A 144,179-nucleotide genomic window follows, 5' to 3' on the forward strand; every position below is an offset into this window, starting at 1 on the left:
AAGAAGAAGAAGAGGAAGCCTATAACTTTATCATCTGATGGTTTAGTTTGGGATAGTCGTTGCTATAACCCCATATTTTCAAGACATTGCTGGATATTTCTGTAGGTAATTAGAAGGGAGGCTGAGATTTACTCTTTGAGTTTGCATAAATAAGCCAAAAGTCTGATTCCCTGCTCACAATATTCCAAAGTGAGTCCAGTTATTGGGCTTTAAAAAAAAAAAAAAAAATCAGACACAGATATCATAAATCTTGACATTAAACCTCTGTACCACAAAAATTTGGTACACCTCATTTTTCAGGAGCTGCTTGTTTACAACGACTGAAAGCCCATATTAATAAGTCATTTTGATAGGGTGTTGTAGGGTATTTATAAATTTATTTGGGAGAATGTAGGACCTAAAAATACATTGCATAAAAATACTTTCTTTCTTTCTTTTCTGAAAAGTAACGGACAAAAAGACACCATACCACACAATTAAGATACTGTGTATTAGGAGCCCCATCTCATCCTGTTTGTAAGCAACAGGAAGTGCAGATTAATGTCATAAACCATTTCATCTCTATAACAAAGAATGTTAAATCACATGTCAAACCTGGATTATCACGCACTTTTTTCTTATTCTTTTTTTTCTAAAAGTGATGAGTGTCAGCTAGTTTCAGAAGGCCTGCATCAATGAAAAAACTAAACAAGGAACAAAAAGACTTTATTACAGATGCTGCCAAATTAACAAACACCCAACCATAAACCGCAAATAACCTAAGAATTAAACTGAAGATTATTTAACAACAGAAGTTCAAGGACCAAAAAAACACAAACACTGGGCAAAAGACCTCGGACCATGACAAACTAACTGCTGATTATAGAAAACCAACTACTTTTAATGTTTAACTTTTAATGTATATTTTATCTTATCACTACCTATCACTACACTACACCTATCACCACTTTACTCCAAACATGCAGCTGTACCTGCACCTCAGTGTAAACTCTGAACTCACAGAGCCCTCTCTGCAGATGCAGTAACACTGAAACAAAGCCACGTGCCCAACTGCTTGCTTTTATTTAACATTTCACCACTAGGTGTCAGTGTTTTTCAAGAATGTGTTGGTGTAGATGCCCCTGTTGTAAGAAACAAGAAAATGCAGTACTTGGGATGAGATTGGTTGGGTGGTGTAGTGGTTAGCACTGTTGCCTGATGGCAGGAAGGTTCCAGAGTGAAATTTCCTGCTCAGCTGGAGCCTTTCTGTTTAGCTGTGCTTGTGACCTTAACTGGAGATTCTAAATTGGTCATACAAAAGCCAAAAAGTTCTCACTAGGCTCCAGCCCAAAGTGGTTAAGAAAACAGATTTTCTGAGAAAACCCAGGCAACAGTTTGAAGCACTGTGTCATGGCCGGGGAGGAAACGGACGAGGAAGGACTCACATGAAGGACTCCAGAAGCAAACATAACTAAAAAGGGGATTTATTTCAACGGGGAGACACAAATACAAAAACCTTGGAAGGGAGGCACGGGGAGACGAAGGGCAGGCACAGGGAACACAGGAACATGCGGGCACAAAACATCAACGACGCGACAAGGAACACATGGAAACTGAGGGCTTAAATACACACTGGGTAATCAGGGCAAGAGGAAACAGCAGGGAACAACAGGTGAGGCAAATGAAACTAATTACACAGGGGAAGCAAAGCTGAACACAAAGCACAGGAAAACCAGACTGTCAAAATAAACAGGAAGTGACAAACCAAGGAACATACTGACTAAACACGGGGAACAGGCACAGACTCAGGACAGAGACGCAGACATATCACAACACTAGGAAACACAAGACAAACATACTGGGAGGAGAAGCTCAGGAAATAAACTAAACACAAAACGCTGGGCAAACGGCCCAGGACGTGACAGTACCCCCCCCTTAAAGGCCGGCTCCCGACGGCCAAACCCAGAAAACAAAACCAGACAAGGGCGGGAGGCGGGGGACCAGGAGGGAGGGCCCGAAACAAAAACAGGGAGCAAAACAGAAATCACAAGGCGTGAACAAAACAAATCAAACCCGTACAGGACGAAAACAAAAACACAGGACCAGAACAAAAGGCGACGGCACAATGCCGGAGACAGTCCAACAGGGGGCATCAAAATGAGGCAGAGCAGAGGCAACACAGTCCAAACAAGAACAAAACACGGGGACGAGAAGCAAAAAAAAAAAAAAAAAAACAACCGGATGAAACAAAAAGCGACGGCACAAGGCCGGAGAGCTCCAATGTCCAAAACAGGGGGTCGAAACAAGGAACAGTCCAGGAGCTATGACAAAACAAAAAACAGCAGGGGAAAAAACAGTCCACAGTTCAGGGGAGTCAGTGGGAAATCCAAAAACAAAAAACACACAGTTCAGGAGGCCGCAGAGGCCAAGGGGCCACAAAGCAAAAGCCCAACGAGGGAGGCCGACCGCGCTCCCAGCGGCGGCGGCGACGAGGACGAGAAGGAATCACTGGAGGCCGACCGCGCTCCCAGCGGCGGCGGCGACGAGGACGAGGGGGAGTCACTGGAGGCCGACCGCGCTCCCAGCGGCGGCGGCGACGACGAGGGGGAGTCACTGGAGGCCGACCGCGCTCCCAGCGGCGGCGGCGACGACGAGGGGGAGTCACTGGAGGCCGACCGCGCTCCCAGCGGCGGCGGCGACGACGAGGGGGAGTCACTGGAGGCCGACCGCGCTCCCAGCGGCGGCGGCGACGACGAGGAGGAGTCACTGGAGGCCGACCGCGGGGCGTGCCGCGGCGGCGACGGGGAGCAGACACTGGAGGCCGACCGCGGGGCGTGCGGCGGCGGAGAAGGGCGACCCCGGGCTCTGGTGGGGAACCCTCGGGTGACGTGGAGCGCTCGGACTGAGCAGAGACCCCCACCGGCTCGGACTGAGCGGGACCCCCTGGCTCGGAGCGCTCGGACTGAGCGGAGACCCCCATCGGCTCGGACTGAGCGGGACCCTCGTGCGCGGAGCGCTCGGACTGAGCGGAGACCCCCATCGGCTCGGACTGAGCGGGACCCTCTGGCGCGGAGTGCTCGGACTGAGCGGGACCCCCTGGCTCGGACTGAGCGGAGACCCCCATCGGCTCGGACTGAGCGGGACCCTCTGGCGCGGAGCGCTCGGACTGAGCGGAGACCCCCATCGGCTCGGACTGAGCGGGACCCTCTGGCGCGGAGCGCTCGGACTGCGCGGAGACCCCCATCGGCTCGGACTGAGCGGAGACCCCCATCGGGTTGGAGTGAGCTGAGCCCATGGGCTGAACGGGGCCTACATAGTGAGGCACCGGATGCGTAGGCTGGGACCGCGGAACAGGGCACACTGCTGCTTTATTGAGCAGCAGGGGCTGCTCGAGGAATAGCCGAGGTGCAGGGGGCTGCGTGGAAGCAGGCCGGGAGACGACTGGCTGCGTGGAAGCAGGCCGGGAGACGACTGGCTGCGTGGAAGCAGGCCGGGAGACGACTGGCTGCGTGGAAGCAGGCCGGGAGACGACTGGCTGCGTGGAAGCAGGCCGGGAGACGACTGGCTGCGTGGAAGCAGGCCGGGAGACGACTGGCTGCGTGGAAGCAGGCCGGGAGACGACTGGCTGCGTGGAAGCAGGCCGGGAGACGACTGGCTGCGTGGAAGCAGGCCGGGAGACGACTGGCTGCGTGGAAGCAGGCCGGGAGACGACTGGCTGCGTGGAAGCAGGCCGGGAGACGACTGGCTGCGTGGAAGCAGGCCGGGAGACGACTGGCTGCGTGGAAGCAGGCCGGGAGCCAGAGAGAGCGGGCTGTGAGCTAGGGAGATCTGGCTGCGTGGAAACAGACCGCGAGCGAGAGAGATCTGGCTGCGTGGAAACAGACCGAGAGCTAGGGAGATCTGGCTGCGTGGAAACAGACCGAGAGCTAGGGAGATCTGGCTGCGTGGAAACAGACCGAGAGCTAGGGAGATCTGGCTGCGTGGAAACAGACCGAGAGCTAGGGAGATCTGGCTGCGTGGAAACAGACCGAGAGCTAGGGAGATCTGGCTGCGTGGAAACAGACCGAGAGCTAGGGAGATCTGGCTGCGTGGAAACAGACCGAGAGCTAGGGAGATCTGGCTGCGTGGAAACAGACCGAGAGCGAGGGAGATCTGGCTGCGTGGAAACAGACCGAGAGCGAGGGAGATCTGGCTGCGTGGAAACAGACCGAGAGCTAGGGAGATCTGGCTGCGTGGAGACAGACCGAGAGCTAGGGAGATCTGGCTGCGTGGAGACAGACCGAGAGCTAGGGAGATCTGGCTGCGTGGAGACAGACCGAGAGCTAGGGAGATCTGGCTGCGTGGAGACAGACCGAGAGCTAGGGAGATCTGGCTGCGTGGAGACAGACCGAGAGCTAGGGAGATCTGGCTGCGTGGAGACAGACCGAGAGCTAGGGAGATCTGGCTGCGTGGAGACAGACCGAGAGCTCGCTGACACTGGGGCCTGAGAGGGAGCTGACACTACTGGAGCTACAGAAGGAGCAGGAGCTGAGGGAACTGGGACCAAAACCGAAGGAACTAAGACAGGGGCTGAGGGAACTGACTGAGAGGGCACTGAAACAGCTGACACTGGGGACCGAGGAAGAGTTACTGGAGCTGACTGAAGGCGAGGGAGAGCGACTGGAGCTAGAGCTGACTGAGACCCTGCTGCTGCAGCTAACACAGAAAACCGATGCGAAGGCTTGGACCTGGTTGCCCCCACCCGCGGAACAGGAACGGGTGCAGAGGTCAGCCCGTCCGTGGCTGCCCCCACCCGCGGAACAGGAACGGGTGCAGAGGTCAGCCCGTCCGTGGCTGCCCCCACCCGCGGAACAGGAACGGGTGCAGAGGTCAGCCCGTCCGTGGCTGCCCCCACCCGCGGAACAGGTACGGGTGCAGAGGTCAGCCCGTCCGTGGCTGCCCCCACCCGCGGAACAGGTACGGGTGCAGAGGTCAGCCCGTCCGTGGCTGCCCCCACCCGCGGAACAGGTACGGGTGCAGGGGGAGCTGGAGCCAAGGGAGCGGGAGCAGGGTGAGCAGAGGGAGCTGGAGCTAACTGAGGGGTCTGAGACTGCGACTGAGGAGGAGCTGGAGCTAACTGAGGGGTCTGAGACTGCGACTGAGGAGGAGCTGGAGCTAACTGAGGGGTCTGAGACTGCGACTGAGGAGGAGCTGGAGCTAACTGAGGGGTCTGAGACTGCGACTGAGGAGGAGCTGGAGCTAACTGAGGGGTCTGAGCCTGCGACTGAGGAGGAGCTGGAGCTACAGCTGACTGGGAACACTGCGACTGAGGAGGAGCTGGAGCTACAGCTGACTGGGAACACTGCGACTGAGGAGGAGCTGGAGCTACAGCTGACTGGGAACACTGCGACTGAGGAGGAGCTGGAGCTACAGCTGACTGGGAACACTGCGACTGAGGAGGAGCTGGAGCTACAGCTGACTGGGAACACTGCGACTGAGGAGGAGCTGACACTGGAGGAACTGACACTGGAGGAACTGACAGAGTGCTAGGGTGAACAGACATTAGGGAAACCGACTGAAGGCTAGAGGGGCCTGAGTACGTCAAAACTGGCCGCGTGGAAGCAGGCCGGGAGACAGAAAGAGCAGACTGCGAGCTAGAGAGAGCAGGAGCTAAGGGCGTTAGAGCTGACTGCGAGGAGACTGACTGCGAGGAGACTGACTGCGAGCTAGGGAGAGGAGCTGACTGCGTGGAAGCAGCCTGAGGCACAGCTGACTGGGGAGACTGAGACACAGCTGACACCGGGCACTGAGAATGCGCTGACACTGGGGACTGAGAATGAGCTGACACTGGGGACTGCTGTAGGTGAAGGGTGGAGGTTAAGAAATCCTGCACTAACCCATGCAGAGAGCCAAATAACCAAGGGTAATCATCGACTAGCCCTTGCAGCTGGGCCGTGAGCTGTTGCTGTTCCTGCTCACATGGGTCAGCCAGAAGGTCCATAACCAGTGAATCCACCCAACGGATAATGGTCTGCTTTGCCACCTCAGGGAGGGGAAAGGCAGGGGGGTGACGGGAATAATTGTCCGCAGGCATAGTAGCGTTGAAGCCAGTGTTACTCACGGAAACGGAGGATTGGGTGTGAAGTGGTGAAGCGGTCCGCGGCGTTATACCGCTCGGGTCTCGGGGTGCCTTCCGCCGTTGCTGCCGGGAACTCCCTCTCCTCCGCGGCTGCCGAGGAAGGGAGGGATCAGCGAAAGGGGAGGCAGGTGAGTGACGATGACGGGGACTGTTCAAAGACGCCGGGCCCCCCAGCGCTAGACGAGTGCCGTCGAAAAAATTGGAGCCGGAGGGGGTTTTGTAATGGTCGCGTCGTTCTGTCATGGCCGGGGAGGAAACGGACGAGGAAGGACTCACATGAAGGACTCCAGAAGCAAACATAACTAAAAAGGGGATTTATTTCAACGGGGAGACACAAATACAAAACCTTGGAAGGGAGGCACGGGGAGACGAAGGGCAGGCACAGGGAACACAGGAACATGCGGGCACAAAACATCAACGACGCGACAAGGAACACATGGAAACTGAGGGCTTAAATACACACTGGGTAATCAGGGCAAGAGGAAACAGCAGGGAACAACAGGTGAGGCAAATGAAACTAATTACACAGGGGAAGCAAAGCTGAACACAAAGCACAGGAAAACCAGACTGTCAAAATAAACAGGAAGTGACAAACCAAGGAACATACTGACTAAACACGGGGAACAGGCACAGACTCAGGACAGAGACGCAGACATATCACAACACTAGGAAACACAAGACAAACATACTGGGAGGAGAAGCTCAGGAAATAAACTAAACACAAAACGCTGGGCAAACGGCCCAGGACGTGACACACTGATCACATACATCTATTGTTTTATTACTGTAAGTTGACCCCAGCTGAGGCTAAACAACAGGGAACGACTACTTCAAAATATATTCCATTGAATTATAATGCATCTAGATCTTTATGATATTCCGAACTTCAGCATGAGGAAATTTTATCTAACTGGGTCTACTTACATTTTTATTGAATACCCCTATATTAGAATTTGTTACCCAGTTGAAAATGATGCTCCAGATATTTCAGATGTGTGCACATGAAATTGTGAACGTGAAGTTTCACATTCAGAGGTCCAATCATGAGAGCTGATTCATAACAGGATTGAATTTCAGACCACAAAGTCTCATCAAAGGCAAAGTAAGATTTAAATTTAGCAAAAGATGTGAAGGTGACCCCTACATAACAGAATACGCAAGTGCTGGTGTGAGTAAAATAATATTATAGAAAGACAGAAATCTGAATGTGTTAATAGTGACAACATAATGCTTATAGGAGGCACGCAAGGAGCAATCACATGTGTAATGTTTGTCCTATATTTGTAAAGTCGGGGATGTAAAGCAGGTTACTCAAGCCTTGATTTAACTGTTTCTGAAAACTCTGAATTTCAGTTATTAGTGTGATTAATATTGCATACATTATTTCACAAATGCACCTACCCATTCCAAAATAAAGAAAAGGTTAGGATGTTTGCAGGGTATATTTTAGTTATCGCATAAAATTGTGCTGCGTATATTAAACAAAATGCAACAGTGTAAAGTAACTGGCTCCTAATATTAAAGTAATATTGGTTTGAGATTTGCTTACTGTGGAGTCATGTCACACCAGCTTGCGATGATCTGAGTTTTGCGACACAATATGTAAAGCTGCTAGGTACAGCCATCACAGACTGGGTACACTGTGGTCTTAAGGGGATGGACAGGGTCAGCAACAATACTCAGATAGGCTGTGGAGTTTAAACAGTCCTCAGTTGATACTAAGGGGCCCAAAGGGTGCAAAGAAAATATCTTCCACAATACCACCAATCTGAACATTTGATAGAAGGCAGGATGGATCCATGCTTTTATGTTTTTTATGCCAAATTATGACCCTACAATACAATTGACCATATTTTTCCAATCTTCTGTTGTCCAATTTTTGGAATTCTTTTGCTGCTGCTGTGGTTAACCCAAGTTACTGTTTGAAGCAGTCTGCCCTGTGGCATCAACAGTGCATTTTCACCCTGAGACTTGCCACATACTGGATATTTTCTCACCATGGCACAAACAACCACGTTCAAAATCCATTAAATCACCATTCTTCCCCATTTTGATGCTTGATTTGAATTCCAGCAGCTCATCTCGATTATGTCTGGTATCACTGGCTAATTAGATATTTGCATTAACAAGCAGTTAAACTTAACTTATGCTCACTAGCCATGAATGAAGTGGCCAAGTGTGAATTGCAATCAGTGACGTGCAGTCAGGGGAAGCAGGTGAGACAGTGCCTCCCCTGTCATCATAACAAGTAAAATATTAACAATGAAAAGAGAAAATACATTTTACCACTTGACTGTTCAATAAAACTGTTTTATAAAACTGTTTTCTGAATTATTTAAACACTTTAATGGTCAAAATCGCGGAATTTACGCATTGCCTGTTCAAACACATGGAAGAAATGAGGGGGTGAGTCAGTGCAGTGCTGTGTCTCACCTTTGGTGGCGCTGTGTCACAAGCAATAAATGAAGCAGGCGGTTGGCGCATGCCTATTGCTGTCTCTTTTCATATCGCCAATATACACGTTTGATTACACATGTGCTAAACATGCTGATGTTCCACAATCTGTCATAAATGCACGGTGAAAATACACAGGGTGAGGCAGAAAGTACCGTGCCGCACCGATAGGGGGCAGTGCTGCAGCAGTGCTGTCCCATAGGGAGGATAGGCGCATGAATTTCATCTTCAAATAAAGGTAAGATAATACGGTTTTTTTTGTTGTTGTTGTTTTGTTTTGTTTTTTAAAATTATTTAAAAATAGGGACCCCAACCAAAAAAACAGTTTGACCTTACATTAAATTTTTTGTTTTTTGCCATCATTGTTGAACAGTATGGAGATGATTAAAGCATAATTTATCATTAGCATAATTAAAATTAAAATATAAGCTTCTATTTTGGGTATTTTATGTGAACATCCGACTCCAGATGAGTCAGTGCGATCAGGGTGATTTTAACATCCATGTCGATGCTGAAAATGGCAGCATCAACACTGTATTTAATCTATTATTAGGGTCAGTTGGCTTCTCTCAAAATGTAAATGAGACCACCCGCCACTTTAACCACACTCTGGATCTTGTTCTGACATATGGCATAAAAACGGAAGACTTATTAATACTTATTAATACTGTAATACTACATTTACATTTTAACCATTAGAGAAAAAAATTCTTCTTAACTATCTTAAAGAACTAATTTTATGTTTGGCTGCTTTCAGTACAGCTGGCATGTGTTTAGACTCTCTCTGATTGATCGTTCTGAGTTAATTTCAATAGTTATTTCCTCCAAACCATCAACATGTCTATTAGACCCCATTCCTACTAGACTGCTCAAAAAAGTCCAACCATTAATTGATGCTTCAATCTATCTTTATTTGTATCTATCTCCAACCTTCCTTTTATCTCAAAGACTCTTGAAAGAGTAGTTTTAAAACAGCTAACTGATCGTCTTCAGAGGTATGTTTTATTTGAAGAGTTTCAGTCAGGTTTCAGAATTGATCACAGTACAGAAACAGCATTAGTGAAGGTTACAAATGATCTTCTAAAGTCCTCTCACACTGGACTCATCTCTGTGCTTGTCCTGCTAGATCTCAGTGCAGCTTTCGATACTGCTGACTATAACATTTTATTACACAGAGTAGAGCGTCCCATAGGTATTAAAGGCACTGTGCTGCAGTGGTTTGAATCATATTTATCTAAAAAACTTTTTTCATGTAAATTTGGAGTCTTCTTCGTGCACTAAGGTTAATTATGGAGTTCCAAAGGGTTGTGGGCTAGAACCAATTTTGTTTACACTAAAAGCATTGAATACATTTTCATTGTTATGCAGATGATACCCAGCTTTATTTTTCCATGAAGCCAGATGACACACATCATTTAGTTAAACAGCAGGAATGTCTTAAAGACATTAAGACCTGGATGACCTCTAATTTCCTGCTTCTAAATTCAGATAAAACTGAAGTCATTGTACTCACCCCTACAAATCATAGAAACATGGTGTCAAACCAGATATTTACTCTGGCTGGCATTACTTTGGCCTCCAGTAACACTGTGAGAAATCTTGGAATCATTTTTGACTGGAATATGTCCTTCAATGCACATATTAAGCAAATATGTAGGACTGCTTTTTGTATTTGTGCAATATTTTTCAAAATTAGAAACATCCTGTCTCAGAGTGATGCTGAAAAGCTAATTCGTGCATTTATTACTTCTATGTTGGACTATTGTAATTCATTATTATCAGGCTGTCTTAAAAGCTCCCTGAAAAGCCTTCAGCTGATCCAAAATGCTGCAGCCAGAGTACTGACAGGGACTAGAAACAGAGAGCAGATTTCTCCCATATTGACTTCTCTTCTTTGGCTCCCTGTTAAATCTAGAATAGAATTTAAAAATTTTCTTCCTTAAATACAAGGCCTTACACGTTTCTCTGTAATTATTGTAGGATCTTTACCTTACAATATAATGCACCTTGAGGTGACTGTTTGCTGTGATTTGGCGCTGTATAAAATTGAATTGAACTAAATCAAAGTAGAGTAGAAAAGTGCTGTATAAGAACCAGTCCATTTAAATTATTGGATATACTTTAAAGCTTTTCATAGAGTTTTAAAGTATATGAAATACTTTTATTTTTTGGAGTAAGGTACGGTGCTTTCCATGTACACATCCCTGTATGCTATGCATGATTATTAAAGAAACAAAACAAAAAGGTTTTGATTCATCAGTCTGTGATTCATTTGAAGTTCAGTTCAAGTCTCTGTCTTGTGTATCTGGCTTAGTCACATACTGTACACTGAAATGTTCTTGCATCTATCACCGTGTTTGGACAGTTGTACCTTTTCCTCAGACTCAGTTCAGTTTGAAATATAACAATGGATTCTGCATCAACTGTGACAAGACTCAAATAAGTGCAGACGGCTTATGTCAATGTAGAAAACAAACCTTATTGGATACATAGATTTTTTTTCTTAGCACATATTGTCCAAAGTTTCATCTCAAAGTTATGAGAATAACTGATTTTCTACCCAAACTAATCCTCCTCAGTGCACCAAGTCATTTTCCATTTTGTAGGTTTCTGGCGAGAACCTACAAAATCAAAATGTACCCAACTGCTGACTATGCTAAACTACTAACCACCTTTATGATATATTTTGTTTTTGTGGCTTATCATCACTTGCATATAACCACATTGCTCCAACCAGTGGCAAAAAACTTTGCGGAAAGGAAGCAAAAATTACTGTGACTAGCAAAAAGCTACCCTGTGGGTGGTTTTTGCGAAGCCTGTGTCGTTTTTTTTTAGTTTCGCTCGTGTATGGCACAGACCTCTTTATATAATCAGATAAAAAAATGTGGTTGTTTATTAACATATATACAAATACAATACAAATACATATACAAACACGCAAAATGATATATATGTAACAATATATATGTACATCCATATAAACTATTTACCTTTTCTCAGCATGGCATTCATATGGACTGTATGTGTGATTTTATTGCTAACCTGAAAAGAACAGGTAAATAATGAGATGGACAACAATATGTTTCACTCCCTCTTTCTACCAAGTCTGAAGAGAGCCCATGCTACACTATATCTCACTGGGAGGAGGAATCCTAACTATTTTAGCAGTGTTTATTAAGCCATCATATTTGAATTATATGAATACAATTATTTCTTTTTCTGTGACAGAATAAAAAAGTAAGACCACCCTTTTAAGAGAAAGAGACCAGGTTCACAAAGGGCAGCAATATGCCACTACAGGCTGTGGGTTGAAGAAAAAGAAGAAAAGGAAGGAGAGCATAGAGAGACAAAAATAAAGCACACACTATGAGGAAGAGATGACTGTATGAAGTGTGAGGAAGGCCACAAATTAATTCACCTGCATACTGTAAACTGAAACTGTACTCTGAGAGGTGATTGCCACATCCTGCACATGTAAACTGAAACCTTTTTCACCAGATGCCCACTCAGATTCAGCAAAACCTCAGCTGCCCACTGCTCTCTCTCCCTCTCTCTCTCTACTTTGACCTCTGAGGTGAGGAGGCTGCTTGTTGCTGCTCTGATTTCAGAGGATGACACTATGTTCCATTTGAGTGAGAATTTTCAACTGAAATGACTCCTCAGCTCAGATTTCCAACTCGTAAAGTTGGAGAAGACCCAACATGGTGGCAGTGCATGTAAACAGTAGTAAAACAGTCAAACCTTTAATCTCTATTACAACTGTTGTGTATTTGTGAATTATTAAATAAGTCATACACAGAGAATCATCCAGGCTCCATCCATGAATATGCTGCAGTGGTGTTTTTTTCAAAAAAAGCAGGCACTGTATTGCTTGGATGAATGACTACTATAACTCGCTAGGAGCAAAACAAGTACCATTTTTCCATGCTTTTCAGTGATATCACTCCCAGCTATGACATCCAACTTCCCAGGAGAATGGAGCACAGTATGAGGCCTACTGTAAACTCCCTCCTCAAAGTTTTTCTCTGTATTTTCTGTAAAAAGATTCAGTCTTGCAGTGATGCAACAATTTTCTGGAAATTAAATGTTCAAGCTAGCAACAGCAGCTAACTTCACCTATAGCAACACATCAAATTAGCACCGAGTGCTAACTCACCAAGAAGACCAAATGGGGCTACACTTTCCCTTGTACCTGGACCAGTGAAAGACAGCCGAACTGGATGCTTCCTACCTTGGACCCAGTCATTGATTAGATAAATGGACTGGTAACAAATTATCAGTATAGTTAACATACCACCTAGCTAAGAATTTGAACATTTCCTAAAATGGTTTAAACGTTTCTGCACATGTTGAGGAAATTCAAGGTTCCATGCATGCAACAATAGGTAACAGAACAAACACACACACTTTTTCAGGCATGCACACACTCATTCCGTCCTGTCTCTCTCACACACTATTCCTTTAGTTCTTTGGTTAGATATCTTTACTTCAATCTTTGTGTGTTTGTTCATTACCTTTGTAAATAAATGATCATTAATAAATATGCAGGTGTAATTAATATTGTATAGGAGTAAATACTGCTGACCACTGCAATTCTTTCAAATCGACCGATTATTCCTGGTGCAACTTTGATTGTAGTTAATAATTTAATTATTATTGCAGTTCAAATCAATATTTTAGTGTATTTTATTAGACTATTATGTTGTTTAGATTTCCAGCCTGTTTTGATAATTAACTGTTAATTATCAAACTGTTATAGCACAAGAAGAAAAAGCATGCTGTACACTGCAAAAATTATTAATAAAAATTTATTAATGAAAAATAACAAATAATTTCTGGAAGTCAACTGGCAACTGAAAAACATGCCACATTCAAAGTCACTTAAATTACCTTTCTTCTAAATTTTTATCCTCATTTCGAGCTTTAGTGAGTTTTCTATGTTGCCTTCATGCTCTCATGTGATTGACCAATTAGATAACTGGATTAACAAGAATTTTTTTTACAAGTAAATTAAATATTATGTATGTAATTATGTGAACAATGTATATGTCTATAGTCTCTTAATGTGTGTTTAATTGTAGTAACGTAAAAAAGAAAACCACCTCATGGTGGCACCAAAGACATGAGTTACCAAATTCACCAACTTTTTCACCATGCTACTTTTTATTCTTTTCTGAGACATGATAGACATACAAATGGTTAAATGTGTGTTCTAAAACTTTATTTATAATAACTGAGAGCTCTCATTTAAAACAAGTCAAAACTGACCAGTGAACCATCGAGGACTTGGGAATGTATAATTGGGGACTTGTTTCCTGAAGGAAGTGGCAACCTGTAAAAATATTAGCATGGTGTCTTTCTGTTAAAACTTCATGTTTTCTATATACTTTCAGTCCTATTAATACGCAATTTCTCCTTTCTATGAGATATAATTTGTCTGGTTTGTAACGCTGGCACTAAAACACTAATTATCATAAAGATTGTCATGTTGTATTTTGTTGTTACATCCATAGCAACATGGTTTAAGTTTGCTTTAGCTTGCATGTTTTAAATAAAATGTTTTCACAAATGCCCATGTTTGTTTTGTGTCACTATCCATCCATTCTCTTCTGCTTATCCTGTTAAGGGTCCTGCATGTCCCGGGTACCCGGAGGAAACCCACGCAGACACGGGGAGTACGTGCAAACTCCACACAGAGAGGCTCGGGCCAAGGTGGAATCTAACCCAGACCTTCTAGATGTCATTCTAGCTGTTAGGCACTGCGCCACTGTGCTTTTGTGTAACTAATGTTCTATTAATTCATAGTATTATTGTAATCCATCACAATGCAATTACTGTCAATGTGCTGCCCTAAATAGTTTTAAATTCATGCTCCTCTGGAGAAATGAAAATGAAAAGAATTCTCATATATCTCATATATCAATAGGGGGACCTCTATCGCCTCTGTAGGACCCAAGAACTGACCGAATGCAGAGAAAGAGCGTTACAAGTAAACTTCAGGACGCTCTGTTTGTTTTATTAGTTATTTATTTAGAGCAGACAAAGCAGTACCAGCACATGTCAGATCTAATACACCTCACTGTTTAAGATTCTGACTAATTTTTTTGGATTCATTCTTGTTCTTAACTTCTCAGGTAAGATGTACAATAGATGCACAATAGAAGTATTAGTAATTTCCATGTTGTTTTATTATGGAATCGACCCAGTCTCTGTAGTGGGGTATCATGGTATACCTATAGATTGTTGGAACATCTGGGTTTGGGGAACTGCTGGTGGACACCACCCCGTACGCCTTTCCATCTCCACAGACTAATGGACCGCCAGAGTCTCCCTGAAAGTACATGAACAGTATGTAGTGATTGCACCAAATAAGCAGTAAATTAATTATCATTTCTGAACAAAAGTCTGTTTGCCTGTGTTAAGTTACAAAAACATACGTACCACACCCGGTCCAGTCTCACCCTGAGAGCAGTAAAACATGGCGCTAGCACACTGTTGATTGTCAATCAGGGTTACATTAGCTTCCATGAGTTTCACAGACATATGGTTTACTGTTTTGGTTCGTCCCCACCCAGAGACGACACATGATTGTGGCAGAGAGTCATCGCCACGGTCTGCGAGAACAATGGACTTCACATTCTTGTTAAATACTGCCTTGGAGCTTAACTTAAAGAGACGGATAAAAAAAGGGTTTATTAGATATTACAATGATAGTATTTTAATGCCTACATAAATTATGATAACTAATACACGATTACATTAATGATCCTTTGTTCTTTATCAGATTAATCAAAATGCTGCTGTCTTAATTTGGTTATTAAATACAAAAATTTCAATTGAAGTCATTTGTTTCTTTTACCTTAAGAAGCATTATGTCATTTTCATAAGTATCGCCATCGTAGTCATCATGTGGAAATGATTTCTCCACAAGCACATGCTGTACGCCATTCTGTTTATGGAAATCATGAAGGCCCAGTAACACTTTGTAGGACCTGAAATAAAATAAGTACAAAAAAGAAGGTATTATTAAAAGATAATTAATTAATTATGTATTTGAAGTTGTTGCTATTGTCTTTTGTTCATTAAAATAACAGCAAATATGGTGCCATGAAGCATATGTCCCAGACTCAATGCATGGACTCCAGTTTGTTGTTGGGATAGCAAATCTCATTAGGGGCATAAGAATGTCTGGTCATTAATGTGTGTTAAACTCACGTCGCATGGCAGTGGGCTGCAGTCATCACAAAATCTTCATTCAGAAGGAAGCCACCACAGTGTGCTGGATGACCGTATGTCCTGTGCATCTGTAAAAGCACCATATACGGTCTGCTATGTGGGCTAGCCTCATGACCACCAATGATTTCCCCTGTATGGACTGAAAAAAGGTTTCCAATAAACCAAAGACAAACATGCACCATCACAGTTTTAACATGATGCAATACATAATGGATGATTTGGTGAAGTCTCAATACCCCCCACCCCACACACACACACACACACACACATTTATGTGTGTTTATGAAACTTCAGAGTTGATCATGACTCTAATGTGTCTTCACCAGTTTTGCTTCATAATAAGTGATATTCCCTAATAAATTGTCTATATTTTATATATTTATCTGTATCTCCTGAGCAATTATTTCTGCCCAAGCACAAAGCTGGTATATTCATGAATTACAAAACATAATGCAGCCATGTGTAATGAAAAAAAACTTACCTTGATCATGAAGAATCAGCACAAATATCAGTACTAGCAGGCTCCAGTGGATAAACATGATGAAGAAAAAGTCAGATAAAGCTACTGAAGAGCTGTGGGACACACCACTGACTGGTTCAGTCTTTAAATACTTCCTTGCATGAGCGACAGAGGGAAGTCTTTGTGTTATTTGCATATGTAAATGATGTGGTTCTTGAACCACATAAGGAAGGCATTTGTAACACCTCCAGAGCCTGACAAAAGTTTTGGATTTTTTAATATAGTATTACAGTTGGTATTTATAGACTACTTTAGAAATCCTAGTGATTCAGGCTCAATGCTGTGGCTCTCACAGAGGTCACCAAGCCCTGGAAGAAATTTTATAATATTTTGTAATATTTACATAGAGTACCATTAACTATCATGGACTGGTACTGTATGTATAGTTATTCTGATAAAGGCACTAGTTTTTTGGTATTAACTGCTCAAAGATTTCAGTACATGAGCTGATTCCATCAGATCATAGCATAATAACCTCTATGAACATCATTAATGATGGAGATTTTGTAACATTGGAAGTTTACGGCCGGCATTTTGAAGCTATGGAACAAAATGTTTCATTGTATTTATGGGCTTAACATGGAAAAGAAATTTACATACTATGATAGATTTTTGACTCAATGGCCATCATGTTAGTCTGTAATTCAAACACCCCACTGTTACATGCATGAAAAAAAAAAGTCTGAGAACACAATGTGGTGAAAGGTCTTCTTGCTTTGATGCAGTATAAAAAAATAAATAACTGGCAAATACACTGACTACTAACATTATCTAGCAAGTCAGAAACACCTAACCGGCTACTCTTTGCTCTATGTGAGTATTGACTGTTATGTATTGCAACTGGAAAAATAGCTGAAAGATGTTAAAGGGTTGACATAGTTTAGCGGTAAGCGACGTCTTTGCTTTCAAAAAGTGAAAGTGTTCTTGCTATAACAGCTTCTGCTCCATAGACAATTGGTGAGAAAAATATAACTTAGAAAGGACCTTTCTTGGTGATAATGCAACGTTAAAGAAGCAAGTAATGAAAAAAGTAACAAGTAATGATGGCAGGTGTGCCAAGAGGTGTACATCAGGCAGATACATATACTTTTTTTTTTACCTTCATGCTGTTCTTATCTCATAACATGATCATATTTGACTTCATATATTTAATTTCTCATAGAGTGTGGGCATTCTTTAAACAAATGTTTATGAGTCATACTCATAAACATTTGTTTATGAGTATGACTCATTAACGTGAATGCAAATCTGATAAGAAGCTACACAAAGTTTAGGTTCCAAGAAAGCATCTCTGCAAATATTACTGTGATGAAGAGATACATGCCTTGAAAACATTTGGTACACAAAGCCACCAACATATATGATAATATCGGGTAGTCATATATCCCTGTTCAAAATGATGATTGTGGCTTTTGACAGTTTCTTTACAGTGGTAAAGCCAGCAGGCACTGTGAGGAAGAATCTAAAACAGTTTGAATTTTAATAAATACAGAAGTGCTGGAGACCAGTAGAACTTGACAGTCTCAAGATGCCCTTGTTCTGTCACTACCAAAAAACAATGATGGAAAGGATTGTTATACTAGCTCCTGACCTGGCATTAGGTAATGATAATTGGGACACTTGATAGGATTTTTCCAGCTGGTTAATTTTTATAACAAACTGCCTATTAATTGCTGTCTGTCTCATGCTCTAGTGCTTATATTCTCAAAAGTATTTTCAAGCAGTACTCGACAGAGGAAGGCCCATATTCAGTACAATTTAGTTTACTAAGTACAACAATTTTTCCTCCTGTGGGACCACCACCCCCATGAGGTATCATAGGGGCTGGGTGTAATGCGTGTTGAGCGGTGGCCAAGGGCGGAGGCCCTGTCATACGATCCCAGGCTATTGTGGGTGGCTACTAGGACATGGAACGTCACCTCTCTGGTTGTGAAGCAGCCTGAGCTAGTGTGTGAGGTTGAGAGAAATGGGCTAGATATAGTTGAAGGTTGATGATCGATTTTGTAATCATATCATCAGATGTGCGGCTGTATATTCTGGGCACTCAGGTGAAGAGAGGAGCTGAGTTGTCAGCTGATCATCACCTGGTGGTAAGTTGGTCCAGGTCAGGGATCCTCAAATCCAGGCTTCAAGGTCCGGTGTCCTGCAGGTTTTAGATGTGTCCCTGATCCAACACACCTGAGTCAAATATAGAAGTCATTAGCAGGACTCTGGAGAACTTGACTGCATACTGAGGAGGTAATTCAGCCATTTGAATCAGGTGTGTTGGATCAGGGACACATCTAAAACCTGCAGGACACCGGACCTCGAGGCCTGGATTTGAGGATCCCTGGTCTAGGTGGCAGGGGGTAAATGCTGGACAGAGCAGATGCACCTAAAAGTGCCCTGGGAATACCTGTCAGAGGCTCCACTCTGCGAGAGCTTTTGGCTTTTGTTGTAAGTTTTAGAAAAACAATAAACAAAAAGACACCATGCTAGCTCTTAAGATACAACATACTGCTCTTACATGTATATGTATATGTATATGTATATGTATATGTATATGAGACACGTGTACACATTTTAAGTTGTAGGGAAATGCAGTTACTGAATGTTCACTAAGCTGTTGAAGAAAAAAAATCAATATTTAAGGGCCAGACATCACATTATATTACATTTGCATACATTTGCAGTCTTTTTTCATTTATCTGTTTATGTGTTTGAAGTATTGCTTTGATCCATCCCCCTTTTTTGCCAGCATTAAGCTTTAATTTTTAAATTTTGACATCTCTTCCTTTTTTGCCCATTATGAAAGAAAAGTTTTGTTTCATCTGAAGTTCAGTTCAAGTTTCAGTCTTTTGTATCTGGTTTAGTCACATAGACTGAAACGTTCTTGCATCTGTCATCCTGTTTGCAATGTGCAGTAAGTCGATCACTATCAAAAACCATTTCCTCTGGCTGTGTTAAATCAAAGTATATCACATGCAAGTTTTTTCTCAATCTTTGAGGCGTTATTAGCGTTTTTATTCATTCAGGTTTTCTTTGATGTACCAAAAGCATTTGAACCCTTGGACATTTTCCTCAGACTCAGTTCATTTTGAAATATAAAAATGGATCTTGCATTAAATGCAACAAGATTCAATGTAGCCTTTTGTAGCACATATCACTCAAAGTGAAAGGACACACATATTTTGGTCATGAACTCTTCTCTTAAGCATTGCCAAAGAAACCTACTCTACATCACACAGGAGACCTATGTGATGTAGAGTCATACAGTCATAAAGAGGGCAGTACGCAAATGATTTTGTACCCAAAACTGTTTATCCTCAGCGCACTGTCATTTTTCATTTTGTAGGTTTGTGGTGACAGCCTACATAACAAAAAAAAAAAACTGCTGACTATGCTAAAATGATCACTTTTATGTTGTCTTTTTGTGGCTTGCTATTTCGTTATCTCGTTATCGTCAATGTGCTCCAATCAGTGGCAAACAACTATGCAGGAAAGAAGTATTTCTGCAAGCATTGCTGTGAGGAGGTGCTGTAAAATGTTTGGTGCACAGATCAACCAGCAAATATGATAACAAGAAGTCATGTACATTCAGAATGGTGAGGATGGTGGCTGAAACTTAATAAGGAAGAATCAAAAAACAAACAAAAAAGAAAGGATGTGAATAGGAAACTACAGTACTGCTAAACACCAATAAAAGGTCACTGTATTTGCATAACCTTGTCCTCTTTCCCACCACAACTAAAATTGTTAAAAGGATTATTATGGTAGTCGCTGGCATGGGCTGTTCCAACATTAGGTAATGTTTATTAGCACACTCAGAAAATTATATCTCCAGCAGAGTTTTAGATTTTTGCAATTGGTTCATCTTATGACAATATTCCTATTAATGGCTAGATATTTCAGCTGATGCTGTAGTGCTTGTATTTTCAGCAGTCTTTCTGAACACCAGCTGGCAGACTGCCTGTCCAGAGGACTGTAGGAGCCAATGTGAACTTAAGATGGTGCAACATCAGTTTTTAGGTGTATAGTGTGTTCTTCATTTGTTATTGTTGGTTGTTGTTACTACTGCTTGTGTAAGGCCTTAAATGGCATTAGATTTAATGGTAAAAATCCATTTGTTCTGTTGCCCTAGTTAGCTATTGAACTACACACTGCACATGCTCACTAGGACACAGATGTTAGAATTGAAGTGTGAATTAGCGGCAGAGCCAAGTGCGGTGTAAAAAAGGTTTTTTGACCGTATTGCAACTGTGATTCAAAATTGATGCTGTTATTATCTGGCTACCATCTACAACATGGATCATCATGGGGATATTTTGATGTGTGTCTGAACTGAGAGAAGCTCGGATGTATGTGGATGGAAATGTGACCTGGATGAACATGATGGTGGAACTAAATGCTCAAAACTACGACCTAGTTCTTATTTGACTGGAGTAAGAAGTAAGAACGGTGCATACGAGTCAAGCCCATCATTCTTGCCTGCTGCTAATACCAGTGAGTGGCTTTGAAATTATGTTTTAAGCTTGCCACAACAAGGACTGATGGCCTGAGGATTGTTTTGGGCTGCTGTGAACAGTTTTGGGCCGCTGTGAACAACTTATCTGTAACAAGCTACTGTAGCAAACATGAGTGAATTGGCAACTCTTTAGAATTCATGCAGCAGACATGAGTTGATGCACCAGGCATAACCATCACAGTCTTGCCAGTGCCCCTAGGTTGGGTGCACCAAACACATACTCAGGTGCCAACATGAAGCCTCTCGTGCAATGACTGCCTGCCTCTATACAGATAACATTTGGACATTGAAATGTACAGTAGGAGGAAGAAGAGAAGAGACGGAGAGAATAAAAGGGAGATTAAGATTAAGATTAAGATAGTGTTTATTTGTCACATGCACAGTTATACACAGTACAATGCACAGTGAAATGTATTTTGTACCTGCAACCATATATATACACACACATATAAATAAGAAGAATAAAAAAAAAAAAAAAAAAAAAAGTAATTCACACTATACACTATACTCTATATACTATACACTATACACACTTTTTTAAATTATAATATTTACATTGTGAAATATTTGCATTGTGGAGAGGGGCCCTCATTGCAGATACAGCTAAATGCTAAAATAAATAAATCAGATCCAAGGCACTGGTGAGTTGTACTCTAGTCACCAAGTTTTATAGTTTCTTTTAATTATTTGAATAATCTCCCTTGCAGATTGACACATGTGATACGTTTATTTCAGCCTGTTACCCCTTACACAAAGTGTTAGCCAATAAAATTATCATCTTATGGTTTGCATGAACAGAGTGGTTTGGATTGAAGTCATCAACATAAATTATTGTTTTAGTCAGTCATTGATGTAGGTCCACAAGCTATAGCAACATCAGGAAGAAGGAACAGAAGCTTGATGAATACCAAGGTCTGAGAGGAGAGCTAGTGAGGATGTGAAAGAGGCAACAGTGGATCCCATGGTAATTGGAACATCCGATGCAGTGACCTCCAAACTGGGGAAGGACTTTAGCAGATTCCAGGAAAGGCATCTGAGATCTCTGTCCAGAAGAGTGCAGTCGTAGGAACAGTTAAGATATTGTGCAGGACCCAAACTTGAAAGACTAACAAAAGTCTGCCCACAAGGTGAGTGTGGATTTATTATTTATTTATTTATTTTTATCTCAGCTACCTCCGAAGTCCTACAGGCTAACCAAGCCCTTTAGGACTCCTTCTTGAGCTTGATGGCTCCCTTCACCTCCAGTGTCCAACATGTGGTTTGAGGATTATCACCACGACAGGCACCAACCTGACACCTACAACACCTCCTGCAGGTGGTGGGCAGATCTCAATGAAAAACAATATCATGCTGGATATCTTATTATTACCCAGTCCATCCTGACTGGGTAATGCGTTAGGAATGAAAGGATGCCACAGTCAAAAGACATGCACTTAGAGGGGTTAGGTTGGTGATTCTAAATTGCCCATACGTGTCAATGTGAGTGTGAATTCCTTTACATTGCTGCCATCTTGTGGCTGCAGTTGACAATCATCTGTATGAGCAAGATTAACTCTGCTTCACTACAACCAGAGACTTTGTAATAGTAGTTATAATATATAAAGCAATAATGATGATACATAATAACAATATAGTAGTTATATAATTAATAGTCTATTGATATTCATTTATTTATGATTACACTGGATGGTGTAGGGGACCAACATTGTTAATATTGTGTATAAAAATCAGTTTTTGGATGTGAAACTGATGGGAGGCCAGCATGCTTGACAAGCTACCACTGGTTCAGCTTTCACTGTTCTGAGAACAGCTACAGTGTACACATGTGGAAACAGAACACATATTATCAAATAAATGAGCTTCTGTGATTCATCATCATAACAGATAAGTTTCCTCTTACTAACCACCTTGGCCAACATCTGTGATCTAGAGGAGTTAGAATGTAGTGTGAAACTGTTTTTAATAAGCCCTTTAACACTGAAGCAAAGAAAGCTTTGACAATGGAGAAGGGACAGCTGCAGGCTAAATAGATGCAAGGTCAGCCAGTGCTCTAATTCATTAGCATCTAAAAGAAATCACTGACCAAATGTACAAAATTTAATCAGCTGTTTTGCTAATACATGACTTTCAATTTTCATTATTTTATTTTAAATCTTTTCATAGATATTGACAGTCATCCATGTCACACACTGCTCAAACTTTTTAATCCTGCTGTGATTAAAAACCATCCATCCATCCATCCATTCTCTTTCGCTTAACCTTTGCAAGGTATATTTTACTCTCCATATAAAGAGTTGATGCTCATTCATCTGTTTTAATGTTTCTATAAAGTCTGATTTAAATATTTCTTGAAAGCTGTGCACAACAAGGATCAAGTACTTTTTTCTACATTTTTTCTTAACGTAGTTCTTGCACGTACCTGTTCCAGACCATAACTATCTACAGCTTTTTGATTTCTTTGATGTTTTAATGGCTTAGTGGAGCTTCGAGAGTGTCTTATAGTTTTGTTCAGTCATTGTGGAGACTCCATCCATCCATCCACCCACCCATCCATCCATCCATCCATCCATCCATCCATCCATCCATCCTCCTTATCCAGTTCTGGGTTACTGAGGGTGCTGAAGCCTATGACAGTTTATCACAGAGCCAATATTTAGAAACAGATGACCGTTCAGACCAAATTAAAAATCTCCAGTTAACCTAATATGCACGTCTTGGGAATGTGGGAGGAATTACCCAGAGAGGACCCATGCAGGCACAGGGAGAGCATGCAAGCATGAACCAAGGACCTTCTTGCTGTTAAGTGACAGTGCTAACCACTGCACAGGGACACATCAAACACAAATTAAGTGCTGCGCTGCTGTTGTTTTTTCTGTACTACATATATTAATGAGCATCATTTTTTCACTGATCGTAAATTAGAAAGGTAAATTGAACATTTTCCCCTTTATTACAGCATCACTGTCCGCTCACAGAAGTATAAGCAGTATAAGCATGTCCTGATCAGCGGTCATGGTGCTGTCTTTCAGTGAGGAGTTAAGTGAGTTTTGGTTGTTTTTTGAGTTTCCTTCTGTTTTGAAAAAATTGCTTTGCATGTGGGTCTTTTGTTGTTTCTTAACTGTTTCTAATTATGATTGTTCACTTATCCTTTGTTACCTTGCTGTCATTTGTATATATTTATATGTAAATATGCACACATAAGTTTGGGGGTTTTGCCTTTGCTTTGCTAATTGTGTCTGTGGATCATTTGTCCACAGACACAATCAGCGCAATTGACTTATCAGCGCTAAATTTATTTTGTGTCTCATTTTTGACTTGCTTTTGACTTCAACAGCTCGTGACATGTTATGAGTTCATTACATTTGCCTTACCATATACATTGACCGTAATTTTTATGATCTTGGGTATAAATCTTAGTGCTAAAGAAAATTGTTTACCTTTTCTAATTATAATGAAGACACAAACTTTACTGTAAGGTACAAAGATTTACTAGTTTAAAATACAGAAATGTGGACTCCCCAGTCAACAGAACAGTTGATGAGGCATGAAGGAGGTTTGGAATAAAAGACAAAACAGACAGTAAGATAATAACTGTTGTATGCGTGGTGAACCACTGGATAAAGTTTCTTTATCTACAAGATTTCTGTTTACTGGACCGCAGAGACAACCAACAGTAACACGAACAGCCACAAACTATATATGTGCCCCATCTAGTGACCAGTAATGTAAACTACACCCAATAAAGAACAAAACCAGAGTCCTGAGTTACTGCTCACACTGTAAGATCAGGATAGAGTTTAGTGTTAACACCAGAACTCCCAAGGTGGTCGTTCTTTTACCTTTTTTAAAATCTCTAGTGTAATATCTTTGTTGCTATAAACCCCATGTAATAATAGGACTCTGATTTTTCCTAAATATATCTACATTGTATTCAAACATTGTCATTTTATTAAAATGACAAGACACAAGAGAGTTATCAGTGTTTTTACCTAGAACTCCCATAGTTCTCCAATAGTTCTGTTCCCAGTAAACTAACATTGAAACACGATGTATGGACGAACTGTCCTGGCAACAGTACAGTTAATCTTACTAAGCCCTCAGCATTGGATGAGATAGGACAGACAGGATAGCGGTGGAATATAACTTAACATATTTACCCAACTACTTTACTAAATCAGAGCTTTAATCTACTTGTGTATCAACCTCCCCAGTTTTCTACATGGTATTTATTTCTGGTCAAATATTCTTCAACTCAATTCAGTTCAGTTCAGTTCAGTTCAGTTCAGTTCAGTTCAGTTCAGTTCAGTTCAATTTTTATAGCACCAAATCACAACAAACAGTCATCTCAAAGTGCATTACATTGTAATGTAATGCACCCTACACTAATTACAGAGAAAACCCAATAGTCAAAACGACCCCTTATGAGCAAGCACTTGGTGACAGTGGGAAGGAAAAAAGTCCCTCTTGGGTTAAGGGGAGAGAGACAGGTTAAAAGAGCCAGAGATGAATAATAATTCATGATTGAATGCAGAATGGTGTATAAACAAAGTGAAAACAAGTGAATGAAAAAGAAATACTCAGTGCATCAGGGGAACCCCCACCCCAAGCAACCTACGTCTGTAGCAACATAACTAATGGATGGTTCAGGGTCACCTGATCTCGGTTGGAGATAGGCCTTTAATTAGTTAAGACAGCTGGGTCAAGTGATGACCTTTTTAAGTAGTAGCTTAATTACTGCCACCTTAAAATCCCATGGTACATAGCCAGCTAATAAAGATAGATTGAACATATTTAAGATTAAAGCATCAATTAATAGAAAGACTTCTTTGAGCAGTCTTGTAGGAATGGGGTCTAATAGACATGCAGCACAGTACCTTTAATACCTATAGCATGCTCTAATCTCTGTAATAAAAATTTATGGTCAACAGTATCAAAGCTGCACTGAGGTCCAACAGGGCAAGCACAGAGATGAGTCCACTGTCAGAGGCCATAAGAAAATCATTTGTAACTTCACCAATGCTTTTGTAGGAATGGAGTCTAATAGATTTGTTGATGGTTTGGAGGAAGTAACTATTGAAGTTAACTCTGAAAGATCAATCAGAGATAACGAGTCAACAAACAACAAATACCAGCAGTACTGAAAGCAGCTGAACATAAAGATAAGTCTTTGAGATGATTATGAATAATTTTTTTTAATCTTTAAAATATTATTTGTGAAGAAATTCATGAAGTCATTAATACTTAAAGATAAAGGAATACTCTGCTCAAAAGAGCTCTGTTCAAGTTCTGATGGTCTAGGAGAACCGTATGGACAAAGAAACACACAGACACATACAGACTTAATTAGCTTATTTATTGGCAGCAGGTTCATTTAGTCTTTTAATATAAATTTCTATGGATTTGCTGCTGGCAGGTTGTTGATTGTCAAACAACCAAGAAATATTACTAACTGAACTTCTAATGAGTCTCCACTATCCAGCTTTTATAGAATGAACAATAAATATTACAACACAAATATTGAAGTATGTGAAATATGTTAAGGACTGATTAAAAATGGTTTCATTCCAGATTGCGCAGTGCTTTGGTGCTCTGTATTTGTCTGATCTTATTCATGTTCATACTCCTGTCAGAGGATTGAGGTCTGCCAATCAGATGATCCTAAGAATTCCTAAATCTAGACTTAGAAATAAAAGTGACCAAGCTTTTTCAGTTGTTACACTGAGTCTCTGAAATGCCTTACCATTTCATATTAGAACTTCCCGGACAGTTTCTACATTTAAGTCTTTGCTCAAGACCCATTTCTACTCTCTGGTTTTTAATTCGAGCTAATCTTGACATCTTGTATTTATTTAGTTATTATATTTTGCCTGGATTTTTGTTTGTTTGTTGTTTTTGTTTTTGACTTCTATGTATGGTATTTTTGGTTGCCTGTGAAGCACTTTGGCCCATTCTGGTTGTTTAAATGTGCTACATAGATAAATTTTACTTTGACATTGGTATAACGTGAAGGTATAGAGGAGAGAACCATCACAAACTCAGCTGAAACACTGCTCATTTTACTTTTAAGAACTGTGAAATGTAACTCAGGTAAAAACCCTACAATATGAGAGGGTAAATTCAGCAATCATACCATCCCCTACGAGCAGCTCTTGGTGACACTGGGAAGGTCTCTTCCTTTTAACAGGAAGAGATCTCTAGCAGAACCAGTTTGAGGGAGGGGCAACAATCTGCCACTACCGGTTGTGGGTGAGGGAGAAGGGAAGATAGAAAACAGAGACAAGAATAAAACCAAGTATGGGAGAGAGAAGACAAAATGTAATGATATGCAGCAGTAGCATATAAACAAATGGGGAGTGAAAGGGTGAGTGGTGAAGAAATGCTCAGTGCATCATGGGAAACACCCATCAGCCTGACCCTAAAGCAACATGACTAAGGGAGGGTTCAGGGTCACCTGATCCAGCTCTGACTATAAAGATTACAGTTAGTGCACCAAACCTGACTATAAGCTTTATCAAAAGGAAAGTTTAAGCCTAATCTTAAAAATACAGAGGGTGTCTGTCTCCCGAATCCAAACTGGGAGCTGGTTCCACAGAAGAGGGGCCTGAAAGCTGAAGGCTCCCATTCTAGGAACGACAAGTAGGCCAGCAGTCTGAAAGAGAAGTGCTCTATTAGGGTGACACCATACTATGATTGCTTTAAGACAAGATGGGGCCTGATTATTCGAGACCTCGTGTGTAAGTAGAAAGACTTTGAATTTGATTCTGTATTTAATAAGGAGGCAGTGTAGACAGGCTAACATCTAGTGTGTTTCTGTTTTCAGTGTGGTGTTTTGGAACTGAAGGCCTTTCAATTTTTTTACAAAAGCCTGAAAATAATGAATTGCAATCATCCAGCCTAGAAGTAGCAAATGTGTGGATTATAGCTCTTTAACATCACTCTGAGACAGGATGTTTCTTCCTGCTGCAACCAGGCCTCTGTGAGACAAAGTCTATGAAAAAGTTGATCGTTTATGAAATACTGAAACTGTTTTTTTGTCTGTTTGTTTGTTTGTTTTTTAGCATGGAACATGAAAACAAGGCAACACTGGCCATAACCACAACTGATTACATCAAATGGAAAATGGGCAACCAGGTTTTAGAAAAAAAAAAAAAGCAGAGCACAGAGACAGATTCTTCAAGATTAAGCAGTCAATCAGAGTAAGGTAAAGAGCTTGATGTCTCTGATAAAAGGGAAAAAGAATAAAGCCCTCTGGAAAGCGAGAACTCCCTTCAGCAGAATGCAACAAGGCTGCCATGGAAAGACAATTCCCTTCCTTCACATGGCAGTTGAGAAATCAAATGCCACAACTTCAGAATCCAACCTACACAACACTTCTTATCCATAATAGAAATTGGTTGTTGTCATAAACCGGGGAAGTAGAGGACTCACTGGTGGACACAGCAAGAAAGGTATACAAAGTTTTATTTACAGAGCTGGCAAACCAGGGTTTGGGTAGCAACCAGAGTCAGAAAGTGACACAAGGAAACTCAACTGGGTCACATACAGAAATCTCCTGTTCACAGAAAGTGGTATGTGGAGAAAGCAACGTTAGTGCCAAACAAAAACAATTCAAAGATGTTACTAAAGAGCCAGAACACAAAACCTGTCACTGATGCAACAACCTGGCAGCGACTGGTGACTCTTCAAGGTGTTAAATAGTTAGTCATGAGGAATTCATGTAAAACAGGAAGGTTAACAGGTGAGCATACCTCCAACACAGGAAAGGCACACACACACACACACACACACACACACGCCTCTCTCAGTCCTCTGCCATACCACCCAAGATTTCTGTCTCTGATTGTCTTATCACAGGCTTTATCATACCGATGCACACTAAATTTCCTGTCAGAATTTCTCTTTATGGCAATAGAATCAAACTACACAATCATGTAACATAAAATGTCGTTCCACTCATCTATTGTGCCTTCTTTCTTAATGGCTAGTTATCAGAAAATGCGTCACTATCTGCCTTACCCTGATCAAGTTCCTTGGATTTTTCTCCATTTCAGTAAAGTTAGCAAAGTTGTCCCAAAATTCAACAGAATTTAGAAGTGATCACTGCCCACTGTATAGTCCCATTCTCCAAAAACTGTTTTTACTCGAATCTTTTATAGGATACTGTTTTTTTGACATTTTACAGGACAATGCTGTAAAAACCTGGTGATGCTAAAACATTTTTACAAAAATTTATTTTTTAAGTAGACAATAATTTATCAAATTTCTTTATATATGAATGTTTTTGTTTTTCATTTTTGATAAATGAAAAACAAAATAACGTAACAATGTTGTAATTTCTTTGTATGTCTGACATAAACAATAAATTCTTCTGATTCTGATTCTGAACATTAACATAACTGAGATTCCACCAATACAATTTACATTTTTTAGAACAAAAGCAGAAAGAACGGTCACAGAGAGCAGTGTATTTTTCATTCAAACTTTGATACTTTAATATGTTAAAAATGTTCATATGAAAGTTTCACAGAATAAAGAAAATTAGGTCATATCTCAGTTGTCGTTCTAACCCTTTTCCCTTCATTTGACAGCAGTGTCAGGCTACTTTGGAACATGAGCAACACATAACTGACAACATACCGGCTCATGGATCTAAGAGCAGACCACAGCAACCTCTCTGACCAGGACCCAGTACCCATCACAGTGGCAGACATTCAAGACAGACTTGGACAGGACCAAGTCCTGACATGGTCTATACCTACTGTCTCCCTACTGGGAAACAAGATAACTCCATGGGGAAACCAGACAACCATGAGGACATGCCATAGAGAGACAAGATACAGAGACAAGACTAGGCCAGACTGGACACTAAAGAGAACTATCACCTAACGTGGAATAAGGAACTAAAAGTAAAGATAACAAATCCGAAGCACTAGGAAATAATATATAGAAAGGATCAAATGTAGAGCTTGAAAATGCATTACATCCTCAATCCAAAATAATAAATCATGAAACCACAAAGCTTATAATTCTGGGTCCAAGACCCAGGGACCAATCACGGTGCGTTTTGATTTATAGTGCTACATCTTGACATAGTCATTTTTGCAAACATGAAATCATAACCTGATTTTCTGTGTGTGTGTGTGTGTGTGTGTGTGTGTGTGTGTGTGTGTGTGTGTGTGTGTGTGTGTGTGTGTGTGTGTGTGTGTGTGTGTGTGTGTGTGTGTGTGTGCATGTGCATGTGCATGTGTTTATTTAAACTGGGCAAAAAATGAAACTATACAAATTCTAAATAGCTCATAGATATTTTATCAAATTTCACTTTGGGCCTTTTTAGTCATAATGTATGTCATAATTTTGTTTGAGCAATAAAGGGGTGGTTGTAGCTCAGTAGGTAGAGCAGGTCACCTACTGATCGGAAGGTCAGTGGTTTGATTCCTGGCTACTCCAGGCTACATGCCAATGTGTCCTTGGGCAAGATACTTAACCCCAAGTTGCTCTCCGACCGTTCTGTTGGAGTATGAATGTGTGTGAATGTTAGTTAATTAAAAAGCGCTTAGCTTAATAACAATATGGAAGTGCTTGTATGAATGGGAGTGCATGGGTAAATGTAAAAACGTGTTGTATAAGTGCTTTGAGTGCTCTGACTGAGTAGAAAAGCGCTATATAAGAACTATGGGAGGCACGTGATCTGTGATCACACCAGCATTGAACCAAGGGAAGAAACTCCAGTTACATTGGATACTCAGGCTGCTGGTAAGTGTAGAAAATCACCTTCCAAAAATAATGTCAGGACTCATCCCAAACAGCTGTAGTAAAAAAAAATATTTTTTTTATTATTATTATTTGACCCAAATTACAGATCCTGATTAATTTTGATAATAAGAAAGGACTGTAAAACTTTCAGGCTATAATCTTTAATGGTATTTGAGATATCCATGTTAAACCTGACCTCAGATTTCAACGTGTAATAAACATGGCAGAATTGGGTCGACAGATCATTTTTGAAAAAAGAAAATATGTAGCTTGAAAAGTATTTGATATATCAAGCTAAGATTTTACAGCAATCATTACATAACTCCATTCCTTGGACGAAATTTTTATGCAAATTGGAGGTGGTCAAGCAGAAAGTCCACAGTGATTTAAGGTGGAATGACGCTTTTGTCTGCTTGTTCCTTTACAGGATGTGGACTTGGAATTATAGTCTTTGGAACAAGCTCACAAAAGAAGACACAACTCTGTAACTTTATTGTGGAGTAAAAAGGTTTTGATCTTTCAAGATTTTCTCAAGGCAGGCATGATGTTCATGGAGTGTGGAGAGGAAAACCAGTAATAGTAGTCAAAACTCCAGACATGTTAGATCAGGTTCTGAAAAGAGTGAGAGAAGAGATGAAAAGCTGTGTGAGTCTCTGTCTTCCTGGACCAAATGTTCTGCTGCTGTTAGTAAAGCCTTCTGATTTCACTGAGGAGAACAGAAAAACTCTGAAGTTCATGCTGAGTTTGTTTGGTGAACAGTCCTTTAAACACTCCATGGTCATCATCTCACAGAGGGATGAGATAGGATTTTCTGTTAATTCACTCCTCAGAGATTGTGAAGGTCGATGTTACAGCATGTTTGAAAATGATCATAAGCAGTTGATGGAGAAGACTGAGAACACTGTGCATGAGAACAAAGGAAAATTCCTCACAGTCCCTGAAGAGGCCATCAGACCACAGCCTGAAGACATCAAACCAGCTTTAAACCTGGTTCTGTGCGGGAGGAAAGGAGCAGGGAAGACTTCAGCAGCCAAGGCCATATTAGGTCAAACAGAGCTCCATTCAGTCTCCAACTCAGAGTGTGTTAAACATCAGGGAGAGGTGTGTGGACGTTGGGTTTCCCTGTTGGTGCTGCCTGCCTTGTATGGAAAACCTCAGCAGGCAGTGATGGAGGAATCTCTCAGTTGTCTCTCCCTTTGTGATCCTGAGGGCGTCCACGCCTTCATCCTGGTCCTCCCTGTGGCTCCTGTCACTGATGAAGACAAGGGAGAGTTAAAGACCATCAGAACATATTTGGCTCTCAAGTCAGTGACTTCACCATGATTCTGTTTACTGTGGAGTCAGATCCTACAGCTTGTTTGACACAACTCTGTCCAATTATGAAATTCGACAGGAGCTTCTGAAATGCATCAGCATGTTGTCTCCTGGACCTCATGCGTTCCTACTGGTGCTGCAGATTGGTCGCTTTACAGAGGAGGAAAAAAAAGCTGTGCAGATGATCAAAGAGATTTTTGGCACAAAGTCAGGAAACTTCATCATTGTTACCTTCACCAGAGGAGATGAGCTTGAGGACAGAAACATTAAAACATACATAAATGAAGACTGTGCTGATTTTGTAGAAATTCTGATTACTGACTGTGGAGGCAGATACATCATCTTCAATAACAAAGATCCAACTAACTGCACACAGGTCACAGAGCTGCTGAAAAAAATTGAACACATGTTGAATACCAATGGTGGTAGCTACTACACTACTGAGATGTTCCAAGAGGCTGAGGCAGCGATACAGAAGGGGGTGGAGAGACTGTTGAAAGAGAAAGATGAAGACATGAAGAAGGAGAAGGAGAGGGAGAAACTACAACAGAAACACGAGGAAGAAATGCAAAAAATAAAAAGAGAAAGATCTCCAAAACTGAATCTGAGAAAGAGCAGAGTATGAACCAGCTCAAGCAGATGGAGGACTACATTACCAGGAGCGAGAGAAGCGAGAGAGAGGGCAGAAAATCAGAGAAGAGGAAGACAGAAAGAGGAAAGAACAGGAAGAAATTCAACAACAACAGTGGAAACAAAAACTTGAGACTGTGGATCAGCAAATAGAATCTGAGTCAAAGCTCATCAGTAAGCTCGAACACACCAGAGAAGAAATGAGAAAAGAGAGAGGCCTGGGAAGTGGAAAAGAGAGAATGGTGGGAAAAGAGGTGCCAACAAAGACAACAAGAGGAAACTACAAAAATTCAAAAGCTCAAAGAAGACTATGAAAAGGGAAAAGATGCATTCTCTATCAAAATGAAAGAGTATTTCATAAGAATAGAGCAGGAGCAAAAAAAGAGAAAAAAATTAGAGAATGACCACAAGAAAAAAATGAAGGACATGAAGCAGAAATATGAAGATGAGGCCAGAAACCAAGATGAAGAGGTCAATGTATTCAAAGAGAAATACACCAGGGACTTTGAATCCCTGCAAGAAAAGTATAATGCGGAGATAAGGGATCAGAAGGAAATGTATGAGAAATTAATGCAAGCGCAAATAAAACACAAACATGAGTATTCCCTCTTGCACAATGTCTCCAGCCACAAAGAAGAAAACCTTAAAGAATTGGAGCAAATGCAGAAAAAGCACAAAGAAGAACTTCAAAGCTTAAAGGAGCAAAATGAATGCATCATTGCCTGACAACTTTAAACAATGTAACAACAGAAAAAGCCTAGAAGATAAACCGATCTGGAGCTTCAGACCAACTTTTGAAATTCAAAGCGAACATAAAATAATGCAGATTTTACAGTGTAGACGATAGTAAGATTTAAACTTAACTTCACCAGAATGAACTTCTGTTTGAGCTATTACATGAGTAGGTTTAACACTGTGTTTGTTTTTGTGTTTTTGCTTTTACTTTACTTTTATTCAGGAATTTTGCTTGCAGAAAGAAAGTAATTAAAATATTAATTTTCAACAGCAAATATGAATTTGATTCACACTGCTCATCAGATTATTTTGTTGGTGTTTGTGGGGAAATAAATGAATTGTCAATATGACTCAGATTTTAATGGTATGTTTTTTTTGTTGTTGTTGTTGTTTGTTTTATTGTTAAGTAAGGTTTTAGAAAGGAACACAAATCTGTTTACAATAAAAATCTATTTACAGTGTTTACAGAGCTAACTATTTGCATATTTGTGTTTATTTGTTACATGTTTAAATGTTTCCATTCACACTTTAAACAGCATTAAAGTAGTTAAAAAAACAAGCTGGGTTATGATTGCCAATGTCAGCCCAGCCTTGAATTGTAAGGTAAAGGTGAGCTTTAAGATGGGATTTAAATGACTGTGTAGACTCTGCAGTATGCATAGATGTGGCAGATTATTCCAGAGTCTAGGGGGTGCGACTACAAAAGCTAGATCTCATCTGTGCTTAAACTGAGACCTCGGCTGCACTAAGAGCATCTGGCTAGATGAGCTCAGTGCTCTGTTATACAGGTTGAGCAGCTTGGCTAAATAGTTGGGTGCCATTCCGTTTAAAACTTTGAAAGTAAAGAAATCGTATGGGAAGCAGGTGTAAACCTGCTAAAACTGCAGTGATGTGATCATCCTTTCTAGTACCTGTTAAAAGACATGGAGCAACATTTTGGACTAATTACAAACGATAGAGAGATGACAGTTCAAGACCTGAATACAGAGAACTGCAGTAGTCCAATCTAGATGTGATGAAGGCGGGAATAGGCTTTCCAAAACTGGTCTTTACAACTGTGTTCACTTGCTTCTAAAATTTAAAGGAAGAGGGCTAAGGGTATCAATTAACTTATTCACAGTGATACGACTTCCAAATCCAATATTTTCAGTCTTGTTTTCATTTAAAGTAAGAAACCGTTCCCGTTCCCTGGTCTGACATTGTGTAGACCAGGGAACGGCAGCCCACTGGCCACTTCTGGCCCGCCAGAGCTTTCCATCCGGCCCCCTGAATAGTACTGCCACAGGTACTATACACTGATCAATCATGTCATATCATAATCTGTTAAATACTGGTCTCTGACTAGCCCAAAATATATATCAAATGATAATATATTACTTAGGGTACAATATTTATTTTATTTTATTTTACGAGAGCATCTGGCCCTCACAGTGTCTGCTGAGAAAAATTCCATCCCTTGGACATACGTAGTTGATGACCCCTGGTGTAGACATTTAAACAGAGGATGCGACAAGACAGAAGCATCTGATTTAATAGGGAAATAAATCTGGATGTTATCAGTGCGCAAGGGAATATTGTGCTTCCTAAAAATGTATCCCAAAGGCAGTGTAAATATAATGGTATATTTCATTGCACTGACTTTTATTGCAATATTGGACTCATCTGGTGTACAGCGGCACGCACTTGACCTCCATCACAAGCAGTTTGCTTCATGCTATGTGTCTCCTTAACATTGTATGAACCTTTTTAAAGTCAGTTGAGTATTTAGATTAAATAAAAGACTGCAAAAACAAAAAAAAGCTGCTCAAAAGCTGCTAGTGTGGCACAGGCAGTGTCCTTGTCTAAACGCACAAGCTTCACAAATAAATAATTAATGTGTTTTTAATACAATCCTGTCAGGGAACAAAGAGCAAGTAATGTAAACAAGCTGACCACTTTAAACCATCTCGAAGCCAAAATGTCCTGAAATATTACAGCTACCAGTTAAAAATGCTCAGCAAAGCCGGACGACAACTACACAAATGACATATGAGACTACAAATACAGAACAGCAATGCCATCACAGTCAGGACATATGGAGAATCATGCAATGTCAAAATGAGATCTCTGCTTTGTACGTCCAGCAAAATTCAGCATCTGCTTTGCCCATAAGGAATATTCCTGTTTCTGATGGTGACCTTCTGCAGTTCAAATATTTTCTGAGAGCCTTTGAAAATTGTGTTGAGGATAAAACCAATACCTTCAGTAACTGCTTGTAACAATACACAAGGGGGCAGCCTAGAGACCTGGCAAGGAGTTGTCAGCAGGATACCAGAGAGCAAAATCACTCCTCCCTGAACACTCTGGAAGTGAACATAAAATTTCCTCTGTTTAAATGGATAAAATCTGCAACTGGCTCTCAATTAAACCTGAGGATGTAAATGCACTGCAAGTATTTTCTCTGTTCCTTAGTACAGCACATCAAGTACATTCTGGATATGCAAAGCTCAGGACTATTGCAATGAAACTCTCTTCCAAGCTGTGGGATAAATGGAGAGATGCTGCATGAGATATTCATGAACAAACTGGAAGCAGAGTGGTGTTTGTGGACTTTACTGGAAAAAAAAATAGACTCGCTCTATGGCAGCACCCAGGATACATCTTCAGCTGGCCAAGCAAAAGCATCAGCTCATGCAAAGCAGAGGTGAAAGGAGGTGCCTTTGCAACCAGTGTCACTAAAGTAAAAAAATGTCAAAGACAAAAACAAGAGAAACTTCACTCCTCTCCAAAGTAACCAAAGTCCAAAGTCCAAAGTCTTGCACTTTAGAGAAGGCCCAGTTCCTGTTATGGCCAGCATCTGTGCCATGTTCTACCAGGTCAGGGTTCCTCAAAAACATCTTAACTTCCTGCGCTTTCTCTGGCGGCCTGATGATAAAGAACCAGGAGAATACAGGATGAGAGCACACTTGTTTGGAGCTGTATCTTTGATAGCTTTGATACCTTCACTTTCAAAACATCAGTGCAGGAAGGGTCATACACCAGGAGAGGCATTTCATCTCTTTCTGTCTCACTGCCATCGTTCTTGGCTGCTGTCGCTGCTCCTGGGGAATTTAGTACGTTAACCGGCATTATTGCAAATTTAACTAGATCACTGTTATACATTTATACCTTAAATACATAGTTTTACAGTCCTCTGAATATTGTATAATCAGCTATTTCTTATTGTAATTTATCCGCTTTCTATTGTGGTGGAAACAGACACGTCTGCCCGGGAGAAGTAACCTCTTACTCAGCAATACTTCCAGCTTTCCCGGTGATCTGCTCCTGACAGTGTATCAGAAATACATTCAGTTCAATTCATTTTCATTTATATAGCGCCAAATCAGAACTAACAGTCACCTCAAGGTATTGGATTGTATGGTAAAAACCCTACAATAATTACAATATTAACATATTCCTACTTATATAAACAAAAAAAAAGGGGTTGCCAGTCCTTGCTGGAAACAAGGACTGGATTACTTCCTAAAGGAACTGGCAACCCACAAAAATACTCAGTGTTGTGTCATTCTTGTTTATATGTAGCCTGAGTACCTTTTCAGATTCATGCATGATTCTTCCCCTATTTAAGAATTTAGCCACTGTAGTATGTCTTCATTTGGATGTTGAAAATAAGCCATCTTGGAAGAACACAGTGAAAGAGCAACAGTTTATTGTTTGATATGTTACAAACAAGCATATCATCCTGGGTTCTCTTTGATCTACTCTAAAAGAAGCACAAAGCAGTAAATTACTTAATGCCATTTTTAAGAGCATGAAATGCATCAGCAGTTATCACATTTAATAAACAGCACTGAGCCTATGTTTACATTTTTTTTAATTTAGACCATAACTAACATGAAACACCATTTGTGTAACTGGCAGGGGGAAAAAAGCAGTTGTACCTTAAAATGCCAAACAATATCACTTTCTTAAATTACATTGACTGCTTTTCTGTCTAGATCTCTGTTAGGCAGTCTCATTGCACTGGAATCAGTCTGAATATTAATGTCTCAATTACCAGATCGCATATTGCGATTTGATAAATTGAGTGTTAAATGTGTTAGCACTTTCAGGTATGTTCTATTATGTATTCAATCCAGTCTCTGTATTCTGATATTTTAGTATAACTATAAATTTTCAAGCCATTTGGTTTTGCCATACTGCCTCATATCACACCATACACCTTTCCATCTTCACAGACTAATGGCCCACCAGAATCTCCTGGGAAGTGTATAGAATTACACACATAAACATGTAAATATTGCACCAAGTGGACAGCGAGCTACAGTAATTACTATTATTGAACAAGAGAGGGGATTTTTTCTTGTTAAGGTACAAAAATATACTTACTTCACCCGGTCTACTCTCACCCTCTGAGCAGCACTTATTTTGCGTAGCACACAGCTCATTTTCAATAAGGGTTTACATTAACTTCAAGTTGTCCGCCTCTGCTTCCTCTACAGAATACAATTCTGGTATTCTATGACAAATGCCAGTCGAGCTCCATTGTGTCAGACAGTGAGCACAAGGCCCACGAGAGAACATCAGGCCCTCAGGCCTCCCTCATAAAGTCTGTTTCTGATTGTTTGGTCAGAGATATTCACATTAGTGGCCTGCTGGAGGTCATTTTGTAAGCGCTCTGGAAGTGCTCATCCTGTTTCTACTTGCATAACTAAGTAGGTACTGGTTCTGCTGATGGGTTAAGGACCTTCTACCTTCTGTCCAGCTTTCCTAGAGTAACTGCCTGTCTCCTGGAATCGCCTCCATGCTCTCGAGATCTGATAAGAATATGCATGGGGTGTGCATTGCAACAATCAGTCCACATGGCAGTGCACATCAAGAAAGTGTCTCTGCAACATTACTGCGATGAAGTGAGATATACCATGAACCTTTTGGTATACTGCTTAACCAACGTATATGATAAGAGATTAACAGAAAGCCGTGTACATTCAGAATGATGCATAGGCATGATAAGCGTGGTGGTTGACACTTCTCATGGGTCCTACCAGTAATCACTATCAGGAAGAATCGAAAACAGGAAAACCCGTAAGTGCTAGAGAACAATACTAATTCACACACACATATATATATATATATATATATATATATATATATATATATATATATATATACACACACACACTTCATTTTACTTCATCATCCTCAATTTTAGATTTTTCTTCTAAAAAAAAGAAAAAGAAAAAAAAATAGGGGAGTGGTGGCCTAGGGGAGAAGAAGAGGGTTCATCACTGAGAGGACCCTAGTTCAAATCCTTGGGCTGGCATCACTGTGGGTCCCTGAGCAAGCCCACCCCCCCAGGTTGCTCCCCGGGCGCCCTTTGGCTGCCCCCTGCTCCATGCTGTGCTGTGTGTACTACATACTCCATGTGTGTGATGGGTTAAATGCAGAGAATGAATCTCACTGCATGTATGTGACAAATAAAGCTCTTTCTTCTTTCTTCATCTGATTTAAAAGAAAGTATAAATTACTCATGAATTCATACTCATACTCATACCATTTCCTCTGCCTATCTTTGTGAACCTGCAATACTGTATATCACCTGGGATGTCTATCTAGTTTTGAGATTTTGTGCATGCATGCAATGTATGTATGTGTTTGTTTGGTTCATTCACCTAACAAGCAAAAGATTCAGTTTCAGTTCAGTTTAGTTATATGACACCAAATCACAACAGTTACTTCAAGGCACTTTGTGTTGCAAGTTAAAGAGTCTACAATAATAATTTAAAACTGAACTGAATTTTCCATTTTGTCGGTTTCCTGTGAGAACCTGCTTTTTAGAATGTTCCCAGCTGCTGACTATGATAAACCGACCACCTTTGACATCTGATATATTTGGTCTTTGTGGCTGCTTGTTATCTTATTCACTTGCATATGTGACAGATAACTCCAGGTTTCAAAGATGTGTATTTGCAAAAATGACTGTGAAAAAGAGACATGCCATCAAACATTTGGTACACTAATCCACCAACATACAGTTCCAGTTAAAAGTTTGGTGACACTTCCCATCAGTTCCACTAGCAGACACCATAAGGAAAATCCAAAAAGTGTGAGTAAGAAAATACAGAAGGGCTACAGACCTTACTGTATTAAGATGGCCTTGTTCTCTTTCAAACCAAATTAATTCATTGATTTCATTAATGCATGATTTTCTGCGAAGTAGGGGCATTATTTTTATTATATAGTTATTTTATTATTTATATATATATTTTTAAGGCTTCATAAACCCTTCCCACACTCCTATAAACTTTTCCCACTTTCTTACTACAACTTGAATGATAAAGATGATGAATTATGTAGCTGTGCAGTACTGATGGTGATGAAGGTGTTGCAGTATTGTCACCCTCGGCCTTAACTTCCATTTCCGATAAAGGCGGAGGTGTAACTTATCTCTTTGTCTGAGTGATGACCATAGTTATGGGGTGTTACAGAAATACCTATATACCACAAAATCCCACAATATAGTGAAAACTGCACGAAACAGAATTAAGAATGTTTTTTTTTTAAAATCCGTGATACAGTGAACCATAATAAGTGAACCACAATATGGCGAGGGATGACTGTACCATTAATTTTGATTGTAAATGTCTGCTTTTGAAAACCCTGCATGTTCATGGTTAAATTTTTAATTTTCCAGAGCAAAAGAGGAAGCATTTGTATAATTTGAAAACATCAAAGTTTGTCATGTTTGTACTAAATCTCCACAAAGCAGGTTCAACAAAAATGCAAGCAATCACTCTGTTTTCATGTTTATTTAAGTTCTACATTAATGGTCTAATTAGCAGGTCTAATACAAAGATGATGTTCTTTATCCCTGGAGTCAGGAATTTTACTAAATCTATAGATAACTGGGCCACCTGAGTGTAATATGGCTACACTGGAAATCACCCCCTATGCCTTTCCGTCTTCACAGACCAATGGACCACCACCATCTCCCTGAAAGTATATATAAACAGTAAAGTAATAATCATTAAGTTTATTTGTCCAAGCCAATTTTATTTATAAAGCACTGACCAAAGTGGTGAACAAATGATTACAGAAATGTAAGTGCCTCAGCTGGACCAGTCTCTCCCTGAGAGCAGTAGAAGTTTTCCATAGAACACACCTCACTGTCAACCAGTGTTACACTGACTTCCATGAGTTTGGGAGAGATATATTTACTATTCCTGTCTGGTCGTCCCCAGCCAGAGATTACACATGATCTTGGTAGAAATTCATGATCTCTGTCTGCGAGCGCAATAGGTCTCACATTCATGTTGAACTTTGCCTTGGAGCTCAACTGGAGGAAAACAAAATAAAATAAAATAATGCATAAACTGAAACTTAAAATGTAGTTTTTTTCTTAGCACTTACAGCTGTGCAACTGGAATTCAGGAGAGTATTTATAAGTCATAATGTGAAAATTGCCTTAAGAAACATAACAACTATATTCTATGATATTCTCCATGCAGAGATATTCTTACCTTCAGAAGCATTACATCATTCACATAAGAAGTTCTATTGAAGTGTTGATGTGGAAATGCTTGTTCCATAGATATGCGATGGATTTGATTACGTGAATGTACACTGTGAACTCCTAGTAAGGCTGTGTAATACCTGAAATTACACAAAATTACAGGAAACAAAAATTATGAATATATGAAAATTATGTAAGGATAAAATGATTACTGTTTCCGTGACAATGTCATATTCCAATCCAGAAAAATAGCCACAATTTAAGCATGGAATCTATCCAGACTAGATATTCATGCATTTACTGTAAATTGTCAGTGTATCAGCCTATATATTTATGCAATGTTTCAGTTCACAGAAAACCATGAAGTGTCTTAAACTCACTTTGCTTGACAATGCACAGCAGTCATCACAAGATCCTCATTCAGAAGGAAACCAGGACAGTACTTTATTTTACCACTTGACATGTACCTTTCCAAAAGCACCATGTATGGCCTGCTATGTGGCACTGCCTCATGACCTCCAGTGATTGTATGACCTGAAAATAAATTAATTAATTAATTAATTAAAATTAAAAAAAAAAAAAAAAAAATAAAAAAAAAATATATATATATATATATATATATATATATATATATATATATATATATATATATATAAAATTTGCTACTCTACCATTATATTCCATGAAATTAGACTGCAGAAAACTTAACTTAGCATAACGATCAAGAGTAAGCACAAGTAACAGCGTTGCCAGGTTGCAGTGAATTAACATGGTAAGATCACGTTTCAGGTCTGAAAAAAATGACACATATTTCCTCTGTACTGTCTTTGTAATTTGCGTATGTGTGGTTTTTAACCACACTTCTATCATTTGCTGATACAAGATCATTTTAACAATAACTGTAACCCAGTGCAGTGGAAAAATACATATTTATGAACTGCATACCCAAGTTCATTCAGTTCATGGCATGATTATTATAAGTGTTAAATATGCAATGTAATATAGGGGAGCATTACAAAAATGACAAATAAAGATACAGTTGTGTTAACATATATTTGAGGGGAAAGAAATGAGTAAAACATTGAAATTCAAAGAAATAATGCACCTTATCATATAAACAAAACCACATGTTAATCATGATCATAAAAAGAACAAGCCAGTAGAGAACCAGTTTAATAAAAACCTTCAAACTCACCATAGAGAAAGTGATTCTGACTTTAAGTCTTAACTTTAACCACTCAGCATGCAGTGCAGATTGATCATTAATCTAATCTGAAAAAATAGTTCATGCCTTTGTTACTTCTAAGGTACACTATTGAAATTCTTCACTGTCACATTTGTCCTAAAAGCTCCCTGAAAAGCCTTCAGCTGATCCAAAATTATGCAGCGAGAGTACTGATAGGGACTACAAAGGGAGAGCATATTTCTCCACCCACTTCGGGTGGTTATCGGTCTGTAATGGACTGGTAACATCTGAAGTGGGTGAGTTGAATGTTGTCTGTATCACAAACATGTCACTCTCCAAACACTGAATCACTGAAATAACACAGGTCCCATTGTCCGTGCCCATAATTTTCCAAGGTTTAAAAAGTTAAACTAAAATAACGTTAAGTATGTGGTCATCTTCATTTTTTGTAAAAGCTTTATCTATTATAATGTGTCAGGCACCTGAATCAGGTGGTCCAAATCAGCTAAAATGTCTGTTAGAGGTGGGATTTTTCTGTTCCCGACATCACTTGTAACATTTGTATATTTGGTGAGGTGTAAGAAACAGTCAAATTCCTGCAATCAATTATGTATTAAGAAAATTAAAGCCTGTTAAATTCTTAATTGTGTGAACTAAATAAAATCCAACAAAGCTAACTTAGTGACTCACTGCCATTATTGTTTTTAAAGATAAATCTGCCCTATCACAGATTTTAATATCAGCTTCTCAGGATTTTGCACAGCTCTGGGTTCCTCAAGTTTTAGGTATAGTAAGCATGAAGCCAGCATTACGTAGTCTTCTTCATTTGAATGCACATATTAAAATATAAAATATTTGGTCTTTTGACAATTTTCAATATGAAGTATTTCACCTGTTAATATGTGAACAGTGTGCATGTATTATGTTACTGCTTGGTTTAAAAGAAAACCACCTCATGGTGGCACTAAAGGTGAGCTGAAATAGTCACCAAAATGTGAATAATTTTTCTTGTTATGAACATAACGTGCCCAAGCCACTTAAATTGTGCAAGGCATTATGGACATGCAAACTCTTAAATGTGTTAATTGTTATTTATATACCACTTTGTCACTCCACCTTGGCCCGGGCCTCTCTGTGTGGAGTTTGCATGTTCTCCCCGTGTCTGTGTGGGTTTCCTCCAGGCACTCCGGTTTCCTCCCACAGTCCAAAGGCATACAGTTGCTGGGGTTCGGTTAAGTGGAAACTCTAAATTGCCCATAGGTATGAATGTGAGTGTGAATGGTTGTCTGTCTCTCTGTGTTAACCCTGCGACAGGCTGGCGACCTGTACAGGATGTACCATGCCTCTCACCCTATGTCAGCTGGAATAGGGTCCAACGCCCCCGCGACCCTGAACAGGATAATGGATGGATGTTATTTGTATAACTACGTTTTGACTCATTCCTCCTTGATAAAAAATTAGGCCAGAAGGATGTAAATGGAAAATCTCATACTGTGGGTAGAGACGAATGCAAAACACTTGTAAGAAATGGCGTCCACATAAAACAGGTCAAAACTTAAATGTGAAATGAATTAAATAGAGGTGATTTATTTATTAAAGGAAACTACAGAAATATTGAGTGCAGTGTCTTTCTGTGAGGACTCAAAGGTTTCCATGGCCTGAGCAATTTCTTTCAGATCCAAATCCCATTTCTCCTCCATTTTTACTTAAAATGAGCTGTCTACTACATTACCCTACAGTCAGTCATGTAAAAAAAAAGAAGAGAAAATTGCATGGAAATGCATATGTTGTCTAAATCTGCAGTTTACACAACCCATGGTTGATGCATGCAAAAAAAACCATTAATGAACATGTATGAAAATGCAGTAAAGCATGAAAATGCAAATGAAAAGGAAGCTCGAATGGAGTATAAAATATAAATCATTAGTAAATACACTGACCACTGACATTGTCTAGCAACTCAGAGACAACCTAATGTGAAAATTAATGAGCTTCTCTTGGTGGTCTGTCACCATAAATGGTCATGCATTGCAAGTGGAAAAAAAGAGCTGAGTTGTTAAAAGCTCTGCAGACTTTTGAGGTTAGCAAAATCTTTGTGAAAAGGTGTCAAGAACTGAATCTGTCCTTGCAGCAACATCAGCTTCTGTTCTAGGACAGTTGTCATATTAGCGAGAACGGGCTAAATTGTTTAAAAATATAACGTAGAAAGGATCTCTCGTGGGGATACAACAATGGAAAAGAATCAAGTAAGGACTGCTGAAAACGTTTGTGAAGGACATTTTTTTTTTTGATCGTGCTGTTCTGATCTTCTGACAGAGTGATGATTTTTCACTCCTTATTCTTAATTTTACATAGATTGTAGTCACTCTTTAGATTTTGCATTAATTAAGAAGACTGGTTAATATGAATACAGATCTGATAAGAATTTAGGCTACAAGAAAGTGAAAACTCCATCTTCATCAGCTTTTTTTCTCGACGGTCACCAGGAAGAGAGTGGTAGAAAAGAGAACTAATAAATAAATAACAGAAAGGGCCTCAGTACAGATGCAGTTAAATGCTAAAAAAAAAAAAAAAAAAAAGTCCCATCCAGAGAGCACATTAGTCAAAAGCACTAGCTAAAACACAACTACTCAGCCCATGAATTTGTGTGGGTGTGAAGGGCTTTCTTGATAATTCTGCCTAATCATTTGAAAAAAAATGTTTTAAATACCATTAGATCTAAATCTCCTTTAAAAAAAAATCTGAGAACATTGTTCTGTTTGTCTAGCCTTGTACAGTCATATGAAAAAGTAGTACACTGACAAGAACTGATACAGAAATGTATTTGATGAACTGATCATCAGTAAGTCTGGCCACCTCCACAAACACAGAGGTTTTGGTAGTTTGATAAATGTCAGACTCAACAGGCCTCAGTTAGCATGTTAAATCATAAAGGTCATGAGAATACATTTTTCTCACAGAAACATGCTTAGGTTTACAAAGTAACATCTGAAAAACCACACTCTATAAACAAAAGCCTTTGGACAGATGAGGACAAAGTGGAGATGTTTGTCAAGAACCAAACACAGCGCATCAGCACAAATAACTCATACCAGTCATGGTGCTGCAGGGCAGTGATTTGGGGTTTTTGCAGTCAGTGAATCAATCATGAAACTACTGTGTCAAATATCTAACAACTAAGGTGCCGTTTACACGAGACCGTTTTCATTTTGAAACGGCGTCGTTTTGATGCGTTTCGGCCTTGCGTTTACACGACAACGGTGTCGTTTTGATGCGTTTCGCCCTTCTGTTTACACGACAACAGAGTGAAAACGATGTGTTTCGGAAACGGGGTCCAGAGTGGAGCGTTTCAGAAACGCACCGGCTTGCGTTCTCGTGTAAACACTTGAAACCGGGGTGATTTGAAAACGCTCGACTCGCACATGCGCACCATGGTTGTGACGGCCACAGTTTTTCACGCACGCGCAAATTGATAAACAGTACTTGCGGATTCACGAGTGCTTCTTATGCTTTTCTTGTGTTTTTACCGTTTTGTAATTCAGCGTTGTGTGCACCAGCGATCCAACCTCATCATCAGTCCACACAAAACCTCTCACATTGGCCGTTTTGTAAGTAATGAACAATTTGCCGCACTACCTACTGTGTCACTCCACGCATGCGCGTCTTGCATAAACAAACTTTGCAAAGAGAAAACCAACGCCAACTTGTGGCCTGGCATGGGAACTACATCGTTTTCATCGTTTCCATCGTTTCACGTCATCGTGTAAACGCGGATCGTTTCTGAAACGCCATCGTGTAAACGAAAGGCTGAAACGCATCAAAACGACACCGTTTCCAGTGAAAACGGCTTCGTGTAAACGGCACCTAAAGCTTGGCTGAAGCTGAGTCGTATAACAGGACAATAATACCAACCCCAGGAGCAAATTTACAAGACAATGGACAATGGATGAAAAAGAAAAAGTTAAGGTGTTACAATGGCCCAGTCAAAGTCCAGACCTCACGCTGTTTGAAATTCTCTGCTGGAACCTTAAGAGAGCTGAGCGTAAATGAATGCCTGCAAACTTCAATGAACTGAAGCAATGTTGTAAAGAAGAGTGGGACAGAATATGTCCACAACAATGTAAGAAAGAAAATGATTACTTCAGGTTATTGCTGCTAAAGGTTTTACAAGGTGTTGAATCACTGATACTTAGTTTTTCCACAAAGTTTGTAAGTTACAAATATTTGCATTTTGTAATCTGGATAACTTTTGTTGGAGTTGAACATATTAAAACTTTTAGTCATTGGGTCAAGTGAAGTTTAGTTCAAGTCTCAGTCTTTTGCATCTGGCTTAGTCACACACATTAATATCTTCTTGCATCTGTCTTCCCGTTTGTAATTATCAGGAAGTGTAGATTATGATCACCGTTTCCTCTATCTCACTACAATATATCACCCAAAGGTTTTCTTCCACTCTTTGCGGTGTTTTTTGTTTCTTTTAAAGTAAAAGGACACATAAACACTTTGAGCATGAACAATTCTCTTGAACATTAACTAAGAAACATTTACACCCACTTGCTGAACAGCATTTCTGACTAGCCTTACAGTCATAAATTCACTACACAAATGATTTTCTACTCACACTTAATGTTCCTCTGTGCACTTTTTTAAAAGAATGCACCTAACTGCTGACTATGGTAAACTACCTTTGATATACAATATGTTTTCTTTTGTGGCTCGTCATCTTCTTCACTTTTATATCTCCACTGTTCGTACAGTGGCATACATCTCCAGGTTTCCAGAAAGGACTTCTGCTAAAATTATTTTAATGGAGAGATATGTGCTGTGAATGTACTAACAAATATGATGACAGATTAACAGGAGGATCTGTACAATCAGAATGATGAGGGTTGTGGTTGATACGTTATTCATGCAGTTTGATTTCCTGACAGGATGATAATATTCCACTTCTGAACTTTGCGCAACATTCTCCCTTCTTCATCTTGACTTTATCCTTGGCCCAGCCTTCACCAAAATGATTTGTATTGTAAACTCTAGTAGATTTTTCTTTGTGTATAAACTGTGAAATGAGTTTCACTGCTCCTCATGGATTTAATTAATTGCACTTTACAACAACCAGATGTCACAGGAGCTACCCAACCCCAAGCCAGTATAAACAAGTATAAAAGTTGAATTTGTTAAGTGATAAAGCATATCATCATCTTTAATGCAAATTGATCACTGCCACCCTGGATCTAATCTAACAGTGATAGATCACAGCCTCCCCTGCACTAGTCCAGCATAGTGCATTACTGTAACCTTTATTACAGTATTACAACTTAAGCAGCTGAGCCCACACTTGTTAACGCTCTAATATTTTCACAGTTAAAATTAGGTGTTTCTAAAGATGCTTTCCAAAATGAATTAACCATATAACTTCGGTTATATGGTTAACTGTGTACAGAGCAATAATCTAATGAGATCTGGGACATTAAATGTAAGCTTTAAATTTTCAGTTTATAGAATGCCACTTGCTGAGCAGCCCTTTTTGAAAATAATCTCTTATCTTCTTTTCATGCCTTTCTTTCTTATCTCTTTTCATTTCTGAGTGCAGCGTTACCACAAATTCAGTTTTACCTTTAGCTATCAAAAAGATTGTGATCAAATTGCACAAAAACAGTTTGTGTGCTTGGTGATACTAAAACTGTTTAAAACATTGCATTTGAGGTTATCAGGCATTTCAGAAAAAAGTGACTGCATTTATGCTGGCTTGCAACATGTAGAGCTGGCTGAGACTTTCTTTATATTTGCATGCATGAATGTAAAAAAGGTGTGAGAAGGGGAAAAAAATTCTGATTTGGTGAGCAGGTGTCTTCTCATTATCAGCTGTAAGCAATACGGCTGATAATTTGTATGGCCCTCGTGTGGTTGTATGCATGCCCGACAAGTCGGGGTATGCTCCTGATGACCTAACTGATGGTGTCCTGGGGGATCTCCTCCCAGATCTGGACCAGGGCATCACTGAGCTCCTGGACAGTCTGAGGTCTGAGACCACCAAGATGGTGGTGCTTGAACACGTGGTAGCTCAGTGTTTACACAAATAATGGCTGGTGTGTAAATTCAACACTCATAGACCCCCAGTTGCTAACAGTTATTATCAAGCAACATAATGTCTATGGAGTGATTTCAACAAAGCTTCCACCAGCATGTACAGTGTCCCACAAGAGGAAACAACATCTTGGACCATGTGTACAGTAACATCCAGCATGGTTACAAGGCATGTCCTCTTCCTCGCCTGGGCCAATCTGATCACATCTCACTATTTCTGACTTCAGCATACAGAACTCTGATCAACACAGTGAAACCATCCACCATACTGAAACAAGTTTGGTTGAAGAAAGCCTCTGAACAGTTTTGAGTGTACAGATTGGTCTGTTTTTAGAAATGAGGACATAAACACATACACTTCTGCAGTGCCGTTTTACAGCAAAGCCTGTATGGACACGGTCACCACCACCAAGCACATCTGGGTCTTCCCCAACAACAAACCATGGATTACCAGGAAGGTTCAGCTTCTACTAAGGGCCTGAAACAAGCACTTTACTCAGGGAACTCAGAACAGTACAGAGTTGCAAGGGCGGAGCTTAAGAGGGGCATCAGAAATGCAAAGGCAGAATACAAGATAAAGATTGAAAGTCATTTTGACAGCTGTTACCCCCCACTGGGCTTGACAGGGAATATGCCACATCCTGAACCAGGGCACTGGCAACAGCATAACTACCAGTTACAGTGCCACACTAGCAGATGATCTCAACCTCTTCTTCAGCCACCATGAGAGGATGGAAGGGTCCGGATGGAATTCCAGGTCAGGTCCTGAGAGACTGTGCAGCAAGCCTAGCCGGAGTCCTCTTTAATACATCTCTGGCACAGTGTTCTGTTTCCTCCTGCCTCAAGACATCAACGATTGTGCCAGTCCCCAAGAATAGGATAGAAACTGGCCCCAGTGACTACAGGCCAGTTGCAGTGACACCTATAATTGCACAGCCTCCCACAATAAAAGTGTCATCTTTAATTTTGCAGTTGACACAGAAGTGCTAGGACTCAGTACCGGGCAGATGAGGGAGGGTACAGATGGAAAGTACAGAGACTGACAGAATGGAGCACAGAAAATAACCTGCTCTTAAACGCTTATAAGACAAGAGAACTGATCATTGGCTTAAGGACGAAGAGGGAAGACCATCTCCCTCTGGAGATAAATGGTGAAACTGTGCAGGTAGTCTCTCCCTGTAAATTCCTGTGCACACTAATCACATCAGACCTCTCGTGGACTCAGAACATAAGCCAACTGGTCAAGAACGCACGCCAGCATCTCTACTTCCTGACAAACCTCAGGAAGGTCAACTTGTCACAGCAGACGCTGTGTCTTTTTATCACAGAACCCTGTGAAACTCCATAATTAACCTTAGTATGTGAAGAAAACTCCCCATTTACATGAACAAATTGGAGTCTATTTGATAAATATGTTTCAACTAACTGCAGCGCAGTACCATGTGACTTATGCCTATCTCTGCAATAAAATATTATGGTTTACAGTATCAAACTCTGCACTGACGTCTAGGTCCCAGTGACCTGACCCTGGATAAGGAGAAGATGGATGGATGGATGGATGCATCGATGGATGGATGTATCGATGGATTGATGGATGGATGGATTTTTAGATTGCTCTGTTACATGTATTCATGTACTCAGCATTATAAATAAATATTAATAAATGCATTTAACTTAAAGTAGGTTTTTTTTTTTGCATACATAGTATTCTACCTCTTATTTGTGGTATTTTATTGCTGGTTAAAAGGAATCCATTACATGTTCCCAGTTGTTATCTTATCCTAGGAAGCAACTGAAGAAGGACAAAGAATGATCTGTTTAGTAACAATACACAGTTACATTCATACATATTTGGTCAGTGGCCAAATACATTCAGTCCCTAATTTATAGAGGCTTGACAATTAATCCAAGAAGATGAAATGCAGAGAAAAAATTACAAAATTGTGTCATTGTCCAAATACTAGCTGTGCGCACAGCAGCTGATCTGCACTGATGTTACATATTTCAAATAGGTGTGGATGAAATTGGCCAAAATATCAACATTTCTTAATCAGAGCTCCAATCTCAAGAGCTAATAAATAATAGGGTTTAATTTTCAGACCATTTTAAGTTGCAGCAAAGCTAATGTAATGCTATTACATAAAGCCAACATAAGTAGGAACTTAAATTTAGTAAAAGATATGAAGGTGAACCTTATTGGACGTTAGTGAAAGAACAGTATCCACAACCACCACATGGTAATATGATGATAATAGGAAACATGCACAGACCAATCAAATGTACATAGCTGATATTTTAAAACAATGTGGGCATTCTTGTTTGTTCCATATTTGAGGTGTCAGGAATGAGCTGGAGAGAACACTGGTTACAGTTTATCGACCACGGAGTATTCCAGTCATGTAACTGAATTGCACCATCTAGTGTTGTTAATGCATTGATCTGACTTTTTATAAAAATCTAAAAATCTCTGACCCCATTTATTAGCATAATTAATGTTCTGTAGTCCTTTAAACAAATCCATTTATCCATTACAAAATAAATCAAACTTGGGATTTTGAAGGTTTCATTTGAGTTACAAAATCAAAATTGCACTTGACATGGTCATAAGCTGTTCCTAAAATCAAAACACTTTTAGAAAGACTTAAAAAGAAAAGAATGATTTTACAAGAAAACCAAGGCTCATATGGCAACAACTCTCCGAAATACATGAGTGTCCAAAAGCATTAGTGCTATCAAGCTATGAAAAATTAAAAATAGAGCAGATTTTGTAAAAGCTGCTGTTTGTCATTATTACATTTGTCATTATTACATTATTATTACATTATTTCATTCTTGAGTGAAAATTATTACATGGATCACTTGCTGACTGGCAGAAAACACAAATTCTAGTGTAACCCACCTAAGTCAGTGCATTGTAGGTCTAAAGTTATTTTCTTTGTTTTATGGTGTAGTATCTGTGTTTCACCAGTAGATGGGATGTATGTGCTACTGACACACTTACCGCCATCTTGGAAAAACGTCAGTCCAACGCATTACTGACGGGAGAGAGCACTGAGTACAGAGAGATGAGATCGTGTAAGGAAAAATGTTATTAGAGTGGTAGTTTTTGGCATTTGATGACATAGCTGATCCCAAGAGGTACTGAAGAACGAGGATTTGTCCAGTTCTTTTGATTTCTGTTCTCCGGTGAGTGTTGTATATGACTTGTGTATCAGAGTACTGCGATTAGTTAAACCAAGCTAGCGATGCTATGGTGACTTGCGTCACCATACCACAAGTTTTGATGTAATTGTATTTGTCTGCATTATACTGTGAAATGATTACTTAAAACCAATCGGAGAAAGTGTGAAACTATGTGTAGGACAGAACTTGATGACAAGAAATGATCATAAGCAGGCAGTTACACTACCGCATGACATGCTAGTGCTATGTGTGCAACGTGATGCGGTAGTATGACACTGTGTAATGACCTGTAAACTGCTGCATAGATTATTGCAGTTGTGAATGAGTTTTACCAGATCTGGTGTTATTAATTTCTGTCTGAAAAGAGTGATATTGATGTTAATGTTCACCTGCTTGTGCAGGTTGGTTTTTTTGTTTACCTGATTCAAGTTGGGACTGGTTAGATGTGGAGCCACGACTGTGTCCGCGAGCCGCTGACGTACTGGATGCCCTAAAAATATCTCCACAGTGGACCCATTCGTATTCCAGCCCTCATCCCAGACAGATAAGCTTGAACCATTGTGCACAAAATCACACTACCCGGGTAGTTTTATATTTTTGGAGCTCTGAGCTATTTTTTTATTATTTTGTGGACATTTTATGATCCATTTTTGGATCCTTTTTTTTTTTGGGTAAAAGACTGAAACAAATGTAAAGAAGGATTTAAAGGACAATACATGGTGAATATATAAAGTGTAAGGACTGAATTACAAGAACTGAACTAAACAAAGGGTTGCAGGAAAAGAAAGAAATTATTAATTTTTTTGGTATTCATTTGGTTGTTGAATAAATGCCGGCTTTGTTTACTTACAAGCAATTGTCTGATTTCATCTCACCTATACTCCTCCTTTAGGATCTAGAGTAGTGAGTGCGTGTATTACTGCTTTATACACGTTACATCCATTGCTGTGGCGAGCCAGCCAGGAGGAGTAGGTGGATTTAAAATGAGAAGTTAAAGCTAAATCTATTTTTTTGCCGGTATACATTGCCAGTTTATTTCCTTGTCCAAGTGTTCATATTTTTTTGGGAAACAAAACATTTTATTGCATGCAAACATGGATTTTGAAACAGAGTATGGTATGGATATGAAGAAGTGTGTGTATGTTGAAGGTATTGCCGCATCTGACACAGATGAACAGATTTCTGAGTTCTGTTCAACTTTTGGGCCAGTAAACAAAGTGTTGAGGGTAAGACAAACAGGCCAGAGTTCTGGTGTAAAAGCTTTAGTTGAGTTTCAATCTGAAGAATCAGTTACAAAATTAGCTCCTACCCTCCCACAGCTTTACCCCAGCACTGAGAATACTAATATTATGTGGCGTGTAGATGTAGTCTACAAAGGCAATCGGACCCCTAAGCAGTTCACCCCTGCTGGGTCCTCAGCCTCTTTTGGCCATGGAGACCACCTAAACTCAGATAGTGAAGCAGATTCTGATGACAGCAGAACACCTTTACTGCCCAGAACACGCACTAAAATTGACCTCACAGAACAAGACACCTCTAATTTTGGAACAAAGGCAAAACTTTGGGCAAACATGATTCAGCCAACTACATCGAATGATCAAAAAACTTCAGACAAGGACATTCTTAACCCTCCTGAAGTTCAGAAAATTATTGTAGAGCACGTGATTAAGAATGACAGCTCCAATACACAGAGCCAAAGCTCAAAATGGCTTCGTCCCTTTTCAGGCAAGTTTCCAAAGCCTCCCAATGAGGTTGATTTTGAAACATGGTCCCTCCATGTTGAACTTATGATGCAGGATAACCCAAATGTTGACATGCAACGAAGAAAAATGCTAGAAAGTCTACTCCCACCCGCTTCTGACTTAGTGAGACAGCTTGGTCCATATGCAGCCCCCAGTGAGTATGTCAAACTTCTTGAATCAGCGTATGGACTAGTTGAAGATGGAGAAGAGATCTTTGCACGCTTTCTAAGCACTCACCAGAATGCAGGTGAGAAGGCCTCTGACTTTCTACAGCGACTGCAAGTGCTGCTGACTACAGCCATACAGAGAGGTGGAGTAACACACAAAGACGCTAGCAAGCACTTAATCAGACAATTTCAGCGGGGATGTTGGGATCAGTCCCTACTCCTTGCATTACAATTAGAGCTCAAATCAGACACACCCCCTAAATTTTCAGACTTCTTGTTGCACTTGCGAACAGAAGAAGACAGGAGAGCTGCAAAGCATGATCGTATGCAACGCCATTTAGGGGGCACAAAAACCAAGTCAACTGTAAATGTGCAGCTGGTGCCTGAGACAACTCCCAATTGTGAACCAAGTACTGGTATTCTTCAGACATACATCACACAGACAGAGGACTTAAGGAAACAGGTAGCTGAACTAAAAATGCAGCTTACCAAAAAGAGAGAACAGCGGAAACAGAAAGGTGCTAAAGAAACACACCTAAAGCCTGAACCATCCCCAGTTGGAGTAACTGAGGCTGAAGTCCAGCACATCATGCCTAGACCACGACCAAAAGCATGGTTCTGTTTCAAATGTGGCAATGATGGGCATATTGCTCGTGAATGTGCAAACCCAGCTAACAAGTCATTAGTGGACCAAAAGTACAGAGAGTTAAAGGAGCGGCAGGATGAATGGCAAAACCGTTATGGTCATTTAAACAGGAAAGGGTCGCAGTGGAGGGACTGACTGCACCCAATAAAGAACAATGTCCCTTGTCAACCCAAAATTTCACACCAGCCACTTGTGAAAGTCACTCTGCGACTGAGCTATGTAACAGTAAACTTCCAAAAGGATTAGTAGGGCCGAAGTATATAGCCACAGTGACTATTGAAGGAGTCCAGTGCAGCAGCCTAATCGATTCGGGTTCCCAGGTGACAACCATTTCAAAATCATTTCATGACAACCATCTTGCACACCAGCCCATCTTTCCCATACAAGACCTTTTAGATCTTGAAGGTGCTGGTGGTCAGGAAGTCCCCTACCTGGGATATATCCAAGTCTCGATTGATTTCCCAGAGAATATCACAGGAGCACCAGACAAAGTAGACACACTTGCACTTGTTGTTCCTGACCACAGATCAAATATGCACGTTCCGTTGCTAATAGGCACGAACGTATTGGACCCTCTGTATGAAAGGTATGCACTGACCTTGGATGAGCACATCGCTCACCCACCCAAGCGCAGTCATGAATCCCCTTTAGCCAGACATTTGTATCATAGGTTTAGGATAAACCAGAGACATGGGACTGTTGGCAGTGTCAAGCTGCAAAGCAAAGAGTGTATTAAAATTCCTGCAGGGGAAAGAGCAGTGTTAAATGGATACATAAGAAGGGTCCCAGTAGCAGAGGGTACCACTCTCTTAGTTGAACCTCCTCAGTCAAACTTACCTGCTGGTCTCCTGTTTTGCAGCTACATCATGACAAGTCCATCACGTTCCTCCTTCAAGTTACCTGTCCTTGTCAAAAATGAAACTGCACACGACATCAGAATGCCTGCGGGCTACGTGATAGCAGAGGTCTCACTTCCAAAGGCTGTAACACCACTGCCAGTAAGTGACACTAAGAGTACATCAGATGAATCACCCCACTTCGCACCAAATCTTGCAGCATGCAGTTCAATGCAGACGTCTGATTCTTGTAAACTCACTTTCGATTTCTCTGATTCACCCCTACCGGAGGAGTGGAAGGAGAGAGTTACCAAGAAACTCCATTCAATGTCAGACGTTTTTGCATTGAATGACCTTGATTATGGCCACACCACTGAAGTCAAACACAGAATCAGATTGTCCGACCCTACTCCATTCAAACAAAGGCCTCGGCCAATCCATCCTTCTGACTATGAGGCTGTCAGACTTCACTTGAAAGAGCTCCAAGGTGCTAACATTATCCGAGAATCAGAGAGCCCATTTGCTTCTCCTATTGTTGTGGTGAAGAAAAAGAATGGCACCATTAGGTTGTGTGTTGATTACCGCAAGCTAAACAGCCAAACAATCAAGGATGCCTACGCATTGCCTAACATAGAAGAAGCTTTCTCGGTCTTGACAGGTTCTAAATGGTTCTCTATTATGGATCTGAAGTCTGGATATTACCAGGTGGAAGTAGAGGAAGAAGATAAGTGCAAAACTGCTTTTGTGACACCAATGGGATTCTGGGAGTTTAACAGAATGCCCCAGGGGGTTACGAATGCTCCAAGTACCTTTCAAAGGGTCATGGAGAAGTGCATGGGACCCATGAATTTGAGTGAGGTCTTGGTCTTCCTTGACGACCTTATTGTTTTTTCTGCCACACTTGAGGAGCACGAGCAACGGCTCCTAAAAGTACTTGATAGGCTCCGAGAATTTGGCTTAAAGCTGTCACCTGAAAAATGCCAGTTCTTCAGAAAGTCTGTCAAATACCTGGGTCATGTTGTGTCCGAAAAAGGGGTTGAGACAGACCCAGCCAAGATAGCAGCCCTTACCACCTGGCCCAGACCAAATAATATCAAAGAGCTCAAGTCTTTTCTTGGCTTTGCTGGATATTATCGGAGGTTTATAAAAGACTACTCCAAAATTGCAAGACCTCTTAATGACTTAACTGCTGGTCATATGCCACCAAAGAGAAAGTCATTTAACAACACTAAGCCCTCCACCAGTGCAGAGTTCAAGAAACCATTTGATGAGAGATGGACTCCTGCTTGTGAGGATGCTTTTAAGACTCTTATTCAAAAACTCACAACAGCTCCCATTCTTGGATTTGCGGATCCTAAAAAAACATTCATTGTCCACACCGATGCCAGCTTGCATGGTCTTGGTGCAGCATTATATCAGGAGCAAGAGGGCAACTTGAGGGTGATAGCCTATGCAAGCAGAGGACTCTCACGCTGTGAACGGAGATATCCTGCTCACAAACTAGAATTCCTGTCTCTTAAATGGGCCGTCACCGAAAAGTTCTTTGATTATTTGTATGGAGCGCGATTCACAGTGGTGACAGATAACAACCCACTGACGTATATATTGACATCTGCCAAACTTGATGCAGCAGGCCACCGCTGGTTGGCTGCACTCTCCAGCTTTAATTTTAACATCCAGTACAGAGCTGGCAAAAAGAACCAAGACGCAGATGGTCTTTCGAGGCGTCCACACCCACAAGACACTAACATACCTGATATCAGTTCGCAAGATGAAGATGATCGGATCAAAAGGTTCATTGATCAGTTCTTGCAGGATGATAAAGATCCCGTTTTCCCTGCTGAGGCTGTAAAAGCACTGTGTCAGAGGCATGAGCTTAACTCAAGACCTGATGCAGAAACAGAGCTACAGCCACTTGTGCCAGTAGAATGCCTAGCCATTGAGGCATCTGCACTACCTGACATGTTCTGCCAAACAGATATACTTGGATCCTGTACTCTGCCAAAGATGTCTCTTGAAGATTGGGCACGCGAACAGAGACACGATCCGGTTATAAGCCGTGTGATTGACATTGTAAAGGCAGGAAAACGCCTTTCATACAAAAAGAGGCAACATGAAAGTCGAGAGGTTCAGTTGTTGCTGAGAGCAGTGAATCAATTAGTGTTGACTAATGAGGTTCTGTACAGGAAGCGTTTTGATCAGGGTAAACCCTGTTATCAGCTCGTTCTCCCAATGAACTTCAGACACCAAGCCCTTGAACACCTTCATGATGCTGTTGGACATTTGGGTGTTGATAGAACATTGGATCTGATCCGCACCCGGTTCTTTTGGCCCCGTATGGCTCTGGATGTAAACACAAAGATCAAGACCTGTGAAAGGTGTGTGCGAAGAAAAGCACGAGCTGAAAAGAGTGCCCCTCTGGTAAATATTAAAACCAGTCGTCCTTTGGAATTAGTCTGTATGGACTACCTTTCGCTCGAGCCAGACGGAAAAGGAACAAAGAATATATTGGTCATAACTGACCATTTCACTAAATATGCAGTAGCAGTCCCGACAGCAGATCAGAAGGCAAAAACCGTGGCAAAAGCCCTCTGGGACAATTTCTTCATTCATTATGGATTCCCAGAGCGCTTACATAGTGATCAGGGCCGTGACTTTGAGTCCGCTCTCATTAAAGACTTATGTTCGCTGCTCCATGTTAAAAAAACTAGAACTACACCCTACCATCCACGTGGCAATCCCGTGGAGCGGTTTAATCGAACCCTTCTTGAAATGCTGGGAACACTAGAAGAGGGAGACAAAGCTAGGTGGAAAGATTTTGTGCAGCCTCTTGTGCATGCGTACAACTGCACTAAAAATGATACCACCGGCTTTTCCCCCTATCAGCTTATGTTCGGTCGTCAGCCGCGCCTTCCCATAGACATAGCCTTTGGGCTAAACCCAGATCGGTGTAGTAGCGTGTCCCATTCTGAATATGTCAAAAAACTAACAGAAAGCCTAACAGAAAGCTATCGGCTAGCTACAGAGCATAGCCAAAAGCAAGCCTTACAAAACAAAAGAAGGTTTGACAACAAAGTGAGAGAGTCCACTCTGGCTGTAGGTGACAGAGTCCTTGTGAGGAATGTTGGCCTCAGAGGCAAACATAAGATTGCAGATCGCTGGAGTGAGACAATATACTGTGTTGTTAAGCAGATACCGGACTCACCAGTTTATGTTGTTGTCCCCGAGAATGGGAATGGGCCTGAGAGAGTCCTTCATCGGGATTTGCTTTTACCTTGTGGATTTTTGCCATCTACCTTTGAGGAAGTGAACCCTGGTAACTCAAAACCCAAAGTGGTACAAAAAGAGTCCCAGCTTCCTGTTCATTTGGGGTATGAGGAGGAACTGGACCCACCTGATACTGAGGATGGAATTCAGTATTATTCTTCTTATGACCAGCATGAGAGAAACGACACCCAAACAAACTATGAACCAAGAGACCCAGTTTTGGAGGATGCTGGGTTAGCAGAAAATCCAGATTCTGAAATACCACCCCAACCTGCTTTACATGGAGAGAATACACCTGAACAATCAGAAGGTAAAACTGAAAGCACAGGTTCACAGTCATTTTCATTGAACCCTGAGGCTACAATTTTCCAACCAATGCTACCTTCAGAAGTTGAACAAAATGAGCCAACGCCTGTCCATCAAACTGTTTTAACTGATGGTAGTCTTCCTGATTCGCCGGTAAATACTCCAAGCGAAAATCATAGTCACTGCAAAGGGATGGAAAATGGAAAGGAAGATGCCAGTGGAAATGACAGTGGAAATGAGCATGCAGATTTGACACAAAGTGATTGTGACACAGAAACAGAACTAAGAAGATCTTCCAGAGAAAGAGTAGCCCCACGAAGGCTAACCTACCCCACGTTGGGGAACCCATTAGTGACTGTTATGCATTCAATCTTGCAGGGATTAGACCAAGCCCTGACTGACACTTTCAATTTTGACCCAATAGCTATCAACACTTTTTCCCTTTAAAATAGTGCTGTGTGCAACATGCAAGGATGCATGCTGATTTAGGGGGGGAGGATGTAACCCACCTAAGTCAGTGCATTGTAGGTCTAAAGTTATTTTCTTTGTTTTATGGTGTAGTATCTGTGTTTCACCAGTAGATGGGATGTATGTGCTACTGACACACTTACCGCCATCTTGGAAAAACGTCAGTCCAACGCATTACTGACGGGAGAGAGCACTGAGTACAGAGAGATGAGATCGTGTAAGGAAAAATGTTATTAGAGTGGTAGTTTTTGGCATTTGATGACATAGCTGATCCCAAGAGGTACTGAAGAACGAGGATTTGTCCAGTTCTTTTGATTTCTGTTCTCCGGTGAGTGTTGTATATGACTTGTGTATCAGAGTACTGCGATTAGTTAAACCAAGCTAGCGATGCTATGGTGACTTGCGTCACCATACCACAAGTTTTGATGTAATTGTATTTGTCTGCATTATACTGTGAAATGATTACTTAAAACCAATCGGAGAAAGTGTGAAACTATGTGTAGGACAGAACTTGATGACAAGAAATGATCATAAGCAGGCAGTTACACTACCGCATGACATGCTAGTGCTATGTGTGCAACGTGATGCGGTAGTATGACACTGTGTAATGACCTGTAAACTGCTGCATAGATTATTGCAGTTGTGAATGAGTTTTACCAGATCTGGTGTTATTAATTTCTGTCTGAAAAGAGTGATATTGATGTTAATGTTCACCTGCTTGTGCAGGTTGGTTTTTTTGTTTACCTGATTCAAGTTGGGACTGGTTAGATGTGGAGCCACGACTGTGTCCGCGAGCCGCTGACGTACTGGATGCCCTAAAAATATCTCCACAGTGGACCCATTCGTATTCCAGCCCTCATCCCAGACAGATAAGCTTGAACCATTGTGCACAAAATCACACTACCCGGGTAGTTTTATATTTTTGGAGCTCTGAGCTATTTTTTTATTATTTTGTGGACATTTTATGATCCATTTTTGGATCCTTTTTTTTTTGGGTAAAAGACTGAAACAAATGTAAAGAAGGATTTAAAGGACAATACATGGTGAATATATAAAGTGTAAGGACTGAATTACAAGAACTGAACTAAACAAAGGGTTGCAGGAAAAGAAAGAAATTATTAATTTTTTTGGTATTCATTTGGTTGTTGAATAAATGCCGGCTTTGTTTACTTACAAGCAATTGTCTGATTTCATCTCACCTATACTCCTCCTTTAGGATCTAGAGTAGTGAGTGCGTGTATTACTGCTTTATACACGTTACACTAGGTTCCTGTCTCTTTGAGACAATGAATATACAGTATTCACCCTCTGTCCTGGGGTGTAGTACAGGAAGCAGATGCAAGTTATAGCTGTCATGACCCAGTTCCAAAAGTGGAAAGGACAGGAGTAGGTAGTTAAATTGAGCATTTATTATGATAAATTAAATAAGAAAAAAGATTTTACACATATATGCATTCATCAGTAATATCACTTGTGTAATTGTTGTAAAGAAAGCTACGTTTGGCTGCTCCTTTGGTTTGCCACTAACAAACAAAATCTACAATAAGTGTGCAGATGTCAGTGCTAAGCCAGAAGGAGAAACATAAAGTGTTTTGTGCGCAGGTGCTTTTATCCTGGTTCCCAGGCCAGGCCCATTGCTCATGGTGAATGAGAGTTCAGGAAGAAGTGTTAAAGATATTAAGCAGGGAGCCAGCAATCAGTGGTCTTCCTCATTTAAATACAGACATAAATTCTTCTCATAACTCCTTTTTTTTTTTTCTTTTTGATAACAGTGTTGTATTCTGCATGTTAATATATAAACAGTGTGCATTTATGCACCATCTGGTTGAAGAGAAAACCACCTCATAGTGGCGCTAAAGGCGAGCTGAAACAGTCACCAAATTGACCATTTTTTTCTTTTATGAGCATAAACATGCCCAAGCCACAGTGTTACTTAAATTATTCAAGACATCATGCACATATAAAGTTCTGAATGTATTTACCAACTCCAAAGTACTGTATCTCAGTGTTATGTTATTAATATAACTAGATAACATGTAACTACTAACACTTCTACTAAATGTTGTTGGTGGTTAAAACAGGTCAAAACTTACGAGTTTAATTAAGCTGATCTACAAGTATGACGCATATAATAGTATAAGGGCAAGGCAGTTTACTTCCTTAAGGAAGGGTTAGACATTTGCTATGTAGCCCAAGTAATTCCTTTGCGATCCATACTCAATTTCTTTTACATATGAGAGCATATTTTTCTAATTTGGTAGAACTGTGTCATTCTTTCAAACCACTTTTTTGGGGGGGATAATAGTAGCTGTCATGTTTTAAATAAAATAATTTTACAATGCATGTCCCCATTTTTCTTCAAATGTTCATATCTAATGTACTGTAGTATGTTTTCATATAGTTAATCTACGACTGCCTGATCAGGAAATATGGTTATAGTCTGTATTTATATAATGAAAATAAGAACACAGTGAAAGAGCAACAATTTATTGCTTAATAACATGTTACAAAGCAACATAACATCCTGGGTTCTTATTTAGCCCTTTAACAATCCTAGGGCCCTTATACAGGCCCAAATACATGGGAAAATGAACCCCAGGAATGTTAAAGGGTTTAAAAGAAGCACAAAGCAGTAAAATTATTTAATGCTGATTTTAAAAGCAGGAAATGCAGTATCACATCTACTAAAATGTATTGAGTCAACATTTAAATTTGTGATTCTAGACTATAACTAAAATGAAACTTCAGGTTTGTAGCTGGCAGAAAGGAAATATATAATATTCATATCACAGTAATCAGATCACTCCTTTTTTAAGATAGATTCATTAAAAAACAAAAAGGAACTCATGCTGGGTTTGAGAATTTGGACTGGAGTATTGCATGTATTAGCACTTTCCATTATGTTCTATAATGCAATCAATCCAGTCTCTCTTGTCAGGTATCTTAGTATAACTATAGATTGTGGAGCCGCCTGGTTTTGGTCTGCTGGCAGACACCACTCCATATGCTTTTCCATCTTCACAGACTAATGGGCCACCAGAGTCTCCCTGGAATTACATGCACAGTATGTAGTTATTGCAGCAAGTGAACAATCAGCTAATTATTACTGTTGGCAAAGTTTTTTTTAAGTTACTCACAGTACTCGGTCCAGTCTGACCCTCAGAGCAGTACTTATTTTCCTTAGCACAAATCTCAGTGTCAGTCAGGGTTACGTTGACCTCCAGGAGTACGTCAGACAGTTCACCCTTTTCGGTAGTTCCCCAGCCAGGAACTACACATGATTTTGGCACAGATCCATCATCATCTGCGAGAGCAACAGGTTTCACTTTGTCATTGAACTTTACCTCAGCACTCAACTTCAAGAACAAAGAGAGAGAAAAATGTTCTGTTAAAAATATTATATTACATTTAACTGACAGTCTGTGAATACTGTTTGGATCAGCTGAGCATTACCTAGGGTAATTACCTTAATAATGTTTATTAAAGTAATAATAAACAGTGATAACAAACAAAAATTGAGTATGGAATGAATAATTAAAACAAAATTACTTTTGTTTATTTTACCTTAAGAAGCATTATGTCATTTCTGAAATCAGTTTCATTGAAGCCTTTGTGCTGAAACTTCTTGTATACATCCACACACCATACTCCATTCTGTTTACGGTAATCATGAAGTCCCAGAAATACTCTGTAGAACCTGAAATAAAACAAGTGCAAACACTTTTTGAGTAGAAGATGGATGTGATATTAACCAAAGTAAAAAAAGTAACACATTTATGAGTAAATTTATGAAAACACCATGAAACATACATGCCATTCTCAATGGCAAACTTTTTTAAAAAAAAACAAACAACTTACTGGGATAACAAAATTTACTGTGGCACATAATTTCTTCTAAGTAAACATAAACTGTGTTAAACTCACTTTGCGTGGCAGTGGGCTGCAGTCATCACAAATTCCTCATTCAGAAGGAAGCCATCACAGTACTTGTTTTTACCAATTGACATGTGCCTCTCCAAAAGCACCATGTACGGCCTGCTGTGTGCCACAACCTCATGGCCACCAATGATTTCTCCTGTATGAACTGGACAGAAAACAGTTGTCATATTCTATACATCAAAATCTTAGCAATGTACTGTCTCAGTTCTGGTCTGTTATAAAAGTATGCGCTATGAAAAGAAACTTACCTGGCTCTTGAAGAGTCAGCACAAGTACCAGTACCATCAGGTTAAGGTGGGTAACCATGGTGAGATCAGTCAGGGTGAGCTACTGAAGAGCAGTGGGAGATTTCACTGACAGCATCAGTCATTCAGCACTTCCTTATAACAGAGTGAGGAGGGGTTTGTGTTATCTGCATATGTGAATGATGTAACCCCATTTGTGAATAGAGGAGCTCTCACCATCAGAGCCTGACAGTCATATTTTTTATGGCGTTACAGCTGATTTATTACATTGCTTTGTAAATCTCTGTTAACACGTCAGGGTGAGTACTGTGACTCTCACAGAAGTCATGTCAAGTCAAGTCAAGTCAAGTCAAGTTTATTTATAAAGCACATTTAAAACAACGACGTTGACCAAAGTGCTGTACAAGATCTGTAACCCCAAGGACTATACTAAATAAAAATAAAAATATATAAATAAATAAATAAAATAATAAAATAAAAATCCATCCATCCATCCATTTTCTTCCGCTTATCCGGGGCCGGGTCGCGGGGGCAGAAGCCTAAGCAGAGAAGCCCAAGCTTCCCTCTCCCCAGCCACCTCCTCCAGCTCATCCGGAGGGACCCCAAGGCGTTCCCAGGCCAGCCGAGATACATAATCTCTCCAGCGTGTCCTGGGTCTACCACGGGGCCTCTTCCCGGTGGGACATGCCCGGAACACCTCACCCAGGAGGCGGCCAGGAGGCATCCTAATCAGATGCCCGAGCCACCTCAACTGGCTCCTTTCGATGTGGACGAGCAGCGGCTCTACTCTGAGCCCCTCCCGGATGGCCGCACTCCTCACCTTATCTCTAAGGGAGAGGCCAGCCACCCTTCAAAGGAAACTCATTTCTGCCGCTTGTATTCGCGATCTTATTCTTTCGGTCACTACCCAAAGCTCGTGACCATAGGTGAGGGTAGGAACGTAGATCGACCGGTAAATCGAGAGCTTCGCTTTTACGCTAAGCTCCCTCTTCACCACGACGGACCGGTGCAGCGTCCGCATCACTGCAGAAGCAGCCCCGATCCGCCTGTCGATCTCCCGTTCCCTTCGCCCATCACTCGTGAACAAGACCCTGAGATACTTAAACTCCTCCACTTGAGGCAAGAACTCGTTCCTGAGCCGGAGATGGCACTCCACCCTTTTCCGGCTGAGGACCATGGCCTCAGACTTAGAGGTGCTGATTCTCATGCCAGCCGCTTCACACTCGGCTGCGAACCGTTCCACTGCGAGCTGGAGGCCCCCCCCTGATGAAGCCAACAGAACCGCATCATCTGCAAAAAGCAGAGATGAGACTCTGAGGCCACCAAGGAAGAAGCCTTCCGCCACCTGGCTACGCCTAGAAATTCTGTCCATAAAAATTATGAACAGAATCGGTGACAAAGGGCAGCCCTGACGGAGTCCAACACCCACAGGAAACAAATCCGACTTATTACCGGCTATACGGACCAAGCTCTCACTGTGGTTGTACAAGGACTGAATGGCCCGCAACAATGGGCCAGACACCCCATACTCCCGCAGAACCTCCCAAAGAACACCCCGAGGAACACGGTCGAATGCCTTCTCCAAGTCCACAAAGCACATGTAGACTGGTTGGGCAAACTCCCACGCACACTCGAATATCCTTGAGAGGATAAAGAGCTGGTCCAGCGTTCCACGACCAGGACGAAAACCGCATTGTTCCTCCTGAATCCGAGGTTCGACTAACGGACGCACCCTCCTTTCCAGCACCCTGGCATAGACCTTACCGGGGAGGCTGAGGAGTGTGATCCCCCGAAAGTTGGAGCACACCCTCCGGTCTCCCTTCTTAAAGATGGGGACCACCACCCCGGTCTGCCAATCCAATGGCACTGCCCCAGATCTCCACGCGATGTTGCAGAGGCGTGTCAACCAAGACAGCCCTACAACATCCAGAGCCTTCAGGAACTCAGGGCGAATCTCGTCCACCCCAGGGGCTCTGCCACCAAGGAGTTGTTTAACTACCTCAGTGACCTCACCCCCAGTGATGGTCAAGTCATCCCCCTCATCCCCAGACTCTGCTTCCACTACAGAAGGCGTGTCAGTGGGATTCAGAAGGTCCTCGAAGTATTCCTTCCACCGTCCGACTATAGCCTCAGTTGAAGTCAGCAGCACCCCCCCCGCACTATAAACAGTGTGAGTGAAGCACTGCTTTCCCCTCCTGAGTCGCCTGACGGTTTGCCAGAATCGCTTCGATGCCGTCCGAAAGTCTTTTTCCATAGCCTCACCAAACTCCTCCCACACCCGAGTTTTTGCTTTGGCCACTACCCGAGCTGCATTCCGCTTGGCCTGTCGATACCTGTCAGCTGCCTCCGGAGTCCCACAGGCTAACCAAGCCCGATAGGACTCTTTCTTCAGCTTGATGGCTCCCTTCACCTCCGGTGACCACCATCTGGTTCGGGGGTTACCACCACGACAGGCACCAACCACCTTGCAGCCACAGCTCTGAGCAGCAGCCTCAACAATGGAGGTGCGGAACATGGTCCATTCGGACTCAATGTCCTCAGCCTCCCTCGGAATGCTGTCGAAGTTCTGCCGGAGGTGGGAGTTGAAGATCTCCCGGACTGGGGCTTCTGCCAGGCGTTCCCAGCGCACCCTCACAATACGTTTAGGTGTGCCAGGTCTGTCCAGCATCTTCCCCCGCCACCTGATCCAACTCACCACCAGGTGGTGATCAGTTGACAGCTCAGCTCCTCTCTTCACCCGAGTGTCCAGAACATACGGCCGCAGATCTGATGATACGATTACAAAATCGATCATCGACCTGCGACCTAGGGTGTCCTGGTGCCATGTGCACTTATGGACATCCTTGTGTTCGAACACGGTGTTTGTTATGGACAAACTGTGGTTTGCACAGAAGTCCAATAACAAAACACCATTCGGGTTCAGATCGGGCAGGCCGTTCCTCCCAATCACGCCCCTCCAGGTCTCACTGTCATTGCCCACGTGAGCGTTGAAGTCTCCCAGCAAGACTATGGAGTCACCAGATGGAGCACTCTCCAGCACCCCACCCAGCAACTCCAAAAAGGGTGGGTACCCTGAACTGTCATTCGGCGCATAAGCGCAAACAACAGTCAGGACCCGTTCCCCAGCCCGAAGGCGCAGGGAAACTACCCTCTCGTCCACCGGTGAAAACTCCGACATACAGGCAGCAAGCCGGGGGGATACAAGAATACCCACCCCAGCTCGCCGCCTCTCACCGAGGGCAACTCCAGACTGGAACAGAGTCCAGCCCTTCTCCAGGAGACTGGTTCCAGAGCCCAGGCCATGCGTTGAGGTGAGCCCAACTATGTCTAGCTGGTATCTCTCAACCTCACGCACTAGCTCAGGCTCCTTCCCCACCAGAGAGGTGACATTCCATGTCCCAACAGCCAGTTTCGATAGCCGGGGATCGGTCCGCCAGGGCCTCCGCCCTCGGCCACCGCCCGACACACATTGCACCCGACCCCTACGACACCTCCTGCGGGTGGTGGGCCTGCAGGAGGGCGGGCCCATGTAACCTCTTCGGGCTGCGCCCGGCCAAGCACCACGGGCTAATGCCTGGCCACCAGACGCTCTCCCTCGAGCTCCCTCCCCAGGCCTGGCTCCAGGGTGGGGCCCCGGTAACCCTATCCCGGGCAGGGTAAACTGTTCCCTTGTTTTTTCACTCATAAGGGTCTTCTGAACCGCTCTTTGTCTGGACCCTCACCCAGGACCAGTTTGCCATGGGAGACCCTGCCAGGGGGACAAGCCCCCAGACAACATAGCTCCTGGGATCACTGGGACACACAAACCCCTCCACCACGATAAGGTGGCGATTCACGGAGGAGAAAAAATAAAAATAAATAAATAAAAACATTAAGAACAATAAATAACATAAGAAAATTAAAAATTAAAACGTTTAAAACAAGTACCATAAAATACCATAAAACAATCATCTAAAAGGAGGTAGCACTGCAGCCAAATGCCAAGGAAAAGAAATGTGTTTTTAATAGAGATTTAAATGTGTGTATCGTCTGAGCTGTGCGGATATGGAGAGATAGATCGTTCCATAGCTTTGGTGCTGCTGCTGCAAAAGCTCGATCACCTCTCTGTTTTAGTCTAGTTTTAGGCCTCTGTAAGAGCAGCTGGTTCGATGACCTCAGAGCTCTTACAGGGGTGTGACAGTGAAGCAGCTCAGACAGATACAAAGGTGCCAGTCCGTTTAAGGCTTTAAAAGTAAGCAATAAAATCTTAAAATCGATTCTAAAACGGACAGGGAGCCAGTGAAGGGATGACAGGACTGGGGTAATGTGTTCATGCTTTTTTAAACCGGTTAAAAGACGAGCTGCCGCATTCTGGACTACCTGCAGGCGGCGCACAGATGATTGATCTATGCCAAAGTACAGAGAATTACAGTAGTCCAGGCGGGAAGTAATAAAAGCATGAATAACTTTTTCCAGGTCCTGCTGCGGGAGATAAGGTTTTACCTTGGCAATGACTCTGAGTTGGTAAAAACTGATTTTGGTAACAGCACTTACTTGCTTCTCCATTTTAAAACTACTATCTAAAATGACACCCAGATTTTTCACAGCATCACGACAGTGAGGAGCCAAATGACTCGGAGTGCCAGAGGAGTAGCTTGAGGGGTCAAATTTACCAAAGCATATGACCTCGGTTTTGCTTTCATTAAGATTTAGGAAATTGTTTCTCATCCAGGACTTGATGTCACTTAGACAGTTCAGCAGGGGTTCCCATGGATCTCTGCTGTTCAGTTTGATGGGCATATACACCTGGATGTCGTCAGCAAAACAGTGGAAACAAATATTATGTTTCCTAAAAATCGACCCTAGAGGCAACATATACAATGAGAAAAGAATTGGGCCCAGAATGGACCCCTGAGGCACTCCACAAGAAAGCTTTGCTGTGGTAGAAAAACAGTTTCCTAGATGGACAGAGAAACTTCTATCAGTAAGATAAGATCTGAACCAAGTCAGAACCGTGCCTTTAATGCCAATTTCATGTTCTAGGCGGGATAGAAGGATCTCGTGGTCCACAGTGTCAAAGGCAGCTGACAGATCTAGAAGTACTAAAACTGCAGGACTACCAGAGTCCACAGTTAAAAGCAGATCGTTAAAAACTCTTAAAAGAGTTTTTAACGATGTAGCCCCAAAGGAAAATGATTTTAATACTATCATAGAACTGTTGATAAAATTAGGACTGAAAAACAAACCAAAAAAAATTGTCCATGGAAAAATTAAATAAAAATGTAAATCATACACAAAAAAAAATTATTGCTCCAGCCCCACCTGAAAACGATGGGCAGAAGATGGATGGATGGATGGATGGATGGATGGATGTGAGACAGGCAGTATCACTGGCTAAAAGAGCTGATCCTGTCAGACCACAACAGCCAGTGTTGTCAGGAAAAGTTAATAGTTTTATTGTGACAGGCGCCACCTGTGGTATTTTTAACCCCCAGGAAATCAAAAGTTAACTATTATAATAGCAAACAAAACTTGTTGCAGGTTTAAAAAAAAAAACACCTGGGAAATAGACATGGTTTCAAATGTAAATATAACTTTGAACCATTAAAAATTATCAACATTAAAAAGACATAAAATAGCTTAACCCCTTAACTGGCAAGGGCCCGGTGACGGGCCGTTTGTAGTCCCTTTTATATGGCAGGCTAGACCCTCCCATTTTTATTGACACGTCATTCGGCCAATCATGTAACTGGCTGCACCAAATCACCTGACAAAGCTACGTGACGCCCTCTGAGTATTATTGGCTCTGGGAAACCCATTTCTTAACATGATTGGCCGAATGAGGTGTCAGTCAAAATGGGCGGGTCTAGCCTGCCATATAAATGCACTTCATTCGGCCCGCGGACCAGACGCAGCCGATTAATAGGCTATGAAATGGGTTGTTCAGAGCCAATAATAACCAGAGGGTGTTATGTAGTTTTTTCAGGTGATTTTATTTGCTGCCAGTTAAGGGGTTAATTAAAACCTTGAACAAAATAAGATACTTTGGCATACCATCGATAGGCCTAAAACAGATAGCAGTGCACAGACTGCAGGGGAACTATGATACCAGCAGTGCAGGGACTACAGAAGGATGGGGATAAAAGACACACACACACACACACACACACACACACACACACACACACACAGCTCGGCCTAACATTCCAGATGTTTAACATCAACAGTATACATTCCAGATAAAACTACTATAGATTTATTCAAGCTGAAATAGACAAATATGTTTCATAACTCTGCAGAAGGAGAGGAAGGTACATATATACACCATATGCATGTTAAAATAAAAGGAAAACACGTAAACTGTGATAGCCACAAATAAAATGGGCAAGTGAACAATAAGCCAGCTCAAGTCCACCAGAGCCCTGTTCTACAAAGTGGTTTCAGCCCACTATGGGTATCTTCTTGTTATCTAGATTCACTTAGCCTAAAATTTGCAACCAAAATAAGCACACAAAGCTGCTTAACAACTCACTAAGTTAACCCATGGTTTCCCCTGTATGTTCACATGAAAGGGGTGGCATTGGCAGCATCTGACCAATCACAATTATACAGAGCAGCTGATTTTTCTAAAAGTATGGAAAGTATGAAGTGGTTAAACACACAATACAGACAGAAAGCAACACAGCACTGAGTGTGACAGGAGGAAATGCACTGAACAGCAGCAGAGGTGTGAACTTTAAGCAGTAAGACTATAAAAGAGATGCTGTTAATGAAGTTTAGTCTGTTTGAAGCCAGGAAAGAAAGCTGGTAAGAATTCAGACAGACTCCCTGAGTTAGCAGACTAATGAATATACCAACTCTAACATGAGGAGAAGGAAAATCTGATGGATTATAATCAAATGGTTCTTTACATTAATCATTTAAGATCTTCAAAGGGAGTGACCAGGAAGGACAGGAATATAAATGATTACATAGGTGGCATGGTAGATATACTGGACAAAAGATGTGGAATATGGAGCAGCCAGGCAGGAGGAAAAGAGGAAGAACACAGATTCGTGGATGTATTGAAGGAGAACAGGCAGAGGGTTGGTGTGACAGAGTGAAATACCCCAGGGCACCTTTCCAGCTTGATCTCTCTGCCTCACATATTACTAACTATAAGCTTTTCCTTTGCTACCTCTCTCTCTTTGCTGTACACCTAGACTCTCAGTACTTCTGTCTACTTTCTTCATCTACCTGACTATCCTACTTTTTCTCTGCTAACCTCTTCCTTTGTGTACTATTTTCTTGACAGCTTTCATCAGCACTGCAGCTGTACTTTCCCAGTTGTCTGGAGCCTGTCTCAGCGCCTTCTTGAACTCTGTGCAACATTCTTTCTTTTTTAACTTCCACCATTTAATCCTTGCCTCTGCCTTCACTCACTTCCTCTTCTTGATTACTCTCACTCTATGTTCTTCCCTCTGTCTGAAATATGTGTTCACCACAGTTATTTCCATCTTTTTGGAAAAGTTCACTACCATCTGTCCTTCAGCATTTCTCTCTTTAACGCCATACCTAACCAACACATTCTCATCAGCTCTCTTCCCTTAACCTGACATCCAGCCTGCGGGGCACACACACTGACAACATTCAACATCACCCCTTTGATTTCTTGAAACTCATGATCCTGTCTGACACAGCGTTCTTCTCCATAACATTATTAAAAAAAACTTGCTTCAAGATTACCTCTACTGTGTTTCACTTTCTTTCTGTACCATAGTAGATCAGCTTGGGACCAGTCTTATGAGCACACTGGCTATTTATGAAAAATATTAACTCATTGAATTAGATTTTATCATCTGGAGACATCTCTGCATGAAAGGGGCAAGGCTGAAAAATGAATACTGAATGCCAGGGATTGTCAGATCCTCATGTGGCACATCATTAAAAAGAGGCATGAATCTGTCATGCAAATCATGTCATGGGCTCAGGAACACTTCCAGAAATCACTGTGTGTGAACACTGTTTGCTGTGCCATCCACAAATGCAGGTTAAAGCTCTATCATGCAAAGAAAAAGCCATATGTGAACATCATATGAAAACGGGACTTCTTCGGGAAAAATCGCATTTAAAGTGGACTGAGGCAAGAGCTGTTTTGAAACTCTTTGGAAAACCTGGAAGCTGTGTACTCCATAACACAGTGGACAAGGACCATTCAGCTTGTTATCAGTGGTCAGTCCAAAAAGCCTGACAGATGATATGGAGGTGCATTAGTGGCTATGGAATTGGCAGCCTCCATATCTAGAAAGGTACTATCAATACTGAAACATATATACAGGTTTTAGAGTAGCATATGTTCCCATTCAGATGGTGTCTTTTTTTCAGGGAAAGTCTTGCATATTAAACAAGTCCAAACTTTTTACCAACTGAAAATATTTGGGGCATCAAACAAAAAATACAGCAAAGACTTAGGACTGTTGAGCAGCTAGAATCTTGCCCCACTGTTATATCAGACAACAATGGGGCAATATTGCTCTCCTAAAATTCCAGCAACTGGTTCCCATTTACTTACAGGATGCTACACAGTGGTAAAGATGGCCCTGTCCCAATTTTTTGGAGATGTGTTGTTGCCATCAGATTCAAAATTACCTTCTTTTTTCTTAAAATTAGACTTTCATGATGTGCTGTGTGGCAGGAGCATGTAGACCCCAAAAGGCAGGACTCACAGGCAGATGTAAATGAAAGGTGGTTTATTGAGAGATGATGATGAAAGAATGGAGCTGTACAGATCTGGGCAGGAGCCAGAACTAAAAAACAAACAGGCACGGTGACACACAGCAGAGAAAACATAGACGACAACACAACAAGGAACAGACACAGACTGAGCACTTTAACACACACACGGTAATCAGGGAACAAGCAACAGGTGAGGGGCAAAGCTGATGAGACGAGACAAGGGGAAGCAAAACTAAACACAAAGCACCAGGAACACAGGACTATCAAAGTAAAACAGGAAACACTCAGACTCAGGACAGAGGGAGGCAGGAACAACAGGAAGTAAACTAAAACTAACAAGACTGGAAACTAAGATGAATAATCAAAACCAAAGCAAACTAGGATATAACAAAACTCAGTAGAAACAGAACTAAACAAAACGCTGGGCACATGGCCCAGGACCATGACATATACATTGTCTCAGTTTAAACATTTGATCTGTTTTCTAGATTCCAGCTTTTATTTTTTACACAGCAACTCTTTGGAGATATATGATTAGAGCTAATGACATGCCTCTAGCTTTTGTAAACAATGTCTGATACTGTTCACTGTACTTGATTCCCCACTCTGGGATTATTTTGTTGGGCCCCATCCCGGTTTGAGTCTTTATATGTTTTATATTGATATAATAAACCCTTAAAAAAAACAGTAGTAGCACTCATTGTTTTTCATGAGTTACATGTTTAAGAACACTGAAGGATTTGTGTTTTAGGTGTCAGAAAAGTAATAAAAAAAAAAAAAAAGACAACAGGCCAAATTCTTAAGGTACTGTGTTTCTCTTATAGGAGAGTTGTAGAGAAATGCAGTTTCTGCATGTTTGCTCAACTATGTTTAACTGTTCAATTAAATCACTATTTAATTGAACAGTTGTATGTTATGACATTACATTTAATTTGCATGCACATGGTGAAAACATCTTTTTGTTGTAAATCTACACCAACTAGTGCTTTCATTAGTTATTGGTGTATTTTTTTTCCCCCTTCTCGGCCCACATAAACTTCAAGCCTTTAATTTTGGGGATTTTTAAATCCAAGTTTCCTCTATTTTTTCCTCATAATTTCATTTTTTTTAGTTAGTGAGTCAACTTAGATTCAGTTTGTTTCTCAGTCTTGTGTATCTGGCTAAGCCACACGTGGAAATATTTGTGCATCTGTGCATCACCTTTTTTGTAATTGTCAGGAAGTATAGATTACTCTCCCTATTTCCTGTTTGACTTGTGAAACCGCATACCCAAAGGTCTTCTCTAAGTTTGTGTCAGTGTGTGTGTGTGTGTGTGTGTGTGTGTGTGTGTGTGTGTGTGTGTGTGTGTGTGTGTGTGTGTGTGTGTGTGTGTGTGTTTTTAAGTAAAAGGATACATTACTCATAGCTTCCATACCACTGGTATTTAAAACTCTAGCGTTTCAGAAAGCATCTGCAAACATTACTGTGAAATATACGGCATGAAACCTTTGGCTTTACATACATATATATTAGCAGATTAACAGGACGACATGCTCTGTGCGTTCAAACTGGGTGGTTGCAAATGTCATGCTGTTATAATCTTCTGACAGGATGATCCTATTTTATTTAGTATATTTAGTGTCATATATCGTAATCATTCTTTAAATTATTGTTCATTGGCTTGAATGCAAACCTAATGGCATGCACGGGGGTGTATGTTTGCAAGAAACGGTGCACATGGCTTCAAGAAAACATTTTTGCAAACATTACTGTGAATGATATGTTGTGAAACTTTGGGTACACAGATTCATATGATAACAGATTAGCAGGAAGCCACGTGTGTTCAAAACGATGAAGGTTGTGGTTGACACTTACTTAACTTAGCCTCACTACTAATTACTATATGGAAGAATATAAGAAATAAGAAAAATCAGCAGCACTAGAGAACATTAAAAGTTATGTTTATCGAGATAACTTTATTCTGATTCCCATCAAATAATAATGATAGAAAGGATTATTACCCTACCTGCTGTCGTGGGCTGCTCTGATTAGCGAACACTATTGAAAGCGCCATCGTTATCAGTAGAGTTTTTGATTTTTCCAGCTTCACTTGCCCATTTAAGGCTAAATCGCTCACCTCACATGTTCATGTTTGTAATTTCAACAGTATTCTCAAATATTACAACTAACCCAGTGGCAGACTGCTCACCAGGACATTTCTTAATGGCCTGAGGGTCGTTTTAACATGCTGATAAGCAGTCAACTTATCCATGATAGTACGGTAATCAGGAGTGAATTGACAGCCCCTTTCAGAATTCAGACAAAACTCTTTTAGCTTATTATAAAGAGTAAAATTTTATCAGTTGAAGAACCAACTAGAATTCAGTTTGAGTCTCAGTTTAGTTACACACTTGGAAATATTTTTGCATCCTGTTTGTAATTATCAGGAAACATAGATTAATATCAGAAACCATTTCCTCTGTCTGAATTGTGAAATTCTCTGAGTGTTATAAACACTTATAAATAGCACCTTTCTAGTCACACTCAATTTAGTTGAAATTCAAACAGTATATGAATAAACATGGCAAATTTTCTCCGCCGATGCCAAACAGCTTATTCTGCTATTGACTCTTGTTTGGTGTTGTTTATTGGATTAGATGATTGAAGTCTAAAGAAAGAAGACATACTGGCAATTTAACTATTCATTCATTTAACAAACAGGGGCCTCAGTAGCATGTGGAAGAACCATACACAGCCACAACAGCCTGGCACCTTCTCATGCTGGTCACCAGGTCGCACACTGCTGTGGGATGGCATCCCATTCTTCAACCAGCATTTGTCACAAGTCAGTCAGTGGTCACTCTGGCACAAACAGCATGCCCAAGCTGATCCCACAAGTGTTCAGTGGGGTTGAGGTCAGGACATTTCATCCCTTCCACTCCCAAATTCTGGAGGTAGTCTCTGATAAACCCCACTCTGTGGGGGTGACAGTTGTCATCTTGGAAGATAGAGTTCAGTCCCAGACTGTGGACAAATGGGATTGCCACTGGTTGCAGGATCTCTAGCTCTGCATTGAGACTGCCTCCAATGATGACAAGCCTTGTTTTTCCAGTGAGGGAGATGCCACCCCACACCATCATAATGCCTCCACCAAAAGCTGTTAACCTATTGGTGTAGCACTCAGCATATCATTGTCTGTGTCTTCACCACAAACTTTGAATCGATGATCCAAAATGATCCAGAATCTGACCTCATCACTGAACATAACATTCCTACACATGGTCATGTGACACCAACGCAAACAGGCCTAACAGTGAAGGGTAGTCATAGCAGGCCTCCTGGCAGCCCTATGAAACTGTAATTTCCCTATTGTGGGACTAATAAAGGTATTCGTATTCGTAATTCAGCCATTTAATTCAGATGTGTTGGATCAAGGACACATCTAAAACCTGCAGGACACCGACCCTCGAGGTCTGGAATTGCCCACCCCTGCTGTACAGGTTGCCAGCCTGTTGCAGGGCTAACACAGAGAGACAGACAACCGCTCACACTCACATTCACACCTATGGACAATTTAGAATCACCAATTAACCTAACCCCAGTAACTGCATGTCTTTGGACTGTGGGACGAAACCAGAGTACTCGGAGAAAACCCACGCAAACACAGGGAGAACATGCAAACTCCACACAGCAAGGCCCCCGACCAAGGTGGAATCAAACCTAGGACCTTCTTGCTGTGAGGCAACAGTGCTAACCACCACACCACCGTGCTTCCCTTTTATTGTTATATATCCTCCTGAGACCCTGCGACCACATATGGAGACATTACATTTTGGCTTTGCTGCACCTTATACTTCATTCTGCTCAGTAGTGTTTTAGATTGTGTTAAGCCATGTTGACTTTGCTGGGTTATGCTCCAAATAATCCCACTGTCCACATCTGAGGACTTTTTTTCACAAAAATATGTAACAAAATACAACATCCTGTTCAAAGAGGAAGCTTAATTTATATACATATCAGGTCCATCTAATCACAGATATCTAGGAGAAATTAAAAATGCATTGCAAACAGGAGCTGAAGTCGCAGGAGGTTAAAGAATGTACCCAGCTGCTGCTGACTATGATGATATTTTCTTTTGTGGACTGTCAACTCCAACCATTCACATACTGAAGCATTTTTTTCTAACATTACTGTAATGAAGATTTTTAAGCTGTGAAACTTTTGGTACAAGATGTGATAACTGATTAAGAGGAAGCCATGTCTATTCAGAATGTTGATGGTTGTTGGTGAGACTTCATAAAAAAAAGTGTGAATACAAAAATACAGAAATGCTACAGTTCTTTAAAACTTCACTGTATTGAAATCACCCTGGTTTGCTCCCTGCCAGATTAATGAATTCATGCAACAAGCACTACTCAGTTGTGCCAGCGTTGTGTGTTGGGTGATTACAGCCATTTTTGTACATAATCACCCATTTTCAGAGGATGGCAAGTAGTTTGACAATTAGCTGATAAGCAGGTTCATGGCCAAGTGAGACTTCTTCACTCATTATTTCATGACAAACTAAGCAGATAAAAAATATGGAGCTGATTCTAAAAGTTTAACTTGCATTTCGTAACTGTTCACAGGAACTCTCAATATTAGGTCCCAAAAGATGTGTGTGCAAGTGAAGGAAGCCATCCATGGGCTGACAAACCAAAATGAACCTATCTGACTCATAGCAAAAAGCTTAAGCTTGATCAAATCAGCAGTTTGGTACATTCTTAAATAGACATGCACAAGCCAGCTTATCAATTCTAAAAGGCCCAGAAGATGGCGGAAGACAAAGTGGATGATCACAAAATTACTGAATTAGAGCAGAGAAATCTTCTTTGCTCTAACTCAGTCTGGCATGATCAAGCATACCTAAAGGAGTTTTAAGTCCCTGCACATGCATTCTACACAAGCTCAGTGTAACAAAGCAAAGCAGTCAATACAATGCAATACAAGAATAATACAAGAAATACAAGTACTGCAGAGTACTGCAGTAGCTCACCACCCATTAAGTTGTGAGTACATGAAACTCTTAAGTATTATCTTATTTATTGCTACAGATGATAAAAAAAAAAAGTTATTACATTTCTCTGGTTAAAAATAGCTTACAAATATGTAGACTTCACTATCTGAGGTATTTGTTGTAGTTTGTTCATTCTTTTTGATCTCTTGTTGAATGGCAGAACTCATATTCTCTGTGCATAGCATGACTTCAGTTAGACTAGTTGCAAACAGGTAATGTGACTTTCACAGTACTGTGCTGGTTGGTAGCCATGTAATCCATGTATGCTGTTACAGGTAGCCATGTGCAGCCATATGCAGTGAGAGATGTGAGAGAGACCTCTTGTGGACACTTTAGAGTATTGTTTATCAGATCTCTGGCTGGCTGTTACGCTGGTTATTTGGAATCATTTGCACTAATTATGCAGCTTTCTGTGAATGTTCCTTTAGATAACTTTAGGTAGTAGTACAATAGTATATGTAACACTATCTTAACCTTTAGATACTAGTGACTAGAGATGAGAATAATTGTAAGTTATGCGCTGTGTACGTGTTGCGACCTTGAAAGATCCCTTTTAATCTTATTTGTATTTTCAATAATTTAGTTGGCAGTAACAGATTTAAACAATAGGTAAATATTTTACATTTCTATTTAATTTTGATGTTATGCCAAATATTACTGTGATTAATGTTGCTACTATGGGGTCACAGTTCAGGATCTGATGTCATCAACTATCGCGAGGTTGGTGAGCGGCGCGACCTCTGGTGAATGTTTTTTTTGTTACTTTCTCTCGTTCATCTGTGCTCATGTTTGTGCCTGCTTTGTGGAGTCATTCAGAGAATCGGGAATAAAAAAAGTTGCTGAACTGAAGATGGAATCCTGTCTTTTTAAGAGGGCAACATAAACTTGGTGTTTCCGCCCGGTTGAAGTGTTTTCTTCACCGCGAAGCAAGACGAGAGAGAGCGACAGATGCGGACTCGGTGCGAGCTAGCACTAGCTGCTAACCAAGGCTACAGACTCCAAGAGCCCCGAGGAAGAAGGTAAAACGTTTTGATCATGGCCGAAGTGCAACAGATGTCATCTGACTGGGAAAGCCTGGTGGCTGAGATAGAAGAAAAGTTGTTGAGTCTGAAAGCACAGGACCTGAAGGATGTGTGTACAGCCCTCAGCCTAACTGTAGATGAACGTGACAGCGACGTAGCACGTAAGTTGAGAAGGTGTATTCTTCAGTATATAGAGGGAGAAGATATTACCTCAAGAGAAGATGAAGGAATGTCTGTTTTGCTGAAACTCAATGACCAAATCGACGAATTAAAAGAGAAATGTGAGTACAGTGAAGTACCCTTGCCTCAAAATGTCATCCAGAAGCGCCACCCTGTGGCCGAAAATGAAATTGCACCCAGTGATGTAGAGGGACAAAGGGAGAGTGACTTGACCATGAATGCAACAGCTGCTATAGCTAGCCAAAATGTCTCCTTTGTCCACCCGCTGTATAGAAGAAAGTTAAAAATAACTGGACAGATTGGGGAGCCAAATCAAAGGGACAAATTAACATACTCAAGTCTGGAAAGACAGATTCTAAAGGCACTGAAAAAAGGATATGATGAGGAAGAAGTTGTCGAAGCTGTTATTCAAGCAATAGCTCCTGGAACAAAACTAAAAAGTTATTTAGAGAGTAGGATAGACCTGACGCTGCAAGCCCTCAGACAAATCCTGCGGACCCACTACATTGAAAAAGATTCCACTGAGCTGTATCATTCCCTCACACGTGCAGTTCAGGAACCTAAAGAGACGCCCATACAGTTTCTGATGCGAGCCATGGACATGAGACAACAAACTGTCCTTGCCTCAGAAAGAGTCAAGTCTGGTCTGAAGTACAGTGCAGAACTAATTCAAAACCAGTTCCTTCAAACAGTGATGACTGGTCTTCGTGATGACACCATTCGAACAGACATGAAACCACACTTACAAACCCCCAAAGTGACTGATGAAGCTCTTCTGGAGAAAATGACTGCTGCATACAGTCTGGAAATGGAAATGGAGAAACAAGCTGTTAACCACACCAAAACCAAAATGATCAGTGTGGCAGCAATTAATGAGGAAAATGAAGGAGCTGAATGCGAACATGTGTCTAAACCCAACAAGAACAAAGGTGGGGAAGCAAATAAACGTGATACACTCATGGACAAAGTGGATCAAGGTAACAGAGCCATATGTGAAGCTATTCAGAACCTCACAACACACATTGCAACCCTTCAGCAGAGCCCGCAGTCTCAACAAAGAGCGAATGGAGAGCCAAACGGAAAATACAGAACCCAACCTAAGACTGGGAACAGCCGAAAATGTCAAAAATGTCAAGAGTCCAATCCTGATGGAAGGTGTGCTCATTGCTACAAGTGCAGCAGTACTGAGCACTGGGCAGCAGGTTGCCGAATGAAAAACGTAAGAGCTAGCACAAGCAAAATTGAAATCCTGCACTGTCCCACTGAAAGCGCAGAGAAAGCAGATCTTCTCAGTCTAGGAGCACCTCTCACTGGTAAACAATTGCAAACTGCAAAACTGGTCGGGAGGAGGTGTCTAGTTCGAGCCTCCCTAGGAGGAGTGGACACTACAATATTGTGGGACACGGGCTCACAGGTATCAGTAGTGGGAATGGGCTGGAAAAGAAAACATTTGCCAGATGTGGAAGTCAGACCGGTGACTGAGCTGCTTGAAGATGGATCGTTAGAGCTTTCAGCGGCAAATGGAACTGACATCCCATATCAGGGATGGATGGGGATTGAAGTGACTTTAGCTAAAGATGCTGTAGCTGGAATGAGCGACAAACCTGTCCTGGTCCCCATCCTGGTGGCAAGCCACGATATGGAACGCCCAATAATCGGCTTTAATGTGATTGAGGAATTAGCCCTGACCAATGACACACATGAAGACTGCATGCGATCCGGTCATATGGTTAAGAGACTTTGCTCAGCACTGGAGGTAGGTCACAGAACTGCAAAGGCTGTTTTATCTGTTTTGAAAAAGCCAAAGCTTGAAAATCAGCCCCATGTAGCCAGAGTGGGTAGACAACCAGTGACCATCCCCCGTAACAAAGTGATGGGGGTGCAGTGCGGCCGACTAAACAAGAGTATGGTGGGTGCATCACACGTAGTGCTAGAGCCAAACCTTGAAGCACCCTGGCCATCTGGTCTTGCCATTAGAGCACAGCTGATTAAGCTCCCTCCAGGAGATCATGAAAACATTGAAGTGACTGTTGAGAATGTGACTGATAATGACATTGTGCTACACAGTCGCACCACACTTGGCCTGTTGTACAGTGTGGATGCCATCTACCCATTGCAGACAAAACTGGCTGATGAACAGACTCCGCAGACACCACACAGCTGTGCTGCTCCACCCACACAGCAGTCAAGTGGAGAGCTACGAGGTGAGCCATGGGACCCACCCGTGGACCTGAGCCATCTATCTGAGGACCAACGACAGCAGGTACAGCAGATGCTCAGGGAAGAGTGTGATGTTTTTGCTAAGGATGACTGGGATACAGGGTGCATTAAAGATTTGGAGATGGAGATACAGCTAAAAGACAATGTGCCTGTTCAAAGAACATATAATGCGATCCCCAGACATCTCTATCAGGAAGTTAAAGCGCACATACAGGACCTACTCCACCGAGGCTGGATCCAGAAATCCTGTTCTTCATACTCTTCACCTGTGGTATGTGTCAGGAAGAAGGATGGGAGTCTGCGGCTATGTATAGACTACAGGCTACTGAATGGGAAAACACTGCCTGACCGTCATCCCATCCCGAGGATACAAGAGATTCTGGAAAACCTGGGAGGCAACTCCTGGTTCACGGTGCTGGACCAGGGAAAAGCATACCATCAGGGCTTCATGAGTGAGAAAAGCAGACCCTGCACTGCATTCATAACGCCATGGGGACTCTACGAGTGGGTGAGGATCCCATTCGGGCTTACGAATGCCCCTGCCTTTTTCCAACGCTATATGGAAGGATGCTTGGGAGACCTCAGAGATGAAGTGTGTGTCCCGTATTTGGATGATGTATTGGTCTTTAGTCCTGACTTCGATCAACACATCCAAAATGTAAGACAGGTGCTCAGGAGGCAGCGAGAGTGTGGCATAAAGCTGAGACCAAAAAAATGTGACTTTTTCAAAAGTGAGGTCTGTTATGTGGGTCGTGTGATTTCTGCAGAGGGATACAGGATGAATCCTAAGGAAACAGAAGCAGTTCAAGCACTGAAGCACGAGACACCAACCACTGTGCGAGAGGTGAGAAAACTAATGGGTTTCCTTAGCTATTATAGATCCTACATCCCAGATTTCTCCAGGACAGCCAAGCCCCTTTATGAACTGTTAGCCAAGCCAAAATCTGAGGTGAAGCAAAACCAAAAGAAAAAGGGGTGTAGCCGCAAATCAGCCCAGTTACCACCTTCCCATCCAGTTCAGTGGACCTCCTCCCACAAAGAGATACTGAACCAAATTGTGGATCAGCTGACCAACCCACCTGTTATGGCATACCCAGATTTGGAGAAGCCCTTTGTGCTTCACGTAGATGCTTCTGAAGATGGCTTAGGTGCGGTTTTGTACCAACGGCAAGAGGGGGTACTCAGAGTGATAGCATATGGATCAAGAACCTTAACAGCAGCAGAAAGAAATTACAAGCTACATTCTGGTAAACTGGAATTCCTCGCGCTGAAATGGGCTATCACAGAACGGTTCCGTGACTACCTCTTCCACGCACCTCACTTTACAGTCTACAGTGACAATAACCCTCTGACCTATGTCACCAAGTCAGCAAAACTCAATGCAGCAGGACATCGCTGGGTTGCAGAGTTGGCAGACTATAGGTTCACATTGAAATACAGGCCTGGAACAGCAAATAGAGATGCAGACTTCTTGTCACGCAGACCAAAGCCCATCGAGGAGCTCATCCAAGAATGTACGGAGGAATGCCCACAGGAAGCTGCTGAATGCATCACGAAAGCTCCGCACCTGGACAAAATAGGTGAGGTGAATTGGATATCAGCTGTTACCTGTAACGAAGATGTGCTGTCAGAAGGGTGCAGCATCACTGAGCCACTTCAGCCTCTTGCAGCAGAGGACATGAGGACAGCTCAAAACACAGACCTCATCATAAACAGAGTGGTGGCCTTAAAAAGGACACACGCCCACATGAAACATAAAGACAAACTGGCAGAGAATGAAGGTGTCAGACAGCTTCTCAGAGAGTGGCCCCGCCTACACATGGATGGTGATGGTATCCTCAGAAGGGAGACGGCGACACGAAAACAGCTAGTTGTTCCTGATTGTCTGAAGCCAGTTGTGTACAAACTCCTGCATGAGGAGATGGGACACTTAGGTGCAGATAAAATGGTAGCACTGGCAAGAGAACGCTTCTTCTGGCCTAAGATGAGACAGGAGATGGAGCACTATGTCACAAATGTGTGTTGCTGCATAAAGAGAAAGAAGCCTCACAGAAAAACCAGAACAGCTATACAGAGTATAGAGACCTCCGCACCATTTGAGATGATCTGCATTGACTACTTACATCTGGACAGGTGTAAGGGAGGTGAAGAATACATACTGGTCGTTGTTGATCATTTTACAAAATATGCACAGGCATATGCAACGAGAGACAAGTCTGGGAAGACTGCAGCCAAAAAGCTTTTTGATGACTTTATCATGCGTTTTGGTTTCCCATCCAAGATACACCACGACCAGGGAAAAGAGTTTGAAAACACTCTCTTTCACAAACTCCAAAGCTACTGTGGTATCCGCCACTCCCGCACTTCTCCATATCACCCCCAGGCTAATCCTGCAGAGCGCTTCAATAGGACGCTGCTAGGAATGCTGCACACACTGGAAGAGTCTCAGAAGGCAAGGTGGAAGGAGCACCTGAACAAAGTGGTTCATGCTTATAACTCAACTGTGCATGAGGCAACAGGGTTTTCTCCATTCTTTCTTCTCTTTGGTCGTGAACCAACACTACCAGTGGACCTGATGTTCCCCAGGAAGGGAAGGGAAAGAAACCAGTCACAGACTGGCTATGCAGAGAAGTGGAGAGAAGCCATGCAGGAGGCCTATGCGATTGCGATGCAGAATATGAAAAAAAATGCACGAAAAGGACAGAAAACCTACAATCAGAACGCATGGAGTTCTACCCTGGGGTCAGGTGACCATGTCCTGGTGAGAAACCTGACGCCTAGAGGTGGCACTGGAAAACTACGCAGCTACTGGGAAGATCTGATTTATGTTGTCAAGGGAAGGAAAGGACCTGATAGCCCTGTGTATGTAGTCGAGCCATTGCAAGGAACAGGGAGACAACGGGTGTTACACCGAAACCTACTCCTGCCGTGTCCTTACCTGGTTGAGGTGCAAGAGGAGCCCAGCCTGAAAGAGAAAAGCAATGGAGACAAAACAAAGCAGAGAACAAGGAGACAGCATAAAGCCAAGCACACTTACCCCACTGATGCAAGCAGTTCCAGTGATGAGGAAAATCACATGTGGGCAGCAGTGAGGCGGGCAAATCCACCCCTCAATATAGAAGCAAAAGAGTTTTGCCCCCGGAGTGAAATGCTCAGAGGTGAACCTGAGGAGGTGTTCATACCTGAGGAGCACTCTGAAGAGGAACATGAGGAGGAACAACATGAAGTGCCATCTATGGAACTTGAGGATGAACAGAGTGATGCTGAAACAGGGAGAGAAAGGCCTAAAAGAGTCCGACAGCCCAGGCGTGTCTACACCTATGACCAGCTGGGGCAGCCGACCTTTCAGCCGCTGGAAACCTGCCCTGTTAGTATGAGGGAGTCCTCCAGAACCAGCCATGGCCTGCTAACCAGTCCATAATCCATGTATCCTTTTTACATTGAATAGAGGCTCACACACACATATACAAGACAACTACAAGTTAGTTTATTTGTGATTTGTTATACAGTTATAGTTCACGGGGATGTGGTAATTCAAATGCATCACAGAATATAAAAACAGGTTTTCTGAACATTTATTTCAATAATAAGTACAGAAAATGGGGAACTAAGCTAACATGTTGGAGTTAAGGCAGTAGTGTGGTACATACTGTAAAGTGAGAACTAGTAATGTGTACACTTACTGATAGGCATGCAGAACACATGGCTATGAAATGTGTGAATACACAGTTCTGGGTGTAAATGGTAATTTCCTTGTCCCATTTGTGAAGATTTGGGGGGCCCACCAATGCTTCTATGGACTATGCACCTTACAATACTTATGGACTGTAGACATTTGATCCTGTATTGTGGCCATGAGAGACCATTAGAAAGAAAAAAAAATGAAGAATGGACTGTTAAGATAGCACAGCCTCATCATCCTGTAAAAGAGAAAAAAATGTGATGTGTATGATACTCACCTGTTTATGTACCTTTGCATCAAATGTTCAGTTAAGAAATTAAGAAAATGTTCGGCAACATTTTTTTTAGTGGGGGAGGGTGTTGCGACCTTGAAAGATCCCTTTTAATCTTATTTGTATTTTCAATAATTTAGTTGGCAGTAACAGATTTAAACAATAGGTAAAAATTTTGATGTTATGCCAAATATTACTGTGATTAATGTTGCTACTATGGGGTCACAGTTCAGGATGTGATGTCATCAACTATCGCGAGGTTGGTGAGCGGCGCGACCTCTGGTGAATGTTTTTTTTGTTACTTTCTCTCGTTCATCTGTGCTCATGTTTGTGCCTGCTTTGTGGAGTCATTCAGAGAATCGGGAATAAAAAAAGTTGCTGAACTGAAGATGGAATCCTGTCTTTTTAAGAGGGCAACATACGAGTGAAAGATTTTCACTTAATCTCATTTAATATTTGATTTGATAATTCCCCCTCATATGATTTTATATTCATTTAATATGAGATGTTTTTGAGTTTGCTTTGTTTTTAATAGGATTAAAAAAACATATTGACCACATAGCTATTTAGGGCCTTGGACTAGTGTGTGGCTGGGAGACTCACATCTATTCAAGACTACAATTGCTGACCAAAAGACCAAAAAAAGATCAAAGATCAAACTTAAGCAGCAATACTTGGTCAAAATAGAAATCTGTTATTATTTTTAGTATATTAGTCAATAAAACACAGTTCTTTATCCGTAATTAATGATTTGCTATTTATATTACTCTGTTATCTGTAATCATTTAATCAATAATGTATTATAAACTTAAAGTAGTTTTCTGCACAGATAGTGATTCATCATGTATTTCCAGTATTTTATTGGTGGATATATTTGAACAGATCAAAAAGATAACATGAAAAAAATGGATATTATAGAAAGACATCTATCTGAATATACAAGGTGTTGATGGTGATAATATGATGTTTATAGGAAGCTTGCGAGGACCAATCACATGTACATAGCTGATATTTTAAATTAAGCTGAAGATTCTTGTTTTTTCTGCATTTGAAGTGTCCGAAATTAGATGGAATGTGTTAATGTGTTGCTATGCTGAAATATGAAGATTCCTCAAGTCTTACTCTTCTAGAAAGCTTAAAAAAAGATGATTTAATTAAAATCATTTTTTTTTAAAAAAAGGCTTAGATGACAACAAGGACACTCGAGTAAAAAAATTATTAGACCAGCCACTTGCTGACTGACCAGGAAACATTTTTAGGTGCCTGACAACAGCTTAACTCTCTGTGGGATGTAATAGGAAAACTCATACTGTGGATACAGATAACTGAAAAGATGTTTAAGTAAGAGGTGGTGTCCACTTAAACCCGGTCAAAACTTACTAGTGAAGCTAATTTGATGAAGGTGATCTACATCAAGGAGATTTACTTCTTGTGGAAGTGGCAACCTACAGAAATACTGAGTGTAGCGCCTTTCTGTGAGGACCCAAAGTTTTCTATAGCCTGAGCAATTTCTTTCAGATCCATATGAGATTTCTCCTCCATATGAGAACATATTTTTTTTTTCTGATTTGGGAGACCTGCATTCATTCATTTGTTTTTCATTTTTTCTGTTCTTTTTGTTTCATCCATAAAGCATGTCTTAGCTTCCACATTTTAAACAAAATGTCTTTACAGTATCTAATGTACGTAGTATAATTTTATGTCATTAATGTAAGACAATATAATAATATTAAAGGCTGGCGACCTGTACAGGATGTACCCTGCCTCTTGCCCTTTGACTGCTGGGATAGACTCCAGCCCACCCACAACCCTGAACAGGATAAGTGGAAGAGGATGGATGGATGGATGGATGGATGATGAAAATAAGTCATTTTGGAAGAACACAGTGAATAAGCAACGTGTCTTTTAAACAAACATAATATCCTGGATTCTCTTTTACTCTAATCTAAAACAAACACAAAACAGTAAATTACATGCTTTTGTTTAATAGCAGGAAATGCAGTATCTAACATCAGCAGTTATCTAATTAAACAACACTGAGTCTACATTATAATTTCTGATTGTAATTAACTATAACTAAAATGGAGCATATTTTTAGTTAGCAACAGAAGGTAAAAAGTAGCTGCAAGTTTTCCAAAACTTTATCTTAACATTTCAATTATCACATCACTTCTTTTCAAGATAAATTTGCATTCAAACTCCAAATACTGGGATTTGATCTGCTGAGTTTTACATGTATTAGCCCTTTCAATTATGTTTCTTCATAATAAAATCAATCCAATCACTGTTGTCAGGTATCTTAGTATAACCATAGACTGTCAGACCATCTGGGTTTTGCATGTTGGCACACACCACTCCATACGCCTTTCCATCTTCACAGACTAATGGACCACCAGAGTCTCCCTGGAAGTACATGCAAACTATGTAGTTATTTCACATTAAGTGAACAGTAAGCTAATTATCATTGTTGACCAAAGTATTTAATTATTTGCAGTAAAAGGCAAACAAACAAACAAATGAATAAACAACAACAGCAAAAAAAACTTACTTCACCCGGGCCTTTTTTACCCTCTGAGCAGTACTTATTTTCCTCAGCGCACTGCTTATTTTCAACCAGGGTTACATCGACTTCCAATAGATTGAGAGACATGTGCATGCTGTTTTCTGTACGTCCCCAGCCGGAAACTACACATGATTGTGGCAGCGAGCCAAAATCACGGTCTGCAAGAACAATAGGTTTCACATTGTCGGTGAACTTTGCTTTAGAACTCAACTGAAGGAACAAGGAGAGATAAAAACATTTTCAGTATATATTAGTATCATTCTATGCAGTATATTTTAGTGGGTTTTTTCAGTTGAGCAAAATGATAAACAAAATTTTGGTATGGATGACAATTATTAAGTACAATGATTTTGGTATTTTTTACCTTAAGAAGCATTATGTCATTTCTATAATCAGTCTTGTTGTAGTCTCTGTTTGGAAATGCATTTTTCCCAGGCACCGTCAATTGCTGTACATCATTCTTTTTGTAGTAATTGTGAAGTCCCAGATAGATTTTGTAGGACCTGAAATGAAATAAGTGCAAACACTTTTTCAAGCAATAAAGTGATCCAGTATTAACAAAAGTATTTCAAAACTAATTTATAACCAAACTTATGAAAGCACCATAAAACATATACCCCTGTCTCAGAGGATAATTTGATTTGTTGTTGGGAAAACAATTACCTAATAACTTCTAGGTGAACATAACATGTTAAACTTACTCCGCGTGACAGTGGGCAGCAGTCATCACAAAATCCTCACTCAGAAGGAAGCCATCACAGTGCATTTTTTTACCATTTGACATGTGCCTCTCCAAAAGCACCATGTATGGCCTGCTATGTGGCACAGCCTCATGGCCACCAATGATTTCTCCAGTGTGAACTGAGGGAAAAAGTTATGTATGTCAAAATCTTAACTATGCACTGTCTCAGTTTTAACAGTGTAAAATAATGCACTGTGAAAGACTCTTACCTTGATCTTGAAGAGTCAGCACAAGTATCAGTACTCCCAGGTTAAAGCGGATAAACATGGTGCAATCAGTGCAAACAGTGAGCTGTGGAAGATCAGTGGCACACTTCACTGACAGCTTCAGTGTTTGAATGCTTCCTTGCACTGTGAGAGAAGGAGGTGTTTGTGATATTTGCATATGCAAATGATTCATAACTTTGCCCCACCATCCATCCATCCATCCATCCATCCGTCCATTTTCTTCCGTTTATCCAATTCAGGGTCACAGGCTATCCAAGCTGCCATAGGGAGAAAGGCAGGGTACACCCTGAACAGGTCACCTTACACAGGTCACACAGAGATCACAGAGCCCCTAAGAAAACAATATTGTATTGCTATTATGGTGAGGCAGTGTGTATTTATATTTATACACACACACATTTTTTTTCATTAAAAGAAAGATTTGATTTTGTCAGATGACAGCACACTAACCTTCACAAATAGTATAATGGATTTCATGGCATAGGGAGTAAGTACATAAGAGTCCTTCTGCAGCCATGGAGCAAACACATTTTTACAGTCAAGGATAGACTTACCTTGAAAAGGAACTCTACATACTGTACAGCCATGTGAAAAAAAATGTATGTTGCATGGAATTTTTTTTACCCGAGGTCCTGCACACAGAAGGAAACCCTGTCTTCCCATGTCATTTAAAGTCTGCAGTTTAAACACCCCACAACTGAAGCATGCAAGAAAAAAGCAAATGAATGTTTATGACAATGTGGCAAAAAGCATGAAAATATAAATGAAGAGGAGAGGTCTTCGTACAGAAGCCTTGGATGCAGTATAAAATATAAATGACTGGTGAGTAGAGTACAGATCACTGGCATTATCTAGCAAGTTAGAAACAACCTCACCTGAAAACTTTAAAGAAACTCTTTGCTTCCTGTCACCATAAATTATAATGCATTTAAGGTGGAAAAAAAGAGAAGAGATTTAGATGAGATCTCCTCATGATGATACACCAATATAAAAGAAACACGTAATGAAACAGCAGGAGTGCTTTAGACTATCAGTCTTTCTTCATGCTGTTCTGATGTTCTGACCAGATGATCATTTTTCATCTGATAAAAATCTGCATATACAACAATGCACGTGGATTGCAGAAAGCATCTCTGCATACACAAGAGATACTGTATGCTTTGACCTTTTGGTACACAGCTCCACTAACACATATGATAAGAGATTAATGGGACGTCACACTTAACATTCACAATGATGATGACTTTACACAGGTTTATAAGCAGCCACTAAAAAATAAGACAGAAGTGATAGAGAACATTGAAACTACACTGTATTAATATAGCCTTTTTATGTTTCCTATCAAATAATGATGATAGAGAGGATTATTATGCTAGCATACGGTGTTCTGGTTAGCATTTGGTAATGCAAATAGCACAACCTTTGTTGATAACTCCACCTTCATCTGCTGAGTTTTTGATTTTACTCACAGCAAGACCTGCAACGTCTGCCCGATTTCATACAGATAACATTTGAACAAGTCGAAATGCACAGTCAGAGAAAGGCAGGCGCAGAGAATAGTCAGAGAAAATAAATGAAACACCCCCACCACAGATGCAGCTAAATGCCAAAAAAGTCCCAACCAGGGTGCAAATCATTCAAAAACACTAGTTAAAACTCACCCACTCAACCAATTTACATTGTCATAGCTTATGTGAATATGTGTCGGTGTGAAGGGTTGTTTGATACTTCTGCCAAGTCCCATTTACATAGACATTTTAAAAAAGAGAATGACATCCAAATGTGAAATAACTTCGGATGTCATTCTCTTGTTTTGTGGGTTTTAGGGCGTCCATAGAAATTCGGAAAGGCTTCCAATTAAGTCACACATTTTTTGTATTTTGCAATCTGAATAACTTCCCATGACAGTGAAAATACTGAAGAACTTTATAACATACAGTTCAAAATATAATGACATATATAACATTACAGCTAATGATATGCCTCTAGCCTTTGGAAATAATGCTTGATACTGTTCGCTGTACTTGATTCAGTGATTGTTGCCATCAGATTTTATTGGGCCCCATTTCAGTTCTAACATGTTCTATGTTGATATAATACACACTGAAAGAAATGTTGTAGCAACCAAGTCTCATACACCCTGTTTTTCTCGGCCTACAGGAAAATACTGAAGGTCTGTATTCAACACTATTTATTTTATTAAGATAAAGTATTGATGGGATATGATTACATATTTAATTGGGAGAAAGTGGTGCCTGAATCGTATGATCCGTTACATGGAAAGTGAGACACATACACATACATACGCACATATATGCTTTTAGTTGTAAAGAAATACAGTTAGTATATGTTTGGTAAGCTATCTGTTCAGTGTTGTGACATTATACTGAAATTAAATTTGCACACACATATAGTGAAAAATAACATCTTTTTGTTATTATTTGACGCCAAATACAAATGATGGTCTAACCCCAAAGTGTTACATATTATTTACTTACTTATGTATTTTTTGTATAAATTTCATGCATTTCTTTGACCTGAATAAGCTTCACACCATTAATTTGGGGGATTTTTAAATACGAGCTTCCTCAGTTCTTGTTCATTATAATTAATTCTTTTTTTTTTTCAGTCCATGAGTCAATTGAAGTTCATTTGGTTTCTCAGTCTTGTGTATCTGGCTCAATCACACGTGTGAAAATGTTCTTGCATCTATCATCCTGTTTGCAGTTGTCAGGAAATACAGATTACTATCACGATTTGCTCTGTCTGACTTGAAAACTTGCAGTATGTTGCCCAATGGTTTTCTCTGTTTTTTGTGGTGGTTTCTTTAGGTTAAAGGACACATACACACTGATCAGGAACTATTCTCCTGAACATTAACAAAGAAACATGCACGCCTACATGCTGAAGAGCATTTTTGACTTGCCTTACAGTCATAAAGTTACTACGCAAATGTTTTTGTGCTCAAAATTACTGTTCCTGATTAGTGTCATTTTTCCATTTTGCAGTGTTCTGGTCAGAACCATAATGCACACAACTGCTAAACAAAGGTGGCAAAAGTATAGATATTCTTTGCTTATGTAGAAGTACAAATGCTTCTGTCAAAAATAAATTTAAAAAGAAACTAGCTGAAGTATTGATTCAACTTCTTTACTCAAGTAAAAGTGAAAAAGTACAGGCTCGCAAATTTACTCAAAGTAAGAAAGTAAAAGGAGCTTACTGAAGGGCATTTCTTCTGGCTATTTTTGTGTAAAGCTAAATGAACCTGCTATATTAATATAATAAAATAATATTACATGAGAGTAGAAACATTATTCCAGTCTAAATTTTAATTCTAATTAATGTACTCAGCTTTAAACTGTTATCTAGGACACAAGCAGTGAAAGCGAATTAAATTCTTCTTCGTGGCGAAGCTGCAAGATGCACCTATGCACTCAAAACACGGTGGAGACTTTCACTGCCTGCTAGCATATGCTAACGTAGTGAGAATTAATCTGATGTTGTTCTGCCCCAGTTTATGAAACACTGACCTGGACTGACACTATACTGTTTATACTAGACAGTATGCAGGTTGTGTAAAAGTTGAATTCAGTGAATAAATTTAAGCATCATCAGTTTAGATTAAAATCCATCTCTGCTACATTTGATGTAACCTAACTGTGACTATGAACACAGATGATGTGCACCAGTCCAAACTAATCTGTTTGTCCTGCAGTAAGCTGCAGAATATTATCATACAATCTTTGAATAATACAAAGTCAGCATACCTCAATTTCTTTTGCAGCCCTTACCTTTAAATCTAATCTCTCTTCTTCCTCTCCTGTTCTCTTTCTTACATCTTTCTCCATCTATATGTGCAGTTATGGCTAATTCCTTTCTCTCCCTGAGAAATACAGCAGCTGGACCTTTAGCTACAGTAACAGACACACTTTGTGACAAACTGCACGCAGTTTGTGTGTTTGCAGATATTTGTAGAGCAGTTAGAAACGTTGCATTTGAAATTACCTGCCACTTATCTCTGTCTTTGAGGTATTTCTTTAAAATAAATGAACGTATTGACTTTTTTTCTTCAGTTTGAATTAAAATGGTTGATATGATGTAAAAAGTCTCAATTTCAGAAGGCTTATATCAACAAGGGGAAAAACGATTCTTAAGTTCCATCTGAAAAAGAATGAATAGAAAGACACATATACACTTTGAATTCTTCTCTTGAGCACTGACAGATAAAACGTGTAAGTCTACGTGCTGAAGAGCATCCTCGACTTGTCATACAGTCATAAAGAGGCCACTATACAAATTATTTTCTGCTCAAAATGAGTGCTCCTCAATGCACCAGGTCCATCTTGCAGCTTTATGTTGAGAACCTGCTTATTTTTAGAATGCACTCAAATGTTGATTATGGTAAAATGACCACCTTTGATTGCTGTATGTCTTTTTTTTTTTGTTTGTGGCTCATTATATTTGTCATGTCATGTCGAGCGGTGTGACTGGCAGATTAGGACCCAAAAGCAGGACTCTGTGAACAGGCATAAACTAAAATGTCTTATATTACTGAGACAAAAAAAACTGGAACAAACTGACACACCACCACACAGGGAACAGACGACAATGACCTGACAAAGACCTGACGAGAACACAGACAATAAATACACACCAGGTAATAGGCTAATCATGCAGGGGTGCCCAAACTCCTGGGCCACGGGCCACTTCTGGCCCTGCCCCTACTTCCGGTCTGCGAATTGATGTCAAAAATAACACACAATTTGGCCCTTTAAGTTACTTTTTTGACATTTCGCCTAACCCTCTTAATTGGAGGGGAAGGCGAAATGCTTGTGGTCCATTAGTCCACAAACTAATGGACCACAAGCATCGCCCTGAACGTATATTAACAGTATGTAGTGACTGCAAAAAATGGACAGTAAACTAATGATCATTTCTGACCAAAGTTTGTTTTTCCTTGTTAAGCTACAAAAATATACATACCACACTTGCTCCAGTCTCACCCACAGAGCAGTAAAACTTTTCCTTAGCACACTGTTGATTGTCAATCAGGGTTACATTAGTTTCCAAGAGTTTCACAGACATATGATTTACTGTTTTGGTTCGTCCCCAGACAGAGACGGCACATGATAGTGGCAGAGAGCCTTCACGAGGGAATGCAGGAGCAATGGGCCTTTCACAGTCTCGCTAAATTCTGCCTTGGAGCTCATCTTAAGAAAAGATGATTTTTTTTGTTTGTTTTTTTTAAAGAAATATTATTATTGTTATGTATGTAATTTTAATGCCACTTGCTAATTCAGATATTAAATGCAACATTTTCAGATAAAGCAATTTTTTTCTTTTACCTTAAGAAACATTCTATCATTTTCATAAGTATCTTCATTGTAATGATTTCTCCACAAGCACATGTTGGATGCCTATTCTGTTTATGGATGTTGTGCTAGCCCAGGAACACTTTGTCATTTTTCTTGATAAACATAAGGGACAGAGGGACTACTGAGAATCAATCCAGTATGATGCTTCACCACTTCAAAGAATGCTAAAAGAGTAACTAATGTTGAAGTAATGAACAATTACTGTTGCAAGATCTGATGATCTCTAATAAGCACAGTCTGTGATGATGTCCAAAAAAACCTGACTGAAAATTTTCAATGTTGTTCTGAAATAACGCTTCAAGAAGTTGTCTAAAAGTTTTGTTATAGAAGGCAACTTTGAGTTTGGTCTGTAATTGTTGTAGTCAGAAGGATTGAGGCCAGATTTTTCTACAGATATATATATTTTTTTAAACATCAAATGATGAATGGAATTAAATGTAAGCTTTAAATTTTGAGTTTTTAAAATGCCTCTTGCTGAGCAGTTCTTACCTTTGAAAATAATCTCTCATCTTTTTCTCATGCCCTCTCTTTCTTATCTTTCTCCATTTCTGAGAATGAGGTTACCACACATTTACAATTTTTTTTCTCTGTAGGAACTACACTGTAAACCCAGATTTTGATTCCACTTACAAATATTGAGTTCATATTACTTAAAATTACCTAGAATGTGAACATTGCTTGTTAATGCTGAGTAGACTGTATATTTTGATGATCTATCTTATTGTAATTATGTGTTTGAGTTCAAACAACTTAATATCATCAAGTTTTGCTCCTGTTTTGCACCTGCTAAAAAGTTTTTATCAAGTTTTGCACCTGCTAAAAATCTAGTTTTTACCGGTTTTAACAGGTATAAACTAGTTTATTACCCCACCCACCCACCCACCCAATGACCATGAAAAGGATAGGAGGATTGATTAAAAGACATTTTAATTTTTCACGAACTATAAAAGATAAGTTTGGTCAATTAGAACATTGTAGGAGTCGGTGGAAGGAGACACGAGCAGGTATGTAGTCTCAGCTTTATTCGGTAAACTCACAACAAACTAGAACTCCAAATATAACTCCTGCAAAAGGAGGAGTCAAGCCCTTTTATCCCAGGCCTCTCTCTCCCGCCTTTTCCAGATCTATTCCGGTCTCTCTCTTCGCAATAAGAGCTTGGGGCATTCTGGTGTGAAATGTGCATATATGTGGCCACCACAACATACAATTTAGTTCAATTGGTAATAGAGCAGTGCTTACTTAACAAGCTGAGTTGGTGAGTGATTGCTTAAACTAAGTATCTTCAGTTAGTGAAACTCTGTTATTAGTACATTCAACTTAGATCTTCCATTCCATTCCAATAGGGCCTCAAGTGCATTGGACATACTTATTCAACTGTTTCATTACTTAAAAAATTTAAGGCAACGAGTTACCTTGTTTTTTTTTTAAGTAGATTCAACTTATCCGGGTTTACAGTGTGCAGCTTCTGTGCCTTTAGCTATCACAAAGAAGCAGCACAAAAACAGTTTGTGTGTTTGGTGTTGAGCTGTTTGAAATGTTGCATTTGAGGTTGCCTACCATTTCGAAAGTAAGTACGTTTATGCTGGCTTGCAATATGAAGAGCTGGTTGAGACTTGATATTTGATGTATGAATGCGCAACAGGTATGATAAGGAGAAAAGAACATGACTTTCTGATTTGTTAAACATGACTGTTTCAAACTGTTTACCAGATTTCATCAGATTTAACTGAATGTGCCGGAACACCACTTCAAGCCCAGGATATTACTGATTAGGCATCATATTTAAAAGAAAGTGGAAAGTTACAGATATGTAAATTCAATAAAAGGTGTTTATTTTTGTTTTCATTTGTCAGTCTTTGATTTCGGTTTGTTCCGAGTCTTCTGTAACTTGGTGTTGCTTGTTCACAAGCATTAAAAATGCTCTTGCATCATGTTTTTCTGAATGTATTTAACAGAATGTGTAGATTTACATCATTAACCATTTCCTCTGCTGGAGTGAACTAGAAAAGTATGTAGTATCTTATAGCCTGCCACCATTAAAATGATAGTCACAGTTTATTGGCAATGACCTGCCAAGCTATTTAAACTAGATAAAATGAATAACAGACACTCTTTGCTGTTTAATGTTTTGCCAGACTGTTGTGCATGTGAATGTTGCTTTCATGCATACCATGCATACCACCCACTGAGATCCAAAACATCTCCTGTTGCAATACCAAAGACCACAGGACAACCTCAGCGAGACTATCCAGCAACAGACTAACACACGTTTAGGCAGAAGGTTTTTAGTAATTTAATGCTTTACTAAGAATCTGTGACAAATAAATATGAAATTGCAACTGGATAAATAAATAAATAAATCCCCACTCACCCTGCAGGAGGTCTTTGTCCTCCAAGCTCAGGTGCTCAGAGGCTTGGGAGATTGAGGGTCCTGCGCAGTATCTTAGCTGTTCCCAGGACTGCATTCTTCTGGACAGAGATCTCGGATGTCATTCCTGGAATTTGTTGGAGCCGTTCTCCCAGTTTGGGGATCACTGCCCCAAGTGTTCCAATTACCAAGGGGACCACTGTTACCTTCACCTTCCACATCCTCTCTAGCTCTTCTCTCAGCTCTTGGTATTTGTCAACATTGCCCAAAGCATGACACTGTCATCGCTGGCTTCCCTTATTCCCATTCTGGTTCTATGTGTTCCCCAGGTCAGTGATGCACATGCACCCTGCCATCCACGTGATTAAAAGAAAACATGAATCATCAGACCAGGTCACCTTCTTCCATTGCTCTGTAATGGTGACATGCCCAGGCACTTCCAGCAGTGGACAGGGGTAAGCATGGGCACCCTTACAGGTCTACGGCCATGTAGCCTAATACACAACAAACTGACACTTTTCTATCAGAACCAGCATCAACTTTTCAGATTGGACTACACAGGTCAGCTTTCACTCCCCATGCACATCAGTGAGCCTTGGCTGCCCATGACTCAAAACAATCAAAAGACATTTAGGAAGCAGTAAAACATTATCTTTTATGTGCAGAAATTTGGTTTGTATTTGGAGTGGTATACTCCATGTGCTGGACAAACAACTCCAATCCATGGAGGCCCCACCTCGTAACTTACAGAACTGAAAATATCTGTTGCTAACATCTTGGTGCCAGATACCACAGGTTGCTTTACTTGATGACAGAAAGTTATTTAATCTATAAATAATATCAAAATAGCAGACAAAATGTTTTAATTGGAAACAATGGCACAGTGTCCATGTGGCACCTCAGGTCTTACACTTTTGATTAGGTTTAATGCTCATAAACGAAGAGACAACTGAAACTCATAGTGCCTCAATTCAAGATGGGAGCAGTGAGCCTCTTCCTTGATGCACCAATGCAACTTCTTCACAAGGAGGCAGTGTTGTGAAGCAGTGAAGCAGATTACCAGACAGCTGACTATTATGGAACCATTAGGTCAGAGATTCTCAAATGGTTTTTTTCCTGGCACTTCAGAAGCCTAAAATAAGTCATATTGTTTCTTTTTATTCTCTTGGGTCATCCATGCCCTGAGAGTTGTTTTATTTGAAAATAGTTGCATTGGGTAGTTATAATTACTTAATAATTACATAAAGAATTAATAAATTAATAATCAATGCACAGTTCAATCATGAGTCATTCCTAATAAATCTGATCCAAACTCTCAAAGGGACAAACATTAACCACTCATTCATTTCTGCTCACTTCTACAGTAATTACTTTTTTGTGCATCCTTCAGTAGTGATACATGATTGTGGGTAGTTACTCAGTAGTCTCATATGACTTCATGACGACCTCACAGCACACGTACAGTATCTTTGTGTCACCTTCAGTTTAGTGTGAAGCAGTGAAAAGCTACAAGCGGTCTACTCCCTACTTGATGATAATCAGCAGCGAATGACTAGTTACTGCTTTGTGCTGCTCAGTGTTTGAAACTAAGGTAATTATGAATGACTCATGAGCAATGTTTTAGTCCTTTAATAAACTGTGTAAATTTTTACATACACTACTGAAACATGTTTCTGCTGTTGGTTTGAATCAGCTCCCATTTGGGTCATGGAAGCAGACACTCCCTCTGCTGCATGTTGTTTTCTTCTCTTGGTCCTCTCTGTGCTCTCTCTGTACCCTTCTACAGATGTGTCTGACACTGAATGCTGGCCCCACAACCCTGCTGAGTCTTTCTTGCTATATTGTTGCTTTTCCCTCTCACGCTCTTCTTTTCTTTCTTTCAATTTCCCCTTACCCCAACCACTTGTGACATATGGCCAGGTTTATCTTCAGTTAAAAGGGTCTTTCTACTCCTCCAAACTCTTGGATTGGTGACCTTCTATCTATAATGATGTTGAGTCTTTAGCTCACAATAAAGTCCCTCTAGAAGACTATTTATAACTGGGGTCACAGCAAATGTTATGTTTCATTAACTCTTCAATCAAAAATGCTAAAAGTCTTGTTAATTTAATAATAAGACCGTTTTAACTAAGAAACCGGGAAAATGTACAATTGATTCATCTATTTATATATCTATTATGTACCTTGTACCTTTGGTACCTTCTTCTTTGCACTATATAATTAACCATGTTAATGATTCAAAATACACTCTTTTGTTTTACAGTAGTGTACAGTAGTGTATAATTTTTTGCTCTGGTGTATTTCAGGTCATTTATATTTAAGTATTGCTTGGCCACATGCATTTATAAATGTTCTTGCATCGTTTATTCTGACCGTTAAACAGGAAGTACAGATTAACATCATAAACCATTTCCGCTGTTTGAGCAGTGAAAGAACAGATATAGTTTCTGATAGTGTATCACGTAAAAGAAAACGCCTTTTAATGTTGATGCTAACCGAGCAACAGAAACCACTAACTATAAAAACCACCACTGGGTGAACTCACTGATACTGATTATCTGTTAACTTAATGTTCTGCTCTGTTTCTGCATTTGGAAACTTTGACATGCTCTGTTCTTAAAAGTTGATGCATAACCTGAAAAATGTGATGCAGGCACAGAAGACCTGTTTTTAAGAAATGAGTCACAATCACATGAAGCAGTGGGCCACAGCTGTGATGTCGACTGATTGGTTATAATAGCAACTATGTCTTGAAACGCTAAAGTAATATTAATGATGGCCTTCATGTCTGCATGTGAAGAGAATGAATGGGATTCAACCTATTTAAAAAAAAAAAACAAATTTTAACTTATACTATGATGAATATTCATAATGATTTATTACCTGAACCATAAAGTAAATTACAGTATGATACAGATCAGGGTTATTATAGTTAACGAAATAACGAAAACTGAAATTGAAAAAACATTGTCGTTAACTGAAATAAATAAAAACTACAATTAAAAGGAAAAAACGATAACTAACTAAAACTGTATTGTGAGTTTAAAAAACTAACTAAAACTAACTGAAATTATTGTGGATTGATCATTTTTCCGCTCTCCGTGTTTAAGCTGGGAGCGCCGTCGGGCAGCTGTGTGCGTGCGTGTGCACGAGAAAGCGGCAGAGTCGCTCTGAACCGACAGGGTTCAGAGCGACTCTGCCGCAACGCTGTGATTAACCTGTTCAGTTCTTGTGCGTTTCCGTCTGCTTTATCAGTGAGAGAATAACAATCAGGAATAATAATTAAAGCATCAGTATAAGGCCTCACAAATGTCAGCAAATTCCTGGAGGGAGACTGCTGTCGGGATGGACGTGAGGAAATGAAGGAAGTGGAAAAACAGGGACAAATATGTTTGCAGCCAGAAAACTGAGCACAAAGAGCAAGGACCCAAAAAAAAGTCCCAGCTGGCACCGCAGCACACGACCACAAGGTAATTAACACACACAACACACACAGCTACACAAGCATAAATGTGGACATGAGGTCGGACACTTGTTTTGTACAGAGGCTGCAAAGACCCTGCAAGTCTAATCAGCGAGCATCTAACCAAGCTAGCTCCAAAACAGAAACAGCTTCAGGTGGTGGAGAACATCAGGATGCAGCTGGATTTGACCTTTGACTCCTTCAAAGAGTTTCTTTTTGTCAAACACCACATGTAGGTGTTGTTAATCTACTGCACTGACACTGGAGTTTATTGGGAGTTTATTGTAGAATTTATTGAGTTTGGGAGTTCATATTTTTCTTTGTTTCTCCCTGTTGATGTTCATGTGTGTCCTAATTATTACACATTTAGCATGTAGTGCTTCTGTCTTGTGAACTGTTGGTTGTTGAATATATTTCTTTATGGTATCTTTTGTTGAGCTTTTATTACACAATAGTCACTTTTGCGCATTGAATCTTGCACCTGACAAAGTATGAAAATACTAAAACTAATACTGAAACTAACGAAACTAAACTAAAACTAAGCATTAAACCTAAAATAAAAACGAGCAAAACCACTCTGAAAACGAATTAAAACTAACTGAATTAGAGGAAAAAAAAGTAAAAACTAACTAAAACTAAACGATAATGTAAAATCCAAAACTATTATAACCCTTAAACTAAGATATAGTTTAAGGAAGCATTCATTTTAATATTTTAAATGCAAATACCTTGATAAATGTTTTTCCTTATGTGTTCCATACTGTATCTCATTTTCTTTTGACTTGGAAGGAACTGTTATTTACTGATGAGAAGATTATATGAGATTTGTGTAATTTAGATTAAATAAACTGCCTCTTTCAAATGTCTCTGTTGATGCCATGTTCTGTGTTGCATTTTTATACTATGTTCAAAGTAAACCCATTTCACTCCTCACACACTATGTGTAATAAATTCAGCTAGTGTTTGGAGTGTTAATAAATACAAGCTGGTTTATTTGATAACTAAATGTATTCAGTCCTAAAATAATATGAAATTAGGGATCAAATATGTGTTTTTGAATTGGAAATGACAGCATGTGGTCGTAGTGTCCATTTGTCACTTTGTGAGCTTTGGATAAAATGTAATTTCAGGTCTTAGAAACATGATGAGGTTTAGAGCTCACAAAAGACAAGAACTGAGTAGTGAGCCTCTTCTGTGATGTAGCACTTTTATTTATAATTTTCTTTTAGTACATCATAAAATACAAAACATGTAACATTTAATCTCAATTTTTCAAACACATTTTTTGCTGTGGATACATAAAAGTAAAGTATATTCTATTTAAATCTGCCCAAAGACAGCAAAGCCCAAACGCAATATTAGCATTGCAGTGATCAGTTCTTTAACACAAACAAGTTAAGCCAAACGTGATTTGAACAACCTGCGTTCACAAGTATTACATCGTTATCATGGCATTTCTCATGGTCCATAAGATCCAGTCTCTGGAGTCAGGAATCTTAGAGTACCTATAGATATCAGGGCCACCTGAGTGTGGTGTGACTGCACTGGACACCACCCCAAAAGCCTTTCCATCTTCACAGACCAATGGACCACCAGAGTCTCCCTGAAAGTATATGCACACCAATGCTTTAAGTGAATAGTGAAGCAATGATTATTAAGTTTGTTTATCCAAATGATAATTACAGAAATGTAAGTACCTCAGCTGGTCCAGTCTCTCCCTGAGAACAGTAGAAGTTTTCCAGAAAACACGCCTCATTGTCAATCAGTGTTACATTGACTTCCATGAGTTTGGGAGAGATATATTTACTGTTCCTGTCTGTTCGTCCCCAGCCAGGGACTAGACATGATTTTGGCAAAGCACCATCAATACGGCCTGCCAGAGGAATAGCTTTCACATTCCCACTGAACTTTGCCTTAGAGGTCAACTTGAGGAACAAGAAGAGATATAAAAATGAAAATCCAAAAAAAACTTTTTTTCTTTCAGTGCAGATTTGCCGGGAATCTAATGTGTTTTCTGCTCAGTTATTTGACACATTTTATTTTCTGTGTGATGAGATTCTTACCTTCAGAAGCATTACATCATTCACAAAAGAAGTTCCATTGAAGTGCTGATGTGGAAATGCTTGTTCCACGGATATGCGTTGGATTTCATTACTCCCATGTATATTGTGAACTCCTAGTGAGATGGTATAATTTCTGAAAAGACAAAAAAAATTATGTGAAAAAAATTATGAAAAAAATAATTATTGTTTCTGTGACAGTGTTGTATTCATTAAACAAAAATTATGGACATCATTGTGCCACATATAGATACTATTTATTCACGGATTTTGAAATTTTCAGGGCAACAACCTAGATCCTAGTATGGATAAGAAATTCTGTCAGTGCCCAGGACATTTTGGCATCATGCCATGGGTAAACATAAAGTTTGATAAACTCACTTGGCTTGACAGTGGGCAGCAGTCATCACAAAATCCTCATTCAGAAGGAAGCCACCACAGTACTTTATCTGACCATTTGACATGTGCCTCTCCAAAAGCACCATGTATGGCCTGCTATGTGGCACAGCTTCATGACCTCCAACGATTTTCCCTGAGTGAACTGGAAGAACAAAAAGAAAAATGCCAGTTAAACACATCCATCCCGATGCCTTTTCTGTGAGATATTGCCATGTAGAGCAGTGTAAAGCACTGCTGGATATGCAGCAGTGCAAATCACGTAACATTGTGACCAAGAAGTTTAGACATTAAAAACACCATTAAACTTACCGTGATTCTCAAGAGTCAGCACAGTTATCAGTATAGCCAGTTTGCAGTGGATAGACATGGTGATGGCAAAGCGCTACTGAGTTACTAAAGAGCAGTCGCTCAAGTCATGCACAGTTTCCGTCTTTAAATGATTCCTCATATCAGTAAGAGCAGGAAGTATTTATGAGTAATTTACATATCACAGGCATTCTGCTGAGTCCATTTTACACAGAGAACATGAGTTGTGTTCAGTCTGCAGGCTCTTTTTTGTCACTTTGTTAAACACAATTTTAAACCATCCTTTCCTGTTCATTTGCATATTTTTTTTATCTTTTGTCCACATACCTATCTCGTGACAAAAAATTAAATCAAGTTCACATTTTAAACCCACTTGGTTACCTTGCTTTCAGTGTATAACTATACAGAATAACTACGTTATATCAAAGATTCCCTTTTACATACACTGCAGCTTGCAGCTAAATTCTGCCGCTGTCCAGCTTCAAAAATATATCACTGCAATTAACCTGCTAATTATTACCTTTGTTAACCATCTCTTTATAGCTTAACACAGATAACAACAATACATTACATCTGAAAAAACAGATTCCATCGTCTCTCTAAATCAAAATACTCCACACTCTATTTACAGTATGGAAACATAGGGTATTGGAAATTCAGGAATTCTAGAACTACTAGAACTCCCATAGGCGGTCAGAATTACCACCTATGCATAAAAAGGCATAAATGTATTATAAATAAATATAATATATAAATATGATTTATAATTAATAAAAAATTTAGGAATACATGGATTTGTTAACAATCAATTAATGATGGTTGTGGCAAGAAACATCAGTTTGTTGTGATTTGGTGCTATATAAATTGAATTGAATTGAACTAAATTGAACTGAATTTAACTGAACTGAATTGAAGTGAAGTGAATTGAATTGAATTGAATTGAATTGAATCGAATCGAATCGAATTGAATTGAATTCTCAATCATGAAGGTCATGATAGTCTCAAGAGCTTCACATTTTATCCAAGAGTCTTCTTCAGTTTAAAACCAAAAAAGTGGAGAGTCCCAAGTATTTAAACCTTAGTGGAGGTTTTCCCTTTTGGAGGTGGTCACTGACCTACTATTATTCATGTGTAAAATCACATGAGCGAAGGTGTGAAAAAAGGCGTGGGATAACCACCGGGGGTTTCAGGTAAAACCTGTGAGATGGCCAGGAAAGTTCTTTTTATTCTATCTGTGAAAATATACTTTTTTTGAAATTCACTTTCATTACACTAACACATAAAAAGGTTTTATGTCCTCATAAATGTATTGTGATTACATACACTATATTCCCAAAAGTATTCACTCATCTACCTTCACACACATGCAAACTTGAGTGACATCCCATTCCTAACCCATAGAGTTTAATATGATGTCAGTCCAGCCTTTGCAGCTATAACAGTTTCAGCTCTTCTGGGAAGGTGTTAGGAGTGTTTATGGGAATTTTTGGCCATTGTTCCACAAGCACATTTGTGAAGTCAGACATTGATGTTGAACGAGAAGGCCTGGCTTGGAGCCTCAGTTCTAATTCATCCCAAAGGTGTTCTATCAGACTGAAGACAGGACTCTGTGCGGGCCATCAAGTTCTTCCACACCAAATTTCTTCATCCATGTCTTCATGGACCTTGCTTTGTGCACTGGTATGCAGTTATGTTGGAACAGTAAGGAGCCATCCCCAAACTGTTTCCACAAACCTGGGAGCATGAAATTGTCCAAAATGTCTAAGCATTAGAAGTTCCTTTCACTGGAACTAAGGAGCTAAGCCCAATTCCTGAAAAACAACCCCACACCATAATCCCCCCTCCACCAAACTTTATATTCGATTCAGTTCAGTTCCATTTTATTTATATAACGCCTAATTACAACAAACAGTCTTTTCAAGGCACTTAATTATACTTGCCACAATGCAGTAGTCAGACAAGTATTATTCTCTTGGCAACTGTCAAACTCACAATTGTCCATTAGATTGCCAGACGGAGAAGTGTGATTTGTCACTCCAGAGAACACATTTCCACTGCTCTAAAGTCCAGCGTGCTTTGCATCACTGCATCTGATGCTTTGCACTGTGCTTGGTGATGGCTTGGATGCAGCTGCTCAGCCATGGAAATCCATTCAATGAAGCTCAAGGCTCTGTTCTAGAGCTAATCTGAAGGCCACATGGAGGTCTGTAGTGATTGACTCTGCAGAAAGTTGGCGACCTCTGTGCACTATGTGCCTCTACCACTTTGTGGCTGAGTTGCTGTCATTCCCAATCGCTTCCAATTTCTTATAATTCCCCTGACAGTTGACTGTGGAATATTTAGTAGTAAGGAAATTTCATGACTGGACTTGTTGCACATGTGGCATCCTACCACGGTACCACACTGGAATTCACTGAGCTCCAGAGAGCTCAGTGAATTCACAAAATTTCTTTCACAAATATTTGTAGAATCAGTCTACATGCCTATTCAATTGAATTAAATTAAATTAAATTTTATTCATATAGTGCCAAATCACAACAAACATTTGGCTCAATGTAAAGTCAAGTAAAGAATACACAATAATTACAGAGAAAACCCAACAGTCAAAACGATCCCTTGAGCAAGCACTTGGTGACAGTGGGAAGGAAAAACTCCCTTTTAACAGGAAGAAACCTCCAGCAGAACCAGGCTCAGGGAGGGGCAGCCATCTACCACAACCAGTTGGGGCTGAGGGGAGAGAGACAGGACAAAAGACATGCTGTGGAAGAGAGCCAGAGATTAATAATAACTCATGATTAAATGCAGAGTGGTGTATAAACAGAGTGAAAAGAAGTGAATGAAAAATAAATACTCAGTGCATCATGGGAACCTCCCAGCAGCTTATGTTTATAGCAGCATAACTAAGGGATGGTTCAGGGTCACCTGATTCAGCCCTAACTATAAGCTTTATTAAAAAGGAAAGTGTTAAATTTAATCTTAAAAATAGAGAGGGTGTCTGTCTCCCAAATCCAGACTGAGAGCTGGCAGCACAGAAGAGGGGCCTGAAAGCTGAAGGCTCTGCCTCCCATTCTACTCTTAAGTATCCTAGGAACCACAAGTAAGCCAGCAGTCTGAGAGCAAAGGGCTCTATTGGGGTGATATGGTACTATGAGGTCTTTAAAATAAGATGGGGCCTGATTATTCAAGACCTTGTATGTGAGGAAAAGGATTTTAAGTTCAATTCTGGATTTAACAGGGAGCCTAGATGCTTGGTTTTATACACCTGATGTCATGAATGCTATTGGAATACCTGAATTCAGTGATTTGGATGGGTGAGTAAATACTTTTGACAGTTTAGTGTAACTCACACTATTAACCTGTTTCATACAGAAAAGGTTGAGACAGGAGACATAAGTTTCAGTCTGCAGGCTCTCGCAGGAGCCTTGAGGCAGTCTATCAAGCTCAGTACTACTTCCCCCTTGTGGTGAAGCCAAGCAAATACATGTTCACAACCCCAACTAAAAACCTGTAATAAACAAGCCCTTTTCCACCAATAAAATCTTAAAACAAATTACAATTGTGACCATACATTTGTAGGTGTCACACATAAGCAAATGATGTGGCTTTGAACCACAAATGTTTCATACCTCCACATCCTGATAAACGTATTTTCAGAAGACAATAGATGAGTTTTTATGCAAAGTGCAATTTAATAGCTAATCAGTGTATTAATCATGTTGTATGAATGTACGACTTCCATTTTGTATTGTTAGTATGTAAAATAATCACACTAAGCATGTAAAATAATCACAGTCTAGACACTGGCGGTGGTGAAGCTGAAGATGGAGGCTTGAATGGGACTCTGAGTGACCAGGGTGAGGCGGACATGGGGAGAGGCAGGTTGCACAAATAAGAATCTGAAAGGCAGAATGACAGAAGAGCGTTGAGATTTAAAGTATGCAAAATGAAGACTGACTGGCTCGGAGAAGGTGAGCAAGAAAATGATTGGATTAGAGTGATGATGTCAGTATTGAGTTTACAGCATGGGAAAGATGAAGTGAGAGAAAGAATAGAGTAGCAGCTGAATACCCAGGAAGCATACAGAAAAGTGATTACAGATCTTCCTTTTTGAACTTATGCATAAGCTTCATTTCCACAAATTTGCATTGTGAGATGCCCCTTCGGAGTAGCTTTAACATTTGTTTGGTGGCAGCCTTCATGTCTGATATAAATAAAATTAATGGGACACAACTTGAATTTTCCCTTTATCAACATGGTGTGGAGGGCAGCACGGTGGCGTAGTGGTTAGCACTGCTGCCTCACAGTTAGAATACCATCTGGAAGGCCTGGGTTCGATTCCACCTTGGTCCAGGCCTCTCCCTCTCTCTGTGTGGAGTTTGCATGTTCTCCCCGTGCTTGCGTGGGTTTCCTCCGGGTACTCCGGTTTCCTCCCACATTCCAAAGACATGCACTTACTGGGGTTAGGTTAATTGGCTAATCTAAATTGCCCATAGGTGTGAATGAGAGCATGACTGTGAGTGTGAAAGGTCGTCTGTCCCTCTGTGTTGGCCCTGCAACAGGCTGGCGACCTGTTCAGGGTGTACCCTGCCTCTCGCCCTATGACAGCTGGGATAGGCTCCAGCCCCCCCCCCGCGACCCTTAACAGGATGTGCGGAAGCGAATGGATGGATGGATGGAACATGGTGTGTAAATATGTACCAAAAAAATGTCCATGCATATTTTTAAAAAGTTTATAACTTAGGATATGAGCTACTTAAATGATGATCATCATCATTTATATCATCATTTAATAATAAAATTGGGTCTATACCAGAACTATATAGGAAAATGCAATGTAAATCAGATTAAAGAAGCTTTCATTTTAATATTTTAAATAGGAATGCCTTTACAAATGTCTGTCCTTATGTGCTTCATACTGTATCACATTCTCACATTATTCATGTTTTTGAAGCTATTATGACACATTTGACTTGAATATATTGTTATTTAATGCTAGCCTCATATAAGGCCTCAAAATTATAAATGTAGATCATTTAAGCATGTTTCAGCTTGTTTTCTTTTAAATGTTTTAAATAAAACTCCTATACAACTGTGTAAATTAACTGTTACACATGAAAGCAAATTCAGCTAACAGCGGCAATAAATGCAAGATGCTTTATTTGATAATTAAATGCTGAAAAAATATCAAATTAGGGATCAATATGTGAGCTTTAATTGGAAATGACAGAACATGTTCTGAGCTACTAATAAAATGCAGTTACTGGTCTTTGAACCTAATCTACACTTGAGTAAGTTTAAAGCTCATAAAAGAAAAGACAGTTACAACTCTGAATTCAAGAAGTGAGTAATGAGGCTCTTCAAAGATGTAGCAAAGTACATTTTTCACAAGGAGGCAGTGTTGCCTTTTTATTTTAATTAATTCATTTTTAAAAAGAGAACTGGAAACATGGTTAGAGAATGCTATACTTTATTATTTAACAGGGCACTTCAAACAAATTTAGACTGAATTAAATACACTATCAAGTGTTCACTGATATTACATCGCATCACATCTAATGATGGATGGACGGGTGGATGGATGGATGACTTGTTGCAAATGTGTTTTTTTTTTTTTTTTTTTTTAAACATGTAACTTTGACACTGATGTGTTTAATCTCAATTTTTCAAACACATTTTTTGCTGTGGATACATAAAAGTAAAGTATATTCTATTTAAATCTGCCCAAAGACAGCAAAGCCCAAACGCAACATTAGCATTGCAGCGATCAGTTCTTTAACACAAACAAGTTAAGCCAAACGTGATTTGTGCAACCTGCGTTCACAAGCATTACATCTTTATCATGGCATTTCTCATGGTCCATAAGATCCAGTCTCTGGAGTCAGGAATCTTAGAGTACCTATAGATATCAGGGCCACCTGAGTGTGGTGTGACTGCACTGGACACCACCCCAAAAGCCTTTCCATCTTCACAGACCAATGGACCACCAGAGTCTCCCTGAAAGTATATGCACACCAATGCTTTAAGTGAATAGTGAAGCAATGATTATTAAGTTTGTTTATCCAAATGATAATTACAGAAATGTAAGTACCTCAGCTGGTCCAGTCTCTCCCTGAGAACAGTAGAAGTTTTCCAGAAAACACGCCTCATTGTCAATCAGTGTTACATTGACTTCCCTGAGTTTGGAAGAGATATATTTACTGTTCCTGTCTGTTCGTCCCCAGCCAGAGATTAGACATGATTTTGGCAAAGCACCACCAATACGGCCTGCCAGAGGAATAGCTTTCACATTCCCACTGAACTTTGCCTTAGAGGTCAACTTGAGGAACAAAAAGAGATATAAAAATGAAAATCCAAAAATAACTTTTTTCTTTCAGTGCAGATTTGCCTGGAGACCAGTACATTTCCAGTATATAGATATATATATATGGATATATATATAGATATATATAGATATTCTATGTGATGACATTCTTACCTTCAGAAGCATTACATCATGCACATAGGAAGTTCCATTGAAGTGCTGATGTGGAAATGCTTGTTCCACAGATATGCTTTGAGTGTTATTGCTTGAGAGCACATTGTGAGCTCCTAATATGGCTGTATAATTCCTGAAATGACAAAAAATGAAGTGAAAACAATTATGAATAAAATGTTTACTGTTTCTGTGACAGTGTTTTAATCACAAACCCAAAGTAATTGTCATGTCACATATAGATAGACTATTTATTCATGGATTTTGAAAATGTCAAGGCAACAGCTTAGATTTTAGAATGGATAAGAAATTCTGTCAGTGCCCAGGACATTTTGGCATCATGCCATGGGTAAACATAAAGTTTGATAAACTCACTTGGCTTGACAGTGGGCAGCAGTCATCACAAAATCCTCATTCAGAAGGAAGCCACCACAGTACTTTATCTGACCATTTGACATGTGCTGCTTCAAAAGCACCATGTATGGCCTGCTATGTGGCACAGCCTCATGACCTCCAACGATTTTCCCTGAGTGAACTGGAAAAACAAAAAGAAAAATACCAGTTAAACACATCCATTCTCATGCATTTTTTTTTGTGAAAAAGACTAAAATTCAAGCTCTTGTGTGCAATAGTGTAAAGCACATTCTACAATGACCCATATGAAAAAGGTTATAAAAACACCACCAAACTTACCTTGATGCTCAAGAGTCAGTACAGTTATCAGTATGGCCAGTTTACAGTGAATAGACATGGTGAGATCACAGTTCAGCTGGGTTAGTGAAGAGCAGTGGCAGAGAGCATGCACAGTTTCTGTCTTTAAATGCTTCCTTGCATCAGTGAAAGCAGGAAGTATTTGAGTAGTTTGCATATGCAAGTGATGTGGCTTTGAAGTGATTAACACCTTCAGATACTGAGAAATGTTGCAATTTAAGACAGCAGATGAGTTTATATACAAAATATTATTCAATAACTATTTAGTCCATTGTGTCATAATGGATGTAGGACATGCATTCTGGACTCTTAGTAAGTAAAGTAATCATATTTTAGCTGAAGGAAACTAAGACTGTGGTAAAAATGTGTAGACATAAACGCAAAAACAGGCTAGTTTCCTAATTAGTTTTAACCTGTTACTCAATTTTGCAGATTTTCAAGTCATGAATTTTCTTAGTTATCCCTTCCCCTGTTCACTCTCTATCACAAGTAAATTTGCTTGGATTCCCATTTCAATAAAATTATACCTCACACAAACCACTTTGTAAGTGTATATGTGACCACAGGTTAACTTGTAATTGAGTTAAATGGGGCAAGCTTGCGTGTAAATCAGACCAATGTAGTGAGCTGTAATAATTTAGCCACGGATGCCTCTGTGGTAATACCCAGAGCAGTGAAGATCTATATTGACATTTTATATTTAAAGCTGTGGCTTTCTCAGAGGAGCCTCTTTGTCTGTCACACAGCCCCAAAGGTAACATTATTCTGATGTTATCACGTCATAAGACAGTGCATTAAAAATAGGATTTGTTTGAAAGTGTGGTTCGTGGAACTTGAAGTGAAATGTGACTCCAGAGCTACCAGAGGAATGAAGAAGTCGTTAGCATACTGTGTGAGAAGACAGGAGATCGGTTAGCAGGCGTTTTCCTACAAGCCTGCATAGGGAAAGAATATTTCCTTGTGTCCCACACTTAATAAGACAAATGTAAGTGCGCTATATATAAAATGCAATTTGTGCGCTCGTAGGTGTGACAGATACAGAAAATACACGTGTGAAGTTCAGCACTTGGTGCTTCAAGTAATGACTCAGTATCAAGCATGAGAGTAAACCTCAGCAACAAGCAGATCTGAGGAGATGAAAACAGCAATAGCTATAACTTCTTTTTTTTTTTTTCACAGTGTAGTCAAGCCTAAAGGTATGCAGCTTACTGACCACAGTGTGCTGACATGTTGGTTACATCACTTCCTCAGTCTAGACTCAAGTATGTCCGTCTTATATCTTGGCCATAAATGTTATTGTCATTGTTTTGAATGATGCTCAAAAGGGTTTTAATGTGTTGGAAGAAAAGAGAAGATGTGGGAAGATGAGAAGGAAATGACTGAACAGGTTTTTGGGATGTGAGCTCCTGGAGTCCAGGGTAGTAATGGGAATTACAGGAGGAGACGCAGAGAGGAACTTGCTTGGTAGAACAGGGCCTTTACCATCACTTTTATGAGGACCACGGGGCTGAGAGGACTGGCTGGTTTAGCCATTGGACAAAGCAGCAAGGAAAGCGGGAATGTAATAGCAACCATCAATCAAAGTGCAAATTACATGTTTATTAAGAAGAAAGGAAAAAAGACAACAATAAAACCAACAGACAGGGAAACAGACATTCCTAGAACAGTCAAAACAGATCAAACTGTGGATTTAACTGAAATCACATATGGGAACAAAAGTTTATGGCCTGAGACCCAAACCAAGGTGACACTGACTACACTTACCAATCATTCCAACATTAGCTTAGTACGTACTTGCGAATGAATCTCTTTATTACCCAAATATGGTTAAATTGTTACACCTTTTTACAAAAATGTTTCTTTTGTTTTCTTCAAGGTGGAGTTTGTATTTGCTTACTTGACTTCCTGCATGCTAGGTTAATTAGTGATTTTAAATTTGCGGTGAGTGTGTCAGTGTGACTAGCTGTTCCCATATGTTAGTGTGTAACAACTAGGAACAAGAAGTGTTCATGCATATGATTTCATGTGTATTTCAATTAAGTGTTCATTGTTTATATGCTGTTATCATTGAGGTTGTTGGCTCACACGTGGCCCAAATTACTGACGCTAGTGGCTTGCTGTCCAAAAAAAGACAGCAGTTTTATAGTTTCATAACTGTAGCGTAGCTACTGTGGTGGAAAGGTGTCACAAATAAGCACATGAGAACCTACATTGGCAAATCTAAGAATAAAAACAACACTAATAGTTTTCAACTACTAGATTTTTTTTTTTTTTTAATGTTTAATACTACAGAGAGAGGCATCAGTGAAGCTACAGGGGTTTCATACCATAAATGAAGAATTATTATTTCTAAATTTCCGCATAAATTATGTGTCCCAGTTTTGTTTCAGGCCATTTGACCTAGACTATATTGTTCTTTTTCATCTTGAAGTCTTGATGATGATCATTCTCAAAAGCAAACAACAGAACAAATGAGTCACACTCACAAGTGGTTACTCTGCTTGAGATGGAATCTGTAATGCTAGTTTCCTTTCTCAAGATGAAAAGATTGGATATAGAGCTGCATTTTCTAGTTTGCTAATGCAGAATTGAAGAAGCTTTATTCATTGCAAACTGTTAAATCATAGTCATTAAGATATGTATATAATTATGTGAATTATGACAACAAGTATTGAATACCTTATAAACTTGATGCCTAATGAAGGTCTACATCAAGCTGTGGCATTGCACTGAAAAGAAGTAGTTTACTACAAGGTGAGAAAGTTTAGTAATTTTTTTCTGATGAGAGCATCAGCTGTTGGTTTTAAGCCTGCATAAATGATTTTTAATGAAATTCGTGTACTCATTTTAATGCTTTCTGAGCAGTGTTTTTGCAGATGGAAAACCTGTGCTGCACAGACAGACAGCTGGCCGGTAAGGCCTAGGGAGAATCAGCAAGAAGACAGAGAATAAAAAGCATTCACCGCTGCTATAAACCATTCTATAGCTTCTATAGCATTATTTGTCCAAGACAGAATATACCCTATTGAATGACACGTTCTTTTTAAATTAACTTTGAGAAAAGATGGAAACAGAATATAGAATTAAAGTGATATTTTCAAAAGTGAATACACTTTTAGGTGACTGACACACTTGTTGCAAGTCATTTTCCTCTTTTCTTAATGTAACTGTTTTAGTGTTGTGATTCGTCATACAGAGATCCACACAAACCACAGTTAATACGCCTCCCCCATACTGTATGTGCTCGCTATGACACTTTGCAAGGTAAAAAAAGAAGGAAAGAAAGAAAGAAAACCCTGAAACTCACTATTGACTTAAATGACATGAGCTGATATTGTAAGAGAGAGGCATAAGCATGTCACTGTGGTATAAATATTTATATATCATGTGCACATATGATCGTGCTGCAGTGAAACACAAGGAAATGTGTTTTTCCTATCATACTACAATCTCAGCTGCAAGCAAAAGACTTTTATGTGCAGAACCTTTGAAATTAAATCATGTGTTTGTGTGTGCTGGACACATTAGATGTAGAAAAAAAATATAAGAAGGTTCACGTTCCCACCACAGACTATCATTTCTCTGATGCAAACTTTGGCTTGCATCTGTCATCTGACAGTCAGTCTTACCGCACTGACCGAAGCTGCAGAAGATACTACGTCCTATGATTCAAACCTATGATCTTCTGGTGATTTACCTCGCTTCTGCTTGTTTAACAGCTCGTAAAGAATGAGCTGTAATTCTCAGGCATCAGCTCTCAAGCACATTTGGTGTTTCTTTGCTCTACTACTATAAGACCATGCTTTGTTGGGCTGTTTTTGGGGTCTTAGTTACACACAAGTTAGATCACACCTAGAAAGACTGAATCAAAACAATAAAAGCATGACTAGGCAGGACATATGTAATTATTGGCTAATTACCTTAAAAATACACGCACACACACATCTCCTGCTACAAATGAGCCTCTATTCAATTAACACAGCTGACAAAAAGAGCGAGCAAAGAGACAAAGCATTTAACTGAGCCTTGAACGCTTAAATTATGTCTACTCTATTGTGTTTTTCTGTTCTTCTTGAACCACTTCAATCCAAAAAACACATGCTGTCTATCCGCTTTGGACATGGAATTCATATTTAGATGTATCAGATTTAAACCAGTATAACGAGAAGATGGGAATTCCAACAAAACAGTTGGGCCACATTTTTTTGCAAGAAAAGTGATACTGGTAGCTAATAGCTTCCAATTCTTGAGTTGTGCTATTTATCAGGTATTTCAAGAGAACCTGTCAAGAGTGAGGAGATGTAAACCAGCTTGTAATTACTAAACAGCATGTTTTCATAATGAATGTTTTGGCCTCTTCTTATCTAGTCACATGTCTTTAAATAAAGCATGTCGAGTTGAAGAGGAGCAGGCCTGATTTCTCTCATCTCTGGATCCTTAAGTTTTTCTGTTCTTACACACACTTTCTTACAGAGCTATATTAACCAGATAAAGTTCTTAGTTTGGTTCTTAGTCATATATCCAGCTAGTTAATGTTACCTTTAAAAATAACATTAACTGTATCAGATATTTTATATATATATATATATATATATATATATATATATATATATATATATATATATATATATATATATATATATATATATATATATATATATATAATAGCCCTACCTAATTATGGTCAACAAAGACACACAAATCAATATCGCTATTTTTTTTATTATTATTTATTTATTTTAACATTATTTAACATCTGACTGAGATGTGAAGTGCTTCGGGTTACCAATACGTACAGTATAACACAGAACTGCTCCACTGTCTCTCACACACATCTGCATGCACACAAGCACAGAATATGTTTGCAGAGCACAGTATCTCCCCATCAGCCGGTCTGTCGGAACACACAGATCTGGTGTTCTGACCACAGACAGTACCTCAGAAAGACGTGTTTGTCAGTCAAAAAGTGTGGAAACAATAACACACCAACGAAAGGGTGTTGTCTAGGCTTTCACAGTAGCTCAAAAGAGGTCTAAACGTAGGCAACATAAGACTAACACATCAGCCTTTTTCAAGGAGGGCAAAGTAAGGGTCAGATGTAATTAATAGGAATGGAAAGCTGATATTTAGACTTTCCTGTTACCCCCGTTATGACTGAGTTAAATGATTGGAGTGCCAGATGTTGGAGGTTTTGGTCTGACCATGTCACACTGGGTCATGATCTGCTGTGTTTAGACTGCAGATTCACCTTTATTTTTGTGAAGGCTCATTTGCAGGTTTTCTTTCTCTTTTCGCTCTTTTCCTTTTATTGATTCTAGAAATGTTAAGTTTACAGTAGAGCAGGAAGGATGTGACAGATAACCAGGGTTATTATAGTTAACGAAAACGAACGAAATAACGAAAACTGAAATTGAAAAAACATTGTCGTTAACTGAAATAAATAAAAACTATAATTAAAAGGAAAAAACGATAACTAATTAAAACTGAATTGTGAGTTTACAAAACTAACTAAAACTAACTGAAATTATCGATAAACTGACTTTCATTTTAAGCCTTGTGGATTGATATGAAATCATTGTTTCCGCTCTCGGAGTTTAAGCTGGGAGCGCCACAGGACAACTGTGAGTGCGCATGTGCGTGCGCTCACCGCGCTGGTCCGCAAAGTAATTGCTGCGGTCTGCCGAGAAAGCGGCAGAGTCCCGTATGGAGGCTCTTTGAGTACAAACACCTGCACACGACCATAAGGTAATTAACACACACAATCCAGCTACACAAGCATAAATGCGGACATGAGGTCGACAACTTCCGTAGGTTGTGTACAGAGGCCGCAAAGACCCTGCAGGTTTAATTAGCGAGCATCTAACCAAGCTAGCTCCAAAACAGAAGCAGCTTCAGGTGGTGAGAACATCAGGATGCAGATGGATTTGAGCTTTGACTCCTTCAAAGAGTTTGTTTTTGTTTAACACCACATGTAGGCGTTATTAATCTGCTGCACTGATGCTGAAGTTTATTGTGGAGTTTATTGTAGAATTTATTGAGTTTGGGAGTTCATGTTTTTCTTTGTTTCTCCCTGTTGATGTTCATGTGTGTCCTTAATATTACACAAATTTAGCATGTCTTGTGAACAGTTGGTTGTTGACTATATTTCTTTAAACTGTATCTTTTGTCAAGTTTTCATTACACAATAGTCACTTTTGCGCCTTGAATCTTGCACCTGATCAGGTATGAAAATACTAAAACTAATACTGAAACTAACTGAAACTAACTAAAACTAAGCATGAAACCAAAATAAAAACTAATAAAAACGAGCAAAACCACTCTGAAAACTAATTAAAACTAACTGAATTAGAGAGAAAAAAGTAAAAACTAACTAAAACTAAACTATAATGTAAAATCCAAAACTATTATAACCCTGCAGATAACCTCTTTTATTTTTAGCTTTGTCCTGTGAGCATTGCTATCCCTTCTCCATCGCCTTTTTCAGATCTGTTTTCCGTACTGCTTCTGATTCAGTGTGTTTTGTCTATGTGTCCTAAACTTTCTAAATTCTAATTAGTGTAATGTTATTTGAATGTGACTTCAGTGAAAATATCAGACAAAAATCTATGAAAAAAGAAAACTTTCCTCTGCTCTCAGCATCATTCACTCACAGTGTTTTGCAATGTGGGGATTTTATAAAGCTATATATTATTAAAGAAAGACTACTATCATCTGTTTGTGCAAAACAGGAATACCTGCACGGTAGATGCCTTTTATTCGCACCAGGTTTTCTTTTCCCGAGTCCCCAGATTTCATTTTTACACAGGAAGCCTTGACTAGATTGCTCCCACCAGATGAGAAACTAGACTGGTATTCTGAGTATTTGGCATTCAGTATTCAGTTGCAAGAATAAAATGTTGGTATTTGAAGGTATTTGAATCAATAGAGGACAGGAGATGGATAAAGGGGATGAGAGTGAGAACAATAGAGTGTGTATCTTTAGAGTGGCCTGCCTAGAGGTGGAAGAAGAGGCAGACAGTCTGTGTTTGTCATTAAATGAAAAATTTCAATGGAGAAAACAGACGAGTCCTTCTTATCTGATGATTCCTGACAGCTGTTATTGGACACAAGGGGTACATGAGTGTGTTTTTGTGTGCATTTGTGCCTGATGAGTCTCTGCATGTCCTTCTATGTGTGGTTTTGATAATAAAAAGGTGACAATTTATTTTCTCTCCTCGACCACCCATACTAGTACCAATGTGCTCTATGATTTCTGCTACTATTGACTGAACATAGCTGAGAATGCCATTAAAAAAGAAGCCTCCTTACATTGCTTAGTTTTCAGTATTGTAATCTCTGCAATACAGAGGTCATTTCACTTAATCTGTGATTAATTTTTCTGGATTCAAAACTTTTTTCTCACTGTCTTGTTGTGCTGTTAGGCAGCAAAGCTGGCATGGCGCTGTTTCTTTATGATTTAGTGTGGCATCAATGGCTCAGTCACTCCCTACAATATATCAGTGTCACACCTGCTGTTTACTGAACTTGCTATGACTCCACTTGGCTAAGTACATCAAAACCATTTAGAATAACAGTTCAAAAAGAAATGATAAAAGACAGAGGGATAAACATTAGAAAGTATGAGGATGTGATTGGCTGTCAGGAAAAGAGGACAGGGGGAAAGAAAAGTATATTTAGAAGTAAACATTTGGCTACACTACCTACCATGACAAAGAAGGTTCATATAATCGCACACTGTTTGAAGCACCAGTTCAGATGCATATTATTATAACAAATGAAACCTTGTACTTCTTAGGTTTCATTTGTTTTCACAATTCCTTGTTTGCCACAATGATTCATATCCCAAATGTCTGCCTCTTAAGAGTGCAACATTCTTTTCAAGGTCTCAGACTTTTCATATTACAGGCCATTTAGAAACTGGTACAACAGATTGCAAAATAATGTAAATTATGACTGAGGACAAATGCAAAAGCAATCATGTAAGAATTTAAAATGCTTGTAAAATATTAATTCTGACCTCCTTTCAAAGTATTCTGAAGTTTGAAGTGGTGATAATGTATTACTATGAGATATCATTAAATACATCCACTGTCCTCTTTATTGGACCCCCTTTTGTATTCAGAACTGCTATGATTCTTCATGGCGTAGTTCAGCAGGGTGCTGGAAACATTCATCAAAGATTTTGATCCATATTGACATAATAGCATCACACAGACAGCATTTGTCAGCTGTACATCCAATGTGAATCTCCCATTACACCACATCCCAAAGGTGCTCTACTGGACTGGGATGTGGTGACAGTGGAGGCCTTTTGAGTACAATGGCCTTCCCATGTTTGAGAAAGCAGCTTGAAATGATTTAAACTTGTGACGTGGCAAATTAACCTGGTGGAATAAGTCATCAGAAGTAAGAAAGAGATAGATATGGTCAGCAACAACACTCAGGTAGTGGTGCTTTCCAATCTTCTATTGTTTAATTTTTGTGGGCCCAGTTTCCTGTTCTCAGCTAACAGGAGTGGCACCTGGTGTGGTCTTCTGCTGCTGTACTCCATATTTTTCAAGGTTCAACATGTTATGCATTCACAGATGCTCTTCTGCACACCTTGATTATAACAAGTGGTCATCTGAGTTACTGTTCCCTTCCTATCAGCTCAATGCAGCCTGGCCATTTTCCTCTGTCTTATGGCATCAAAAAGGCATTTCCACCCATAAAACTGCCACTCATTTTCTCTTTTTTAGGCCATTCTCTCTGAATCTTAGAGATGGTTTTGATGGAAAATTCCAGTAGATCAGCAGTTTCTAAAATACTCAGACCACTCCATATGGCACCAACAACCATACCACATTCAAAGCCACTTAAATCACATTTCTGATGTTCAGTTTGGACTTCAGCAGGTCATCTTGACCATGACTGCATGCCTAAATGCACTTAGTTGCTGCCATGTAATTGGCTGATCAGATATTTGTGTTAACAAGCAGTTGAATAGGTCTACTTAATAAAGTATAATTACTACTGTACTGTGATATTGTTTATGGAGGCTGAAAAGTTTGCATTTTGTAAAAAGTAAATAAAAGTTCAAAGTAATGCTTAACAAATTAATTAAGCTCGTAACATTTCTGCAAGACCATTTAGCACCATGTGCAGTTTAACCTGTGGAAAAGATGAGTAAGCTGGCGGGACTTGGTTTTTAGAGCAAAAGAGAGGGGTTCAATTTACATCTTTAAAAAATGGATAGCTGCACTCTCAAAAAATTGTGTGTAATAAGTGCAGATTCAGCAAACACGTGTAACTTGGAGGATGTGGAAAATTAATAATATCTACAGTTGTTTAAGTAATTTTGGCCTTTGGCTCATTTGTTCTTCTTTTCCATGAAGGAGGCTATCAGAACTGCTTATTGTGTATAGATGATATACAGCATGAGTACATTTTAGAGAGACCTTCTTTAAAAAGGAGAAGCTACAGCAATCTATCTAAAGTTATCTAATATTTCATCTGAGACTCTAGCAGCAAGCTATGTATTTCTATGTAGGATTAAATTTTATCATAAACCACTTCCATGTCTCAGTTGAGATGCAAACAATGATTGGTAATTGTCTTAGTCTCAGACAGTATGTTTTCAGTACTACGTGACCAGAGGGCAGAATCACTTGAGTCATTTGTCTTCAGTTTCTGTTGAACTGGACAATCACAGGACCTTTAGACCTCCACTTCAAAGACTGGAATGACACAGCACCTCATTAATTGTTCCACAGAAACTCTTTTGCTCATAGCTCACACTCAGGGGCAGTCAGGAAAACAAAGAGGTTTCCCTGAGCAATAAACAGCTTATGGCAAGGTACTTCCTGCCCTGACCTACTTTTCTGAAAACGTAAGTCATAAAATTTCCAGAACTGAATTGAAATTTAGGAGCACGTGGAAGACAAGCAGTGTCTGAGGCCGATGCTGAGTTTGCTGTCCCGTATGATGAGAGCAGTGTGGTAAAATTATGAACATGTGAACAAACCATTTGAAAGTGCTGAGAGGGTATGTGAAAAATTAGTTGTATTCATTTAGACAGTGGACTTGTTAGGAATCTGAATCAAATTTGTTTGCTATATTATTGTTCTACAGCTGGTTCACCAGCAATTTTTTCAGTCAAAGAGAGCGAAAAGTCAATTCTCTAATGAGACAGATTTAAAATAAAGTGCACATACGTTGTTATTTATTGTGGTGCAGTGCAAGTATAAAGGATTAAAAATATTGTGTTACCAAATAAATCAATATATACTTACATTAAGTTAAAAGTTACAAATACCACCCCTGGAAACATCAGACCTGATGTGTATGATGTATATAATTTGGTTTGTGGTACTTGGTTGGTGCAAAGTGGTTTGAGTATATAGTCAGAGTATCCAGTAAGGTCATACTTAATTAGTCTTGACTCATTTTGTCTTGTAAATGGGCACTGTGACAAAAAAAAAATTCTATGTTTACACAAGGTGTTCAAAAATACACTGCTCAAAAAAATAAAGGGAACACTCAAATAACACATCCTAGATCTGAATAAATGAAATATTCTCATTGAATACTTTGTTCTGTACAAAGCTGAATGTGCTGACAACAAAATCACACAAAAATCATCAATGGAAATCAAATTTATTAACCAATGGAGGCCTAGATTTGGAGTCACACACAAAATTAAAGTGGAAAAACACACTACAGGCTGATCCAACTTTGACGTAATGTCCTTAAAACAAGTCAAAATGAGGCTCAGTATTGTGTGTGGCCTCCACATGCCTGTATGACCTCCCTACAATGCCTGGGCATGCTCCTGATGAGGTGGCGGATGGTCTCCTGAGGGATCTCCTCCCAGACCTGGACTAAAGCATCCGCCAACTCCTGGACAGTCTGTGGTGCAACGTAATGTTGGTGGATGGAGCGAGACATGATGTCCCAGATGTGCTCAATCGGATTCAGGTCTGGGGAACGGGCGGGCCAGTCCATAGCTTCAACGCCTTCATCTTGCAGGAAGTGCTGACACACTCCAGCCACATGAGGTCTAGCATTGTCCTGCATTAGGAGGAACCCAGGGCCAACCGCACCAGCATATGGTCTCACAAGCAGGGTTCTAAATTAACTTTTTTGATCACCAGCCAATCAGAATTTCCACTCGCCAAATTTTCTTTCTTTCTTTTCTCTGTCCTCATCATCACCTGCCTCGTTCCTCTTCTCGCTCCTCTTCTCCCCCCCCTCCAGCTCATACCTGTCAAGTTTTGTATTTAAAAATATGGGAAATTTTCCGCTGCTGAAAATAGAGGTCACTATATGACGTCATCGCCTAATTTGCATAATTGTTCATTTGGATGACTGTAGTTGGAATCGAGGCTGCAGGAGAGAGGAAAAACATCTTTAGAGAGACAAAAAGTGAAGAAAAAAAAACACCATAAATATCTTTAGAACTACAAATGAACTTTATGAAATAACTTAATGATTTTAATGCTTTGCCTAGACCCACATTACATAGATCAATTTTGTCCTGTATTGTTGAATGTTAGAATATCAAATTTAACGAAAACACTGTGGGGTGAGACTGCTAGCTACGTTCAACCCTCCTCCTTTATCTGGGCCACTGTTGCCAACTTGTGTAAGAAAACTCGCTGTCGCCTGCTCAAAGGTTGATAAAGGCCGAAGCGAGGACCGGGGATGGGAGCGGAGGGAGCGGGTGGGCAGGCTCGGGTTTAAGTGAGGTTCGGGGGTTGGAGGGTGGAGACAAAGCGAGGTCTGGGCGTTGCCAAAGCGTACGAAGGGACACAGTAAGAAGGCTTTATGTACACAAAACATGGTGTCAGCGGGGGATTTCGCTGTCGCTATATCGCTTTATGGGGCAAAAAAACCCAAAAACAAACCAAAAAAAACGCTAAGTTGGCAACACTGAGCCCAACTGAGGTCCAGTTGTTTTTACGGGGTTGTTCCGGCTATCGGTACTAAATTAGTGATAACCTAGTGACAATTCAGTTTGGAGCGGCACAGGAATGCTTTAGAAAATTGAAAACTGAAAATACGGGAAAAATACGGGATGACGCCGGTGTTATGCCAAAAAGTGATCGTCTGCCAAAAACTGATTGCCAGAAAATGATTGCCCGTGTTTAAACTGTGTAAATGACTTGCTGACCTATAATCTGTGAAAAATATGTCAAACATTTCTCTCGTGAATGATATCAAGTAATTTTGAGTAAGAAACAACATTTCTGTCACAAGGTAGACGCTGCAATCAGTTTTTGGCAGCGACTTTTATATATTCTTTATTTATCAGGGTAAAAACTGTGATCGGTCAGATTTTAAAGAGAAATCTGGCCAATAGAGCAGCAGAAATCAGAACAAATATAACATTACACTCTATAAAGATATTTTAAGTGACCAAAGAGGACTGGATTTATTATAATGTACGTGCAATAATGCAGAGTCATAAACATAATTGAAAAACAGGTCATTTCTTCATTTTATATTTAAGCCCTTCATAAATCCTATTGACTACACTCTATTCACCAATATAAGCAAAGACATTACACATAAAAGCACATAGAAACATCGAAAATCACTTTATGGCAGACGATCACTTTTTGGCACAACTCCGGGACAGAGGGGTAAAATACGGGAGTTTCCCGGCCAAAACGGGAGACTTGACAGGTATGCCCCAGCTGTCCCAGTCTGTCCAAGCCTCAACCACCTCCGCATTTAGGTTAAAAGTTTTTACTAAGCTAACGTTAACTACCTCCTCTTTCAATGTGCTCTCTGTTTAGTTCTGGCCCCGTTTACTTCGCTTCTACCTTGAGTTGCTCTCTGTCTTGCTCTCTCTGTTCAGTGGTGTTAGCGTTCATTTCCATGGTTTCTCGCGCTATTTTCACTACAAACTGCGCGCAGCCAATGGGCGTATAATGTCATGACATAGTGCTAAGGCATATAGTGTTCATGGGAAATGTAGGAAGTACTGCCAGGGGATAAATGACCGAGAACGGAGCCTTATGTATCATGCATGTAATGCCTCTTGCATCACTGGCAAAATTGGCTAGTAAGTTTTTATTAACACCCACCAAAATGATTTTTTACCTGCATTTGGCGCGTTGGCGGGTGTTAATTTAGAACCCTGCTCACAAGGGGTCTGAGGATCTTATCTCGGTACCTAATGGCAGTCATGCTACCTCTGGCGAGCACATGGAGGGCTGTGCGGCCCTCCAAAGAAATGCCACTCCACACCATTACTGACCCACTGCCAAACCGGTCATGCTGAAGTATGTTGCAGGCAGCAGATTGCTCTCCACGGCGCCTCCAGACTCTGTCACATCTGTCACATGTGCTCAGTGTGAACCTGCTTTCATCTGTGAAGAGCACAGGATGCCAGTGGCCAATTTGCCAATCCTGGTGTTCTCTGGCAAATGCCAAGTGTCCTGCACGGTGTTGGGCTGTGAGCACAACCCCCATCTGTGGATGTCGGGCCCTCATACCATCCTCATGGAGTTGGTTTCTAACCGTTTGTGCAGACACATGCACATTTGTGGCCTGCTGGAGGTCATTTTGCAGGGCTCTGGCAGTGCTCCTCCTGTTCCTCCTTGCACAAAGGGGGAGGTAGTGGTCCTGCTGCTGGGTTGTTGCCCTCCTATGGCCTCCTCCACGTCTCCTGGTGTACTGGCCTGTCTCCTGGTAGCGCCTCCAGCCTCTGGACACTACGCTGACTGACACAGCTCGCATTGATATGCCATCCTGGATGAGCTGCGCTGCCTGAGCCACTTGTGTGGGTTGTAGAGACCAAAACATCAGCCAGAAAGCATAGGTACTGAGAATTGGTCTGTGGTCCCCGCCTGGAGAACCACTCTTTTATTTTGTGTGTCTTGCTAATTGCCAATAATTTGCACCTGTTTGTCTATTCCATTTGCACAACAGCATGTGAAATTGATTGTCAATCAGTGTTGCTTCCTAAGTGGACAGTTTGATTTCACAGAAGTTTGATTTACTTGGAGTTATATTATGTTGTTTAAGTATTCCCTTTATTTTTTTTGAGCAGTGTAATTTAGTGTAATTAAACTATCAATGTGACTGGTGCTCATGTGAGGTTTGAGGCAAAATATAATGAAACTACTTATTAGCTTGCATTACAAATCGAAACCGGAGCCAGAGCGGTCATCTCAGCCACCAGCCAAGGGGCCTCTGCTGTTGGCTGGTGGTCCTCACTCACACTGAATTGCAAGGGAGATCAACAATAGATGAGTGCTGGTTTTGTGGCAAACATGGACATTATGCTTGTAACTGTCCTGAGTGGCCACGCAATGACCAGCAATAAAAGTGGGGGTAATGACGGGCAAAACAGACCTTATGCCAGCTCCACTCATACTATTGATTAATGACAGTCAAAGCACCGAGGCAGACCTTGATGGACTCTGATCCAGAGCAGAATTTCCTGGACCATAGAACTGTGAACCCAATTTAGCATCACACTGGAGAAATTGCCATCTACCCTCCAGATCAAGTCTCTGAATGGAAGCATCCTGACTCAGGTCACTCATCACACCGTGCCCATCCATCTAACCAGCTCTGGCAATCACAGTGAATTTTTGCATCTATTCATCTATGATGTTCCTGGTACACTAATGGTTTCCCTTGGCTTAAAATTCATAACCCCTCTATTGACTGGTGTCACCAGAGACTAGAGTGGACTGGGGTGGAGTACCCACTGCCATGAAGTCTGTTTGCAATTTGCTTCTTTTTCCAATGAGTCTCTGTCTCAGACTGCGGATGAAACCTCAGAACTTTGTGTTGTTCCACAAGATTATAGTGCATGAGGTATTCCAGAAGGACCTTGCTCTCCCCATTCTTCGGTATCATGCCTACAACTGTAAAGAGGAGCTACTGCCTGGGGTCCCCTTACCAACAAGTCGCCTGGACAGTCTGGAGACTATGGAAAAATACATTCGAGATTCATTAGCCGCAGGAAAAATCTGTCCCTCATCATCTCTTCTGGGTGGCAGGTTCTTCTTCTTCAGAAAAAGGACAGGACCCTCTGGCCTCATATTGGCTTCAGAGGTTTGAATTATATCACCATTGAGAAGTATCCTCTGTTGTTACATTTGTCTGCAGCTGTGTTACTACAGGAGGATCTTCACAAAGCTGGACTTACGAAATGTTTATCATCCAGTATACATAAAAGAAGGCGGGGAGTGGAAGACAGCTTTTAATACTCATCTAGGCCATTTTGATGACCTTGTCATGCCTTTTGGCCTCACCAAAGGCCCAGCCATTTTCCAAGCTCTTGTTAATGATGTCTTCTGAGATTTTTTCAAACAATTTGTTTTCATCCATTTAGACAACATTCTGATCTTTTTCAAAACCCCCTCTGAACATAAACACCATGTCCTTTAAGTCCTGCAAAGGGTTCTGGAGAACAAGCTATTTATAAAAGGTGAGAATTATAAATTTCATGTTGACACTGTTTCCTTCCTTGGCTACATCATTGAGAAGGGTCAAGTGAAGGCAGACCTGGCCAAGATCCAGGCAGTAGTCAAAAGCTGATTGCCTCTGTTCCTGTGCTCATCCTGCCCGACACCAACAGTTCACTGTTGAAGGTGATGCCTTGGATTCTGGGGTATGCGCTGTTCTCTCGCAGTGATGTAATGAAAAAATGCATCCTTGTGCTTTCTTCTCCCCTTGACTGTCCCCTGCAAAATGGAACTAAAACATTAGTGACCAGGAGCTCCTGGCTGTAAAAATGTCCATAGAGGAATGGAGCCACTGGATTGAGGGGGCCAGCTATTTGTCGTCCGTACTGACCAAAAAAAACCTGTCATACCTGCGATTGGCCAAGAGACTAAATTCAAGACAAGCCAGGTGGGCCCTTTTCTTCTCCCACTTCAATTTCACTATCACTTACCACCCTGGGTCCCAGAACATCAAGCCAGATGCCCTCTCCCGTCAGTCCTCCATCATCTGAGGAATCCCACTGCTGTCCAACCACAGTTAATTCACTGGCGACATACTGCCAAATTTCTCTGCCATCCAGGTCAAAACCATCTCCTTCTTCCAAAGAACACTCTGGTGGCCATCCCTAACCAAAGACATGCAGGAATATATCACTGCCTGTCCAATATGCACCTAGAACAAGACCTCAACCACTTCTCCTGGTTTCCTCCGCCTATTGCTTGTGCCTGGGCGGCTGTGGTCCCACATTGCTCTGGACTTCGCTACCAGTTTGCCCCCGTTGGAAGGTAAGATGGCCATCCTAAATGTTGCTGATCTTTTTCCAAGGCAACACACTTTGTTGCCCTTCCAAAGCTTCCTTCCACCCTGAAAATGGCCAAGCTCCTCACAGACCACATCTTCAAATTGCATGGCAGTATTGTATCAGACTGTGGCCCTCAGTTCACCTCAAGACTTTGGAAGGAGTTCTGCACCATCCTCAGAGCTAAGGTCAGTCTCTCTTCTGGCTTCCACCCACAGACTAACAGGCAGACAGAAAGGACCGATCAGGAGTTGGAGACTGTGTGGTCCAGGAAAACCAGAATACTTGGAGCTCACACCTGATGTGGGTCGAATATGCCCACAACTCCTTGACCTCCTCTGCCACTGGACTCTCCCCATTTGAGGCTTCCATGGAGTAACAGCTGCCCTTCTTTCCCTGCCAGGATTTAATTAGCATGTGAAATGTGAGAAAAACATTGGACTGTGTATACGCCAACATTTAAATGGGGCACAGAACCTCACCCCTCTCACATCTGGGTCAATCTGATCATCTTTCTCTGTTCCTAACCCCAGCCTACACACTCATTATCAAAAAACAGAATCCCAACACCATAACTGTTAAGATATGATAGATAGATAGATAGATAGATAGATAGATAGATAGATAGATAGATAGATAGATAGATAGATAGATAGATAGATAGATAGATAGATAGATAGATAGATAGATAGATAGATAGATAGATAGATAGATAGATAGATAGATAGATAATTGATCCCACAATACACCTACAGTACGTGTTAATGGTAGGGCATTCAGCAGAAGCAATCCAGAATCATCAAATATAGACATTAACACCTCCCTGGCAGAGGAGCTCAACTGTTCTTCGGCCTCTTTGAAACATCTTGGATTTACAATAATGACACATTACTGCCTGCTGCCACTGTCTATACAGTCTTCAGCTCTCATAATAGTTTTCCTTCATAGGAAAACTGGAGGGCCAGATAGCGCAACAATTTCCAAATGTTTTTTGCAAATATTTTCAATCTGTCAGGCCACAATACCTACAGGTCTCAAATTAACTACAACCATCCCTGTACCCAACAAACCCATCTGAGCATCTTAAATGACTACAGATTGGTGGTACTCCTTCCCATTGTCACCAAATGCTTTGAGAGACTGGTCTGAAGCTCATCAAAGCCACCATCCCACCCAATCTTGATCAGCACCAGTATGTTTATATGTGAGAATGCTTTTCATTATTTTCCCCAGCAGACTGGTCACCAAACTTCTTAACCTGGGTCTCAGTCACTCTGCCTATATTTGGATTAAAGACTGGGAACCCATGTCTCAGAGGACCTCACATGGGCTGCCAACTCCACTGCTCTGATAAAAAAAAATAATAATAAAGGACAGGGCCTATATTTCCTAAGGACACTTAAGAAGACCTGTCCACAGAGCTGCTGAAACCCTTTTATCACTGTGCAACTGAAAGTGTTCTAACATACAACATTACACCAGAGGCGATTGCTCTAAGACTGCAAGGGAAGCTCAGCTTCCCCTAAAATGTCAAAAACATAAGTGATCAAATATATACTGTTGTGTGTACATGTCACTGACTAAATATGCGCTACAACGCGCTCAACTTTTGTTCAGAATCAGCTTCTTATCACTTGTAACGACGCGGCTTTCCTCTCACTCATTCCCGCAGCTTCACAGTGCTTTAAACAGTGTGGACGCTGAGCGTCTACAGAGTTCAATAGCAAAGCAAAGAGTGCAGCGAAACGAGACGAGTCATTGGATAAATGCTGGGCTTTGTCCCGCCCATCGGACATTCAGCGTCTCTGGGGGTCTATGGGCAGTGAGCTGGCCTCGGCTGGCTCGGACGCTCAGCTTCTGCATGATGATTGGGTGATCTGTCTGAGGCTGAATCCCTTTTTGATTGACAGCAAAATGAGCAAATCAGCGATCTTTTGGTGTAAACATCCGTGGGAGCGTTTTTAAATTTTCATTCTGTTCTGAGTTGAACCGGAGACTTTCCTAATCGTCTTAGCATCATTTTCTTTGTTAAAAACGACTAGAGACAAATCGAGCTTCTATTTCTGGTGGGGTTTTCTTGTAGCTGCTTGTGTTTGGAGACTGACTTCTATCACTCTTTCTGACTTCTATCGCAGTTTCTGTCCAGCGGGTGCTGCTGTACAAATAAACCGACACATTTTATGATGTAGGCCGAAATTGAGCTTCCCCTCCTTGAAAGACCAGCATCCGCCACTGCATTACACTATTAGCCGCAAACTGCACAGCGGCTGAAATGATAAGCCTCCAGAGAGACATAAACACATCACAGAAAATCATCTGACTCCTTATCCCCACATCAGATGACATCTTCAGGACATGCTGCCTCCATAAAGCCACCCCCTCTAATCACCTCTTCCCACTGCTCCCATTGGAAAAATACTGCAGAGCCTTCAGAGTCTGCACCACCAGACTGAAAAACAGCATTTTGCAAAAAGCCATCATAAACTGAACACCCAGAAAGACCCTAGCCCTTTAATTTATGTGAGCAGTATTGACACCCAGTTATGTCAATCGGAGGTCACTAAAGTTAATGTTGAATCAGTGTGTAACTTTTACAAAAGAATGTCAGACTCTGTAGTTTTTTCTGGACCCCTCCCAAATCACACCATCATGTTTAGCTGTATGTTCTCCTTTCATGCATAGCAGTAATCACAGTGGACAGCTATTCAAAGCTGTTCTCTTGTATATGCATGTGTTAGTCTATACTAGTAGAAGTGACAGTGGTTCTGCGGATGTGATATCATTTTCTGTTATTGGTTTGTTACATACCTATTTCTGTTTCATTAGTAACAATGAATTTTAACAGTCAGGGAAAAAAAATCTTGACTGAGATTCTCATAATTCATGAAGGGTTAAATTACTGCCTGTCTGAGTGGTGTCCAAAAAACAATGTGGGCTTTATAGATAATTGGGAATCTTTCTGGGGAAAAACTGCTCTTGTTAAGAGAGATTAAGTCCCTGTAAGTAAATAATTTAATAATTGATCAACACATTGATTTATTTTGCCTTACAGAACCTGGTTACAGCAGGATGAATACCTTAGTTTAAATGAATCAACACACAACTACAATCATACACAACTGTCAGAATCCTTGAACAACAGGACGAGGAGGAGGAGTAGCAGCTTATTAATAATCCAAAGACCCAGACAGAGTTTTAATTCATTTGATAACCTGACTTGTCCACCCTAATTGGAACACTCAGTGCCAGTGCATCCACCTGGCACTTACTCAGAGTTTCTATCTGATTTCTCAGACTTTTTATCTGATTTAGTCCTCAGTTCAGATAAAATAAGTATACTGGGTAATTGTCATGGTGAGCTGTGTGGCAGGCAAGGTTGGACCCAGAATGCAGGACTCTGAATGAATGAACTTAATGTGATTTATTGAGGGGAATGGCAAGGAAATAACAACAATAAAACTGGGGCTGGAGGGATGCCAGAACTAAACATGAACTAAGAAACAGAGAGACACACACAGTGGGGTAACATTGACAACAACACGACAAAAAACTGACACAGAGTAAAGGCCGTTTCACACCGGATGTGTTGCATAAAAATATAAAATATAATATATATTATAATAATATAATATATATAAAAACAACATGAAATTCTGAATCTTTCAGATGCAAACTTGTCGTATAACCTACACACACACAACGGACAGGTTGTGTTTTTGCAAATAAATTGCCCTCATAAAATGCACAAAACATTCGCATGGAATTTACGCATCCAGTGTGCAAAGGCCTTAAGGGTTTAAATACAGACACAAGGTAATAAGAGGATCAGGAACAGGTGGAGACACAGCTGGGAATAATTAAACAGGACAAGATCAGGAAGTAAACTAAATACAAGACTAAAGGCTTTTACACGTCGGATGCGTAAATTTCGAGCTAATGTTTTGTGCATTAAAAATATTTTTTTGACTCGCCTGTTCTTAATGCAGCCTTTCATTTATGCGTCCAGTTCACATGAGAAAGAGTCGGAATTTCGCGTCTTTTTTATGCAACACATCCGGTGTGAAACAGCCTTAAGACTTAACAAAGTAAAACAGGAAACAACTGAGTGCTAAGACAGATGCAGACATGAAACTGAGATTAAAACTGAACCATACCAAAACACACGACGCAAGGGACTTAGACACAGAGGGACAAAACAGACACTGGAGCACAGAGACGAGGGGAAGACAAGAAAACAGTGACTCAACATAACTAACTATAACTAATGACAGGACTTACAAACTGTAACAAACAAGGAATCAAAACCATATGAAAACTAGGAAATAACAGAAGGATCCCAAATGAAAACAGAACCTAAAATGACAAAGCACAAAATGCTGGGCAAATGGCCCAGGACCATGACAATCCATGTAGATGCTAAAAATGACAGCCTCAGAACTGCATCTAATTTATTATTAGAGTCAATTGGATTCTCTCAAAATGTAAATGAGCCCACCTACCACTTTAATCACATTCCGAATCTTGTTTTGACGTATGCCATAGAAACCGAAGATTTAACAGTATTCCCTGAAAACCCTTTCATCTGATCATTTCTTAATAATGTTTACATTTATATTAATGGATTACACAGCAGTAAGGAATAAATGTCATTACAGTAGAAATATTTATGAAAGTGCTGTAACTAAAGTTTCCTTCATTATCCTCTTTAAAATCCTTCTTTTCACATACAAGGTCTTGAATAATCAGGCCCCAGTTTATCTTAAAGACTTCATAGTACCTTATCACTCCAATAGAGCACTTCACTCTCAGATTGCAGGCCTATTGTGCCTATTGCGGAGACAGACATCTCTTTATATTTAAGATTAGGCTTAAAATTTATCTTTTTGCTCAAGCTTGTAGTTAGGGTTGGATCAGGTCACACTGAACCACCCCTTAATTATGCTGCTATTGACCCAGGCTGCTGGGGGGCATTTCTTTTTCATTCACCTCTTTTAAAACTATGTATTCCCACACAACTCTGCATTTAATCATTATTTATCATTCATCTCTTGCACTCTTCCACAGCATGTCTTTTGTCCTGTCTCCCTCCCCTCACCCATAACCAGTTGCAGCAGATGACTGCTCCTCCCTGAGCCTGGTTCTGCCAGAGGTTTCTTCCTGTTAAAAGGGAGTTTTTCCTTCCCACTGTCACCAAGTGCTTACTCATAGGGGGTCATTTTGATTGTTGGGTTTTCTCTGTAATTATTGTAGGGTCTTTACCTGACAATATAAAGTGCCTTGAGACAACTTTTTTTTGTGACTTGGCACTAAATGAATAAAATTGAATTGAATTGAATTGAGTGTAATAATGAATTTGTGGGCTTATTAGACATTATTTTATTTTCAGCATACACAGCAAATTTTCCTGTACTTCTCTAAGTGCAATGACAGCAAATCATTTGTATTTGTATTCACATTAAGAGAGTAAGTAGCAGCCATTTGCTGCTAATCAAATGCTTTTGATCAACTGATCATCAGCTATGAAAGTAGATATAAAATCAGACATTTTGGCAATTTGCTGCACAGCACAATGCCACAATCTTCCCCTGAGTAGATGACCCAGTAAATTCACCCCAAGCTCAGATGATGCGGTGCCCAGAGAAAATGAAAAAAACTAAAGTCTACATTACAATCTCTACAGATCTCAAATTAGGATGTTAAATGCAAAGGTTCATGATAGTGCAAGTAGAAACAAACTGAATAAGTTTTGTTGCTTGGAAAGATTACCAGGAGTAAGCCTTTTCCATCTGAAAAGAGTATGGCAGCATGGCTTACCTTTGCACGGTTGTATCTGCATAACCGTGCAAAGACTTCTGGATTAATGTCCTTTGGGGAAATGAAAACAAAGTGGAGATGTTTGGCCATAATGCACAGTGGTGCATTTGGTAAAACCCAAACACAGCATATCAGCACAAATACCTCATACCAACTGTCAGTATGGTGGAGGAGGGGTGATGATTTGAGTTTTATTATATCCACAGCACCTGGCCACCTTACAGTCACTGAGTCGTCCATGAACTCATCTATGTACCAGAGTATTCTAGAATCAGATGTCAAGCCATCTGTCAGATAGCTTGGCCTCAATTGTGTCATGCAATAGGACAATGATCCCAAGGACAGCACAAAATCTACAACAGAATGGCTGAAAAAGAGAAGACTCAAGGCGTTGCAATGGCCAGTCCAAGTCCAAACCTCAACCTGACTAAAACTCTGTGGTGCAGCCTTAAGAGAGCTGTGCATAAAGAAATGCCTGCAAACCTCAATATCAATGCTGTAAAGATGAGTGGGCGAAATTCCTCGACAGCATGTGAGAGACTGATAAAGTCATACGTTATAAATTATTGCTGCTAAAGTTGGTTCTGCAAGCTATTGAATTATGGGGTGTACTTAGTTTTTCACAGGACTGCAGAGTATCCTCTGAAGACTTTCTTTTTTCACATGACTTTATATGGCAGAGAGATAATTCTAAAAGTCTATGATTATATAGTAAAACAGTTCTGAAACATACTGGGAGCATATAAGGGGGGTACTGATATGGTCTCTTCTCTTGGTTGTCAGCCTGGCAGCTGAGTTGCGTGTACTCTGGAGTCACTTAATAGAGTTTTGTCTAGGGGGGGACGCAGGTGCCCAAAGCTGCCTGAGGTATTTAAAGTGGTTTCTCTAGCTTTCAAAAACTGTTTACTTTCTAAATCTGTAAAATGATAAAATCATAATTGCACGAGCTTTGTGCTATATTTCTATAGTTGCAAGCAAACCAAATGCCAAGCAAGTTTCAAATTAGATACACAACATAAAAAATTGTGGTGACATGTATTAGCAACAGTGAAGCACCTCATGCAACTTCCTTCCTCATTTAGACTGTAATGGTGGCTTAAGATGCGTATCTTAGGCACGTACGCACTCTTCTTGTTTCGACATCACCACACTAAGATATTGATGATAGGTATTGAGGAAGTTGAAAGGTGAACATGCTGTGGAAAAAGATTTAATTTTGAAAAGATCCAAGTGCATTTTTATGCAAGAAAAAAAAAAAAAAAAGATAGAAAATCAACCAAATCTGAAATAAGTTCCCACCTGATCCATTCAGAATCAGCTGACTGTTTTTGGACAAAAACTGCATTATATTCAGTGAAGCTGCTATACCCAATTTTATCTTCAGACTGTAAAAATTCACAGGCCCTCAAAACACGTATGGGTGAATAAAAGATTTGCACTTTTAAATTTGCCTTATTATTTGTGAGCCCTCCTAATTTTGAAAAACACATTTAAAAACTCCAAGCAAACCAATTTTATACCACTCCAAGTATCACAATATAACAACAAAGATATTACACTACAAAAAAAAGGTCAAAATGATCACCTTGGGAGTTCTAGTGTTAAACTCCTCCTCTTGAGGCAGCAACTTGTCCTCAACCTGGAGTGGACACTCCAATTTTCCATTAGAGAACTGTGGCCTAGGACTTGAAGGTGCTAATTCCAACCATTTCACAAACTGCCCCAATGTGAGGTGGAGGCCGCTGCCTGATAAAGTCAACCGAACCACATCAGAGTCAAGAACCTGAAACCACCAAAGTGGAAACTTTCCACCACTTCGCTATGATTGGAAATTCTGCCCATGTAAAATTATGAACAGAATCTGTGACATAGGCATTACTGGTGGAGTCCAGCACCTACCCGGAATGAGTATGATTTATTGCTAGCAATGTGGACCAAGCTCTCGCTGTGGTTGTACAGTGACCAACTTGCTGAAAACAGTGGGCCAGATACCCTGTACTCGTGAAGCACCTCCTCTATGGAAGGCATGTCAGTGGAATTGAGGAGATCCTGAAAGTGTTCCTTCCACTGACTAAATTCTTAATTAAAGTCAGCAGCACCCTGTCCCTATTGTGTACAGTGCAAATAAACCACTGCTTTCCCATACTGAGTCACCTGACAGTTTTCCAGAATTGCTGCAAGGCAACGAAAGTCTTGTTCCATGGACTCACTGACCTCCTTCCACACTTGAGTTTTTACTTCAGCTACTGCCAGAGCCACACTCTGCTTGCAGTCCCACAGGCTAACCAAGCCAGATTCCTTCTTCAGATTGAAGGCTCCCTTCTCCACCATCATCTTCTTCATCACCACGGACGATCTTGTGGGCCAAGGCCTCTGTCAGATGCATCCAGCACAACCTATATTTTTGGGTGCACCATGACTGTCCAGCATCCTCCCCCACCACCCAATCCACCAACAGGTGGTGATCAGTTGATAGCTCAGCTCCTCCCTTCACCCGAGTTTTCAAGGACATATGGCCACGGATGTGATGAAACAATTATAAAAATCAATCATTGATCTGCTACCTAGGGTTTCCTGGTGCCACATGCACTTAAAAACAGGCTTATGTTCACCACAGAGTGCCTGTGGTGAACAAGCTGTGTTTGGCACAGAAGCCCAGTAACAGAACACCACCCAGGTTCAGCTCAAGCAACTAGTTCTTCCAAACACACCACTCCAGAGTTCACTGTCAGACCCATATGAGTGGTGAAGTCTCCCAGCAGGACAATGGAGTCCCTACAAGGGGTAACCTCCACCACCCCATCAAATGACTCCAAGAAGGCTGGGTACTCTGAACCTGTCTTTAGGCACATAAGGGCAAACTGGATGGATAAAAGTATACGCACTCCTGCCTACCTCTCATCAGAGGGAACTCCACATTGGAACAGAGTCCAGTCCCTTTTCAGGAACTATATCTAACCAATATCACTCAACCTTACACACTAACTACTACTTCTTCCTTACCAGAAAACTAGTTTCACCAGGGTCTCCGCCCTTGACTGCTGCTTGATACACATTGCACCTGACCACTACCACACTTCCTGTGAATGGTGAGTACAGAGGAGGGTGGGCCCATGTTACATCTTTGTACTGCAACCAGCTGACCCCCAAGGGCTAAGGCCCGGTCACCAGGTGCTCTCCCTTGAACACCTTCCCCAGGTCTGGCTTGAGGGTTGGGTTTCCAATAACCTTATCCCAGGAATGGTAAGTTGATCCCTTGTTTGTTTTTCCTTCGTAGGGGTTTCCTGAATCACTCTTCATCTGGCTCCTCAATTAGGCCTTGGGAGGCCCTAGCAGGAGGAAAAAAAACCCTGACAGCATAGATAATGGGATCACTGAGACACACAAATCCCTCTACTGTATTAAGCAATTCACGGACAGTCATTTTTTAACGCTTGCCACATGTTAATTTTGGGATTCTGTTTTGTAGTTTTCAAAAGTGTTAATGTGCTTACGAAGTTATGATGGTTCAAAATTGCTGGAAAAAATAGAGCAGATTATAAAAGTAACACATTTCTGACTACCCCTATACACAACAGCACGCAACTCAAAAAAAATGTATAGTATAAAGATAAAATGCATCCTTAAATATGCTAACGTAATACAAAAAATATCAGCTTAGAGTCTGTTGATAGGTACTCACTGATTTTTCATAGAACAACCCAGATAATGATAATAAATAGCTTAATTTGTACAGCACATTTCCAATTTGCATCACGTTTTTTTAAAGTTGGCTGCTTGGTTTGTTTAGTGAGCATTTGCAGACAGACATGAAAAACTGCAGGCAACTGTGGCAATCTGTTAGCAACCAATGCAATCACTGGGAGGTTTTTGGTGCAGCATCTTCATTGAATCAAATTTTACCCAGACACCAACTTCCAGGACCTGTCGCCAGCCAGTTTGGGGAATGGCAAATAACTCTCGAGCAAAGTGCGCATCACGTCACGTGAACCTACTGCTCACTTGATTTCTGAGTTCAGGAAAGTTCACAGATTAATACCATGAATTGCCCTGATGAGTTCAAGGTATTAATATTAAATTTCACATCTTACTGACTACAACTTGATGTTCATTTTGTAAGTTATGATTCCCAATAGAGTCAAACAGAACAATAAAATGTACTGTATTATACTTGGGCCTACCTTGTGACTGATGATTAGCTATTATATTAGTATGCAGTGTTTCTCAGTTAGATTCTTCTGTGCTTAACACATCCAGCTTAAAAATTATGAGCTAATATGGCCACCTTGAGGACTGAGCTAGGATATTGTATAAAAATTGAGAGGAGTTTGGGGAATTATTTCAGCTTTAAGCAGTGTCTCAACTCTGACTTACAACCTGCATACAGTCCCAACAATCTGCACCAACATGATAGGATCTATTGTGTGCTGCCTGAGAAGCAAAACCTGGGGCAAATGGCACTCCAATACTTAAAATACTTTGAACACATAGGAGCATATGATCAACACAAAGCTCTTTTAATAAACAAAACTGAAAATCTACAATGGAGAGGAACAAAAAGGATTTTGAGCCCAACATGAGCTCCCAAACCCTTGGTGGAATTACTCTTTGCCTAGTTCACCAATTGAACAGAAACATTTGAGAATAGATTATAAGGTTTAGTGAAGATGGAGTCAAAGTAATGATTGTAAATGTAATTTGTGAAAACATTGCATAAGTCTCCCTGAAGATGCTACAAAAACAGTGAACATGCTGAACTTCACACCATGAAACTTTATCTCTGAATGCTCACTTTCCCAGATGGAGGTTCCCCAAATCGATCCTTCCACCATAAGCCCTGTGTGCTCTCATACTCAGTGAGACAACCTGAGTTAAGGGAATGTTGGACTGAGTGCTGTGATGTGGTTAGGAGTCATGGGCCAGCGCAGATTACATCTTTCCTTTCATGGTCTATCAAATGGCCTTTTATAGAGCCAAGCTTTCTTTTCTTAAAACCTAACATTCATTGTAAAAAGCTTTGTAAAAATGCGTATCCATAAGATTGATGGATATGTCTAGTTTGGTGTTGTTTAGTAATCTTTTATATGTCCTCTGACTATTACACCATCCTCTCTGATGGAAACTGGGAAACATTTTAGATATATTGATGTTGGAATGGAAGGTCAGTTTTACTGTGAATAGCTTCTGAAGACCTCTTGTGCAAGTATAGAGCATAATATGTGTCACAAACTTATAGCCTGACAAGTATTTCTTGTCAAATTAACTTTTTCATCAAAGTAAAGTACCACAAATGCTTTGTTTACTTTATGAGAAAGTCATAATCAAATCTCTCATCTATATTGTTCCAGACTGTAATATTCCTGCCTTAAAGCATCTTCTCTATTTCTGAGGGCCATGAAGAACTGCATGTTCCTGTAAGAGTGCTGTCATGGGACATTTGCACATTTGTGAAGCCTGAAGTATCCTAGTGAGGAAAGTTATAGTCTGTCCTGCTTATTGCAACAGACAGTAAGAGACATAGCGTAAACAACACATGTGCAGGGGACACTTCTGAATGCAATGTTGCAGCAGCAGTTTCTTTCCTTTTCTCTCTTTCACGGGGATGTGGCAATCAGATTTTTGTCCGAACTGGGATCCACATCTGTTTGTGACATACCTAAATGAAGTTTGTACTGTCTTTATAATATCCTAGCTCTGGTAAAACTCCAGGAATTTGTGTGGACTGGCTCCATGTCATCTGCACTCAAAGGTAAAAAGAGCCAAGTCTAAATTGGCAAACAGCCTCATGGTACTAGGAGAAATTATATACCATGACAAATTACAGGTTGTTGGCATTGCAGAAGCAAAATTATTAAATCTGCTGGCCTCTGTGAGCCTTGGGGCTGGAATTTAATAATGTATTGCCTGATGTATTTCAGAGGGTCCGGTGGTGTAGACGTCTGCTGACTGAAAAGGGTGAATTGCTTTCTGTCCTTTTGTGCTGGGAAGTGTACTTATAATGGTGACGTTTGCTTTATAAATATAGTATATGTGTTTTATAAAAGTGTTTTAAATAAGTTTGTGGGGTTCCTGTTTCACCTTACAGTCTGTTTCTGTGTGTTGTGGGATGTTTTACATGAGTCAAAAGTTAAAGCTTGTGTATTTTAGATTTTTGCTTTATGGGAAAAATAATCTGTGCTTGAAGATTATTAGATATATTTGACGTCAAAATCAATACACTTTCGAGCAATTCCATGTGACAGCAAGAAGTGGCTATACCCAGACTTTTTTAAAAACACATGTACTATGTTATGACAGTTGCAAAATGTAGATTATTGTACTGTAAGCAAAGGGGGGGAAACTTGAAAAACTAATCAGTGTGCTGTCTCAAAGATTAAACGTAAGGATATCACACTTGTCAGCACCCAACCCCCTAGGCCAACAGCACATCACTTTGGATGGCAATGTCTTAAAGTACTTTGTTCTGGACTGAAATATCTCTATTTGTTACAGACATTCATGGTTTTCAGTGGATGAATCCTGATCATCTGACATTTCCTTCTGATATCTGGACACCTGTGAGGTTGACATTTGTGTTTTTATCTATTAAAGTTAGCACAAAATGTAAGGAAATTTGTGTTTGATTATTTCTTTGTTGTAACAATGGTAGTGAATCTTATACTGTTGGAAAGCCTGTTTGTTTCCCCTTGAATGGTGCCACATTTGTAAGGAAAATGAATTTATGTGTTGAGCAGTAGAGTTGCCAAATCTTCTCTGCCAGTGCCAAATAGCATATTCTGCCAACTGACCCCTGTTTGGTGTTTATTGGATTGGATGATGGACGTCTGGAGAAACAAGACATATTGGCAATTTAACAGTTTATTCATTTAACAAACAGGAGCCTCAGTAGCATACTGAGGAATGATACACAGCCACAACACCCTGGCACCTCCTCCTCATGCTGGTCACGACCTTGATTACACACTGCTGTGGGATGGCATCCCATTCTTCAACCAGCATTTGTCACAAGTCAGCCAGTGTGATTGTGTTGGTCACTCTGGGACAAACAGCACACCCAAGCTGATCCCACAAGTGTTCAATGGGGTTGAGTTCAAACCTCTCCACTCCCAAATTCTGGAGATAATCTCTGATAAACCCCGCTCTGTGGGGTGAGCATTGTCATCTTGGATGATAGAGTTTGGTCCTAGACTGTGGAGATATATCTGGTTGCAGAATCTCATCTCTATCCCTCTGCATTGAGATTGCTTCCAATGATGACAAGCCTGATTGTCAGCACCTGCAGTACCAGAAGCTCAAAACAAGAGTCAAAGCAGAATAAGCTGTTTTGGCACTGACAGAGAAGATTTGTTTTCAAGTTTTTCATGGGTACAAATGTGTCACCAATAAATAAACAGGCTTTCCAGTGGTATGAATTATTGTCAAGAAGCAATAATGCCAAGAAATAATTGACTAAACACAAATTTCCTTACTTTTTGTGCTAAGTTTAGACAGATGCAACAAAATTAAACTATAAAAGTTTTACACAGCTTATGACTTGTTTTCTTAGTTATGGTGAAATTCATGTGAGTAGAGTCCTCATAACCTGAAAATGTGGTGTACTGTAAAATCAACACAGAGACAACCCATGGCAACTACATGTCTACATTTTCAGATGGTGAACTCCTGCCTCCACTCTTCAGACACTACCTCCTCTAACAGTCTGTGTGCTAAGCTGGGAACCTTGAAGAACAAGATGTATTGTGTCTGGATGTAATCAAGACTGAGGACATGAAGGAAGGAATGTAGCACAGTCTGATCTCTCCTGCAGACACGTATGGAGGTGAAGGTGAGGGGTAGGGGGCATAGACTTTACAGAGAGTGACTCAGCGCCTCAAAATCATGCTCTTGTTGTCTCATGGGTGCAATTAAATGATGTCTTTCCTCTACAAACCTGTTGGAGAAAACATTGTAAGATTTAGGATTTTTGGAAGTTAAATAAGGCACACTTTATGAAGTAATGCCATTTCAAAATTGGACTGAATCTTGCTTTTTTGTTTCCTGTTATATTGTCTGTTTCTAAGTACCATGTTGTATGATATCAGTTCTGCTCATATTTATCTCTCTGAAATCACAGATCACGCCTTTCCTTTTCCAAGAACTGCTTTTTACATTTCCACATCACTGGTGTCACTGATATAACTAACACTGAAAGTCAAACCTCAGAAGAAGTAAACAAGATCAATAACTCAAATTTCCAACTCAAAGATATTTGTTTCTGAATTGTGATTCACAGAGTGAGTTTTTTTTTTTTAAATTAACAGAAAGAGTCAGTTCATTGTCCTCTTTTCTGTAAGTTTCCACAATTCAGACCAAAACTTGGTCTGATGACTAAACTGGCCTTTCACCATTTTTTCCTTTCTTCCTGCAGCTTTATGTTTGGGTAAAACCAAATGACGCTTTTAGTCTGCATCAGCTGCTGCCAGCAGTTTAATATTGTAAATCTGTAATGGTGTGAGCAGCCATCTCGTGTCATTAAATCTGATTATTGCTCTGCATGGTCATATAACAGCCAATGACTGAGACTATTTTACCAATCCAAAAACACTTTTCCCTAACTATGATCCTGTTTTCCGAGACCGTGATGCACCCATAATTGCTGCTAAACAAATCAAAGACCAGTCTCATGGACACTATTAAAAACAAGAATGTGGCCTCCACAGTAACCTGATTCAAATATCATCAAACCTTTATTAGATCTGCAGCAGAGTGCAGAGCAGCCTTCATCCCATACCTCTAGCTGAGGATTTCCTTCTTGAAAAGGGATCCAATATCCTTCTGCTTTAACTTCAAGATTTGAGTGGTTTCTTTCCAAATAGCATTAAGGCTATTTTCTTATTATTTACTGCTGTTGGACTTGAGACTTTTTGTGGACTGTGATACACCCTAATCAGTTCTCTCTCTCTCTCCCTCTCTCCCTCTCTCTCTCTCTCTCTCTCTGTCTCTCCCTCAGGATTTGGATTATTTTGGGAGATGGGGGTTCTATTTTAATAGGAAGCCCAGTCCTAATTTCATCTTCAGTCTGAAGCAGTGACATTTTAAAGACTGCTTGGAGGAACAGTTCCTATATTATCCTTTTTTTTTTTCTTGAAAAGAGGTAAATGATATGAATAATGTCGGGATTGTAATTAGGAAACTACAAAAAGCAACTTGTTAGTTTAACATGAAGACTGGACACAGGCTTAACAGCAGGCCTTGCTCACTCTAAAGGTCGCAATATTCCCCCACATGCCTCTAAATGTACTGAGAGTATGTGACAGACTGTTTTTTGGCCATGTACAGCGACTTCCTAGTAGTTTGTTTTCACCTACCTGTTGCCAATCTAGCCGCAACTTTAATTGCATATGCCTCAGCTGAAGCACAGTTTGGAAGAAATATCTTCAGACCAAGCCAGCCTAGATCATTTTCCCATTTCCTTTGTACTAAGCTAACTTGCTGGTAGTAGATTCAAATTTAAAGTACACACATGAGAGCATTGGTGATGCAAAGAGTGTGCACAGTTTCAAAGTACGTAATTAAAAATGGGACAGCATATGATGAAATGCAGGTTTGTGAGTCAGAGACTGAAACTGGGCCGAAGAGTCAGCTGTGGTTCCAGTGCTCCATCCACTAGCGATCAAAGCTGAGTCTGGATTTGTATTTGAATGGTTGCACAGTTATAGAGGACATCACAAACAAAGACGTTATACCATAAATTATATGAGCTTCTTATGGGAAATGACACCGTTCTTACTTTAGGTATGCTTGAATGACAAGCTCTATTAAAATAAGGAGCAGAGAAAGCAGGGAGTAGTGTTTTAAGTTTGGCCTAAGCATTTGCTTAGCTAATGAAAACCATGTTGGCTAGAGAGCTGGTCTTCCATCCATCCTTGGCGGATGAGTTACTAGGCTTTTGAGGGTGGGTGCTCAGTTGTGGACAAGATGAAGCTAATGATGGATGAGGTTTGGCTCCACTCTGAGTCTAATATCTCATCTGAGCCAGACTTTCTCCACACCAAATTTTGCCCCAAGCAAATAGTTACGCTGTCCAGTGGTCAAAGTGCTGCAATGAGAAGTCAAAGAAATTTATAGACAGTGCAATGCTCCTGCGATCATTTTGGCCTGTTCCTCACTGTCTGCAGCTTTGTTTATTAATCCCATCCAGCCTACTGATTCAAACTTTCCGCAATACATATTTTTCATCTCTATAATTGTTTTTTTTTTTACTCTCCAAAAACTTAATTCACTTGGCACTTACTTAACTTGACTGAGCATGTTTTGTCACCTTTATGCATGCCAAAATCAGAGCTGTTGGTTACAACTGTTGGTTTGTTAGTGCCACCTGAAACCTGCAGACTGCTCACTTCACTGTACAGCTTCTTGGCTGAAACCCTCTACCACCTATTACATAACCTTAGGAATCCAACCTTTTAATAAGTAATCTTTGGAAGCACTGTTGAAAATAAACACCTTTGGTTATTTTCCAATCTACTGCTGTATGAGAGGGGGAGGCTGCACAATTCAAGCCTACCTGTAATCAGCATGGTAAATTATTTCCAGCTGTGTTTTAATGTTGGTTATTTGGGTTTAAGTTGGGTATTTCGAGAGAGATGCTGTTATGATTCACTGTTAAACATTCCATGTTAAATTAAATTAGAGCTGTGATTTTGTTTTAATTTTTCATGTTCTGTAGTTTTATGTGGATAAAAGTGATTAGTCATGCTTAGATAAATTAGTCTATATTATGGTCTATATGCTTTTTTATATTTTTGACTTCCTCAGTGAAGTGTGATTTAAATATGGCACACAAACATTGCATTTTGCCTAAATACATCTAGCCTACACATATATTTTTTAAAGTTCACAGAAAGAAGGTTGTATAGAATGGATTATAATGATAATAATCTTTTTGTTATTCTGCATAACACCAAATTATCTAAAGCTGTTTGTCAAATGTCCCTGCCTTTTTATAAATGCTACTCTTACCACAATATTGCCACCTGTAGTTTTAAACATTACTGTAAACGTCACTGGAAAAAATTGCAGTTGCCATTTGTGAATGCTACTTCCTGAAGTTATTGTTTACTGACCAACTTTTGAATGGACACTCATACTTCTCTAATAACCCATAATCTATTATTCCAGCAGAGTAAGGTGGGGGTTATACTCAGTCACAGTCATAAACACAGACATCTGCAGAAGCAGTACTGTTAGACTTTCCGAAGTCCTCCTGAGGAGCAAATGCAAAGTTGATGCACTGCAGTGTACTGTCTCCATGGATGAGTCTCTGTGGCCACAAAAAGAAACACGGATGTGTGCGAGGAGCCTCGCGCTCAACATTTGATGATGAAATTTTGAGTTATAATGTGCCTTTAAACATTAGCCAACAGTGACAAATGAAGTCAGTTAAGAAGTGCCAAAATCTGCAGTTCCTCGAATGGCCATGAATGAGGCTTGTTCCAAAAGAGACTAAAAAACCCACAGAAAATATAAAAGATTGATGTACGCTATATTGCCAAAAATAATCACTGGTCTGCTTTCACACATATGAACTTGAGTGACATCCCATCCTTAATTCACAGGGTTTAATATGATGCTGGTGCACCCTTTCAGCTATAACAGCTTCAACTTTTCTGGGAAGGCTTTCTACAAGGTTTAGGAGTGTTTATGGGACTTCTTTTTTTTTTACCATTCATCCAGAAACGCATTTGTGAGGTCAGACACTGATGTTGGACGTGAAAGCCTGGCTCACAGTCTCTGCTGTAATTCATCCCAAGGGTGTTTTATCAGACTGAGGTCAGGACTCTGTGCAGGCCAGTCAAGTTCTTCCACACCAAACTCACTCATCCATGTCTTTATGGGCCTCACTTTGTGCCCTGGTGTGCAGTTATGTTGGGACAGGAAGGGGCCATCCCCAAACTGTTCCCACAAAGTTGTGAGTATAAAATTATCCAAAATGTCTTGGTATGCTGAAGCATTAAGAGTTCCTTTCACTCAAACTAAGCTGCTGAGCCCAACTCCTGAAACCCACCACCAAACTTCACACTTGGCACAATTCATTAAGACTAGTATTGTTCTCTTGGCAACGACCAAATCCAGCCTCATCCATTGGATTGCCAGACGGAGAAGCATGATTCGTCACTCCAGAGAACACGTGTCCAGTGGAGGTGTGCTTTACACCACTTCATCTGATGCTTTGTATTGCACTTGGTAATGTAAGTCTTGAATGCAGCTGCTCAACCATGGAAACCCATTCCATGAAGCGCTCTACACACTGTTCTTGAGCTAATCTGAAGGCCACATGAAGTTTGGAGGTCTGTAGCGATTGACTCTGCAGAAAGTTGGTGACCTCTGTGCACTATGCACCTCAGCATCTGCTGACCTCGCTCTGTCATTTTACATGGCCTACCACTTCATGGCTGAGCTACTGTCCTTCCCAATCTCTTCACTGAGCACCTGAACCCTAACCCATTCTTTCACAAATGTTTGTAGAAGCAGTCTGCATGCCAAGGTGCTTGATCTTATACACCTGTGGTCATGGCAGTGATTGGAATACCTGTTTTCAATGATTTGGATGCGTGAGTGAATATTTTTGGTAATATAGTGTATCTACAATGCTATCACCCACTGGTTTCTGAAATCCTGCTATGAAGCTTCAAGATAAGCATTTGTGGCATTGTGGTCTTAAAAAACCAGATGTGATAAGGAAGGATGGGTCTGACTGTGAAATCACTCGCTCACTTGATAGTGCCTAGTCAATCACAAGCCATTAGCCAATGACCATGGATCTTTTTTTTTGAGTGACTAAGCCCATAAATTCATTAGGAAAGTGTTTACTGTGGTCAAGACAGTCATTTTCCCATAGACTCCAATAGGACAAGAAATCTTTTTCCATATGTCTGAGAGGCTCTTTTTTATTTGCAATGCAGAAACACTGTTAGTCCAGGTACATTGAAAGGGAAAGACTTGACAATAATCTAGAGAGAAACTGGGCCACTCCATATGAGCAGGCACGTGCAACCAACATAGAAGGCAAAACGTTTGTTTGAAAGTGAGTCTCAAACTTTATCGTTCAGTGCAATTGTGCACAAAAACTAACTAGTGATGTGACTCCATTAAAGGAACGCTGACAGTTCTTCATAAATGGCAGCTGGCAATATTTTTAAACATTAAGCTGCAGGGAGAATGAGGCAAATCATGACTTCAGCCACATTCCATACACAGTTTAGCTCAGATTTCTTTGCATTGGCTCTCCCTTTCTTTGTATCTACGTTTGCAGAGTACCAACTCTTGACAAGAGGCAGATCCATTGGTTCTTCCTGTCCATTACACATTTTCACAGTATTGCTATTCTGCTTTTCACTCGTGTTGCACGCTTACATGAGTCAGTTTCGCAAAATTGCGATTCAGAACAAGTGGCCTCTGTTATGCATCACTCCAGTCTAGACACTACGGCACATTACTTAAAGGCAAAACTGCCAGCTGAATAATTACTGGCTCAATAAAG

General features: G+C 40.3%; 7 protein-coding genes across 7 annotated transcripts; 1 reads left to right on the forward strand and 6 right to left on the reverse strand.

The window, feature by feature from the left end:
- Positions 1–14,672: 14,672 nt before the first annotated feature.
- LOC115778972 (granzyme B-like) lies at positions 14,673–16,381 on the reverse strand. The gene is made up of 5 exons (XM_030727376.1): positions 16,269–16,381; positions 15,767–15,926; positions 15,411–15,543; positions 14,993–15,217; positions 14,673–14,882 (listed from the first exon to the last, which is right to left on the reverse strand). The coding sequence occupies exons 1-5, from the start codon at positions 16,324–16,326 to the stop codon at positions 14,718–14,720; spliced, it is 741 nt and encodes a 246-aa protein (XP_030583236.1). The 5' UTR covers positions 16,327–16,381; the 3' UTR covers positions 14,673–14,717.
- Positions 16,382–31,161: 14,780 nt separating this feature from the next.
- LOC115778885 (stress response protein NST1-like) lies at positions 31,162–33,234 on the forward strand. Its single transcript, XM_030727253.1, is given in 6 exon segments — positions 31,162–31,843; positions 31,846–31,916; positions 31,919–32,452; positions 32,455–32,530; positions 32,533–32,716; positions 32,718–33,234. Coding segments are annotated over 6 exon segments (2,064 nt in total).
- A 4,192-nt stretch (positions 33,235–37,426) lies between these two features.
- Positions 37,427–41,506, reverse strand: LOC115778971 (granzyme G-like). Its single transcript, XM_030727375.1, has 6 exons — positions 41,455–41,506; positions 41,116–41,269; positions 40,743–40,875; positions 40,337–40,558; positions 40,209–40,215; positions 37,427–37,482 (listed from the first exon to the last, which is right to left on the reverse strand). The coding sequence occupies exons 1-6, from the start codon at positions 41,504–41,506 to the stop codon at positions 37,427–37,429; spliced, it is 624 nt and encodes a 207-aa protein (XP_030583235.1).
- A 19,647-nt stretch (positions 41,507–61,153) lies between these two features.
- On the reverse strand, positions 61,154–62,914 carry LOC115778970 (granzyme B-like). The gene is made up of 5 exons (XM_030727374.1): positions 62,811–62,914; positions 62,548–62,707; positions 62,188–62,320; positions 61,761–61,979; positions 61,154–61,670 (listed from the first exon to the last, which is right to left on the reverse strand). The coding sequence occupies exons 1-5, from the start codon at positions 62,866–62,868 to the stop codon at positions 61,509–61,511; spliced, it is 732 nt and encodes a 243-aa protein (XP_030583234.1). The 5' UTR covers positions 62,869–62,914; the 3' UTR covers positions 61,154–61,508.
- A 23,244-nt stretch (positions 62,915–86,158) lies between these two features.
- LOC115779433 (granzyme B(G,H)-like) lies at positions 86,159–87,498 on the reverse strand. Its single transcript, XM_030728100.1, has 5 exons — positions 87,426–87,498; positions 87,176–87,335; positions 86,839–86,977; positions 86,460–86,684; positions 86,159–86,314 (listed from the first exon to the last, which is right to left on the reverse strand). Exons 1-5 carry the CDS (start codon positions 87,481–87,483, stop codon positions 86,159–86,161), a joined length of 738 nt encoding a protein of 245 aa, XP_030583960.1. The 5' UTR covers positions 87,484–87,498.
- A 12,383-nt stretch (positions 87,499–99,881) lies between these two features.
- Positions 99,882–101,531, reverse strand: LOC115779375 (mast cell protease 1A-like). The gene is made up of 5 exons (XM_030728003.1): positions 101,418–101,531; positions 101,091–101,250; positions 100,713–100,845; positions 100,347–100,574; positions 99,882–100,252 (listed from the first exon to the last, which is right to left on the reverse strand). The coding sequence occupies exons 1-5, from the start codon at positions 101,473–101,475 to the stop codon at positions 100,085–100,087; spliced, it is 747 nt and encodes a 248-aa protein (XP_030583863.1). The 5' UTR covers positions 101,476–101,531; the 3' UTR covers positions 99,882–100,084.
- Positions 101,532–107,240: 5,709 nt separating this feature from the next.
- On the reverse strand, positions 107,241–108,685 carry LOC115779404 (mast cell protease 1A-like). Its single transcript, XM_030728049.1, has 5 exons — positions 108,580–108,685; positions 108,262–108,421; positions 107,890–108,022; positions 107,503–107,730; positions 107,241–107,408 (listed from the first exon to the last, which is right to left on the reverse strand). Exons 1-5 carry the CDS (start codon positions 108,635–108,637, stop codon positions 107,241–107,243), a joined length of 747 nt encoding a protein of 248 aa, XP_030583909.1. The 5' UTR covers positions 108,638–108,685.
- Between the last annotated feature and the right edge of the window lie 35,494 nt (positions 108,686–144,179).

Source organism: Archocentrus centrarchus, chromosome 4 (genome assembly GCF_007364275.1).
Source record: "Archocentrus centrarchus isolate MPI-CPG fArcCen1 chromosome 4, fArcCen1, whole genome shotgun sequence".
Classification (NCBI taxonomy): domain Eukaryota; kingdom Metazoa; phylum Chordata; class Actinopteri; order Cichliformes; family Cichlidae; genus Archocentrus; species Archocentrus centrarchus.

Excerpts from the sequence above, each read along its gene's own strand:
- LOC115779404 (XM_030728049.1), bottom strand. The coding sequence starts at position 108,637 with ATGTCTATTCACTGTAAACTGGCCATACTGATAACTGTACTGACTCTT. Across the intron at positions 108,422-108,579 it reads ACTGACTCTTGAGCATCAAG|TTCACTCAGGGAAAATCGTT; the intron begins GTAAGTTTGGTG and ends TTGTTTTTCCAG. Across the intron at positions 107,731-107,889 it reads ATGATGTAATGCTTCTGAAG|TTGACCTCTAAGGCAAAGTT; the intron begins GTAAGAATGTCA and ends TTGTTCCTCAAG.
- LOC115779433 (XM_030728100.1), bottom strand. The coding sequence starts at position 87,483 with ATGTTTATCCGCTTTAACCTGGGAGTACTGATACTTGTGCTGACTCTT. Across the intron at positions 87,336-87,425 it reads GCTGACTCTTCAAGATCAAG|TTCACACTGGAGAAATCATT; the intron begins GTAAGAGTCTTT and ends TTTTTCCCTCAG. Across the intron at positions 86,685-86,838 it reads ATGACATAATGCTTCTTAAG|TTGAGTTCTAAAGCAAAGTT; the intron begins GTAAAAAATACC and ends TTGTTCCTTCAG.
- LOC115779375 (XM_030728003.1), bottom strand. The coding sequence starts at position 101,475 with ATGTCTATCCACTGCAAACTGGCTATACTGATAACTGTGCTGACTCTT. Across the intron at positions 100,846-101,090 it reads GCTGCCCACTGTCAAGCCAA|AAATTATACCATCTCACTAG; the intron begins GTGAGTTTATCA and ends TTGTCTTTTCAG. Across the intron at positions 100,253-100,346 it reads GAGAGACTGGACCAGCTGAG|GGAGACTCTGGTGGTCCATT; the intron begins GTACTTACATTT and ends ATATACTTTCAG.
- LOC115778972 (XM_030727376.1), bottom strand. The coding sequence starts at position 16,326 with ATGTTTATCCACTGGAGCCTGCTAGTACTGATATTTGTGCTGATTCTT. Across the intron at positions 15,927-16,268 it reads GCTGATTCTTCATGATCAAG|TCCATACAGGGGAAATCATT; the intron begins GTAAGTTTTTTT and ends ACCTTTTTTCAG. Across the intron at positions 15,218-15,410 it reads ATGACATAATGCTTCTTAAG|TTAAGCTCCAAGGCAGTATT; the intron begins GTAAAAGAAACA and ends CGTCTCTTTAAG.
- LOC115778971 (XM_030727375.1), bottom strand. The coding sequence starts at position 41,506 with ATGTTAATTCACTGCAACCTGGCAACGCTGTTACTTGTGCTTACTCTT. Across the intron at positions 41,270-41,454 it reads ACTTGTGCTTACTCTTGATC|GTCATACAATCACTGGAGGT; the intron begins GTTATGCTAAGT and ends ATTTATTTTCAG. Across the intron at positions 40,559-40,742 it reads ATGATGTAATGCTTCTGAAG|TTGAGCTCCAAGGCAAAGTT; the intron begins GTAAGAATATCT and ends GTTTTCCTCCAG.
- LOC115778970 (XM_030727374.1), bottom strand. The coding sequence starts at position 62,868 with ATGGTTACCCACCTTAACCTGATGGTACTGGTACTTGTGCTGACTCTT. Across the intron at positions 62,708-62,810 it reads GCTGACTCTTCAAGAGCCAG|TTCATACAGGAGAAATCATT; the intron begins GTAAGTTTCTTT and ends TTTTCTGTCCAG. Across the intron at positions 61,671-61,760 it reads GTCAGACTGGACCGAGTACT|GGAGACTCTGGTGGCCCATT; the intron begins GTGAGTAACTTA and ends ATGTAATTCCAG.